Source organism: Lepisma saccharinum, chromosome 2, assembly GCF_977018435.1.
Source record: "Lepisma saccharinum chromosome 2, izLepSacc3.1, whole genome shotgun sequence".
NCBI classification, from domain to species: Eukaryota; Metazoa; Arthropoda; class Insecta; order Zygentoma; family Lepismatidae; genus Lepisma; species Lepisma saccharinum.
Genome location: NC_139230.1, coordinates 32,425,524 through 32,561,495, shown reverse-complemented (window position 1 = coordinate 32,561,495; position 135,972 = coordinate 32,425,524). Strand labels below are relative to the sequence as shown.

The window sequence follows — 135,972 nt, the reverse complement described above, 5'->3', positions numbered from 1 at the left end:
AATAGAGAATTAAAAAAAACTAAGAGAGAGTTCTGAGAACTTTAATAAAATTTATTCCAAAGCAGAGAAACTACTTAGACACTATGATGAAACATAAAAAAACATTACAAGGTAAACGTCTGTCGTCTATTTTTGGACCATTTGGTGGTAGAAATGAACTCACGTTTCTCTGAACACACTCAAAACATTGCAAAATTGCAACAACTTCTTCCAAAAATGTTAAATGGCTATTCTTCATTCATTGAAACAGTGTGTCAAATTGTTGGATGGCCAGGTTGATAATTTTTACATTTTCAAATCTGAATGACAAATGTGGCAAAACAAGTGGTAAACAGTAATTGAAAAGACATGTGCAGGTTCGGCATTATAGGCAGTAGAAAATGTTAGAAGCTCTTTTACCCAAATATTCACAAATTGTTGGTGATCTTGGCTACACTGCCAGTTTCAGCTGCAACACCCGAGAGGATGTTTTCAACATTAAAGAAGTTGAAATTATGTCTTCGAATTCAAACATAATGTTAAGTGTACATAGAAATATTAAAGTAACACCGATGATGTTATTTTCACTTTTGTAGCAAGAAGAAAAATACTAATTTTAATATTGTAATTCTTTTTTAAAGTGAAGCTGGCAATAGCTTTTTTAAAATAATTTTCTACTCGATTTATATAGAGAAGTTCGAAGTTTATAGATAGACCTAATTTAGTAAAGTTGTGGCCTTTCATGTGGTGGCAGATTGGGTTTTGATAGCTTGATCATACCTAAGCCTGCTATACGTCCCGGATTTTCCGGGACAATCCCGAAATGGTATAATTTTTCCTGGTGTCCCGAATAGTTTCTTCGGGGTGCACAAATGCCATGGAGTTGGGTGGGAAAGAAGGAATGATAGACTATACTTTCCTGAACTTTATTTATATTTAAATGCGTGGACGTAATTTTTAAATGCCGATTTTACAAAACAATCTAACTGTACATTGAACCGCTGCCTCTCGATAATACAAGATCTATCTAGTTACAAGAAGTTACTGTAAAGATCTTTGATTTCTCGACGCTAGCAGCACTGAAATTCAGTTAAGTTTATCTTCTACTGCATAATAACCTGCTTACTGTAAACAGTCAGTGCTTGGTGCCCATCTGTTCAGTCCGGCGTTTTCAAATAAAGTTTCGACATTTGTGAGAGCTTAGTTCATTATAGCACCGAAAAGGAATTGCAAGGTTAATGATATACTTCGAAATTGATTTCTGTCTTTTATCAAGAAGTGTGAGGAATATGGAATATGATAATGGGACTGTACAAATGTACTTAATAATTACGTTGTACAGTCACGGACAGTTCTGGGTTGTAATGATTTCATTGCAAGTCAACGGGGTTGTTACACCCCAGAAGTGTCCGTCATTGTACATATATGCAACTTTGTCAGGTCCAGCCTCTCCCCCCGCTCGTTAACAAGCTTCCGGTCAGCAGTGTCTCGGGTTTTCACTTATGAAATGCAGAAACACTAATCACACCAAAAGTTGACCCCCCTCCATCTTACGTAAACTATATATACAAGCCCATGAAAACACCCTAGCTTCCAAAAGTTAAAAATATAATATCTATATACTTACTTACTTACCTTTCCTTCGTGGGGTCTTTCAGCCATCTTCTAAACATTTTCCTTTCTTGGGCCATTCTCCTAACTTCCAATACGGTCTTCCCTCTTTTGGTAACTATCTCTGACAGTTATTGTTCCCATTTTATGCTAGTTCTTCCTTTTCCTCTTCTGTCTTCAGACCGCGCATCCAGTATCTGCTTTGGTTTTCTCTCTTTTTCCATTCTAGCAACATGACCATACCATCCCAATTTCCTTCTCTCTATTATCTCTTCACTTGATTCTATTTGTAGCTGTTCTCTAATTTTAGTGTTTCTGACGCTATCTCGTCTCGTTTTTTCTGCTACTCTTCTGAGGTATTTCATCTCTGTTGCTGTTAATCTATGTTTATGTTTATATTGGAGCTTTCTAACCCATAAAGCAATTTTGGTGTTGTTATAGTTTAAATCCCTATTTGGTCTCCTTTTTCCCAACTATTGTGTTCCTCATTTGGTAATATTTTTGCTTTGCTTTTTACAACTCTACTATTTATTTCTTCTTCTATTTTCTCGTTATTTGTTATTATTTTTCCCAGATATTAAACTCTGTCAATTTGTTCTAAGTGTTCACCTTGCCGTTTTACTTATGTCCTTCCTTCATTTTCTTGTTTTGAGATTTTGAGATATGCATTGCTTTACTTTCCTTTGGGTTCACTACTATTTCTCTGTCTTGTACTGCCTATTGAAGTTCCTATTTAGTTGATGCTATGCTGTATTACCTGAATATAGGAGTGACTACATAAATTGATTTCAATTTCCTACACTCTTAAGAAAAAAAAATAATTAGACATAGAAGTTTATTTGTAAATATTCAAAATATCGAGCGGAGAATGGTTAATTTTTATTCCTTCAGAATACAACCCTTCCTATTCTTTCAGAAATACACACTTCTTCCCTCTCTTCCTCTCATACACTTCTACTCCCTCCTCTCTCTTTCTCTTGTACACACGCACTCACACCCCTTCCCCTTTATTTCTCTTCTGTCTCCTTCCCCTTCTCTCCGGTTACTTCCTAATGTAAGAAATATTGTACTCTGCAGCAGATTGGATGATTTTAGGAACAACGAGAAAGATTTCAGTTGGGTGAAATCATTGTTTCTATCAGGCTAGTACCCGGGATTTTTGAGGGGGCAGATCTGTACCCCCCCCCCACACACATCACACACACACATACTTATATACATAGTATACACATACGGGGAGAGAGTGTAGAGAAATTACTGGAGACATATTTATTTTAAGTCATTGATGCAATATAATATTTTGTTGACTTCTGCATCTTTGGAGACAATTTTCATCCACGCTATAGTGTTTTGCTCATTTCGATGCTACGTATTCTTTAAGAACGAAATTTTGTAACCTCTATGTATACAACTACGTGACAAATATTCGCAGTTGACACTGACATTTATTTCTGTCAGAGGGCGAAAAAAATGTTGTATGATAAGGATAGACTTCAGGAATCCTGTGGATTGTAAATATCCCTTACAAACTTAAGAATTGATTTTTTAATGCAAGCAAATCAAATAGTCCCACATATGTGTGTGGGATAGTACACTTTTTTCACCATAATTTTCATTTTCTTTTTTTCCTGTTTCCAGTATTTCCATGTCATAGACCATCACTAAACACACCTTTTGTTGCCTTCAAACATCAACAGTGTTGCCATTGTACCTCATATTTTTTTTTAAAAACACCTATTTGGACCGGTACGCCTTTACGAGGCATTTCAGGATTGGCTATACGCGAAAACGGTCGGTTTTCTTCTCTGAACTATAGATGGCGAAATAGTCCACCTACCCAAGGTGGAAATTGACGTCCAAATTTCCGTACGAATGTTTGACATGCAATTTTCCATGCTTTGTGGAAAAATAAATTTACACTTTCACTTACATTTGGCAACACTGCATGAACAACACTGCACCCCGTTTGTTGTTTCTATGTTTAAAAATATCTACTTGGACAGGGCTAACATTTGGTGTATGACTTATGTATGTACAGGTTTCGGTTACAAAGTAACGCCACTCTTAATTCCCAGTTGCGCCGTTCGTGGGACGCCCTGTAGATGACGGATCGCACCCATTTTGCAAAATCAAAGTTTTTGACTTCTCCAGGTATTTTTTAATACATTTCCAGGCTACTGTATAATGATATAACATGTTAATAAGTAAGAGTTATATTTCAAGTTTGCAAGTTAATCAGTTGAATCAAGTTTGTTGAGCATTTTTTGAAACAAATGAAAGATAAAATAAAATAACGTTTTTATATTTAATATTATCTCCAAAGGAATATTGTTGGGAAGAGAAAGCGAAATTCGATTGCAATCCTGGTAGGCAAAAGTAATTTAATTCCCCTGACTTTTCCAGGTTTTGAATACTATTTAAAAAAAGAAAAACTTTGTTTTCAGTTGCCTTCTCAGTAGTAGCCTAGTTTTCCTGACTTCTCCAGGTACTCCAGGATTTTCAGGTCGGTGGGACCCCTATAAGTGCTTTATCTAAAGGGAACGATTAAAATAAATGACTCCACCCTGACAGTGTCTCTGCTGGCATAATGTTATTTTCATTGTATATTTTTGCTTCTAGAAACTTATTCGACAGTAAATAAATGGCAGTGGCAACCAAGAAGCTATTAAACGGGGCTGCATGCATATAGGATAGAAAATACCAGTTTCAACGGCTCGTAGCATCGAATTTGTTCACTTTGATGTCCTCTACACACTGTGCAAGTTGTTGGTCTTGTACAGTGTCTCTCAAAAGTTTTAGGACAACGACATTTTAAACTAGGCAACCCAATTTACACAAGGCGTTGGTGGGTTGCGTGTAGAGTTAGGCTCAATTTCAGGGTTGCCACATGCACAATAGATATTTATGAAATACGCGAAAGAAATAAATAACAAGTATTATTGTATAAAATTATTAAAAATATAACTATTATATCGCAAATGACAAAATTCTTTTTGAAATAAAAAAGTAGGTTTTCTAGTATGTCATCGCTGATGAGTTTACAGAGAGGAAAAGAGGAGAGAGGAAACCAAAGGTGACAAAGGAGAGGAGAGAGAGAGAAAGCGAAAGGAGAAGAGGAAAAGTAGAGAAGAGAAGAAAGGATAGACGAAGAGAGGAGAAAGAGGAAGCGAAAGGAGAATAGAAAAATAGAGAAGAGATGAAAGAGAGAATAGGCGAGCAGAGGAGAAACAGAAAACGAAAGGAGAAGAGGAAAAGTACAGGAGAGAATAAATAGAGGATAGACGAGGAGAAGAAAGGATAGACGAGGAGAGGAGAAATAGAAAGCGAAAGGAGAAGAGGAAAAATATAGCAGAGATGAGAAGAAAGGATAGACGAGGAGACGAGAAAGAGAAAGTGTAAGGAGAAGAGGAAAAGTTGAGGAGAGAAGAAAGAGAGGATAGACGAGGGGAAAGGAAAGAGAAAACGAAAGGAGAAGAGGAAAAGTAAAGGATAAGAAAAAGAGGATAGACGAGGAGAGGAGAAGGAGAAAGCGAAAGGAGAAGAAATAGAGGAGAGAAGGAAGAGAGGATAGACGAGAAGAGGGGAAAGATAAAACGAAAGGAGAAGAGGAAAAGTAGAGGATAGGAAATAGAGGATAGACGAGGAAAGGAGAAAGATAAAGTGAAAGGAGAAGAGGAAAAGTAGAGAAGAGAAGAAAGGATAGACGAGGAGAGGAGAAAGAGAAAGCGAAAGAAGAAGAGGAAAACTAGAGGATAGGAAATAGAGGATAGACGAGGAGAGGAGAAAGAGAAAGTGAAAGGAGAAGAGGAAATGTAGAGAAGAGAAGAAAGGATAGACGAGGAGAGGAGAAAGAGAAAGCGAAACAAGAGGAGGGAATGTAGAGGATAGGAAATAGAGGATAGATGAGGAGAGGAGAAAGAGAAGTGAAAGGAAAAGAGGAAAAGTAGAGAAGAGAAGAAAGGATAGACGAATAGAGGAGAAAGAGAAAGCGAAACAAGAGGAGGGAATGTAGAGGATAGGAAATAGAGGATAGACGAGGAGAGGAGAAAGAGAAGTGAAAGGAAAAGAGGAAAAGTAGAAAAGAGAAGAAAGGATAGACGAGGAGAGGAGATAGAGAAAGCGAAACAAGAGGAGGGAAAGTAGAGGATAGGAAATAGTAGATAGACGAGGAGAGGAGAAAGAGAATGCGAAAGGAGAAGAGAGGAAAGGAGAGACGAGGAGAGGAGAAATAGAAAGCGAAAGGAGAAGAGGTAAAATATAGGAGAGATGAGAAGAAAGGATAGACGAGGAGAGGAGAAATAGAAAGGGAAAGGAGAAGAGGAAAAAGATAGGAGAGATGAGAAGAAAGGATAGACGAGGAGAGGAGAAAGAAAGTGAAAGGAAAGAAGAAAGAGAGGATAGATGAGGAGAGGAGAAAGAGAGAGTGAAAGGAGAAGAGGAAAAGTAGAGAAGAGAAGAAAGGATAGACGAGGATAGGAGAAAGAGAAAGCGAAAGAAGAAGAGGGAAAGTAGAGGAGAGAAGAGAAGATAGGATAGACGAGGAGAGGAGAAAGAGAAAGCGCAAGGAGAAGAGGAAAAATAGATTAGAGAAGAAAGGGAGGTTAGACGAGGAAAGGAGAAAGCGAAAGGAGAAGAGGAAGAATAGAGGAGAGAAGAAAGCGAGGATAGACGAAGAGAGTGGAAAGAGAAAGCGAAAGGAGAAGAGGAAAAGTAGAGAATACAAGAAAGAATAGACGAGAGGAGGAGAAGTAATGAGAAGAAAGGAAAGAGATTCGAGGCGAAATGAGGAAAATGGAGCAAAGAAGAGAAGAGAGGAGGAAAACAAGATGAGAGGATGGGAGGAGACGAGAAGGGGGAGTGGAGAATAGAGTAAAAGAGAGAAAAAGAGAATTATGAAGAGAGGAGGAGAAGAGTGCAATGAAGTCGGGAATCAAAGACAGGAAAAGTGATGAGGACTGAGAAAAATGATATGAAGACAAGGGGCGAGAATAGGAGGGGAGGCGATATGAGATGGAAGCAGAGGAGAAAGAGGGGTGAGAATGAGAAGTAGAGGAGGAGAACAGAAGAGACTGGAGACGAGAGGAGAGAAGAGGTAGTTGCACAAAATATGGTCTCAGTGTCAAGAATTGAAGCATTGATCAAATTATCCACATTAAGATTTTCGATTTTACCTGCGATTATACCATTAAAAACATGAATGTAATTTACGTATTTATAAGAATTATCCCATTTTTCTCCATTTCTTAGTTCGTTGGAATGGAGATTTTGTTCTATAATGTTTCATCGTTAACTCCAAACACAATCATTCCGTTTCACACGGCGTGGACAATGAACACAATGGGATATGTCTAAAACTTACGAAAATTTTCTGCCACCGTAGGGGTTTGAACCTACGATTATCAGGTTGACAATCCTGAACGCTAACCAATACCCTACAAGCTATCGGTACTGTCGGTCATGCTTAAAAGGCATAGAAGGAACTGACCAATGTGAAGTGTAGATGCAACTCACCTCCTGTATGTATTATGTAAAGAACGCACACATACTTGATTATCAGGAAGAAAACAAAGGTACTTGTAGTACGAATCGACGCAAACATTTAATGTAAATTTTGCAAATGATGAAAACTAATCTTTGATATATGTGCAAGTAGTGTTGCAGTTCACTCGAGTATCATGATATTTTCTGTCACCATGCAAAAGCGTTCCAACATTTTCACTTAACTGAAATGAATGTTTTATTCAGAAGTTATACTCGAATTATGCGATGTTTCATTTTGGTCTCTCTATTTGGATCCACATTTTGTTTGTTATTTTGAAAGGGCTACTTACTCTATGTGATCACTTACTCTCCAAGTAATGAACATATGTAGTAAATCATATTTCGCATGTTTTCCATTGTGAGCTACTAAATTCTCGAAAGTACGTTCTTCCATTTCTTATGTAAGAGCATTTCACCTTCTGAAATTCTCATTCTCAGGAAACTTGCTCTGATTGTTACAGATCAACATATACGTGTGTATTGTTTTCATCTGATTATGTGTATCTCTCACATTTAGAATGTTACCCATAAGGAACAAAGGATCCGTTATAATTTAAATCGTGTGAACAATCTCGAATTTTTTTTTCTTGGTTAGAATCTGTGCATAATTAGGGAATTTTGATCAACGTCTATTGGGACTTTATGTAATTATCGAGAAAGCTACATAGGCATATGTGTCTTAGCAGATGTGATTAAGAAAAAAAAACTGTCCTTGAATCGAACGTGGAAAGTTTACAAAAAAAAAAGTTTGTTTACTTTACATTAATTTTCTTTGTATTATCTAAAATGTCTTGTCTTCAATTTTCTAAAAAAAAACAAGAAAAAAAACAGGGTTCGAACACGGGACCGATGGTGTCAAAGCGCGCTGTTCTAAGCACCGCACCACGGAGGCTGACAGGACTTTCGTTTGAATAATTGTTACCGTAACCACTACACGACAGGAAAGGTGAGGAACTGGTACTTTAATCATGTGTTGAAACAGAAGTTTTAATACAAAATACTAACTAACTTATGAAGGACTTTATCAGCAACATTTTAGACGTAAATACCTCACGTCGGTTCCATTATATTATCTGGATCACTTATCTAACATAATTATATTTGGACTTGATTCATTCTGTGGAAAATCTACTGACTAGCGTTGTTTCATGGGTTGTTGTATGCATGAGGTCATACTGTTAGGTGTATTTGAAGATGAGCTGATATACATATACGTTATGAGCATCAACATCTTGCGTCGTGGAAGAATAATTGGTATGTGGCATGCTGGAATGTCGCCTACAGCAATTGCTTGGAATGTCCAGAAATACAGTCAACATATGGATTCGTCGATTTCAAGAGGAAGGTGAGGAAGGTTTACTGAAGAGGCCTAGATCTGGAAGACCTCAATGCACTTCCGCAGAGGAGAACGATCAAATATTACAAGCAACCGAACGAAACCCCTTTCAGTCGGCTGCTTCCATCCAGAGAACCCTTCAATTAGAGTGTTCGACGAACACCGTCCGAAGACGTTTGCACAGAGGTGGCAGGCACCTCAGAAGAGCCGCAAATAAGGTATGTAGAGATGTATTAACGGCTTGACGTTACGAGCATTATATTAGTGGCAATAGATACTACAAAATCAACTGCACTCTAAGATGTTTTGGAGCAGTTTTCTTGTATTTTAATAATACTGCTAATTTGTACTTGAACGGAAGCAAACGTGACAAATTGGTTCAGAATAGTACCTATAATTTTGAAAGGTAATATTCTATCCAATTATTTCCTATAACCACAACCGTCTCCCACGTTGAGAGTGTAACACACATTTTTTAAAGAACCTCTTGAAGGCTGCGATGGGACAGTAGCTTTTTCGTGCACATAAGAATCACACTTACACTCGTGAGTGAAATATGCATTGTTGTTTTGTTTATTTTTACCTTTTTAATATTCTGATCAATTCAATTTCTTCGACATAAGTAATAAGAGAATTAATAATAATAATAATAACCCATGGCTCGACAGCCCTCGAAAGGGCCTGGGTCTATCTCCCGACTGCCAGTCTCCCTCCCACGATCCTACCTAGAGGTGTGGAGATCTTCAACCGGTAATGGGGTGACGTGGGGTCAGCACGTCGAATTCCCAGCCGTTATAGGAGATTTTCGAGACCAAGTTACGCTACTCACTCGTAGCTCCACAATTTCCTCACGATGGTGAGTTGCCACCGCTTACCCTATACACAGGCCGAGAACCCAGAACCGAGGTGGAACTCGAACCCATGCCGTCCCACAGTCTGGGAATAAGCTAACAAATATCTACTAAAAAAAGACAATTTATTTGCAGTGCGCTTCATCAGAATTATGCACTAGGTTTAATTGAAAACATGTATCATAGTAAATTGTATTACCAGCTTCTTCAAAAACATAACAGCAAGCATTAAGCACGCTTGAGATTCATGATCTAAGAATATAGAATTCATCTCCCCTATGTAAGTTAGTAGATTTTGGTATTTCACATCATTTCTCCACAATATTTCGGAATACTCATAGAATTTCTATCTGTATTATATTGTAAGAACGTAAAGCTATAACTGTAGAAGTTAACAATTATTTAAGTGTTTTTCGTTTGAATAATTGAAATCTTTGTTTTACAGGTCGCCATGACGGAGCAGCATATGGTTCAAAGATTGACCTTTGCCAGGCAATATGTCAACCATCACCAGGAATTCTGGGACGTCACTATCTTCACCAACGAAAAAGTTTTTTCATCGAATGGCGGAAGTAACGTGTATGTGTGGCGACCACCCAACGCAAGATACAATGAACCGTATGTGGTTCAAAATCGACAGCAAGGACGTCTGAATGTGTGCGTTTGGGGATGGATGTCCAGGACAGGAGTTGGCGAGTTGGTGGAAGTTTCTCCGAGGATAAATTCAAAAGAATACATATCTATTTTGGAAGATTGCTTACTACCATCGGTGAGAACACTCTACCCTGCGAATGAGATGCCAAGAATAAATCTAGTGCAAAACAACAACAGTGTGCATAAATCACGAAGAACGACAATGTGACTGGAGGACCATCCCGAAATATCTGTTGTAGAGTGGCCTGCAAAATCGCCAGATCTGAATCCCATCGAAAATTTATGGGCAACGATGGTGCGCGAATGGGATGTGCGAAACGAACGTTCAAAGCCCGCACGTGTTCGAAGTGTGGGAAGGTATTAGAAACAGACCATGAATGTGTGCAAACCTTGTTCAATCCATGTCAAGACGTCTCAAAGAGGTCATTGAAAATGAAGGATGGTGGACACACTACTGAAGCATATAAAATCAAAATATCACGTGTATGCATCTTCGTCAAAGAAACATACATATATTTTCAATATTGAAGTAGTAATGAAAGGAGTGAGAAAGAGTAAATTTATTTTATGTTACTGCATTGAAAAGGTTACATTTTATTATTTGTTTTTTAAGGTTTTTAAGTATCTTTTAAAATTGAAAATATCCTTCATTTTATACCACAGCTATAAGAAATACTAGACTGTGGTTCAATTATTTATATCGTTTTCACTGAGATCATTAGAAGTTGAAAATAATCTCAAAACACCCATTTCATCTTACTTTTTCCTTTGTTGCTAAAAAATATGAAGAAATATTAACGCATTGAAAAAAGATTTTGTTGGATGAAATTTGTAAATGAGTGATTTACAATATTTCAAAAAAATATTTTCTTAAACTGAAGGAGCACCATATTACACTTTAGATCTGAATATTGTGACCGTTCTAGTGCAACATAATTATTGTAATATCAGTTAATAATATTAGTCTGTTTTTCCGATCCACTTTGAAAGCTAGGTTATTACTTTTTTCAAAAGTTCATTCCGTAGCAATATAATTACAATCACATAATGGGACTACAAATACACGTATTATGTCTTCTGACAGCCAATAGACATGGCTTAGAAATTCAAACGAAATACGCACTGCACGAAGGACTGATTTCTAATGAATTTCAGATCATTTCCTTGCAAGTGCGCATATATACAGTGAATGCACAAAATGAGTAAACAAAATGCGAAATCAAGATCCTTTCCAACATATTTTACAAATAGGTTGATAAATTCTCAGACCTAGAATTGAAAGCACAACCAGAATGAAAACACACATGCACGCAACGTATCTTGAATCCTACGCATATTACGTGCCAACGAAACCCGCAAGCATGTGATTTGACATTTTAAAAAATATATATATGCACGACGCAGGACTCGAACTCGCGCCCTTGATTTCGTTGGAAAGAAATCCACCGCTCGTCACTCACAGCCAGAAAGACCGCATACACCCAAAAGCTCTATTATTCTGGTTTGAAACATTTGCATCGCCAGAAACAAAAAAAATCGTACTAAACTGATGTTGTAACTTTGAATGGGGAGGGGTGAAGGAAACCAATAGTTTTCGTGAAAAGTATTGTGCATAATTTACAATGATGTTACCAGATTTAAAAAAAGGAATGTGAATGGCAATGAACGTGCATTCTGGTTGGTGGTGTTGAAGGAGACATTTAATACCAAGGTATGCTGTTCGTATGCATGAATGATCTATTTCAAGTACCGTTTTATATATAATTATTACATATAAATTGTGATAAGCCGTACTGTATAATGTTAAAAAATGACGAGATTTGGTATTTTGGCATAAATATTACGTATGAGTGTGGATGTTTTACATGTGACCATGATCTGTTTTCAAGTAAAAAAATCTGTTTCTGTTGTTATAGAATGAAAATGCACACGCAGGTCTCATACTAGAAGGCCAGTATTGAAACGTCCAGTTCTTATCAGGGAACCCGTGGCCACAAGCAGAAGCGATTTCAAAAGAACAAGCTTATTGACATGTAAAGAGATACGAATAGGAATATACCACAAGGAAATATCATACATTTCAAGAAAAATCTCCGAATGAAATATTAATTCCATAACTACCGAGTTAAGCGAGAATGTCCAACTTTTTCTCAGAATGAGGTAAGGTATGCTGTAACGAGTGGTGCGGAGAGCCGTGGAGTACTGGTTCAAGTTGTTGGTCCTGTGTTCGAGCTCTTTACCGGTTGTTTTTTTTTTCTTTATTGCAAATTGTATTGTAATATTAAGGTGAAAAGGCTAACGTTAAAATTCGAACTTTCATATAAAATCCTAGGTTATGTGACGAGATTATCACACTAATTGCATATAATTAAAATAAAATGCATACTAATAAAATGTATAACAAATTCACTTCACTTTTCAGCGTGAAACTTTAATCCCGATTACATTCAGTGCTATAACACTGAAAAATAATGTCATTGTTTCTCTTGATTGTATTTAGTTAATACTAAAGATTACATGAAAATGTCACTACTTGGTTCTGGACCAAAATAAGACAAAGAACATTTAACCAACTCGTACGCGTCTCGCTGCCAAAGATTCTGGAATCCTGTATTTCGACTCCTGTATTTCATCGTTTCTTTCATCTAAAAATCATTCATTCTCATTGTCGCGATTAGCCGGAGCAAGTCTAAAAGCGACATTAAATAATCAACTTTGGAAGCCAAACAAACCAACCATTATGCATTTTCTTTGCATTTCCATTTGCGAAATATTGTAGTTCGACATACAAAAATATGCTGTTTCCGTCGTACCTAGTCTTGGATTTCGCCAGTTCGAGGTAAAAGAGAATATGACACAAAACCGGTTAAAGTAACTTGCCAGATCCACATTAACTGATCAGTTTCGCCTGACTTTGCTCAATTGTAACGCGTGCAACGTGGCATCACGTGTCACGACACCAGATGTTACATATGTAAATATGAGGTGGAATTGTTCTACTGATTAACGACTATGCATTTGTTTACCAGTTATTATAAATATCAACTTAAAAGAGGTGTTTTTATTAGTCTTACTACACACAAGATTTTCTAGGAGGAAGATTTTAGTGAGCCTGAGAGTAAAGAGCCTACCTTTCTGCTAATTTGTTTTGAAGTCCACGTGATGCACAAATAGGTTAATCTGGATTGCACCTACAATTTGAAATGGATTCAAACCACTGTGTGTATGTGTGTGTGTTTTTCAATGCAGAAATATTTTTCCCTTCCAATAAAAAAGTAAAGTTGGATGATGACGAAAGTGACATACCTATCCTCATCATCAATATACCTCACGATTTATTTCAGACTTTGCTTCATAGATCGTGGTAGTGCTGTATCCTTCAATCTATTTGCTTACTATTTCTTGCATACCCGATCTCGGACAGAGCGAAATGCACAGTGGAATAACATGACACTCGAGTGAACTGCAAGACTACTTGCACAAATATCAAAGATTAGTTTTCATCATGTGCAAATTTACATTAAATGTTTACGTCGATTCGTACTACAAGTACCTTTGTTTTCTTCCTGATAATCAAGTTGTGTGCGTTCTTTACAGAATACATGCAGGAGGTGAGTTGCATCTACACTTCACATTGGTCAGTTTCTTCTATGCCTTTTAAGCATGACCGAGAGAACCGATAGCTTGTAGGGTATTGGTTAGCGTTCAGGATTGTCAACCTGATAATCGTAGGTTCAAACCCCTACGGTGGCAGAAAATTTTCGTAAGTTTTAGACATATCCCATTCTGTTCATTGTCCACGCCGTGTGAAACGGAAAGATTGTGTTTGGAGTTAACGATGAAACATTAAAGAACAAAATCTCCATTCCAACGAACTGAGAAGTGGAGAAAAATGGGATAATTCTTATAAATACGTAAATTACATTCATGTTTTTAATGGTATAATCGCAGGTAAAATCGAAAATCTTAATGTGGATAATTTGATCAATGCATCAATTCTTGACACTGAGACCATATTTTCTGCAACTACCTCTTCTCTCCTCTCGTCTCCAGTCTCTTCTGTTCTCCTCCTCTCCTTCTCATTCTCACCCCTCTTTCTATTCTGCTTCCATCTCATATCGCCTCCCCTCCTATTCTCGCCCCTTGTCTTCATACCACTCTTCTCCAGTCCTCATCACCACTTTTCCTGTCTTTGATTTCCGACTTCACTGCACTCTTCTCCTCCTCTCTTCATTATTCTCTTTTTCTCTATTCGCCACTCCCCCTTCTCGTGTCCTCCCGTCCTCTCATCTTGTTTTCCTCCTCTCTTCTCTTCTTTGCTCCATTTTCCTCATTTCTCCTCGAATCTCTTTCCTACCTTCTCATTACTTATCCTCTCCTCGTCTATCCTTTATTCTCTTATCTACTTTTCCTCTTCTCCTTTCACTTTCTCTTTCTACTCTCCTCGTCTATCCTCTATTTCCTATCCTCTACTTTTCCTCTTCTCCTCTCGCTTTCTCTTTCCCCTCTCCTCGTCTATCCTCTCTTTCTTCTCTTTTCTATTTTTCCTTTTTTCCTTTCGCTTTCTCTTTCTCCTTTCCTCGTGTATCCTCCATTTCTTCTCTCCTCTACTTTCCTCTTCCCCTTTCGCTCTATTTTTATCTTCTCCTCGTCTATCCTCTATTTATTCTCCCCTGTATTTTTCCTCTCTTCCTTTCGCTTTCTGTTTCTTCTCTCCTCGTCTATTCTCTCTTTGATCTTTTCTCTATTTTTCTATTCTCCTTTCGCTTTCTCTTTCTCCTCTCTTCGTCTATCCTTTCTTCTCTTCTCTACTTTTCCTCTTCTCCTTTCGCTTTCTCTCTCTCTCCTCTCCTTTGTCACATTTGATTTTCTCTCTCCTATTTTCCTTTCTGTAGACTCATCAGCGATGACATACTAGAAAAAATATTTTTTGACTTTCAGAAAGAATTTTGTCATTTGCGATATAATAGTTATATTTTTAATAATTTTATAAAATAATACTTGTTATTTATTTCTTTCGCGTATTTCATAAATATCTATTGTGCATGTGGCAACCCTGAAATTGAGCCTAACTCTACATGCAACCCACCAACGCCTTGTGTAAATTGGGTTGCCTAGTTTAAAATGTCGTTGTCCTATAACTTTTGAGAGACACTGTATACAGTCACATCCATGGCACTGTGTATTTATGTTGAAGATAAGTTGGAAAGAATAAAAGTTGCTGTGAAGTAAATTCCGATTGACAGAATCTCTTAGATAACATTGTACCTAATTTATTGAATGTTTTGGGAAAATAGTTAAAAGTACTTCAGTCAATTTTTTTACAAAATAATCTAGCAACGCTTCTGCTGTGAATTAGATTCTCCTATTTCTTATATTTACATTGTATTTGCTATTCCTAAGCCATTCTATACTGGCAGAATTGACACCAGTTGCAGAAAAACTCTGATATTGGAGAAAGAAGACAAAGTTTTTTATCTCTTTGCTCAGCGATGGCGAGAAGGGATCACTGACTTGCGGTGCGTGTGGAGAGCTAAATGTCCTCTTTATATCGTTGGTTTTGTCATTAAGGAATCTTTGTTCCATAATGGAAAGAAGAAAATTCTCTATAAGAAAATTAATGTGAAACATCAATCAAAGAAGCCATTCATTAATAATCAGTGGGTCCCTATTTGTTTGTCGAGAGTAAAACAACAGTTTTTGACTCACAAAAAATTCAAAAATTTTATACAATGTACACAGCATTCTACAGAATGTACTACGAGTACTCTACGAGTATGTTACAGAATGTGCTACGAGTATTGCACTAGTATTGTACAGAATGCACTACGAGTACTCTGAGAGTATTCTACACAATGTACTACTAGTACTCTACGAGTATGTTACAGAATGTACTACGAGTATTCCACTAGTATTCTACAGAATGTACTCATGCATAACCAGTATACTGTCTATAGTGATGCAAGATTGATTGATTTCATTGATTGATTTGGTGTTTTGAGTCCACTTTATGCACATTAAGGCTAATCGGGAGTGGACCTACAGTTTAAAGTGGGATCCGAACCACTATGTGCCTCCACCGGGTATCGAACCCAGGATCCCTTGATTACAAGGCGACGAAGTTACCGCTGCGCCATCGGGGAGGCCCATGTATAGTGATGCAATAGTCTTCCTATGTAGCAAGTAGTGTCCGAGCTGAGACGAAAAAGTCAGGACATGGATTAAATGGAATGGACTGTCGCGACAAAATCGTAATGTCTAGTAGCCTTTCATCAATGGTTATAAAACTAAAATTACCAAAGACTGCCGACATCTGGAGCCTACCTCTCTCCATAAAGAAAACAACAAAGAAAACATTCATTTGTAAGGACAAAATCGAAATTCTTACAAAATTTGAAAAAATCATCAAATTTATTTTCCTAGTTTCGTAATGTTCACATTAAAACATTTCAAATCTCGGCAGTAAGGGGTGGGGGAGCGTGGCTTCCATGGGTATGGGTCTGGTTTTTATGAAATTGCGAATAGCATTTTGAAATTTATATTTTACAAGGAAATATATTAAATGCTCTTATATTTGTAGAACTTTCAAATTTTTTCAACTTCTTGAAATTATAAGCAGAAACAAAAGGAAGTACGCAAAACAGTAAAGATTGGTTTTATTTTGAAAGGTGTAAACTATCACCATCACTACGTGCATGATTGAAAGTAGATGTACTTTTATAGGCTGAATTTTCATCATTTTTTTCCCAGAATTTTAAGATATTTGGTTCCAAACCAGCAGTTTTTGAGCAGAATACGGAGGAAACAGACAATGGTGAATTATAGAAATATTTTGTATAGTATAAAATTACTTTTTACCTAGTATAAATTTTCATGAGAAAAGTTGTACAAATATGTAGTTGGTGCTCACGCGACCAGGGTTGGATGCGTGTTTGTGTGTGTGTGTCCGTTTGTAGGGGCGGCGGTATAAATTTACGACCAGGTGGGCAGAAGTTGTATATTGATACATTAAGGTGGTAAGGTATAATTGTAAGACACTGTATGAGATCTCTTTGCCTGTCTCCTTTCACTTCCGATTTCCTCCTTACCTCTTTCGTCTTTACTTTCTTCTTCTCTTTTTTATTCTTCTACGCCTTCTTATTTATCTGTATCTTTCTTTCGATTCCGTGCTCGTAGCGAACGTGCTCGTAGCGAACACCGGAAGGAAAGGATTTCAGGTGCGTGCTGTTAGCGAACACACAAACTTTCCCTATCTTGTTTGTCCTTGAAAGTGGTCAACATACAAGTGTTGCCAGTAATATCTTATAATCATTTTATGTTTGAAATTAGCTAAATGAAGGATCCTCATCAATTTAGGTTAACTACATGAAAGTTTTGTTAAAATATTGATATATTTCATCTTCCTTAAAATCAAATTTTACATAGGAAATGTAAATGTTAATCAACCTAGGTTACTTTTTGTACAAAGGATAACTTCCTAAGACATTTGTAAATGTTTTTATCAATTTTCAGTTGCTCCAAAGCTGTTTTCATCCGGTTGTCGATGTTCATGTAAGTCTTCTTCCTTTTACCGCTAGAGGCTCCAAGTTCTCCCTGCTTAATTTGGATCATAGCTGAATGCCTACGTTGTTAAGTTAGGCTAGCTATGTTTAGTTCTCTTAGACTAAATAATAATTTTTCATTGTATTTATGCTAATGGAACTAACCTAACAGGCCTAACCTAACCTCGTAGGTATTCCTCGTCTGACGTCAGAACACAAGGTAGCAAAACTGTTGTGCGACAAGGAAGACCGGATTGAAGAATGATCAGGGGTGAGTCAGGTCAGGTCAAGAGGCATCAGCCACTGAGGTGTTTCTCCACGCAAGTTGGCTTATCAATGGCAACACATGCATGCTGACCGGATTTAAGTACAAGTAAGACAGGACAAGTTTGCGTGTTCGTTAACAGCACGCACCTGCAAATCCTTCCGTAACTGTGTTCGCTAAGAGCACGTGTTCGATACGAGCACGTTCGCTAACAGCACTGCACCTTTCTTTCGCTGCTTCTGTTATATCTTACCTCTTTCTCTCTCTCGTTCCACTCAACATACAGTATATCTCTCTTAACTAATTCTCTCGTCCATCTATCATTGTCTCATTCTTCCCTCGGTGAAATAAATTTGAATTTGGTTTAAGCTTGTGTTGCATCACATTTTGCCATTCAAGAGTAAAAAAATACAAGGTGCATACAGGATTTTATGTAATCGATGATGCTGATAAAAAGTATGGTTGATGAACAATTGTGAAGAATTAAATTATTTTGTTCATAACTGAAATGCCTATACCTGAATATATAGTTTTATCATGTTAGTTTTGAGTTGCTGTTTTAAGTCCACTTTATGCACAGTAATTTTATCATGTTAGTTTTAACGGGAAGAAGTGTGTTTACTGGTCTGATGTTAATGATCACTTTCCTGGTTAACAAGGTATTTCTAACCTCTAAGTGAATGTTTAGATTAAAATGTGGGACTTATTAAAAAAAAAAAAAAACACATGAAACAACCAATTCTTTCTTCATTCTGAATAAAATTTTCCGAGGCTTCAAAAGGTTATTTCGACGAAATATTAACGGAAAGTAATAAACAATTAACATTGATAAAGCTGTTTAGAATCATGGGAAAAAAGAAGTGCAAACTTCCTTCGATTGCAATGTGAACAATGAGTGAGGTAATAAATAGTTCACATTTGAAGAAAGCTACTTGGACACAAGAAATTAATAAAATATTGACCATCGTAGCTATCTGGTAAATATATTTTTCACAGCTTATTCACGGTGTAAGGGCTAGCACTTTTTTAAGGCATTCAAATGCAAACCTCTCTTCCACGCTGGAAAAACTGCGTTCTTAGCCCGACAAGACTTTGGCGCATGGAACCACAGTCTGTGGTGTTTTATATCTTGTCCACGTGTGTTTGATTTGTCCTTTCAGCACTTTCATGTAACCACCATTCAACCTCATAGTCGCGATTAGCCAAAACTAACTGAAAAGCAACATAAAATATAACCATTTATACCAGACATTCACAACTTACTTCTGTACAACTGGAGTTTCTCCAATTCATAGCACTTAGATATTTGAGGTAGTAGTTTCAATTCCACAGTGTTTCTTTCATTTTTTGATAAAGATTTGATCAACAACGTCATTTTTCTTAAAGGTCTCAAATATTTCTTGTGTTTGTATATTTTGTTACGTAGTGTCCCTTTTCTGATACTTTGGCTAATCGCGATGATGAGGATGAGTGATGACTGAAATTGATGAATGGACACGCGCACGAAAAATACCCATGCCCAGGTCGGAACTATAACCCTCTCTTTTAATGAAATTACAAGGTTGGACTGAATTCTTTCTGGATATATTCTCCCCGATGATATATGATGGTGCTGTCGGCTTCAAATTAAGGGTCCCGGGTTCGGTCTCCCGTAGAGGCATAATACACACTGGTTCAGATCCCAGTCTAGACTTATAATCCCTTACACCTCTTATTTCCCCTCACAATTTAAAACAAGAGAGAGAGAGGGAGTGGAAGTTATTCAACTTTATGACGTTAGATGATTACTATGGTTAATTTAAAAGCTTCATTTCACTCTTAAATTTTATTAACAATTATTTTGACTAACTATAAATATTACAATTCTTTAATAACAAAACCCATCACAAACTTATGTGATAATTACAAAAGTTCTACCTCATTTTTTCCACATTCAAAAAGAACAACCATATGCATGTATCATTCTCCAATTACTTTCATTTCTATAATTACAATTAGCATACTTTCATGAGGAATAACACCACGTAATGCGAAGTCTGCCTACGTAAGTCAGTCAAGCAGTGCATCAGTCTGCAGAAAAAATGGCTTTAACGAGACTACTGCAACCCAACATAAGACGCATATGACCAACATGACCCGGAGTAATCTACCCTTACTAAACAAATATGTTTCAACGATTTAAACAAGTAAAATATCTATAAAAGAACTGTAAGTAAACTTAAGGCAAATCACTATACCCTATCCCATATATATCTGGAGCAGTCGAACGAAAACAAGTTCCTGTGCAAGTAGTCATCGACGCGAGACGCGGTAATTTCCCTTTATGTGGCAACACTGTCTCCAAGTCGGCAAGGTTCTGCCACTCCATACACTTTGCTCATACAGCTCCGAGGTCTAGCCAATGGCAGAGCTTGCTTTAGTCACATGATAATGCAGGTCCACTTGACGTCATTACATGAACAATACTACACTATGTGCTTATAGACTGTGGATACAGTTCCGGAAGAAACAAAAACGTCTTCTGATTATTTTGTGACGTAATTTTATTTTTATTTTTACTTCAGCTCCCTTTACAGATTCTATTGAAGTGTTTACCTGAACACTTCTGATCGTGCCTCCCTATAGTTCTATCACGTCCTTACCTGCCATTCCTTCCCCATTTTGTTAATTATACGAAAGCAAATCACAAGAAAACAAGGTTTTTAGTGACCTCCCCGATGGCGTAGTGGTAACGTCGTCGCCTTGTAATCACGGAGATCCGTGTTCGATACACTGTAGAGGCAAATAGTGATTCGGATCCCACTTTAAACTGTAGGTCCAGTCCCGATTAGCCTTCCTGTGCATAAAGCGGGCTTAAAATAAAAAGTCACAAGCTCAGATTTTAGGTCATTACGTAACCGGCATGAGAAAATGTATGTGAAGAAAGTTAACTCCTAATTACGGTTAGTCAGTCATTAATTAACTCCCTAACTCTGTTGCTTTCACCACAACTACAAAACTATTATATCAAAATTTAGTCACCACGGTATTATAACGTAGTTATTGAGTTCGTTTATAAGTCCACTTTATGCACAGAAAAGCTAATCGGAATTGGACCTAGAATTTAAAGTGGGATCCCAATCAATATGCCTCCGCCGGATATTGGCGGAACACCTTGATTGCAAAGCGATGACGTTACCACTACGCTATCGAGGAGGTACCCGGTATTGCAGTGATTATTATGATTGCTTCTTATTAATTAGAACGAATATAAAAAATATTTTGCTTACCACACGATATGTTATGTGAAGATAGCAGTTCTCTAAAAATTGTGAGAAAAGAACACGTAAAATTACTCATGTCTTTCCCAGTATTTCGATTTACAATATAATACAATAAGGTCGAAAATGCAAAGAAGATATTTTTATTTGGTTTTTAGTAAATTATTTTAATCGTAACCATGCCAAGCCCTTAAGATGAAAAATGTTAGTGGAGGAGGGGAAGGGGTGTTTAGCGGGATGCTCCTATTGTTTAATATGGAAACGATCAGGCAGCTTTTGGGATGCAAAAATTTTGCTATGGGGTGGGGACTCTCCGTATCTCCCCTCACTTCGAGCACTGCCCATGTCCGGATTCATGTATGTGAGAACCTGACTCGTGAGGGGCACGTTATACATAGTTTCTGTTATTACTTTTAGGCCAAGTTATGTCAAATTGTTAATTATACTTTTTTATGTATGTGTACTACATTCCAAGTATACCTTTTCTTGCATTATGTGGGCCTTTTCAAAACAAACACCTGCGTTACAGCTTACTAAGCCTATTGTTTGCTCCCAATCACAAATTACACCACGACTTTTGTTTCAAGAGCACTGGTCATTCCTATTTGCAAACAGAGTTAAGAAAGTTGAAACAAAAGTTCCGTCATAGGACAGCAACATTTGTTCCATGATAATTTGTGAACATTTCTAGTATCGATAATATTCAAAAGTAAAAAAAAAAATATATAGATGAAGTGAGGACCAGACTTATTTATGGAAATATTCATATTTTACCAGGGGCCTCCCCGATGGCGCAGTGGTAGCGTCGTCACCTTGTAATCACGATACCCGGTGGACGCACATAGTGGTTCGGATCCCGCTTTACACTGTAGGTCCAGTCCCAGTTAGCCTTTGTGTGTTATAAAGTGGACTTAAAACACCAACTCAATCAATCAATTGCATTTTACAAGAGCGCAAATATTTATTGAATTTGTTTGGATGGGCAGACGGGTAGGCAGGAGAAGTTTTGGGTAGGTGGCTGTCCACCCGCGCCGACCCTTGTCGCCGTCCCTGAGTGTGTGTGTGTGTGTGTGTGTGCGATCCTCCCGGTAAAGATATATTAGAACAGGATTATCCCGTAATAAAGTCATCATTTTTATGATCTCTCCTGAATGAGGATAAAAATATCCTCAAAAAATGTACATCCTGTGAAAAGGTTCATTAGAACATGGATTTGTGGCGAAAGGGTTACTTCAAGTAACTTACTTACAATATACTTACTACAAGTTTACCCTATGGCCAGAAGTTCGTTCTTATGTAGCTTCGTAGCGAGAGGGGTAAAAATATTCAAGGACAAGTTTACCATCTATAGTCTAGGGATGGCCAGATCCGGATCCTAACGGATCCGAAATCCGGATCCGGTTGGTTCCGGATCCTGAATTTTTGGATCCGGATCCGTATTGTCATCCCACATGCGCTCCTTTGGAAAGTTAGAATGTGTTTATAACATATTGTTACTTGCTAATATACACACACACACACACACACACACATATATATATATATATATATATATATATATATATATATATATATATATATATATATATATATACATACATACACACATGTATATAGTGTGTGTGCGCGCGTGCGCGATTTGTAATTAATTAATACACTTACAAGGGAGGTCTAAGTCTCCCCCTCCGATTTCCATGAAACTTGGCAGGTGTATGGAGAGGCCCAAAGGAAGAAATACGTGTTTTCGTGTTTCAGCTTTAAAAAAAAAAAAAAAAAAACTGTTTTAGGGGGCAAACCCCCCTCAAGGGACACGATGAAGACAAATTGACGCAGGGATCTGACCCCTGTGTGCCACTCCGATTTCATTAAATTTGGCAGGTGTATGGAGGGGCCCAAAGGAAGAAGTACGTGTTTTTGTGTTTCAGCTAAAAAACTGTTTTAGGGGGAACCCCCCCTCTTCAAATGTCAAGATGAGGAGAAATTGAAGTGGGGATCCGACCCCGAAACCACGTAAATATGGCATAGGAATAAACAGGGGGCATAAGGCCTCTCTATACACCTGCCAAATTTCATGGAAATCGGAGGGGAACACAGGGGTCAGATGATCCCCACGTCAATTTGTCCTCATATTGACATTTGAGGCGGGTTTTGCCCCCTAAAACATTTTTTTAAGCCGAAACAAAAAAAAACACGTATTTCTTCCATTGGACCCCTCTATACACCTGCAAAGTTTCATGAAAATCAGAGGGGGACACAGGGGTCAGATCCTTACTTCAATTTGTCCTCATCTTGACATTTGAGGGGATTTAGCCCCCTAAAACAGTTTTTGGCTGAAACAGAAAAACACGTATTTCTTCCTTTGGGCCCCTCTATACACCTGCCACGTTTCATGGAAATCGAAGGGGAACACAGGGGTCAGATCCCCACTTCAATTTGTCCTCATCTTGACATTTGAGAGGAGGTTGCCTCCTAGAACAGGTTTTTAGCCAAAACAAAAAAAAAAACTTGTATTTCTTCCTTTGGGCCCCTCTATAAATCTGCCAAGTTTCATGGAAATCGGTGGGGGACACAAGGGTGAAATGCCCACTTAAATTTGTCCTGATCTTGACATTTGAGGGGGGTTGCCCCCTAAAACAGTTTTTTAGCCGGAACAAAAAAAACACGTATTTCTTTTTTTGGGCCCGTTTATACACGCACCTGCTAAGTTTCATGGAAATCGGAGGGGAACACAGGGGTCAAATGCCCACTTAAATTTGTGCTCATCTTGACATTTGAGAGGGGTTTTGCCCCTAAAACAGTTTTCTAGCCGAAGCAAAAAAAAAAAAAAGCATTTCTTCCTTTGGGCCCGTTTATACACACACCTGCCAAGTTTCATGGAAATCGGAGGGGGATACAGGGGTCAGATCCCCACTTCAATTTGTCCTCATCTTTACATTTGAGTGGGTTTTTCCGCGTAAAACCGTTTTTTAGCTGAAACAAATAAAACACATATTTCTTCCTTTGGGCCCCACTATACACCTGCCAAGTTTCATGGAAATCGGTGGGGGACACAAGGGTGAAATGCCCACTTAAATTTGTCCTGATCTTGACATTTGAGAGGGGTTTTGCCCCTAAAACAGTTTTTTAGCCGAAACAAAAAAACACGTATTTCTTCCTTTCGGCCCGTTTATACACACACCTGCCAAGTATCATGGAAATCGGAGGGGGAAACAGGGGTCAGATCCTCATTTCAATTTGTCCTCATCTTGACATTTGAGGGGGTTTTGCCCCCTAAAACCGTTTTTTAGCTGAAACCAAAAAAACACGTATTTCTTCCATTGGGCCCCTCTATACAACTGCCAAGTTTCATGGAAATCGGAGGGGGACACTTAGATAACCTCCCTTGTTAGTCTTACACTTTGTAATTATATAACACTGCATATATTATAATGTTTTATTTTAATTTGTAAAACTGTAACTGTAGAAAAATTGTATAATTTTTGTATAACATTTCTATCTTGTTATATGTGTTAAAGGTTTCATCCTGGAATGGAATGTCTCACATTTGTGTGTGTTTCCATTTTCCATTTCCAATACATTCGAATGAATACATATTCGTTTCAATGGCATTTACAAAATCACCTCTGACATTTTATGTTAAACAAGTAAGATTATTTTTGTGCACGAGTGTGTTAGCCGACACTTGAAAAAAAATATTGTAGGACTAAATAATGAAAAATTTCTTTGTAATCGAAGATCATAATACCTTTTAAGGTGTGGTAATATTATAATGGGATTGAGATACGAAACTCTCGGATCCGGATCCGGATTTTCGGATCCGGAACTTACAGATCCGGATCCAGATTCAAAACTTTTGGACCCGGATCCGGTACTTTTGGATCCGGATTTTTCGGATCCGGATCCGTTTGGCCATCCCTACTCTATACCAAATCACGTTATTTCGTGGTTTCGTGACACATGAGGTAAACCCCTGGTAATACCACTGGATAAGTTTGTGAACTCCTAATTACGGTTAGTCAGTCCTCATTAATTCACTAACTCTGTGGCTTTTACCACAACTACAAAACTATAATATCAAGATCTTTAAACAGGGTAAAAATGTCCTTCCAAAAGTTTGCCCCTTGTAGAAAAGCTTGTTAATGCATGGTTTCCTGGCGAAAGCGACCAGTGCTGAACCATTTGGTACGGATTGACCCTGAAATTTTAGGCAATTTCCAAAAAATGTAAAATTTTCGTTAGAAGGAATAAAAAAACCAAAAATTTTATTTTTTTGTAGAGAAAGAGCATGTCTTTGCAATGATTTTCAACATCAAACGTTTTTGGTTCCATCATACCCACATGACGAAAATTCAGATTTTCGTAACCTACTTTTCCCACCACAAAAATTAGGCTACAAATCCATTATTAGTCTTTTTATAGACATTTGCAAATTTTTTTGAGTGCTAATGTATTTTTTCTGAAATCCTCATTATTTCATTGAACTTTGTCTAAAATTTCAAAGAGATCTGATCATTGGTTAAGGAGAAAAGAAATAAAATGTCAGCAAGGATATCTTGTGTCGAGGGTCTCAAAAGTGAAAGGCAACACTGATTTGATGACATTTCAAAGTGCTGTAAAATGAAAACCGTTTGAGATAGAGTGAAAAAAATTAGGGGGTTTCTTTCAACCATAAAGGAAAGGTGTATACCAAATTTCATCGAAATCGGAGGTGATGGGTGTCAAAATCTTAGTTTTTGCGTTGATTTGATGTGGAATGATCCGTAGGAAGATACAGGGATTTTACAACTTAAGATAGCTGGAACACGAGACTAAAGTCTGGGCAAATTCGTTACGGACAACGTGTGACGAATTAGGATTTTTCGAGGGGGAATCTTACAGATCTTTTTTCATGTAATAGAAGCTGTTTTGGGTTTCCAAAGAAAATGCTTTATTCCGGATAAATAAATATTTGCAATTGATTAGTTATTTTGTTTATATTTTTTCGAGAATTTCGAGACAAGACGAGACTTTTCAGGAGCCGTCTCGTCCTGTCTCGTGTCTCGTCTTGAAAACGAGACGAGACAGGTGGTCAGTCTCGTCCTGTCTCGAATTTTAAAAAGCCTGTTCCGTCTCATGGGCAACACTAATTGTTAATTTGCGGAACACACTACTACTACTGAGAATTCAATGCAAACAATAAGCAGCTGTGTTAACAGCTTTTGACTGTGAGCTCCGGATCGGGGAATGTCTATGGATGAGTTGAATTTTTACCGTTATTTTACCACAATGTTGCGACATTACAATTGTACATTTAGCTGTAGCTGAAAAATTACCATAGCATTGGTGGCCACATCTAACACTTCAACAGCATTTCGCCGACCACCGTAGCGGAGTGGTTAGCACATCACACTACGACGCCAGACGTCCCGGGTTCGAATCCTAGCCTGGGCATGGGTGTTTGTGAGTGTCAATTCATCCCCATCTTTGCAATTAGCCAAAAGTGGCACAAAAAGCGAAGAAAAATCAACCAATTCAACAGCATTTTCGGCCCTTCTCTGTGCCCCACATTTTCAGATCTGCACCCCCACCCTAAGAAAATCCTGGGCACGGGATTGCTGCCATACACAAAAACACGTTATTCCGTAGTTTCTTGGCGAAAGGGAGTAAAAATTTTCTACTTCAAGTTTACCTGCTGTCCAAAAGCTTGTTATTTCGTGATTTCTTGCCCATGGTAGTTATGTAAATATACTCTACTCTTCCCTCTATCTCTGGAGCAAGGCCGCGCGTAGTGGCAGAGAAGGGAGGGAAATCATGTGGGCAGAGCGAAGCAAGATACGCTGCTGCGAAGGTTGGTAGTTGCAGTCGCTTTCCGCCCCTTCACGCAATCCCATTCACTCTGACGTGTTCATTCGTGGAGCAGTCTCGCGTCACTACTTGCGCAGAGACTTATTTTCGTTCGCCTGCTCCAGAGAAATCCGGAACAGAGTGTAGGACAAATTTACCCCCTATTTAGAATCTTGTTGATTGATTGATTTTCTTTACTTTACTTCGCTTTTGTGCCACCTTTTGGCTAATTGCACAGATGGGGATGAGATGAGTGAATGCTCAAATGATATTTTCTGGAACTACCCCTCCTCTCCTCTCGTATCCACTCTCTTATCTTCCTCTCCCTCCCTTCTTCTCCCCTGCTTCAATCTCACGTCGCCCCCTGTATTCCTCTCCCGTCTCCATCCCGCTCTTCTTCACCCTCTTATCTCCTCTTCTGTCTTCGATTCCCGACTGCACTGTACACTTTTCCAATCCTCTGCGTTCTTCTCTTTTTCTCTCTTATACTCTATTCTCCACTCCCATCTTTCCGTCTTCTCCTCGTCTCTCCCATCCTCTCTTCTCGTCTTTTCGTCTTCACCTCTTCTCTCATCTCATCTCGTTCTTCTCCTGTCTGCTCCCTTTTCCTCATCTCTCCCTGTCATCTTGTTTCCTCTCATTACTTCTTCCATCCTCTCTTTTCTTTCCTCCTCTCCTTTTCCTCTTCCCCTTTCGCCTCCTCTACTCTCCTTCACCTCTCCTCTTCTCCCCTTTCCTTTCCTCTCCTCTTTTCTTTTCTTCTTGTGCAACTCATCAGCGATCAAATAGTAGATAATCAACTTTCTTTAAGAAGATGAACACTATTTCTTTCATAAGTATTTTGTCATTTGCGATATAATACTGAATTTTAAAATAATTTTAAATACATAATACTTTGCTTTATTCCTTTCACATATTTCACACATACCTATTGTGCATGTGCAGGGCCTGAAATTGAGCCTAACTCTATACGCAACCCACCAACGCCTTGTGTAAGTTGGGTTACCTACTATAAAATGTTGCTTTCCTAAGACTTTTGGTGAACTCTGTACAAGAGCACGTTAATACATTGTTGCCTGGCGATAAAAATGTTGTCCCAAAGCTTATTATTATGTGGTTTCGTGTCAACAGAATGCAAGATTTTTCTAGAACATGTTTACTCCCTCTTAGAAAAATTCTTATTACGTTTTTTCTTGTCGAATGAGGGTAAAAGTAACCTTATTCAGTTTATCCTATCTGTCCGGACGTTAGCTATTGTTGGTTTTGAATTGAAAGGGGTTAAAAATAACAAAGGGCAATTTTACCACCTGACGAAAGCTACGTAATACAGGGTTTCGGAGCAATGTAAATATCTTAGGGCAAGTTTACACCCTGTCCAAAAGCTTGTTACTACTACGTTTGGTGGCAAGACTTGGTAAAAATATGCTAGGACAAGTTTACCCATGTACCGAAGTGCGTTAATACATGTTTTCGACCAATAATTGGCATAAATATCCTAGGACAAATTTACCCTCTGCACGATATATCGTGAATTCGTACCGGAACGACGTAAAAATATCCTGGGACAAAATTGTACCACCTTAACGAAAGCGCGTTCATACTGCATTCGTGGAAAAGGGTAAAAATATATTATGTGACTTTGTGTCAACAGGTATACAATTATTTTAGGTCAGGTTTATTCTTTGTCTAAAAGCTTGTTACTATATTGTTTCGTGGTAAGAGGGGTATTATAATACAAGCATACACCATGTACAGAAACATGTTATTTCGTGGTTTCGTGGCGCAGAGAGGTAAATATATACTAGGTCAAGTAAATATCTGTCCGAAATCTTGTTACTAAGTTGGAAGTCCCCCAGGTATGTTCAAAAACATTAATAATATAGAGGAAGGGTGGGTATTGTGGAATACCGTTCTTATTTTGCATTCCTGACAGTACTTATGCACGTGCAGTGATTCTTTCTATTCTCAATGAAGTGTTTTCCGTGGAAAAAATTTCCAACTTTAAATTTGTACAATTTTCTCGTGAAAATTTACACCATGCATAAGGGTTTTCTTCTGCAATTCGCCATTTCACGATTCTCTCGTTTTCGTCACAAAAAGCAACTACCACTCTTGTCATGAAAAATTTATACTGTGCAGAAGCTTTCTTAATTCGTCATGTGTCTGTTTCCCTGTTTTCTGCTCAAAACAGCTGATATGAAACAAAATATATTATTTTTTTTTGGCAAAAAATGGTCACAATTCAACCCATACCTCGTACATCAACTATTGAAGTTTATTTCCATTCTTTAATTATCTTAAAGGAATTAAATACTTTACATTAGAGAAACAGAGATAATTGCTTTTTATAGTCATCAAACGAAAGGATAGTTATGTAACCATTAAAACACACGATAAAACTAACTCCATAGCATTCTTAAACCCGAAGGCTTATGGCTGCAGCAACACAAGCCTTGAATCTATCCCTATCTTGGGCAAGATGAATCCAATATTTTTCATCCTTACCGATGTCACGTACGTCCATTTCAACGTTATCACTCCATCTTCATCTTGGTTTTCCTACAGGTCTCTTACCATCAGTGGCGGATCTAGAACTTACAGTTGGTAGGGGCGAATCTGATATAAATATAAAATATAGAACACTTGAGTCTTCAAAAATATTAGGCATGGCAGTTGGGAGGGGCGATCGCCCTCCCTGTGGATCCGCGCCTGCATACCATCAGGTTTCCCAACGAGAATCCTGTAAACTCTTCTTTCCTCTCCCGGCCGGACCCTGTGCCTGAGTGGTTAGCACATCGCGCTGCGACGCCAAGGGTCCCGGGTTCGAATCCCGCTTGGGCATGGTTGTTTGTGAATGTCCATTCATCCATTTGATAATTTCATCGCTCATCCCCATCTTCGTAAATTAGCCAAGAGGCACAAAAAACGCGAAGTTAAATAAAATCAATCAATCAATCAATCAATCTTTCCTCTTCCATTTATACCACATGGACTGCCCATTTAAGTCTTCTAGATTTAATTATTCTAATAATATCTGGACATGAATACATATTATGTATGCAGTTCTGAATTTTGTAACATTCTTCACTCACCTGTCTCCTCATCCCTTTTAGGTCCAAATATTTTTCTAAAGATTTTTTTTCAAATGCTCTTAATTTATGTTCCTCGTATAATGTAATGCAGCAAGTTTCATATCAATATAATATTACAGGCAGAATTACTCTTTCGTATATTTTAATTTCTAGTTTCTTTGATATTATACTATAAGATGAAAGAAAGTAACACGCATTTCCTGAATTAAGTCTGGGTTTTATTTTCCGCTTTAATATGATTTTCACTTGTTAGTATTACTCCTAAGTACTTGAATTTGGAAACTGATTCAAACGATTTGTTATCAGAAAGTAAATTTTGATTATTTAATTTGATTATTACCTAACACTTGGTTTCGGCCTGTGAGCATATATTTAGTTTCTCTTTGCTAACATCCAAGCCTATCTCTTTAGCTGTTTTTTTTTTAAATAGCATTGTTCTTAATTTCATTTATATAATCCCCTTATATCATCTACACATGCTAACAACCGGGTCAGACCATTTAATTTAAGACCTTCATTAGTTTATTTTACCTTCCTAATAGCATATTCTAAGGGGAAATTAAAATAGCAATGGAGATAATGCATCTCCCTGTTTTTACCCATCAGGAATTGTAAATTTTCGGACATATTAATACCCACACGAATTTTACTTACACATGATAAAAGACTAACAAATTATATCATAGACTGGAGGAAAATAAAATTTCAATAAAAAAATATTTTACTGAAGTGCAACCTTGGATTAAAATAATATTCTTTTCAGAATTTTGGAGTATGTTGTTTTAATTCCAAAACAGTATCAATTTTCTTCTTACTATACATGTGCTCTCAAACCTTAATTATGTAACTGCAAATAACCCTTCGCCTTATAATACTAAATAAACCCATCCCTTTTAAACTCGAGGGAAATTTACGAATTACCTTATTATTTCCATATACTTAAAATGCAAATGAGGTATACACAAAATAACAAAATGTATGGTAAATTTTTATTTATTTATTGAAAGAAAGTGTCAATACAGTTACATTGTTAACTAGTGCATTACATTAGTTGCATTACCTTATAGGAGCAAGTAATATGACAATAATTTTCTATTTAAATTTTGATAATTTTAATTACAGCCAATGATTACTTGTAAACATGCAGAGAATAGTGAACAATACGTTAATATTACATCTCTGTTTAATTTTGACAATGTTTATTAGTCCAGTTCTTCTTTCCCAACATGATTTAAATTTACATTTTAAAGTTTCACTTACAAATACCACACAATACAGTTGCATTGAGAAAAATTTCTGTCTTAAATTTTGACAATTTCAATTACAGCAATTGATTACGTTTAACAAGCGGAGAGAAGTGAGAAATATGTTAATATTAGTCTTCTGTTTAATTTTGACAATGATTATTACTTATTTCAGATTTTCTTTCAACCCAACTTGATTTAAGCAAATAAATTTTAAAATTTCCCCACAGCTTGATTGTTATCCAAATTACTGTACAATATAGTGTCATTGTTTCAAACATCTCTTTTTAAAATGTTGACAATTTTAAATACAGCAAATGATAGCGCTTAGAACAAAACTGAATGAAGTGAACAAAATATTAATATTACTCTTCTACAAAATTATGACAATTTCTAGTGCTCCAAATCTTGTTTCAACAGAACTTCATTAAACAAAATACATATTGACATTTCGCCATAACAGCAAGTTTTAACTTTGACAGTTATTTATTACTTCCAATGCCTATTTTTTTTTAAAAGTGAAGTGAACAAAATGTATTATTTTTACATTTTTTACTACCACAAATCTTGTTTCAGTGCAACTTCAATTAAACAAAATACAATTTGACACTCCTGGATGTCATCCAAAAATGCCATATCATGTTGTTGCATTTTTTACAAACTTAAAAAAAAAAGTAATGTGAAAATATTGTTGTCATTGTAAATTTTGACAATTTTAATTACAGCTAATGATTGTTGTTAAATAACCAGAGAGAAGTAAACAATAAATTAATATTACATTTCTGTTTAATTTTGGTTATTACTTACTTCAGATCTTCTTTCAACCCAACTTGATTTCAGCAATTACATTTTAGTATTTCCCCACAGCTGGATTGTTATCAAAAATACTGAACAATACAGTTACATTGTTTCAAACTTCTCTCCTTAAATTTTTGATAATTTTAATTACAGCAAATGATAGCATTTAAAACAAACCGAAAGAAGTGAAGAAAATATTTATATTAGACTTCTGCAAAATTTTGAAAATTTCTACTGCTCCAAATCTTGTTTCAATAGAACTTCATTAAACAAATACATTTGGCATTTCACCATAGCAGCAAGTTTTAATTTTGACACCCAATTATTACACCCAACGATTATTTTTTAAAATTTGTATAATTTTCATAATATTTACTGCTCCAAATATTACTTCACTGCAACTTCATTCTTTTTTTTAAAAAAATGACACTTCAACAAACTGTCAGCGGAAACTTCATGCTTGAACACGTGCTTCTTCAGTTTTTAGGCTGGGTGCTGCAAAAATAGAAGTAATTGCATTAAAATATATTTAGAAAAAATGCAAGCGTAAAAGAGCACAAAAGTAAGTTAGTTCCTCCTTTTGAAGTTATATGAGGTCAAACTATTTTTAGAATACACTATATTCCATAAATGTAATAAGTTAAAGTAATGAAATGTTGTTCGAAAATTTTTGGTGAATGCTGTGAATTGAGGAAATTAATTCCCAAATATTTCTTATAAATCAAGTAGGATTCAATTTCCTCAGGTAAAATGGTAGCCTACAAGATTTATTTTAATTGACTGATTGACTGATTTAGTTTATTTTACGTTGCTTTTCTGCCACTTTTGACTAATCGCGACGATGGAGATGAATGGCAATGGGTAAGATTTGTATTAATTGAATTGAATCAGTTTGCATCGATAAAAATGATGTAAAAATACTTTTTTCTACCGGAGAAAATTTATCATCACAAAATTCAGTATTAATGAAAGGGACTAAATTTTTTCTCGGGGAAATAAAACTGCTCACAAGATTACTATTAGATGAAGCGTACGTCCGTTTTCACCGTGAAGAAAACACTCTACAAAGTTTTTTATTGAATGAAGGTGGGGTCTACAGAATTGTATTTTCTCCAAATTTGCTATTGAATTGTGTGAGCTCAATTTTCCCAAAGAGGAATGATTGCCCAAAGGCATTTCTATGAAATGCAAGTCAATCACGCAGTAGTTAAATGACTGTTGAGAAGAATTACTACAGGGTGGCGTGAAAGTCATCACCTGATTTTCTTAGCCTATAGCTTGGGTTTTAAATTAAACAAAGTAGTTTCATCATTTCATCCCTCATCCCCATCTTCGCAAATTAGCCAAGAGGCACAAAACGCGAAGTAAAATATACTAAATCAATAAACAAAGTAGTTTTTTTGTGTTAAAAATTTATTGACACTTGTAAGTTTTATGTTCTCAATTTTTAAAGATAACATCCAATAAATTACCACCATTCGAATTGATGCAAATTTGGGCTCTTTTCATTGCGTTTGTGGTGTTGGAAAGAATCTGCGGGGAAATGTTTTCAATTTCATGCTGAATATTGTCTTTTAGTTGCTGTAACGTCTCTGGCTTATTCCCAAAAATCAACGACTTTAAATATCCCCAAAGCAAGAAATGTTGAGTGTGCAAATCGGGGGACCTGGCCGGCCATGGCAAATCACCAAAACGGAATATTACTCTGCCCGGAAAAGTGTCACGCAAAAGAGCTAATGTTTCGCGGGCTGTATGTGGAGTCTACTTATTCATTTTCGCACACAATAAATTTCGTGAGTATCTTCTATTTAACTGACGAAACACTACTGATAAACAACAAGATGTCAAAATAAAGGTCAGTTCAAATAGGATGATGACTTTTGCGCCACCTGTTATTATATATAGAACGTCAATTGTCAAAGGGAAAAGATTGCCAACAGTATTTGCTGTGGAAGGAAATAAAATCATCTTAAAAAGAGGAATATAACTGTACTCAAAATTTGCTACCAAACGAAAAGTAGCAAAGTATTCAACTATTTTTCTTAACCTTCTTCTGAAATCTTCATCTTCTTGCTTACAGTTTCGTAGTTTCAGCCTTTACACAATGTAATTGCAAGCTAGAGTGTAATATGAAATTAACCTTAGAGAAATTTGTTCATATATATCTTCACTTCCAGTAAAACTGGAGCAAACAATTCTCTAAAACGTAACAATCAATGTAAAAAAAAATATATTATATGGCGTAACGTGCTGTAGTAGTAAATCTATTTCGAGGATCGTACTTATCGAAAGGTACTACATATAAGCCATTGTTACAGGACTATAATAAACTTGTAATTATTCAGATTTACATCCTCGTTGACTCAAAAAAAAAAATGTGCGCAGTAAAAAATTCGAGTATTGAAACATCTGAGACAAAAAATGCCAAATATTAGTGCCTCATTTGTGCACAATGTGAAATTAGAAATATTGACACTTGAGGATTTTATTTTCAAAATTGTTTGCACCCACTGTGCACAATTGTGCACACAACATTTAAAGGGTAAAATCTCGGATAGTTTTGGAAATCAGCTCGTCCTTCACCTTCCCGAAATGGGAAAAAAAATGTGCCAAAAAATGTGTGAATCGTTTGCGCAAAAATGTGCAGCCAATTAACCTACGGAACTTAGATTTAAAAGTTTGATATGTGTCTAAATATGCAAGTATCTTAGGGTTATTATTTTTAGTGTAGTAATCAGCAAAATCTGAAAGAAGCACCCTGATGAGAAGTTTGTATCCATCTGCTAATCTGTTTGATGTTTTTGGTGATTTTTTAAAGTCCACTTTATGCACAGTAAGGCTAATCGGGACTGGACCTACAGCTTAAAGTGGAATCCGAACCACTTGTGCCTCCACCGGGTATCAAACCCGAGACCCCTTGGTTAGTCTGCTAATCTGTCATCGAAAGTATATTATTGATACGTGCTTAATACTTCGGTACTTTTCTTTTCCACTTCAATCAAGAAAATTTGAATTTGTGCCAGAAAATTACAAGGTGTTGTCTGAATTACAAATTAGTAGTTAGTTAATTGTTGATTCGTTGCCTAAAATATAGCTAATGGAATAAGGAAAGAGGTCTCTCACAATATTCACACTCCATTGTTTTAATATGTATTTTCTTCAACAATGGTGAAGATGGAACAAAAATGTAATACATGTATAATTTCCTACACAAGATAAACAGCGTTTCTATAAAACTGGCGTTTTTCTTTGCCGTGGGAAATTTTACGTCATGGTGTTGGCAACAATTGTCGACTGTCTCATTTGTTTAATATAACTACCCCATTTTCGAAAGTTTGATTGGTGGAATAGAATACAACATAAAGTTGAGATTATGGCATTTTATAAAAATAATGGTTGTGAGGTAGCTAGCTGTTAAGTCACGTGGTTTAATGATTTCTGAATACTTCCTATGCGACCACCTGAAGCAAGATGCAAGTCGGCCTTGGGTTATTGACAAGCTCAGACACAACATCCACATGGAAATCAGCACAATCTTTAAACATCAATTCTATTGAATTGTTGGACGGTGTCATGGTTGATCTTCTCAGACTGTCTGAATGAGAATGTGTCCAGTCACCTGTCAGACATAATGGAAACCTGAAGTGACGTTCATAATTAATATTAACGAAACATAATATACCATATTTTGGGGGGCCGGTAGCTCTACTAAGGCATTGTTTGCCATTTTAATTAAAGGGTGATGTGGGTTATCATTTGTATTTTTTTAATGGCCCTTGTGACAGTGTAGTAATTTTAACAATTGAAATTAATGTAATAAGAAAATTGTCACTGTTTTGATTGTTAATATTATATTGCATTATTACAGTATTTTATTCCTGGTGGGGTGTTGTAATATTTCATGTTTTGGTATTATCTATACTTTTTAGTATAGATGGAATTAATAGTATATGTAATGTCACCAAAAATATTGGAATTTATTAATTATTCATATTTGTTCTCTTAATTTAAATATTTCATTTGGTGTAAAGCTTGTGGCTGTTTCATAAATGGCAATATGTAAGGTTACAAGTCTTGTTTTTGTAATGTTTGTCTCATTGAAACGGGTTCCAATTTTTAAAAACTCTTATTTCCTTGTTGGTTAGCACATCGCGCTACGACGCCAGGGGTCCCGGGTTCGAATCCTAGCCTAGCCATGGATATTTGTGAGTGTCCATTCATCAATTTCATCATATCATCATTCATCCCCACCTTCGCAAATTAGCCAAAAGTGGCACAAAAAACGAAGTAAAATAAAGCAAATCAAATCAAAATCCAATCCTGTTTCCTTGTAACACCTCTTAATAAATTGTATTCTCTCGGGATTATATGATAATATGAAAACGAACACCTCAAGGTTCTACTATAAAGTTAGTACCGTTGGAATAAACTTATTACTTTCTCTTCATTCTTATGTTTGAGATATATATATAATCACTGAGTAATGTGATCATCAAATCTCTTTCTGGAAGACAACAAAAATAAAGGTAAAAATGAAAATTGTTGTTGTCAAGTCTGTGAAAATTATCAATTGTCTCTTGAAGTTTTAGTAAGAAAATAATGTAAATTTTAGGAATTTCAGCGTGTTTCAATAATTTCATAAAACAATAAAGTTTCTCACACCTGTATAATCATCCAAGGCTGGTGTAGCAAATATTAAACTAAAACTAACACTTACATGAGTATCTTCCAGCGAGAATCCTTGCAGTATGGTTGGAATATGTCGTCACCCAGTGACGAGCATGGCGGATCCTTGCACTGCTTCTTAGGCTTCATAACGCATTCATAGCCTTGTTTGCATGGCATGTCTTTGCATGATTTTATGACCTCACGGATCGGTAGTGCTGGATCTGAAACAACCACGTGTAAAGTTGTAATAGTAAACAGAAAAGAACATCAAATTAAGTTAGCATAAATTTGGCTCAAGATGCATTTTTCTAAATAGCATAATAATCCACACAGGACTTTAGCTCAACGAATTGAAAAAGTTAAAAATACAAGGTGTCTCAATAAAACAGATCTCTTTTCTTGCCGCAACACTTATTGGCTATCATTTGTTTAACAAAACTACGCTATTTGTTGAAACTTGAATTGGTGGAATGGATTGAAACTTTCAGCTGGCTGCTGTTGTGACATTTTGTAAAAATAGTGGTTGTGTGGTTACTGCTAAGTTACCATGCTTAATTGTTATGAGTTCTACATGTGGGAGGCACCTGAAAAGCAAAATGTTTGTAAGTCAGCCTCAGGTCATTGAGAAGCTCAAAAACAATATATTCTAGAAATCAGCACCATTTCTATTGAGATGCTGGAACGTGGCATGGTGTATATTCCAAGGCTGTTTTTACGCAAATGGCAATACTTTAGGTTACATTTACTGTGTCCATAATGTTTGTGTCATTAAACAACTATTTCTTTCGTTGCATTTAAAAAATTGAGACGAGCAGTTTACAGGAACACTCTATAATTCAATATACCGGGTGGGGCACCTAAAAGTACCACCGGAAATATTTCGTGAACAATAATAAATATTGAAAAACTGCTTTCGCAGATATATATAGGTATGAGAGGGGCTCATGAAATCAGTGGACATAATACGTTCAACTACGTAAGGAAATATGGTTTTCAACACAAACTTAGTTTTTCTTTAAATGGAAACCCCATTTTATTTCTATCTCATTTGAAAGTACGGAAAAATTCATTAGGAATGGCGTTTGTTACATTGTAATACGTCAAGTAGTTCTCAAGTAATTGTAAATTGAAGTTGAGCGTGAATGCACATCCCCACTATGACTGTCGGCAGAGCCGAGCGTAAATACCGTAGTGCATACAGCCCGCACACTTGTGCTGCATTTTTCCTACACTCCCCATAGATAAGTATCATCTCGGCCTTTTCAGAGTTTAAAAATACAATTTTCTCAGCAACAGTTCTGAAGTAAATACACTATCACAAACGTCTCGTTAATCAGTGTACTTTGTTACGGCTTTGCTTTATTTGATAAATTTGATAAATCAATTTGAAAGAAAGAAAAAATGTATAAGGTGCAAAGTTTAATAGTTGAAAACTTAAAGATTTGTTATGACCAAACGAGGAAAGATGATTGTTCCGATGTACTAAAAATTATGACGTAAATGAATGAACGTCAATTAGAAAGATGTTAATGTACTAACATTTATGTATGTAACTGATGGCGGAATGTTTAAAATTTATACTTTTTAATTAACAAATATTTGTTAACTCCGAAAGATGTATTAGAAGCTTTTTGATAATTTGTCAAAGCTTACTCATGTATAAACTACACATTTTATTGTAACCCGCAGTTGTTGGAACGTAACAACTTTCCTAAGCACAACGCATAGTTTGCAGAAGAGTAACATGTTTGTTACGATACCCGAATGGCGTCAAAAAGGGGATATGTATGTTACGACATACGAATCAACTTGTGAGAATGTTTGCTTCAAGCGTCAACTTCACGTTACAATTACTCAAGAACTACTTGACGTATTACAATGAACCAAATGCCATTCTTAATGATTTTTTTCCGTACTTTCAAATAAGCTAGAAATAAAATGGGGTTTCCATTTAAAGAAAACCATATTTCCTTACGTAGTTGAACGTATTGTGTCCACTAATTTCATGAGCCCCTCTTATACCTATATATCTGCGAAAAAATTCTACCTATTCTACCTCATTCCCTCCTTCATAAAACGTAGCTGCAAAAAATGATTATTTTAGTATATTTCTTAAATTTTTCAATTATATAAATTTATAATATTCCATTTTATGTATACTTAGAACACATATAGCATAACTGTATATTAATTCATGTAGGGCAAAAAGCTGCTTTTGTAGTTCGGAATCAATGTAAAAAAAAATGTAAGCTTAATTGTAACCCTACTTTAATAATAATAAATAAATAAATAAATAAATAAATAATAAATAAAGCAGTTTTTCAATATTTATTATTGTTCACGAAATATTTCAGGTGGTACTTTTAGGTGCCCCTCCAGGTATTAGAAAGATCATAGAAATATTACGTGTCCTTTAAAATCTCTAGACATTAGTACAATATTTCAGTAAACACACACTCTCTCTCTCATACACATACACACACACATACACACGTACGTTTTTTTTCAGAAAATTACACCAGAGAGAATTGTACACTACAATAATATTACAAACAGCATAAAAATCATTTCACAGATGTCTATCGCTCTATTTCCCACGTCTTTTTTGGAGTTCACGTTTGTGTAGCTAACGTAGTGAGGTCAACAGACTTCAGGCTTACTTTTTTTGTTTTTGAAGTCGTATTGCTAAATTGAAATTCAATAGATCAGTAATGAACTTTCAAAAGCCCTTACTATGCATTTTAGGTATTATGTCTTAAATTTTCATACTTTGAACTAATGATAGGAAAATATACTACATGAAAGAACTTACCATGTTTCACGCACTTCACTTCAATTTTGCATTTCGCCCCTGCACATGATGTAAGCTTCTCGAAGCACTGATACCCATTGGAGCATCGGGCGTAATTGCACGAAGAAGGACCAAACATGAATTCTGAAAAAAATAATCATTACATGCACACGTGTGTATGTTTGAATTTTTTTAATTGTTAAATCCACTTTAAGCAGAGATAGGTTAATCGGCATAGGGCCTACAGTTTAGAGTGGGATCCGAATCACACATGTGTTTGTGTTGTATGTGTGAGCACATAAGTGGCAGATTTCGATCTCGTCACAGAAATTACATGCCCTTTACTATTGTACCCTCATTAATTTAATTAATAATTACTTATGTTCATTGTTGCAATTAGCTAAAAGTCTGCAGAAAGTGACGCTAAATAACAAAATTACACATTCTTGCACATAGTAATTAAGAATGGGACATAACAATATCTTTACTTTTGGTGAATTGTGATAGTTCAACAATGAAATTTATGACAAGCATTGTAAATATTCTAAAAGAACAAATCATTTCATTGCAAGCAGTGTCGGCGATTTGGGGTGTTGCTTGCATTCATTTTCCACAGAAAACCTTTACCGAAAGTACCATATAAGCGAAGTCACTCTGGAAGATCACTCCACTGAAGTCTGTCACTCTAAATAAGAACCAATTCATTGGTAAGTTTTACTTATCTTCTCTTTATTTACCATTTTATCTGTGTTAAATGGGCATATTGGTGTCTTGAGGCTAGTGGCGGCAAAAGCAATTCTCTCGAGGGAAGAGAAGGTGTATGACCGTCTGATTAGTTTCTTAATTTATATTTTTTGATTGTAGACGAGGTGCCGGCATTTATTTTTACGTTCATGGAGATTTAGTGTTAGTTGAGGAAGAGTGATTGCATGATCGTTGAAAAATATGTAAAGCTGAGAGGCGTGAAGAACCCCACATTACAGCTTCTGGTGCAACATTTTTTTTCCGCATCAAACGTTGTCTCTCAGCTTCATCAACCAAAATATCGTTAGTTTTGCATGGGTAAAAATTGAGAAAATTGTGTAAATAAATGCTCTATAACAAGGAGAGAGAAATGTGTTTGTCAATGCGCACAAGCGTAGCAAGTGTCTACAGAGCAAAAATAAACATAATAACAAATACAGTGTGTATCACTCGTCCTCATCGTAGCGATTAGTCAAAAGTGGCAGAAAAGCGATGTAAAGAAAACCAATTCAATCAATCATGTTTCGTTTTCTTAAAAGAGAAAAGGCACATGTGGTTCACAACAAATATTGTAGGACCCTGAATCAGTGTTGAATACAGCAACTTCCCCTCGGGGTGGGATATCAAACTTCTCGATGGGATGTAATATGCACGAAATTATAACACAATTTAAAGAACACTAATATTATTAAATTCCCGCGTACCTGTAGTATGTAATTACATTTTATTGTCCCTTCATCCATCTTATCTTACAAGCTTTCATTCCCATCTTCGCGATTATGAAAAGGGGAAAAAAGGTGAAGTAAAATGAACGAAATCAAGAAGTCATTGCGATAGCAATAAATTAAAGATCGCACAAGCATGTCATCACTAGGGCTAGGATTTTGATGCGAAAACATCTTTTTCTTTGGTAAGACAGAAACGTTGCATAAGTAGATAGGAACGTGGTTTACAAGTAAGTGAATAAATTGGGATGCCTTTGTTAGGGCATTTATTTGCATTTTTTTACCCTTTCTGGGGTAAAGGTCATTTTTTAAACTTTTTAAATGGTTAAAGTCATTTTTCGGCCTTTTAAAAGTCATCTTATGCATTGTTCTAAATTTTGGTGAAAGAAGGGGCATTTTACATGCAAATGTAACCCTTTGAAAGAGAGAGGTTCAGACTCTCGTCTCATTGCCTTCAGCGCAGTTCTGAATGACTGTGTTTGAAGGAACAAATAAATTCTGTGCAGAATTTTTGATACAAGCTGTTGTGTAACAGTTCAGCTCAAACAATGTGAGTGTAAGTTAAGAAAATAACATTTGTCTCGAACATGGGAGGGCCTCCCCGATGGCGCAATGGTCGCGTCGTCGCCTTGTAATCAATTCGATACCCGGTGGAGGCACATGGTGGTTCGGATCTCACTTTAAACTGTAGGTCCAGTCCCGATTAGCCTTTCTGTGCATAAAGTGGACTTAAAAAAAATAATTCATCCATTCATTCATTCAAACAAGTGGGGCTGGCACCAAAATCTATTTTCGGTAGTGGTCTGAATATACATATGCCAATTTCACAACTTCCCTAACAGATAAAGACGTTTTAAAAATTTGGATGCATAGTGATGCTACACACATACACATTTACACACGCATTATGCATACACGTGCATTACAAACACACACACAAACACATGTATCTATATATAGACATATACATACAATGCATGCTTTTCATCGATCGACTTCCCCCCCCCTCCCCCCGAATATAAACTCCGAGTTACGTCTATTTCAAATGCACATAATCTTGGTTTACAAGATTCGCTGAGTTGTGTCCGCATGCCTCAAGTTCTCACCATACAATCACATGACTTTACAATTGCTAAAATAATCTCAGAATGATATGTTTTCTTACCTCCATCTACATTAGTGCAGAAAGCGATTATAGGACAAGGATCTTCTTTCTCGCACTTACTTTTCATTGCCGTACACATCATTCCCTTCTTGCATGTCATGGCCTTGCATTCTGAAAAATCCGAAAAATATATTTTAAATAATACCTCGATCGAAAAGATTACGTGTTTATGTGTTGTATCATGATCTGTATTTTAAAAGTATTTCAGAGTACATGTATACTATACTATATAGTAGTCATTATCCTTGAATTCATGGTACTGATTATTAGGTATACGTGAGTCGTGCAAATGGCATGAAAGATATTTAATTTTGATGAAGTTGAAGATCAAAGGATAAAAAAACCTGCAAGCTGGTGATTTCTACATTAATTTTGTTTAGTTTCCAGTAATTATTGCACACACACACACACAATATATATATATATATATATATATATATATATATATATATATATATATATAACACATCCAACAGATCAGTTTGCCAATTTTTTTTTATTATTATTATTATTTTTTAAAGCAGCCAGAAATGTAAGCAAGCGTGTTAATTACCAAGTTACATTTCCTTACCTTTCCTCAAACAATTTGCTCTTCGGAGGCACGTGGCATAAGGGCAGTAAATTTTCAAGTCATGAACACATTCAAATCCTGGTGAACAGTACACCTCATCGCAAGCCATTGGACCTCCAAGTGTATCTGCAACAACACATTTTTTGTTAAATACTCTATTTAAACCGATCTTTCTTAGAGCAATTAAGGCAAGAAGTCCAACACCAAAGATAAATCCATAACACGAGATAGGTTGGATTAAATGGTATTGATGATATTACATATTAAATACAAAGGTAATTAAGAGCAATTATTTTACTTAGACTTCTAGAGGAGTAATACATTGCAAATTATTTTAAGATAAATATAAACTTTTTGATTAAAAATTAAAAATATATAAATTATACAATATGAAATTAAGAATAATACCTTAGAGTTTAGTAGAAGAAGATAAGTGGTCATAAGAAACCATAAAACTTGAAATAGATCACATGCTGGGCAACATTCTGATATTATCTATATTCCAAATCATAACATTTGTACAAGTAATACCTATATGAAGAAGGATAACAAAACCCCTGGTGAATGTTTCCTACAACATTTGCAACACTAGAATAGGCATTAATATACATATACATCGAAAAAGAAGCAATAATCTTCATCATGTATTTCGGAGCACAAAAACCAAGATTTTATTGTGGTATGAAAGTTGCAAATCATTCCTAAATTCTAAGATGAAATGCAGGCGAAATGAAAAAAATGCTCCTTCAGGGATGCCCGCAGGGGAAATAAAATACATATATGTAAAACATTTGCACCTTGGAACTATGCTGCAATATGTGCAATTAGGCGGGGGATTGGGAAATCAATATATATTTCATTAGAAATTCATTTACTTTTGCTGGTTCTAAGTCACTTTTGGTGCTAGGTGCATATATAATCCATAAGATGAAAGTAATGAAGAATTTAAGGAGAGGGGGCAGATCAAGTAGTGTGTTCCGTAAAGCAAAGAAAAGTGACTTTCAGTAATGGGATAGTAATAATAGACACGTTGTCGTAATTAAATACTTTTTGTGGATAATCACATGATCTGAAGGTCTTGGGAGTTATGGGCACCTTTCTTTTTCCTGGAAAATAATTCAATAATCAAAGTAACGCCAATTTGGCATAATGCTTAGAGTCCCTTACTACATACCACAATTTTTATATTTCTTTCCATAACTTATTTTTTTTAAAAAATCATGCTTGGTGGTTTCTCTAAAATTATTTTAACTTTGTCACTTAGTGATCCTTTGTACTGGATTTATTGATAGCACTTTTAATTCAATAGAATTTAATTTTATTAACAAGAAAGAACAATTTCGATGTCTCTAGTTCAGTGCAGAAATTTGAATCTTTAAACATGCAAGAAGGCATAGTGTCATTGTAGGTCTACTAGGAAATCGTATTTGTTGCCAACTACTTGCGCTCTATTCCTGGAGAGACATCCGAATGGTTTGAATTCATTCTGAGTATAAAAAAATAGGTGTAATAGAAATTTTGGCCACACATTATATTAAATCTGAATAACTTAAAAATGAAACACTTTTATGACTTCTCTACGTAACAACAATAACTCAAAATAAAGTATTTACCCATCAAAGTACGTGCACAATATACCATATATGGGCAAGGTGAAAAGTCACACCAAGGTTTCTTCCACGTACATTGGGTTCCTCTCGGGCATTCAAAGTTTTTGCAGGGATTAGGTTCTGAAAAGAAAAAAAATAGTAAAATTTTGAAACTTAAGAAATACGTAGGATACATTCTGATACCAAATTATATCATATTACCTTTCTTAATGATATATTCAAGGCGTAATTATAAATTATTTTTTTTCCATAAACATCACAATTAAAAACGATTTTTTTTAATACAACGAATATTTGAACAAGATCAAGGTTAATTTAATAGAAAACTTGAACGGTACTGCATGTAGATATGATTTGTTTCCTTTTTTTAAGTCTGCCGATGAACATAATGAATAGGTGTTCTCCTTGCTCCAAGTACGAATCAATAAAGGAGGTTTTAAAAACTCTGCCAGCCATTAACTGATTAGTAATTAGTTAAAAAGGCTTACTTCACAAGCTTGAACCTTTGAGGTCGAAAACTGAGAAAGTGTGCTCTCTGGAGGAATGGAATTGGAAACCTGTGTTTACATTCTCAGCAGTAATTTGAAAAAAAAAAAAATCCTCAGCACGGTTTGTCAAAGTGCTAATATTATCCACTTACGTTTTCTGAGGCGAGGAATACGTTATTCTATTTGTTGCGGAGAATAAATTGCTGCTGCTTATATTAGAGTGAAATTTCACTTGGGCTGAAAATATTCATACATTTGTTTACCTACAAAATACCGCTGGCATTTAGTCTTCATTTCACAGTCCTCTCCATGGCAAAATGGGTCTTCAATACCTTTATAGCAAACATCTCCATCTCTGAGGCAGTTCATTTGTTTGCACGTGTCGGCCCAGGGCAGCATTTCTTTCAAAATGAAAATGCGTTAGAAATATTAGTGGAGTAAGCAACTGAATAAAGAAAATTGAGTTCTCTTAAAGATATTTTTTCTAATACCATGTAATGTATACAGGGTGTTCCAGAAAAAGGTGGCATAACTTCAGGAGTGTATTCCTTACATGTAAACAATGAAAAAAGTTTATATGAACATAGGTCCGGAAATGTTTGGTTTCCTAGTTATAGGCTGTCACAACACGTGCTCACTGGAATGTGTCTATCTTCCACAGGTGGTTTCCTGTAACACAACCAGGTATGTGATGAGTATGATGAGTGGTACATGCTGAGTGGGCGTTGTTGAGACCATGTACACCAATCAGAAACGAGCAAATATGCACTTCGTGTATGGTTTGGTAGATGACAATGCTGTAGAGGCCCGTCTTGGAAGATGTTCCAGTGAACATATGTCAACAAACGCACTACGTGCATTATGGTCCTCCCGCACAGTTTAGTCTTGTTGCCCGCAGATACCTGAATCGAAGGTACTCTGGTCGGTGGATCGGTAGAGGTGGACCAATTGCTTGGCCTCCACGCTCACCCGATTTAAACCCCTTGGATTTCAAGTTGTGGGGCCATTTGAAATCATTGGTGTATTCGTCTCCACTGGCAGATGTGAATACTCTCCGCAATCGCATTGTAGCAGGTTGTGAGACAATACGGAACACGCCAGGCATTTGGGAGCGTATTCGAGTGGCCATTCGACGTCGACGTGTGGCCTGTATTGAGGCCAGGGGTGGTCATTTTGAACATCTCTTCTAGGGTACTGTGAAGAACTAAGTGCCATAGACCAAAAGTGGAAGATAGACAAATTCCAGTGAGCACGTGTTATGACAGCCTATAACTCGGAAACCAAACATTTCCGGACCTATGTTCATATAAACTTTTTTCATTGGTTACATGTAAGGAACACGCTCCTGAAGTTATGCCACCTATTTCTGGGACACCCTGTATATACAGGGTGGAGCAAAGTCAGTTTACCCAAAAAACACATTAATAATAGTATTACGATAGTTTATGTGCTTCTTGTGCTAAGTAATATTGGTAACATTATAGTATAGGGGTGACGGATTTCTTCAAATTTACAGTAGAAAGTACTTACGGAAATCATTTTCTGTAGCGTTGTGGAAGTTCGTGAATGCAGTTTTGATCCATTTTAATGCGAATACATGTTGTATTCTGCGAAAATCTCTGTCCAACAAGCTGTTTCTGCTGCCGCCATTTGCTTTTTGCACGAGAGCAAAATGTTCCGTGTGTAAGATGACGTAACCCCGTAGTCAGTGTTTCAAACTCGCCGTGTTTTCACTAGAACATGACGTGTCGAGTATTTTTTAATATTTTTTTTAACTATGCATGCCTAAGATAACTTAACCTAACTTAACCTTACGGAAAATGGTTTTTGGGGCTAACGTGAATGGTTTTTGGGGCTAACGTCAATGGTTTTTGGGGCTAACGTGAATGGTTTGTGGGGCTAATGTCAATGGTTTGCGAGGCTAACGTCAATGGTTTGCGAGGTATTAGCATAATTTCAAATCTGGGCACGAAAGTAGGTATTTTCCGGTGAATGAGGTTGCAACACTGCATAAATCGACAAAACACTCGAACAACGCACCGTGAACCAGTACGCTATCGCCCGCCATAGTGTGTTACAGAATCGAAATAACAAGTAACAGTAAGTACTCGTAAATGTAAGAAATAGACACTATCTTAGCTAGAAATGCAGTATTTCACCTTAGGAAATGTTCCGCATTCCAAAATAGTACGTTAGCAATGTAAAAAAGTGCAAAATATATGATTTATAGCCCCATACTATAATAGTACCGTAATATTTTTTAGGTATACGGTTGGTAACATTGTCGTGTGACACTGGCAACAGTGCACTCGTTATTCTTTTGTAGGCAGTTGAGTCTCTGGCTTGTTGTAGTGTGGTTGTTTGTTGTTAGATGACACATTTGAAGAGTGGACGCCGTGGTACCATTGATTGGCATGGGCGTTCTTGTGATTTGACGCCATGCGATTTTGCTTTGTGGGGAATTGTTAAGGATATGGTATACTCATCATCACCGGCATATTTGGATGCACTGAAAGACTCAATTATCAATGCGTTTTATGTCATCAACAGTATTTGCAATTCTGTTGTTGATCGTTGCACACAATGCATTGCAAACAATGGAGGACACTTTGAATAAAACCACTGAAACTGGAATTTTGTGTATCTACTTGTATTTTGTATGTATACTTGAATTGTGTGTATAAACTTGAATGTGTGTATGGGTAAACTGACTTTTGCGCCACCTGGTATATATACGTATATATATATATATATATATATACACGTGAATAAAAATATATAGACCCTATATTTCTACCACACAAAACAGTAAGATTTGAAGCAGTTTGAAAGTGATATTGATTTGTGATTTGCCTAAATTTGTACAGCTTTCAACTTATAACTGCTATAATGTATAATGGTTGCTTCCTTGAGATTTAAATATGCTATGAAGTTAGTAATTCTTTTCTAAGTTCAAGTATATCGAACCCCCTACCCTTAAATTACTTTCCATCATTACCTTGTCTTTGCCTTTTCGTGTCATTGTTAACTCTTTCCATTTATACTATTAGTCATCAGAGCAATGAGGACATTTCATTATACTATTGATTTAGCTTGTATATAAATAGATATATAAGGCTAATGCATATTCCGCGTCAAAATCTGGGCACATTTGCCACCCCCCGTACCGATTGAAACCAAATTTGCAACATTTGTTGTTCTCTCAGGTCCCCTGAGCAAGTATGTGATTTTTGACTGACAAAAACTCACCCGTTTCCGATTTACCGCATTTTAAAAATTTCAAATTTTCGGAAAACAAGTTACGCATTTCATCGATTATCTCAGCTTCCAAATTAGATACAGACTTCATTTTGTTGACCTTAGACACGCGCGTATTATATCGCGGTCAAAAATGTAAAATTTCAAAATCTGGACCACTGCTTGATTTTTTTCCCCAGAAAATTCCTAATATTTTTTTTCCATTTTTTGTACTACCATAGCATAGATTGAGTCTAGAAAGTAATTCCATTCCGATTGTATTTCTGTCTACTGTGCGCTAGGGTAGGTCTATTTTCTTGTATTTCTGATAATGTTTCAGTATATAAGATTTGAGTGCTGTAAAATATAGGTTACATTGACTCCAAAATATGAAGGAAACTGTTTTTTTACATATTTAAAATTAGTTCACGTGTAACAAAAAATAAATGTACTTTTTGATATTTTTTATCTTCTCTACAAAAGTGCAAGGTATGAGGAGATGGGCAGAACAAATTTTCGAATTTCAATTTAGACTTATGTTTTGTAGATTGTGTCTGAAATGCGATAAATAACAGTTTCGCTAATTAACACATTTCAGCTTAAACCGATGAAACCATAAAACTATTTTGCTTAAAGTTCACAGAGACTAATGAAAATGACAATTGAATATGCAAATACAATAGTTACCTTCAATTCCGACACATTTGTCAATGTAACCACAGAAATGCTTATCGCATTGCTTTTCGACTTGAATACAGGACAGTCCTCTACAATAACGATCGTCACATAATTTGGGGTTTTCATCTCCAACCAAAGATTCTGTAAGAATAGATAATTATTAATAATAATTATAGAATAACGAATATATTTCAACATTTTCAAGTATGTATGTATAAATATGTACAAATATTTATTTTTTGGACAGTGGCGTGATCATTTGAAATTCGTGGAACTATAACCCAAGCTATACGCTGTCCCAGCTATTTCTGGAGCAGGCGAACGAAAACAAGTCTCTGCGCAAGGAGTGAAGCGAGATGGCTCCACCAATGAACACGAATGAACACGTGAGAGGGAACGCGATTCCCTGGAGGTGGGGAAAGCTACTACATTTACTAACCTTCGCAGAAGAGAGTACTGTTTCGCTCTGCCCACTCGATTTCTCCCCTTCTCTGACGCCATGCGCGGCCTTGCTGCAGAGATTACTGAGACAAAGTATAGGCTCTGCTTTCATAAAGAAAAAATAAAGTCAAATGCAGGAAAAATATACAAAATACATGGCTGACTTTTTTTTATATAAAAAGTATAACCACACTCCTACGGTCATATTTCCATTACGAATTTTCTGCGTAGCCTAGTGTTTGTGACAATACTGTGGAATGAAATAGTATGGAGTATAATAGTAACACACATAACACACAATGTTGCTTTTTTGTTCGATTCTCGGTAGAAACTGATTGCACAGTGGTTCGGATCCCACTTAAAATTGTAGGGCCAGTCTTAGCGTGGATGTAAAACAAACTTTCTCTCTCTCTCTCTCTCTCTCTCTCTCTCTCTCTCTCTCTCTTTTGAAAGAGCTGGTAAGTAAATTGGAATTTACTTTTCATGTTAGAAAATAATATAATATTGATTCTAAGTGGAATTTGTCAACTGCTGTCATTGCTTACATAACACATACTAAAAAAAAAAAATACTTATGAACTGTATATGTATATATTTCAAGTCTTGACTGTTTACTAAAGAAGATAAAATACAGAAAATATAGCAATGTAGTTAATGTAGTTCACAGGTATATTATGGTGAAAACTACATAATTTAAAATTATTATGACACCTCCCCTTCAAGAAATTGACAGGTTGCATCAGTATTAGTAATGGGTAATTGTGTACAGCAATGACATGAATATAGCATTAAGTTTCGTTCAGCATGGCTTAAAAGAAACTTTTGTCACTACGCTGGTCTTACAATGGATTAAATACGACACTTAGACCACAGACACTAAGTTCAAACTTGAATTAAGTTAGGTAGAATTCTCTGTAAAGTAAACTTTTATAAGCCAGATTACATTTCTGCTACATATGCAGTGTGACTTCGAACATTGAAATAATAAAATGCAAATATTGACGTTTAATTGTGAGTAATTATTTATTTAAAATAAATAACTTACCATTTATGATGCACCTTGCAACCATGGCAGGATTATTTGGGTTAGAACTCACTTTCCTGAGAGCGCAGTCATAGCCTGGTTCACAATAAACCTTATCGCAACTCTTAGGACCCAGATGTATCTCTGAAGAATAAAACAAAGAACAAATTATTTGGAATTATTACTTTGTTTCTGTGATTTTTTTTTCATGAACAGCATCACAGTAAACATTTTGAAATAGAAAACTAAATTTTTCTCAATAACCACGAAACCGGAAATGTTTTCACAGATAATACATTAGTGTATATTCCTTTTAAGCATTCATATTCTGGGACACTCTACATCTCTACCAAGTGTGCAGCACCATGCCATGACATCAGCCACTGGTGGAGGGTTTGCAAACATTGCATCCCTTGCAGAAGTGCTTGTAGAGATCAACAATACGAATAAAAAGGGGAAACAGCTGCAGCTATTTACCATAATAAGGAAAAACAAATCTTTAGAAATTAGAGTTTATGGCATGGATAATGATACTCTTAAGTATTCAAGAAGTTATTCAGCCGTGAAGAGCAGAAACCATATAAGCTGGTGCTATACCGCGTTTGGTAGAACCTGTCCCGTTTCCCGCGCTAGGGATCGCTCGACAGTTTCGGTGCCAATGAGAAACGAGGGAAAAATCGTCTGCTGGGCAGCGAGGAGCGAATGGAAGCCAGAAGAGAAGCGCTTACATAGACGCTGTTGCCACGTTGCGTATTTTAATTGGCTGCCTGGCTTTGACTTTCCCCAGCACGGAGAGAAGCCAGCGATCAGCTATCGCGGGAACCGGGACAGGTTGTAACAAACGCGGTATAAGTATACGAAAATACTGTATTGCATGCGTTGCTGCCCAACTCTAGGGAGTCCCCCCCCCTCTTTCTAGAATTTTGAATTTAAATTTAAAATTTTGGGTGCGTCAGCACTAAGGCTATTTTGCACCCGTCACACTATACAGGGTCCAGCCCCTTACCATAACTAAAGTGGCATAACTGCAATGCCGTACAACTAAAATCTTAAAATTTTCTGACTTTGGTTAAAAGCTGAGGCTGTAAGGGGGCACTCACTCAGCACATATAACGACAAAACACAGGACAATGGTTGTCATCCTATATCTTATGGTATCATCCTTACTTTTTGAATATATGTGTATATTCAAGTACGTTAATATGGATTTTGTCTCCGCACTGCAAACAAACCTTATATTTTCTGAAAGGTGAAGAGCTTTCCCGGCCCTCCTCATTGGCATAGTGGTAATCAATAGATCCCGGGTTCTATAACCCGGGTTTGCACAGTGTATAGTGACTCTGATCCCACATTAAACTATAGGCCCAGTCCCGTTTAGTTTATCTGATCATAAATTGACTTAAAGCAAATTTTGACTTCAAACTCAAAGTTTTCATATTGAAGTGAGGAAAGTGAAGTTGAGTGGAATATTGTCAGTTTAAAAGTAGTTGGATTTGATTATTCGCTACCTAAACTAAACACGTAGGCTACGCCACAAATACTTCCACAAATTTTCAGAAAATGTTAAATAATTAAAAAATAATGCCTTAAAGGAACAATGGCTTAGTCCCTATCTGTTGCGAAAGTAAACAATTGAATAATTACATAGATATGAAACAGGTCAGTTACTAACATCACAAACATTTATAGCTGTACATCCACGTTTGAATAGTATAATTTATTTTGGATGCAATACTCTAGTTCTTGTTAATAGCAAAATTTGACTTTTTCCTTGCTAAACGGAAGATAATGTTGTTGTTTTAAAGTATATAACATACCGAAGTAAATTGACTAATATACATTAACTTGTGTGTGCAAATCAGGTTTTTCTCATTCGGCATTATTCGATTAGACTCACCTTCGTCCTTTCTTTCACAAAATGCCACCAGAGGACAGAATCTATACTCGCAAAACAATGAACCCACGAAGCATTTCTCGTCCCTGCTACAAGTGAGTTTCTCACAGGGGTGGTCACCAGTTGTTGTAAGCACAGGGACTTCAGTTGTATTCAGTGCAAAAAAAGATGCAACCGAATCGCGAGTTGTATACTGTACAGAAGCAGATGCAACCAAATCGCCAGTTGTATTCAGTGCAAAAGCAGCTGCAACCGAATCGTTCGCATAGTTTTCTGAAAAAAGAAAATATTGGTAGTAAGGAACATTAGTTTAGTATTATTATTACTATTAATAGTAATAATAATAACCTATTTCAAGCATGTAAACGTGAAGAGTTGGTGCCCAGAACGAGAAAAACTAATGGATAATGTAATAAAAAAAGCTTAATATTTTTTAAACAAATATTTATTAGTAAGTCACTACTCATACGCAAATATGTTACTAGTATAGCAGAAATACATGTATGTAATACATATCTTGTGAGTGGTGACATGTTTACCCACATGAAAAAGGTAAGCATACATAAAATGGTTTAATAATTTTGTTGATGGCTAATATTAATGTGAAGATGGTTATATCAAGCGTGGGAAATATAAAGTATGACAAGTATTTGTGCTCAAGGGAATCACGATTTTGTAATAGTAAACATTAATAATTTACTAATAATATTAGATTACCCTAAAATTACTGTATCTCAAATATACGCCTTCATGGTGTGGTGCAAAGCACAGGGGAACAATTTTTTACACACCCTGTATCCCAAAAAGCAGGAGAAAAACCAGAATCTGACACGAACTATAGGGAGAAAAATTACTTGGATGATTAAGACCGTCCAGTAGTAATTAAAATTTATTGACGACATTGCCTCTATAAAAATGGAAAAAAGTTATATCAATTTCTGCTACGTTCTGTGGGTGTTTTCCCTCACCATGGTCTGTATTTCTTGCATGTAGTAAAAATGTCGAGAATCCCGATAATATCGCAGGTGCCGAAAGTAATTAAATACCAAAATAAATAAGATACAGAAATCTCGATAATAACGAGTTGAATGCTCAGAAGAATGATACAAAAACTAATATTTCTGAAATAATAAATAAAATTATTCCTCTGTTACTACTTTATTTTTATTTTTATGGTAGAGTTACCAGCCTGAGCGGGTTCAGGCGGGAGCATATTTACAGGTGGGGGGTGGGGGGATACATTTCATTGTATCAGTATTTAGTGTTACAATAATTGAGCATGTAGATATTTCTTTCACGCCTTGTCACAGATACCCACAACTTCCATAGCTTCCAAAACTATATTAAAGAGTGAAAACAAATAATAGATTTTCTTTCTTTTCTGACCTGCTGCTTGGTTTCTAGGTGGATGTACTGCGAAATTAAATAAATAGCTATGTGCATGTAATTTTATGGAAATGCTAATGTCTTACTGCACTGCTTTCCTTATTTTTTGTTCCTCCTTGAAAATTTGTTCAGAATGTGTCAAAATAGAATTCTAATAATAATATAGTAATTAATAATTTCTACATTTTAAGTTGATCACTAAGAAGTTCTTCAAACATTGCAGACATAGATAAGTTTTTTGAAATGCATGTATGGAGAAATTAAAACACTTCTACTGTTAATTTATTGTCCTTCGACCAGCGATGTTCTGGACCACAGCAATAAAACTCTGTAAATGCTGGACGGCTATTTTTAACCCAGTTGCAAGCCGTTTGGCGACGGTTCTGGGTAAATGTACCTCTTATCCCACTCACGTACTCCGAAACTGCTTTTGCATGCGTCATATACATGCGTTGATATTCTGTAGCAAGCATTGGAACTTACCGTTAACAGTTTGACAAATAAATTCTTCAGAAATGAATTCGACTGCACGAACCATTAAAAACCACACTTTTGCAGGCTATGAACTGGAATCCACCCTTTTAGCTAACAATAATCTGCAGGCTTTGGTGCGGAAAAACTTTTTTGCATCATAACCATGAAAGCTTCTGTCGGTTTGGCATAAAACTCGTAGCTTTTCGTTGAACCGTAATTATGAGACCCATTGGCTTCGTTCGAAATGAGGGGATTGATTCCATGCCGGATTTTTTAACTCGTCGGATAACTTCTTGGAAACTGGCGCGTCTGTCAATATACGAGTTTTCTGATGTGGTAATGCAACGTCCAAATAGGCTGTGCGCTGGACGATAACCAGTGACGTAGAAAGCGATTACTCTATTTGTCGCTCCCCTGTGTGATGACGTCACAAGGGAATGTTTTTTTCCCGAAACGTTTGCATGAAGAGTAATAAAAATTGTTTTGAAACTTTGGAGTTTACAAAATGGATTCTATTTATAGTCGGACATGTCAATATGTGCAGTTTGCAGTTTCTTTTTTCATTGCTCGTTTCTTGTGGTCGACGTCAATTATATGGCTGGTGTACCATGCATGATCTCAAGTGCCATTCAAATGTCGAACTGCCTTCTTCATATTGATCCTTGGGTAGCTCAGTATTGTAGGTATAGACAAACCAAAGCGACTATATTATCTCCTGTTCTTTGTTCCATCTTTTTGTAGTCATTATTTTCTACCGGATGCCCATTGCAACTTCCGCTGTAAGCAATGGAAAATATTTTTTCTCAGATTTAGTAATGTTTTGGATTTCTGATCCAAATCTCATCTCGTATCTTTCATTTGAAGAGTCCAGGGGAAAAGGAAAACCTGTCACATTGTCCTGTTTTTACAATAGAGTACATTCAAACTTTCAAGACTCGTCACTTTTCCCCTGTATACCATTTTTCAACTGTCACATTTTTCAGGACTTACAGAGATTTTTGTCTGCATAGTTTCAACATGCAAAACAACACTGACGGAGCTATTTAATGCCATCAACAAATCGATAAAATTAGTCTTATCAGATGTTTTCCTATACTCTTTTTTTGGGCACTTTCAGGCACCTTGCAGCTTTCAAGAACGAAATTTACCTGTTCCAGTACACACGAACTTAATAACTAGCCCAATGATCAACTTAATTCAAGTATTTTCATCCCAAAATGATTTGAATGGATGTTTTAAGTCCACTTTATGCACAAATATACTAATCGGGACTGGATCTACAGTTTAAAGTGTGATCCGAATCACTGTGCAATGTGCATATTCAAAATGAACATTGCCTTATGCTGTCATATATCTGTTATTGATAATTATGTCGCTTTTAAATGACATGGAACTAATGGATATACCTTAATACACCAATATATGTTTAAATTCACAATCTTCTTCCAATACGAAAATATGTAGAAAGGTTGGTAAAAAAAAAGGCAAAGTTCTCCGTTCATATAGCACCGTGCCATGAAGACACATTTAGGGAATGTGGAGCTAAGGCCCCACACATTCTCAATCGCGACCATTTTGAAAGTGACGCGATCAGCACCACGCTCCGGTTGCATTTACCTCCCCCCAGGTTGTCCCCCGGTACCAATTGCTTTGAGGCTGGGTCAGCCCCAGAGCCGCTTTATGCGGGGACAAGCCCGGGAAAATTCAAACCTCAGATCACCCACCCCGGGGAACGAACATTAGGGTCCCGCCTTGAAGTCATTTCTGCAAATAATTTGTTGTAAGGAACCAACTTACAGACAGATCCGTTGTGACGTAAGTCCACGTCACTGAAAGGAATTACTCCCATACTCCTACAACAGGGACCAAGAAATTCAGATAAGCTGCAATGAGCTTTCTCAGGTTGCAGTAAAAATATAATTCGAATATTAACCTTACTAAAAGGTTTATTTCTCGCATTCTGGACTGCAAGGCACACATTAGTATTATCTTTTGGTTAATCCTTTTAAGGTCGGTATTTATACATTTCTCTCGATGACACTTGTTGCCTGTATGTTGACAATTTCATTATTTTGTACTTCGCATCGTTAGGTTGGTATATACCAGGTTGGTCCATCATCCATAACTACAGAGTTATATAAGTGTGACGTCACCGGTGGGCGATTATGACACAATTTGGATACTGAATCCGCAAATGTTTAAATAATTTATATTTCTTCTTAACAAGATTCAGTGACACAAATAACATTTCTTGAAATTATAAACGTTGGACTAACTGAAAATACTTTTTTCCTGGTTGTAATCTAAGGTGAGCAGTACGGGCACCTTATTATAGGAGAAGAAAAACTAACAACATTATATTTTAACGAAAGTGTTCTTGTGCAATTACGTGGATACACGATCATTTATGTATACACCACACTACTTTAAGTAATTCTTATTATGAATACAGTAACAAACAAGGTTGAAAAGTACTTTTATTCCCAGGAAAAAGACAGATATATATATAGGATAAAAGAATGGACGGACAAGAGGGCTAAATAAAAAGCAAAGAAGGAGAAAGGAAACACTCACCAGACAGTGAAAAAAATAGAATTTTCGCAGACTTTTATCGCTGCATCTTCGGTGTAAGAAGAAAGACGGAACAGTATATATTAGCATAGCCGACATTACGAGAAACTAGGAATATAGCAATTTGCATCTAGTAAATATTATATCTTTTGCAGCGTTACCTGGTTCAGTGGGAGCATTCCTTGCTTCGATCGTGTGCATCGATGGTTCCAGTGCCTTCAAGCAAGACAGGAGAATTCCCACGAGCAGCACCGTAGATAGAATCAGCTTCATGGCCACTGAAAGCATAGAAAAAGAATAAGGTAGAGTACATAGATTCATTCTCTGTAAATTCGATTGTCTCATCAGTACTTTATATTTATCATTATGTAAGAGTGTTAAATGATTTCCATGTTAGTTCTGTCTCCAGTAAATGAGGTTACGAGAATAAAAATAATTGAACACGTAGGTTATTGAATCGACAGAAAACCAATGAACTATTATTGGAATCAAATATATAACATGATACAACAACCTAAGTAAAATATTCTCCAAGTAATAGTACGTATTTTATAAGTCCTGTACCCCGAAAGTACAGAAAGTATCCATTCAGGTACAAATCTTTTGTTTCCAAAATCAGTTCATTTCCACTGTGATTGTCGAAAACGAAGGAGATCAGGAAAGCATGTGGAAAGAATGCCTTTCGTTCAGGTTTCATCGACCATAAGAGCCTTAAAATCCTTTTGAGCCAGTGGTGGCGATAAATATAACAATCGATCTGAGAGGCTGTTTCTTCTGTCTCAAAATTCGAAGTTTGACCATCGGTCGTTTCTAGACTTAAGGCTGGAGAAATCAAGCGAAGTGAAGCTTGACCTAGGAACCTCACGGAAAGATTTCCTTTCGTTCGGGTTTCGACTGCCTTAGGAGTCAATCAGTCGTAGGCAGTGGCGGTGATAAATCTAAAAATCCATGTGAGAGGCTCAGTTTTTCTGCCTCAAATTTCGAAGTTTGACGAGCGGGCTTTGCTAGACTTAAGGCCAGAGGAATCGAGCGAAGTGAAGCTTAACCTAGGAACCACACGGAGAGATTTCCGTTGGTTCGGGTTTCAACTGCCTTAGGAGTCGAGTCAATCCTTCGTAGCCAGTAGCGGTGATAAACCAATCATGGATCTGAGGGGCTGGGTTCTTGCTGACTCGATATTTGAAGTTTGACGGTCGATGCCTTGCATAGTTAGTGCCGCAAGAATCAAGCAAACTCCAGCTTAACATCTCAAGCACGCGCAAAGATGGCCATTCGTTCGTTTTACGACTGCCATAAGAGAATATATTTTCGTGCCACTGTGGTGATAAATGAAGCAATCGATCTGAGGGCATGATTCCTTCCTTCCACACACACTGAAGTTTGACGGTTTAAAGTCAAGGTCAGAAGCGAAGCCCAGCCTCACGTCTCAAAATTGCCACACGATGGCCTTTCGTTGAGGTTTCGACAGTCACAAGAGTCACTACACTCGCGACAGTAGTGGCGATGAATCAAACAATCGATCAGAGGGTCTGGCTCCTTCCTGCCTCAAGCTTCCAAGTTTGACGGTCGGGTTCTCTAAGAGTACTGGCAGGCAGAATCAAGCGAAGTCCAGCAAGCAGGGTTCGTTCAGGTTTCAACGACCATAAGACAGAATCCTTTTGAGCTAGTGGCAGCGATAAATCTAACAATAGATCTGAGGGGCTAACTTTCTTCTGCATCAAAATTCAAATGTTGACGTTCGATCTTTTGTTGATATAAGGCCGGGGAAATGAACGAAGCGAAGCTTAACCTAGGAACCACACGGGAAGATTTCGTTTAGTTTGGGTTTCAACTGCCTTAGTAGTCAACCCTTTATAGCCAGTGGCGGTGATATATCAAACAATCGATCTGAGGGCATGGTTCCTTCCTTCTTCAGTCTTTGAAGTTTGACGGTTTAGAGTTAAGGCCGTACGTATGAAGTGAAGTCCAGCCTCACATCTCAGGATTTTGACATGGTGTCCTTTCTTTCGGGTTTCGACAGCCACAAAAGTCAATACTTTCGCGACAGTCCCGGCGATGAATCAAACAATCGATCGGAGGGTCTGGGATCTTCCTGCCTTAAACTTCGTTGACGGTCGGGTTCTTTTAGAGTTAAGGCGGGAAGAATTATGCGAAGTCCAGCTTAATCTCGCAAGAACGTGATGGACTTATACATCAGGATTATAAATCACAACTCTTTCTAGTCACACAAAGGAAAGAACTTATTTTCCGCGACACCTTGAAATAAACTTTCTGCCCGAACATTACGAAGTTCGTCATATTACGCAGTCGGGGAGGCACACTACAGAGTCTTTTACTTCTCCCCAAATTAGTTCAATTAAATTAGTTAAATTAGTAAAGACTCGGCCAATGGGTCACATGTGACCCATAGAAAATATAGGCTTAGTCGGCCGATGGGTAGCTGACCCATCGTGGTGATTAAAAAGTTTATGTGATTTTAGCACCTTCATACTTGTATGTGAGGTTGTGAACGCTAACAGATGTTGAGATAAAACTTTGAAATGTCATGTGGAAGAAAACCAACCCACCCAGGACCTCCTCCCCCCCCCCCCCGACTCCAAAGTTACGTATGGAAGCTGGCACGAATTTTCAATTTATACACTTATTTGACAAAAAATGTTATAACTCGGAGACTATGTGAGCAATCTACTTCGGGTAACTTTTGTTTTGCAGCTAGAACATCAGGGCGTGCAACTGTGCAGAAATCAAAACGCCAAAGCCAATAAGAAGGGTTGGGAGGGCCGCGGTCCCCAACTTTCTATGAAAAAATCATTAAAATGGGTAGTTTGCATCCTCTTCCCCGCTATTTTTGGAAGGGGAGGCAAACTTTAGCCTTATTTTCAAAGAATGGTCCTTTCTCAACCGAATGAAAGTCATTTCATGTTCCTGGGTGCATTACATTATAGAATATGTGAAAAACGTCCCATTTTTATGATATTTTTCATAGCAAATTGGGGCCGCGGCTCACCCAACCCCTCTTATTAGCTTTGGCGTTTTGATTCCTGCACAGTTGCATGTCCTGATGTTCTAGCTGCAAAACAAAACTTACCCGAAGTAGATTGCTCAAATAGTCTCCGAGATATAACGTTTTTCTGAAATAAGTGTAAAATTTAAAAATCGCGCGCAAAGGCGGCGGGCAGAGAGAGGCTACTTTCGAAAACCCGCTCGGCGGTCTAAAGGTCAATGAGATTGAATTCGCACATAAATGGTTTGAACAAACAGAGCTTCAAACATTCCTTGAACACACGTATTCTGTTTTGAGTGTCAGAAAGCCATTAAGGTGAAAAAGCCGTAAGATGCTTGCCATTCACTCTATCAGCAGAAGTGCGGTAGCTTTGGTAACAGCAATGGTCGGTTCGATGACGTGATTTTCTTCACTGACACAGCCCTGTAATGTCCTTTGCTCTTTTGTCGGGAAAGCGGTACAGGTAAGCCTTTTGCCATATAGCCACTTCCCCTTGCATTCTGGAAAAAAAAACATTACTGAACTTGCGCGACAAACAGTCTCAGGTGATAAGGACACGAATACGAATATATTTGTTACGATTTGAGCTCAAGTAATATGTCACTCAAATGCTAGGCAACATCTCGCGTGTCCGTTGCCACTTTTGAGAAAGTATCCTTAAAGTTACGCAACCGTTGCCTTTTGTAGAAAATCTCGAATATGATTTGTGAAGAAAAATGTTCATGGTACAGTTTTGAAGATTATTCAACTCTTGTAGGCATTTTATCATTAGGTACACCATTTTAAAGTTTTAGATCCTGTACGCAATCCAATATGCCTAGGGTTATCAGATCGCTATAAGAGAAAAGTAGGACATAATGTCCCAAAATGTAGGACTTTAAGTCAAAATGTAGGACACAAAACATTCACAATAAATAATACACATTTCTAGAACACCTTAGAAATTAATATAAAATTTACACTTTTCACCTTAAAAAAAATATGATTTCTTAATGAATTCTTAAATGCAAATTTTCCAAATTTATAATCAATACTAAACAATACACTTCTCACTACACATGTTTTAACTTGTACTTCTCAGAGGAGCCATTTTTTATCAGAATGTTAGGTTTAGTCAAAATACGTATATTTATGAGAGACTGAACAATCAAACTCCTTGAAGTTATACTGAACCCCAGTACCAAACTTTTTACAGACTTTTTGAAAAAAAAAATATCCCATGATTCCGTTGTGCTGATGGTAATGAAAGTACGTACTTTCATATTATGACCTGGAATGGCAAACAAATATTCAGCAATTACCGTAATTTGAAATGGTTACAGAAGTTTCATCTTGAGTATTGTTTAATTCAACATCTTTGTTCTCTATACCCCCTGCAGGGGCCCTGCGTTACAATCAAAATATTCAATAAGAATGGGAAACACCTTGTTCCATCAGTATAAACTCCAAGGCAAGAAATTTTCTAAGGTATTGAACAGTGGCATCATCAGAATGTGGCCCAAAAAGCTTGTTCATTAATTCCTTCCGTTTTTGTTCTAGCAGAAACTTTTCTTTTCTTTTTGGACAAAACTGAATCAAAATAAATTTCACCATTGAGTTTGGGAACGCAGTCCATAGACTTACTTGTATGATTTCTTTTTGTTCAACTGAAACACGTATTTTCACAATTAATATTATGTGACGATCAAAATGTAGTACATTTATGATAATTTTCAAATTCCTCCCGGAAGCCGGGCATAAGGCTAAAATGTAGGACATGTCCGGGAAAAACAGGACGTCTGGCAACCCTAAATATGCCAGACTAGAAATAAGTAAAGTATCCAGGAATGTTTCGTAGTGGCCACAAGCATCTCCTTCTTCCCCATCATTCCTAAAAATGAATGTCAAATGTAGAACTGAGAACTAAAAGGAAGACATCCTTCCTCGTTATTCTTGTATCTCGTTTTGCGAAAATCCTGGTCTTGCAACTGTAAAAAAATACATGTCCTAAATGTTCATTTGAAAACACAACTCTTTCTAGTCACACGAGGAAAACAACTTATTCTCCAGTCTACGCCATATTTACACGACCCCAACACCCTAGACTAAAATAAAAATCATTCTGCGAGAAAATTAGGAAGTTCTTCACATGTTGATTTAGATGTTTCTCCAAGTCGGATGACAATGTTGATTAGAAAGAGAAGTTTTTCTTTGCCAATAAAGATAACTAAGAAATAGACTTACTAGGACACAAGTTATACCGCTCTTCAATGTCCCTTGGCATCGCTTCTTCGCAAAACAGCACCTGTGAGATAGAGCTGAACCAAATCTTCAAGCACTTGGTAAGATTCACAACCACCACACAAATGGTAACGCTTAACCACAACACTCAAGGGTTGCAACAGAAATGACGTAATGGTTTTTGCCACATGAAAATTCTTGAACTAATCACAGTCCAGATTCTTGCACATTACGTATTATGAATAACGACTTATTGTCTATGTTTGCGTGATAAGCAGATAACAACAAACTGCAACTTTATACTATCCTCTCTTGTTTATGCACTCCTTTCTGTTTACATATCACCTACTGCTTAGAACAATAGGATTCTGGAAGCTTGCTCATATTTAGAATGACAACGCACAAATCATAAAATTCAAAATTACTGTTTGTCTAGTTTACTTGTGTTGTCTTTGAATTCCACTACGTATCATTCCGAACATGTGAAGATCACATTCCATCGTACTGAACTGAACACTTAGGGTGCAAAGGAGTCCTGCGCCATGAGTTTTGCGTCTCATTCACAGCCACCTTGAAATGCCCTCGCCCTTCTGTCCACGGCACGGAAGAGATGAGTCACCACAAGCCTCCTGGAAATCCTTGCAATGCTATTCCTCCACGTACAACCTAAGACTCTATGAACACTCGCCGTTTCCGACCCATAAGCGTTATAATTGCAATCAAACGCACACGCATCACTTCAACTGTTTCTAATTCACTATCATCAAGAAATAAACTGCAACCGACACGTAAAACCGTTAAAATAACTCTCCAGAAAAAAAAACAACTAATTCGTCATTTGTCACACGACCACTGCATATTTCCGTTTCGCACTTAGGTCCAGCGTTGCCAACTTCCCGATCAGAAAAAGTGCTGATTAAACGCTGAAGTTATGCTAAATGCTACTAAATTGTGCTAGGATTCATTTTTACTTTTATTATTATTATATTGACCTCAAATATACAAAATGTTTTTGACACGCACGCACCTCTAAAAATCGTAAAACACAATAAGAAAAATGCACCGTGGATCACCAGTAATGTTAAATTGTTGATGCGAATCAGAGATAACGCACTACGAAAGTTCAAACGTTCGAACAATCCAAGCGACTGGCAACAATATAAAGAACTCCGGAACTTTACAACAACTGTCATAAGACAAGAAAAGAAATGTTATCTTACCTTCAAATTTGGCGGGAAAAATTTAAACCGGAGAGAAACATGGAATAGTTGAAACAATTGGGTATTGTTAACAATAAAAAGTCTCACGATAATACATTCTCGCTCATAAGTACCACTGAAGATTTAGATGCTGTTAATAACCATTTTGGTAAAATTTGCAATGAATCTGAAATTCCTCCTCCACTTAAGGCTCAGCAAATAAAGCATTTCGAGAACAAAACCTGTTCCACCGCTGAACAGTATTTTAACTTTACTGAGGTAACTGAAAAAGATGTACATAGAACTATTTATAGCACACGCTCAAATAGTTTTGGAGTAGATGGTATCAGCACTAAAATGCTCAAACTTTCTTTGCCTTATGTTTTTTCTCCGCTAACGCACGTCATTAACTCCTCTCTTTCCAGTGGCGTCTTTCCTGAAATGTGGAAAGAAGCACGAATCCTGCCACTTCAGAAAAAGCAGATCGCCACTTCTTACAATGACTTTAGGCCTATCAGTCTTTTGCCTGTGCTATCTAAAGTACTCGAGAAAATAGTGCATTCCCAGACGTTAAACTACGTTTCCCCCGCTGCAATCCGGATTTCGTGAGAAACACAGCACAGCCACTGCTCTTGCTAAAGTTGTGGATGATATTCTCTATGCCATTGATAAACAGCAAGTCACTATTTTAGTACTTCTGGATCTCAGTAAGGCTTTTGACACTGTGCAGCATGACTTATTATTAGCCAAACTTAAATATTACAAGTTTTCTCCTTCAACATTAAACTGGTTTCAAACATATCTATTTAACAGACGTCAAAGGGTCGTATTACATAATTCACCATCTCACGCGTCTCAACCTATAACGCTGAAAGCAGGCGTGCCGCAAGGATCGATATTAGGCCCCCTCCTCTTCGCCCTTTACACTGCAGATTTGCAGCAAGTTATAAAATTCTTCACTCCACATTTTTACGCAGACGATACCCAGTTATATTTCTCAGATCATTACGCTTCGTTGGAACATAAGCTTCAGTCACTAAATTCTGACTTGAACATCGTCAGTAACTGGTGTGTATCTAACGGTCTTAAAATAAATCCAGAAAAATCCACTTTCATGATCATTGGTTCTAATTATTCAAGGTCGTTAATTAAAAATATTAAGTTCGAGCTCAAAATAAACAATTTGCCCATTGTCAGGAATAACACTGCTAAAAATCTTGGTCTGATTTTTGACGAAATTTTTGATTGGACAGAACATGTAAAGACGCAATGTAGGAAAGCTTATGGAACACTTAGGAATCTGAATCGTTTCCGTGACTTCCTCCCTGCGGAATGCAAGCTAAGACTCATCCAAGCATTAATCTACCCATTGTTCGACTATTGTGATAATGTTTACGGCCCTCAACTCTCGCAAAAGCTCAGTAAAAAAATACAAATGGTGCAAAATGCCTGCTTCCGATACATTTTTCAAGCAAAAAGATCCGATCATATTCTTCCATTCTTAAATAATAATCAGGTTCTTACCATGGCAAACAGAAGGAAGTTGCACTATCTCTGTTTTATACGCCGCATACTGACAGAAGGTAAACCGCAATACCTGTTTGAGAAGATGCAATCCCGTAGGGAAATCCATCAGTATGTTACCCGTAAGCGGAACAACTTCGATTTACCCCATCACTCTACCACGGCCTACAAATCGTCTTTCTCCTTTTCGACTCCCAAAGCATGGAATGCATTGCCTGCAAATATCGCTAGTGTAAACAACCCATTATATTTTAAAGGTAAAATAAAAGATCTGCTGTTAATGGAACAATGGCAGAGTCGGGGCACATACTGAAGGTATCAAGTCACTCACTATAAGGAATTGTATTATTGTATTATTATTAGTATTGTCTTTTTTATTTCTAGTTACACTTTTTTTGTATGCAACTAATTCCTATGTATTTTTTTCCTTCTTCATTTTTTATTTTTATTATTATTATTATTATTATTATTTTACGTTTAGCTTACTGCTCCATAAGTTTATAATCATCTCATATGTATTCTCATATTGACAAGGGTTAGGTGGCAGAGCAGCCCTTGGCTGAACCTCGCCCGCTGAATAAAGAAAATTTATTATTATTATTATTATTTATTTATTATTAATATATTATATAATAATAACTATTATTTTTTTAATAATTATTTTAGGATGACTATAGTTCTAAGTTCAATTTGTGCATCTATTTTGGAGTTGTAAACTTGCATTACTATAGTTAAACAATATTGGGAATTTCCTCCATTATACTAATTACAATGGTTTAACTAATGCAATAGGTTCAATACATGAGTGATTGAGAAACGTTTGTAAAAAATCGACGACTAGGAACGGCGGCCTGCTTGTTGAATTTGTGACCTCTACTTTATACCAATTTACAACAATAAAATGTTTCCCGTTAGCTAAATAATGGAGGATTAAAAAATAAACGATTACAAGAAGGGGATGGAACAGAACGTGCTCCTGGGTAGATACACTACCTTTTGGTTGAAACATGTTGGCCGGAGAAGTAAGATCTGCGGATAAAAAAATAAATAAAATTAATTCGTCTGTCTCTCAGGGACGCGCAGATGATTCTAGATGTCACCATTAAGCCAAATACAAGGTTCTAGGTGCCAACGAAGTTCAAACGGTGCTAAATTTAGCACCATTGTGCAAAGGTTGGCATCTCTGCTTAGGTCTAGCCATTCAGGCCAAGACGTCATTAACGACCAATTACATATTCTAATATCTACCCGTAGCATGGGTATTTGTTTTTGCGGATTTCCAATGTTATTAAATACAACCAGACATGGAATGATTAGACATTGATACAAGGGTGTACTAAGAATGTGTAGTCATTCGAACTGTCTTCTAAATTTTTGCTTTTGAAGATGAGAAGTGAGCGTTTGAAGGTTTTATTTGCCACCTCAGTGACAGATCGTGTTTAGTGATCGACTCACGATCTCGCCAGTCGCCACCGAAGTTTTAGGTTCGAGTCCTGGCCAGGAGAGGGTTTTTCTCTGTGTGCGTCTCTTTACCATTTTATTATAATCAGCATTTGTACCCATGTTCACAATTAGTTTAAAGAAGATCAAATAAAAGCTATGTTAAGTAAATAAAGTGTGGTCGCCATGCGGTCTAAGGCGCTGTGCTTTTTGGGCTCCGACTGCGGGACGGCATGGGTTCGAGTCCACCTGGGTTCAGTCTCTGGGTTCTCGGCCTAAGTATAGGACCGGTGGCAACCCACCATTGTGAGGAAAATTTGGAGCTACGAGTGAGTAGCGTAACCCGGCCTCGGAAATATCCTATAATGGCTGGGGTTCGACGTGCTGAACCCACGTCACCCCATTACCAGTTGAAGATCTCCACACCTCTAGGTAGGATTGTGGGAGGGAGACTGGCAGCCGGGTGATCGGCCTAGGCCCTTCCAGAGCTGTCGAGCCACGGGTTATAAGTAAAATAAAGTAAGAAAAACAGAACTATGTATATCCCTATTATATCTCGAAACGCATTGAGCAGAATATGACACCATTAAATACCCTGTGCTTCGATTAATTGTTGCTCCGTGGGACAACAGCTATTTGAGGACCAAGTTCTGCCAATCGTCTTTTCTTTGATCAACACCTGGTCAGTGCATCGAGCCCCATTGCCGCTGTGTTCTTGCGACTGATGTGAAGTAGTATTACTCTCAAGCAGCACTCACTCCATGTGTGCTGGGTCGAAAGGCGAAATTTTGCTCACACAGGGTTTACAACCAGGGACATCTCGCACAACAGGCATGAGCACTAACAATTTATCTACGCGGGAGCTCTAACGTTGAAAATATACATGCTACATCTTGAATGTTCATATCCGAAAAATGCTAACTGACGTCACTGATAATTTCGTTACACAAACAGTGACAAATACTATAATGAAAAAGACCAATACTATTAGTTGAGTGAGCACAACCAGTTAGGTAATCCCTTCCGAATCCCTTCCGAAATCGAAATTCCTTTTTTACTTGTATATTTATCAAAATTGACTGTATGTTTTTTGTTTTGTTTTGAACACACAATGAGCAGCCTGGGGCACCGACGCTTTCGGAGGTGCAAGAAAGAGTTGCTTCGACAGACGCAGGTTCTAAATCTTCCCACATGTCTCCCGTCCCAAATTTACGACTTTTGTTACGTTTCGAATCCGATAGCTCTCTTTAAATAAGCTACTACCTTGTCCTTAATTACGTCACTCACACCAGTCTCCTCGATGGCCTCTTTTAATATGACTATCTTTAAGTCTCCCAGATCCAAGTTCATTTGTTTCACATACAACGGCCGTGTTCCGTGCATGTGACTTTTTTGGCGCCCATGGGAATTTTTGCCGCCCATAGGAATTTTTTGCCATGTGTAGCCCATGCTATTATTCACAAAATAAAGTACAAATGAAATAATAATAATAATAATAATAATAAAAATAGGGCCTCCACGATGGGGCAGTGGTAGCATCCTTGCCTTGTAATTAAGGGGTCCCGGGTTCGATACCTGGTGGAAGCACATAGTGGTTCCAAACCCAACGCTATCGATCCATCATGTTTCTCTTCTAGTATCGGTAATAGTACATTCACGCATTGTGCATATGATAAAGCACGATACAATATACCTAACAATGTTCTGAAATTCAATTAACACGTATTCTGTTTCAATTCAGTTAGTATGCCTATTTTTACGTAGTCAACATAAGCCAAATTTTAACAAAATAGTTGTATGGGTTCCAATCTAAGCTCACAAAACCCAACCCAAGTTGCTGAATTAACTGAGAGGGCGTTACTTGCAGATATAAATCAGAAATATTTACTTGGCGAAGTAACTCAAAACGGTTTACTTGCCGAAGTAATTCACAGATTGTTACTTCGCAGAGTTACTTAGATAACTTTAGATAACATGTCAACGAATGTTACTTGTCAGTGTATCTCAGAGACTGGTACTTGCCGAAATATGTCACTCAGTAACTCAGAGTGAGAAAGCAACCTATTTCAGAGTTTGTTGCTTCCAAAAATATCTCCGTTTATTGCATGCCCAAATCTGAAAGTTTGCTACCAAAGTAACTAAGTGCGTGTTACTTGCCAAATATCCGAGTGTTAGTTGTCTAAGTAACTCGGAGGAAAATATATGCTGACGTAAATCAGAGAAGCTACCTACACCTGCCCCACCTACCCCGACAAAACCAAACCTGATCCAATCCAACTCCACTCAACTATGTATCTCGCATATTATTGATAATAATTCATTCATTGGGTGAAGAGCACTAAACTCAAATAACCAGAACATATCTCACAAATCTCTAGTATTCAATGAAAATTCTATTTCAATTTTGCGAATATACCTAACTTCACCTCGCCAAACGTAACCTAATATAACCTTAAACCAACCAATTGAAAACGATATAATCTAAGCAGACAAGACTAACAAACTACAACACAATTCGACATTCCAAATTAACTCAGAGAGCGTAACTTGCAGAATTAACTCACAAATATTTACTTGCCGAAGAAACTCAGAGTTAATTCACAAAGTTACTCAAATTCTTACTTGTGATAGCATTTCATAGGATGTTACTTGTCGATGTATCTCAGAGTGTGTTACTTGTAGAAATGTCTCAGTGTTACTTGCGAAAGCTATTCAGAAGGTGTTACTTGCTGAAGTAACTAAGAGATTAGTTCAGAAGGTTACTTTCAGGTTAAGTTGCGTTCCAAAGTACTCAGGGAGCGTTCCTTGCAGAAGCAACACACAAGGTATCAACGACACGTTTCTCGCTTAATATTCCAACATACTTCATAACTCTCTAAAATGTAATTAAAATTCTATTTCATCTCAGCGATTATGCCCGACTTCAATTTGATAATGATTATTGTTATTTAGCGCTACTTTTCTGTCACTTTTGGTTTATCGCGACGAAGAGGACGAGTGATGGATGATATGATGAAAGGACACTCACAAAGAACACCCATGACCAGGCAGAGATCCTGGCCGGGACCCGAGACGTCGTAGCTTGCTGTGTTAACCACTCCTCCATGAATTTCGGCCTTATCTTCACTTAGCCACACACAGCCTAAACCAAACCGAACGGAACCAGATGACTTTGGTATAAACCAAGGCGGAATATTTAACATTTGTTAAACTTGAAATTAGTCGCCTTATTTAGGTACTTCCTTCCTCCAAACATTTAACAGCGCCAACAAATCCTTTGCGGCAGAAAACAGCACTAACGCAGTGAATATTAAATACATAGATGTATTTAAAAATCAATACAAGAAGGAGACCATGCTATGCGAGAAGTGTTGCAACGAGACCGAGAACGAGACAGACTTCTGTACAATCTAGACGAGATGAAGATTTACAGTCAGAGACTCGTGTATCATTCTAGTATTGGATAATTTTTCACACAAACCAAAATTCTTTAATATATAACTTATTTATACCATGTAGTAGGGCTGTGTTAACTGATTATTTATGGGGCGTCATATATTTGACCATCCTAATTGAAAAGTTAATCCATTTGTGGATAAAATTATGTTTCCCAAGAACTCGTAGCTTCGAAACGAGACATCAAACAGAAAAAAAAGTTGTTAATAAAAGATTTTTAATTTTAACGGCTTTCATACGCAGTAAAAGGTTGTGCATCCCGACTATGTATAGGTTGCTTATGGTATGTTTTCGAGACTCCAGGATGAAATCGAGACGAGACCCAGAACGGCTCAGGTATTTAAAATTGACTACGAGAGCGAGAATTTGCAAACTCTCGTCTCGTCTTAGTGCCATCCACAGTGAGTTTGAAAGTATTTGTACAAATTAAAGTTTTCAATTTAAAATATTTGCCTGACTGTCATTTTGACAACATTAGGAACGAACGAAATAAGTATCATAGAAAAAAAATGTGATAATTTTTCTGTCAAGCATTCCTTCTAATTATGATGCTTGTATTAGACAAGAAACAGAGAAAAACTCAGGTGAAAATTCGTCCATTGCATTATTGTTGCACAGATGTTCCCGTGTGCTTCTGGCTATTATCGGCTACTGAAGGAACTTTATTCACTGTCGTACAGCCATTTTAGACTGTGCAGCAAGAGAATGCAATGTTAACTCGATTTTAAATGGAGTGTGGGTTATCAAGTTTTTACGCCTGAGACTCTTAACATTAATTTGATCAATACATAGTCCATTTTCCTCAAACTTGTTATTGTTAATGATTTGGTTTACTTTACTTTGTTTTTCTTCCACTTTTGGCTAATCGCGAAGATGGGGATGAGTGATGATATGATGAATTTGATGAAGGGACACTCACAAAGAGCACCCATGCCCAGCCCAGGATTCGAACCCGAGACCCCTAGCGTCGTAGCACGCTGTGATTTTCCTAAGGAAAAACCTGTCAAGGCGCTAACGGTGGAATCTGATCCAGAGCAGCGTTCTATGCATCGATCTCGATTTGTAGAACTTGAATATGTCGTGCAAGATATTCACAGTAATAATATAAGTATTTCCATTACGGTATTTTTTTCATTTCTAAACCTCTTTGTAGGCTACATTTTAAAGCGGGAAGGCAACGGGAACGACTCCAAATTGGTCCGCTACATACACCGTGAATATCCCACCCCCAAATGCGTACTACAGTACATACCGATACTTGATGAAGATATACGAGTAGATGAGCTAAGAATGGCAATTATGAAACTGAGAAAAGGGAAAGCGGCTGGGCTGGACTGTATCGGAACGGATTTCTTTACAGCAATGGGAGAAGACAGGAATATGTTAGAAAATAACCCTAGACTACTAGACAAGATTTTCAAAGAGGGATATTTTCCAATGGATTGAGCTACATCAATAATCTGTCCTATATACAAAGGCAAAGGGGATAGGAGCGACGCGGGGCGATTTTAGGCAATTTTCGCTTCCAATATGGAACAAAATATATACGCACATTTTAAATCGTAGAATACAAAAGTGGACAGAAATATTTGATAAAATTTCCCCGTTGCAAGCAGGATTTAGGAAAGGGCATAGTACCCTAGATAATACATTCATACTGCACACATTAGTACTTGGGCGAATAAAAGAGAAACGAAAAAAATGTACGTGTGCTTCATCGATTACGAGAAGGCGTTTGACAAAGTTCACAGGGGTGTTTTCTGGGGGAAATTGCAAGAAAAAGGAATGTCGGCGCTCATGATAAGGGCGCTACAACCCATATATGAAAACGTACAACTCTGTGTGAGATGCGATGGCCACAGAGTATCATCATTACAACCCTCCCACACTGGGTTAAAACAATGTCGCCAATTTCATTTTATCTTTTCATAGATTGGGTGGCGAACGAAATACCAAGGGAGCAGGACACAACCCCATCTATAGGGGAGCTAGAGATACCTGTACTCTTGTATGCTGACGATATAGTAATCATGTCGGAGAATAGAGGGGCTACAAAGGGGACTAAATAGCATATACGAGGGGTGCCAAAAATACAAAATGACAGTTAACATTAAAAAAACGAAAATCGCAGCTTTCAAAAATGGGTATACTTTCAGTAAACAAGAAAAATGGAATTACGTGGGGGAAGTAATTGAACCTGTCAAGTGTTTCACATACTTGGGAGTAACATTCTCTATGACTGGAAGTTGGACGCAACATATACAGAAAGAAAAGCAAATCAAAGCTCGCAATAGACCAAGTAATACGTACCATATAAAGTACCTCAAATGCCGTTCTCGGTGATTCAGAGTTTGTACAAGTCAGTAGTAACCAGAACCATAAACTATGGGGTTGAATTGTGGGGGGCTAGAGGGGGGAGCATAGTCACAAGCATCTAAACAGAATTCTATAAAAAAGTGATGTGTGTAAGTAGAAGCACTGCCAATTGGGGAGTACTTAAAGAACTAGGTCTAAACAGAGATACAGTACAAGCTCGGATGAGAGCTTTAAATTATTGGCTCCAGCTGGCAAGGGAGGGTAACACGACACTGAAGGGCCATTGTCTGATAATGCAAGTAAGAGAAGAAAATACACGGAACTGAGCGAGGGATATAAAAAACATGTTGTACTCTATTGGGATGGGGTGGGTGTGGGAAACGGAAGGTAGGGTAGATACATCAGTAGAAAACCAAATCAGAGAGAGAGACTGCTGGACATAGACAGACAAGAAATACTAGCCGACTGCAAGACGAAGATTTCACTAAGGAACCAACTGAAATCAAGGGAATGGGGCAAAGCAAGATACATAAATTTAGTAGGCAAAAAAGAAAGGGGGGGGTTAGCATGGTTCAGATTGGGGGGTTGGAAACAAGTAAAAATGAAGAATGAAGCAGGGGAAACGATATGCTCTTTGTGCGGGGAGGGAGAGACGGACGAGCATCTGCTATCTGCCTGCCCCTCTACGCGTGATTTGCGAGACAAGTGGGTTAAGAACGTTACAGGGAGGGAAATAATGGAAGTGGTAGAAGATAGAAGAGGAATCGTAAGTGAGATAGTGCAACGAGTGGGGACATATTTGTGGAAAGTGAGAGAACGACGAGGAAAGGCGATAGCGGATACCGATAAGAGCGAAGAAACCGCACAAAGTAACCTTAGCTTATAATACGTGGACTGTGGAACCAGCATTGTGCAATATATATATATATATATATATATATAATATTCCAAGTTGACGCTTTGCGACTGCACTTGTGCTCAGATGATGAGAGTGGCATTATCTCTCGAAACCTTGAAAATATTTCCAGAATTCAACTAGTCGATTTTCTAAGAATATCTGTTCTGCTTACAAATATTCATTCCTGGAATAAATGTCTTCACTTGATATGGTTTTATCCTATGTTTCTTAATTTTTTATTCCGTGACAAGACCATTTGGTCCAGGACTCCCCGATGGCGCAGTGGTAGTGTCGTCGCCTTGTAATCAAGGGGTCCCGGATTCGATACCCGGTGGAGGTCACATAGTGGTTCGGATCCCACTTTAAACTGTAGGTTCAGTCCCGATTAGCTTTTCTGTGCATAAAGTGGACTTAAAATCAACAATTCCACAACAACAAGACCACTTGGTCCGTTTGGATGCCAAAAATTCGCGGACCCCTTTCGAGAAATTTCACACTACCTTAAGCACAGTCCTTGGAAAATGTGGAGCATATACTGGAAGAGTTGAAAATTTGATGTCAGGAGGTCAGAGCCGTAGGTTGAGTGTGGCAGAATTTTGATATCGTCCTCATCCGTTATGTTATCCTGGACATCTCTGGAACTATTATTGTCTTGCTGCTGCAGTACACACTTTGTATTGGTCAGTGCCTGATATCAAATACACAGAACTTCAAGTTAACTTCCAGGTGACTGAACAATCACAATTCCACAAGAAGAACAAGACCTTCTGTTTGAACCTGCTACTTCGAAACACGAGATCTACCACTTGACTTAGCCACTGGTTTGTGAGACAGGATTTTCCATAATGATCTTTTTCTTCTCTTCCCTTACAATCTAGTGTCCAGAACCGATTGTCGTTTGAATTTTGAAACTGTTATTTCTAAACAGTTACTGTCCTTTGGGACTACTGGTTTATTGGTTCAGGAGGAGGTGCAACTTTCTAAGGTCGTATGCTCTGGAAGGCGAACTGGTGTTGGTTGCAAACAATGAATTGAAGCTTCGAACTCGGTAGAAAATCTGCGAGAAACACTAGGAGCACTAATAAGATAAAAACACTTTCCTTGTCACACAAATGTTCTATTGTGAGTCACAGAGAGCCTGAAAGATTAAAAAAAGCTTAACGTACAGACAATTGCCGCTAACAACAGTTGTGTGGAAAGCTTTGGTAACTGAAGTGGCCGATTGGACGACATTATTTATTTTCGCTGACACAGCCCTGTACTGCCGCCTGTACTATTGGCGATGTACCCTTACAAGTATGCCTTTTGCACTGTAGCCACTTTCCACTGCATTCTGAAATAAAAAATAATAATTTCCTGCGCTTGTGCGACAGACCAGGCGGCACGGGGCAGACTAAGGCAAAAGCGTGCCTTTGGCGTCAAAAGAACAAACGAAAAATGCATCATGGCGCGCAACTGACCTGTGAGAATATAAGTTTATTTCTTATGGTTCGTGCTAAAGTAGAAATGTTAGTTGAATTCTAGGCGACATCTTACTTATCGGATACCACGTTCTGTGAAAACACACTTGAAATTTACGCATCCTTTGGCTTCTGTAGAGAATTTCGTAAAATATGGTTTGTGAAGACAAATTCCAGTGTTACGATTTTGCAACGATATTACAATTAAATACACCAATTAAAAGATTTGGACCCTGTACGCAATCGAACAGGAAGCCTAAACAATAAACAGTGTCCACAGGAATATTTGGTAGGAGCCATAAACCCCTCTGTTTGGCCACTATTCCTACAAACGAACGTCAAATGCAGGAAGCAATGGCAACATATAGGACTTACAACTAAAAGAAAGACATTCTCGCTCGTTACAAGGTTATATCTCGTCTTACGAAAACGTGGACCCGGAACTGTAAAAAATACATGTAAATGTGAATTTGAAATCACGACTCTTCCTAATCACACAAGGTGGAAAATTAATTTTGTCATCTGCGCAATTCCGCGTGAATATTTCGAAGATCTTTGTACGTTGAATATATAGTCTCTCCAAGTCGGATAACAAGGTTGATTAGAAAGAGAAGTGTTTCGTTGCCAAAAATGAAAACGATGAAATGGACTTACCAGTGGAGAAGTTAGACGGCCTCTCAATGATCCTTGGCATCGCCTGGTCGTAAAATAGCATTTTTGTGATAGAGCTGAGCTGTCTTCAAGCACCTGGTAAGCTTCACATCCACCACACGAATGGAAATGCACTACCACAAAAGTTTTGACGTCAGTAGTGTGACGAAGTGACGAAATGGTTAGATTTAGTCACATTACGTTTCTTTAGCCAGTGACAGATCTGACACTTAAGTCAGACGTATTAACAATACTACCGTATTGTTTGTGTTCGTAGTAAACTTATAACAATAACCGGAATTTTACATTAACATATATTGTCTATGAATTGCTTTCCGTTTAGATATCGCCAGTTGCTTATGCTTGACACTTATTAGAACAATGGAGTTCCAGAAACTTGCTTATTCTTAGAACGCCAACGCCAAATAATTTCGTAAGAAATTCCTGTTTGCGAGTTAGTTTGTATTGTCTTTGAATGTCATTTGTATTACACATCATTCCAAACATGCCATTAAATATCATATTCTATCATGTTAAAAAGTTTGGGCCCGTGATAAAACATAATAAAAAAATTCTGACGTTAATTCTCCACTCTGAAGGAAAATAATTTCTGATTAGTGTTTTTAAAATACATATTAAGCAATCCATACAACGATGTAATAAATATTTATGCAATCGTTCCCAGAATAGTATGAATAGTTCATTTGAAATGTGTTAGATGTTAATCTGCTTCCTTTGAATGTCGTCCTTACTCTCTCTTACGCCTTTTCAAATTTGGCATTTTTGAAAATAACTTTTGATTAACTTCTCCTGTATAGGGTCGCCTTTACGGAGGGAGGGATTCTATCATCATTTCGCTTCGTTCATACGTCATCTATATTAGTCATGTATCACCCAGCCATCTTATCATTTATGCCCATTCCAGGTGCTCTCCCCACAACTAAGGACACAGCCTCGATAGAAAAATCTCAAGGTATTATTGATGAGACACTGTTGACTGCAGAGGTGGTTGCAGTAGGATCTTTGGCTTGGACCTACGTAGCCTTCAATTTTATTGGTGGGCCTTCTTGACATACAGGGCGTGTCGAGGCGACTTTTGACCCTGAATTTTATACCTTTCAAGCATAAATAAGATAAAAAGAATTTTAAACGAGAGAGTCCTCCAAACCGTGCGAGGTCCTTGAGCACCACCTTGCGTGGAACAGACAACGTTACATCTTTTAGTTAGTACAGTTCAGAGAGCTGACAGTAAATTGACGCAGACGGCACTATTAGCAGTGGAGCTGCCAAAAATTTACCACTAAGTATTTTCTAGGAATGGACGATATCGGAAATTTAATATCGCGATATATCGTGACGATATATCGCCGACACGATATATTTCGCCAAAAATATCGTGACGATAGTTCCGCGGTTCTCAAACTTTTTCTCATTGTACCCTTTAGTCGTAATTAACGTCTAATGTACCCCCTCCAATAGGTTTTCTCCGAATAGTATGTTTTGGGGACATTTTTTTGGCTGCTTGATTGGTGAGACATTTTTGATATGTTGGAGGTGTGTATCTGCAATAGAGAAAAATGGTATTCGGGCTGTATGTGGTAAGATAGTAAACAATCATTAGAATCCTACATTTATTATTTTTATTGGGTGTTCCTACGTTTACAGTCTTCATGATTAGTTACAAAAATAAAAAAAATGAAACTTATGTATGGTAAGAAGTAAAGAAAAACAACTTTAATTTTCATATTTTTTCCAGATTAATTGAAAAAAAAAGTAAAGAACAAAATTAAGTTTGTAAACAAACTGTCCAGCGCAATTTTGGAGTTTTTATTGTAATCCTCAGTGTTTGTAGTGAGAATGATGTGCTTGCATAGCCTGACACAGTTTATTGGTGTTTAGTGTGTGCATTTGGAACTTCCAAGCGGAGATTCGGGTCCAAGGTTAGTCTATCTCGGTACTTGTTTTTTAGGTACACCGTGGATGAAAACCCATTTTCCGAGCTGATTGCGTACCCCCTTCAAGTATAGTTCATGTACCCCTTGGGATACGCGTACCACAGTTTGAGAACCACTGGCCTAGTTGGTATCGCATGGATGATATTTTTCAATATCGTGATATATCGTCTGGACGATATATCGCCCAAACACTAGTATTTTCCCTGACGTCCAGCTATTTCAATTTTGGACCAAGCAGCGTCGTCGCTTAATATATCAATTTTGGAACATGCTGTGACTCAAATAAAGTTCGGAGATAAATGTTTTGGTTTTGGAGGAGGGATACCTGTATGGATCAACATGGGGAAAATGCAGCGGGTCGGGGATGCCTATGAAAAATATCTTAGTGAGGGATGTTTTGTGAGAATTTTCTGTGCTGGGGGCATATCATCACCCCACATACGCCCCAATTTGTACACTGCTGCCCACCCCCTCCCCCCCCTGGAGAAAAAAATCTGTGAGAATAGGTCCCACACATTCTCGATCTCGGCGATTTTGGTAATGTGATCAGCACCACGCTCCGGCCGCTTTTACCCTCCAGCTAACCATTGATTTGAGGCTGGATGAGCACGAGATATAATTTGTAACTACAGTTCGTAGTTTCCGAGATATTAACTTTCATTTAAAACATTAAGAAATTGTAACTTTCCTGCTGAAAACGCGCTTGGCATTACTGCAAATGCCAGGAAAAACAGCCTCGGGGTTTAAGGTTTAAAGGACATGCCACCTTTCCTTATCAAGAAGTAACTTGACTTTACCGCTAGTCGTGATGTTCCTGCCATAAAGGTACTGCAAAACTATAGAGTTCTTATCAAAATAAAACATATCGTTTGACAGACAATCTATAAAAACTGACAAGTTAAGGTTGAATCCGACAGTCAACATAACAGCTGTAAAGATGTACTACGCAAGAACAGAAAAGTACAATTTTGAAGGAATATGTTCACCAGCATGACACAGCAGTGAACACAATAAAGTCCGAAGAACGTGTGCCAACCACTTGGTTTGGTGTGTCCACTCTCCCGGGTAAATTGAGGTATGAATATTTGTCTTTTATATCCGGACGTACATCCCAAACAGTATGAAGTGCTTTAAATGGCAACACTTGGCCACACTCGGCCCCTCCTGAAACCCACTACTGCCATTTGTGGCAAGTGTGGTTCTCTAGATAATGGTTCGTACCAATGTTCATGTGATCCAATTGTGTAAGTGCAAAGGTGAGCACCCAGTTTGACACCTTCAGAGTTCAACATACCAGCACGAGAAGATCAGATTGTTGGTTGTCACGGGAAAATACTCCACTGGAGAAGCGAAGCCCGAGTCCTCGAAAATGTTCGCACTACGCTACTAGTAGCTTTCGCCACCACTGCTGCTACTGCCTTTAACAGTCGGAGTATAGGCTTCCAAACCAGCAGTGTCTCAACTCAGACAACTACTACTTCTGTAGCTCCTAGCCTTTCCTCGAGAAAGTCATTGGCTTCTGCCTCTCGCTCGATAGCGAACAAATATTCACATCTGAAGATTGTGCCGAACGAAAAATTTTTTATTAAATCAACTAGCTTTTCAATCAGGGAGCATCATACGACGCTCAAAATTGTCCGCTAGATACCGGATACTCCCCCCCCCCGCTTCCTCTTCAGTTCGTCCTTTCTAGGGCCTCCCCGATGGCGCAGTGGTAGCGTTGTCGCCTTGTAATCAAGGGGTCCCGAGTTCGATACCCGGTGGAGGCACATAGTGGTTCGGATTTCACTTTAAACTGTAGGTCCAGTTCCGATTAGCCTTACTGTGCACAAAGTGCACTTAAAACACAAACTCAAACCAACACCAACTCAAGTTAGTCCTCTCTGACTTTATGTGAGGACCTGATAGAGGCGGAAGTCATTGACACCCAATTTTTGAAAATGACAATGAAGAACAACAAAGTACAGCTAAAAAGATATCGCCAAGATTATGCATTTTCTCCAATGGAACCTTCCTGGTGTAAAGGGTGACACAGTACACCACGGTAAAAGCTTGTTGCATACTAACGAAGGTTTGGCGCTGGACTCAGAAATATCTCAGAGTGTGTTAATTGCCTAAGTAACTCAGAGAAATAAGTCAAAGTGTGTTTCTTGCCGAAACAAATCAGCTGTTGTTATTTGCCGTAGTAAATCAGATGGTTTAATATAAACCAAACCAAACAATACCCGGTCGATATTCCGAGAGAATCTGTGCATCAGACACATGTTCATTATTGGAAATATCACTTGATATCCTATCTTTCTGCCAATTGTTGATTCCGTGACAACAGTATTTTGTCCATTTGCATGCCAAAAGAATATCGCACTCCTTTCTCGGAATTCTCCAATGAATTTAAGAACCGTCCTTGAGCAAAGCGGGCCACTGACCGGAAGAGAATAAAATGTAATGCAATGAGGTTAGAGTTGTAGGTTAGATGTGGCAGAACTTATATATATATATCTTCCTCATCCGCTACTTAGCCTGAACCACTTTGAATCTTGTGCTGAAACATTGTCTTGGTGCGGCAGTACACACTTTCGATTGATCAGTGCAGGATATCGAGCATGCCGACCATATTGAACCAGTTGACTGAACAATCACAATTCCACAAGATGAAGAACAGGACCTTTTGTTTGAACCTGCCGCTTTGAAACACCAGATCTACCACTTTGACTTAGCAGGATTTTCAATAAAGATCCGTTTCTTGTCTGCCGTTAAAATGTAATGTCCAGAAACGGTTATCGTTTGAATTTCGAAACTGTTTATTCCAAAGAGTTACCGTCCTTTAGGACTACTGGTCTACCGATTCAGGGTAGGGGTCACTTTTCAAGATTTTCTGCTCTGGTGGATGGCGAACTGGTGTTGGTGGCAAACATTATGTGAAGGTTCTAACTCGGTAGAAAATTTGCGAATTCTGGTTGAACAGCTTGGAGCTGTACTTGGTTGTCAATGAACTAAGGCATTTCATAAAGACGGGTTATCGTGCAGGCCTGTGTCTCCGTTCTTGAACAACATTGTGGATTGCCAGTCATTCCAAAACCTTTCACATCACAAGTTTCCTCGACTGACGCCCTTGCAAGTCTCTGCGGAGTCACTTTGACGCTGATGCCTGTATATTCGCCCAGTATGCTTCACTGCAAAAATAAGCAAACAGGAAAGCTGTGTCGCGCTTTCCACACTGCAGGAATTCTTCGAACGATGCTTTTACTATGTCCATTTCACTGTTTAAAAACGACTGCCAAAAAATGTCCGATTTTGAAAGACGAAGGAGATATAAGCAAAGTTAAATTTTAATCGCTTTACCACATATCGCAACTCTTCCAGTGTACCAATGTGCAATAAAATATTGAATGCCTCCGATATTCTGTGCACTCCTGACTGAGCAATATGATTCACTTTCAACCACGGTATCGCTTTCCGAATCCGATTCACTGTTGAACGATAATGAAATTACAAATATTCGATAATTAGATCTAACTTAACTTCGTTCTCCCGACAATGTTTTTTTAAAAATCCCTGTCCATGTACCTTCTTCAGTTTTCTTCTGTCATGCTGTCCATCGTCTCCCGAAATATTTTTTTAAGACCAGAACCACTGTAGATTATTTATTAAATTCCACTTATAGTCTTCTTACTTATCTCCGAATTAGTTTTATGGGAATGAGTTGAATTATAAATGATGGGAGTGTTGCAATCCTATGACTTCTTCACATCCGAGTATAAAGATCTACCATACCGAAAAACTTTTAGAAACACTACGAGGACAATTACAGAGCAAACAGAGCTGCAGACACACTTTCCTTGTCGCACACGTATTATTTTTTGAATCACTGAGGTGAAAAAGGCGTAACATGTAGGCCATTGCTCCTGGTGAGACGGTACAGGTATGCACTTTGCCCTACAACCACTTCCCCTGGATTTCGAAAAAAAAAAAAAAAAAAAAAAAAGAATTTCCGGCACTTGTGCGACATACAGACCCAGCTGACAACAGGCACTCTAAGGTAAAAACACTCCCTGACGTCCAAAGGACAAATGATGTGTGCAGCGTGTCGCGCCACTTTCCTGTGAGAATACAACTTTATTTCCTATGGCCACCTCCCCGATGGCGCAGTCGTACTGTCGTCGCCTTGTAATCAAGGGCTCCCGGTTCGATTCCCGGTGGAGGCGCATAGTGGTTCGGATCCCACTTTAAGCTGCAGGTCCAGTCCCGATTAGCCTTACTGTGCATAAAGTGGACTTAAAACACCAACTCAATCACTCAATCAATCTTATGGTTCGTGCTGTAGTAAAAATGTTACAACCATTCTAGGCGACGTCTCTTGTATCGGTTACCACTTTCTGTAAAACCGCCCTTTAAAGTTACAGATAATTTGCCTTCTGTAGATCATTTTGTAAAATCGGGTTTGAGATGAAATCCCATGATACGATTCGCAAGAGTATTACAATTAAATACAGCAATTAAAAGTTTTGGACCGCTTACACAATTGATCATGGAGACCCAAACAATATATAGTGTGTACAGGAATTTTAAGCAGGGATCATAAATCTTTGTTATTGGCACACCCTTCATAAAAATAAAAGTCAAATGCAGGAAGGTATAGCAAAATGTAGAACTGACAACTAAAACGAAGACACCTTTGCTCGTTACACTGTTATGTCCCATCGTTCGAAAACTTGGACTCGCTACTGTAAAAGATACATGTAAATGTGAATTTCAAATCACGACTCTTCCTAATCATTCAAGGAGGACAATTTCTTTTGCGGTCTGCGCCATTTTTGCACGACAATATCACCGAAGGATAAAAAGAAACTTTACCAGTCAATATTACGAAGTTCGTTGCATGGTGAATCGGAAGTCTCTCGAAGTCGGATAACAAGGTGGATTACAAAGAGAAGTGTTTCTTTGCCAACAATGAAAACGAAGAAATAGGCTTACCAGTGAAGAAGTTACACGACGTGTCCATGTTCCTTGACATCGCCTCGCCGTAAAATATGATTTGTGAAATAGAGCTGAACTAAATCTTCAAGCACCTGGTGAGCTTCATATCCACCATACAAATGGTAATATTCTAGGACAAAAGTTACACTCAAAGATTGCAAGTCAATGGCGCAATGATTTGTTGTAGTAATACAAGTTGGCTTTAACCAATCACAGACCAGATGGTTAATGACATGAATTTGCGTTAACATCGTATTCCTGTGTTTGTGTCGCAAGCTGAAAATAATAACCTCCAGTCGAACTACAATCATCTATTGTTTATGAATTCCTTTAAAATTAAATATCATCCATTGCTTATACTTGACACGTCTTAGAAATTGCTCATATTAACAGTATTAAAGTACGGATAATTACGTCAGAAATACTTGCTTGTCAGTTAACTTCTGTTGTCTTTGAATGCCATGTATATTACATACCATTCCAAACATGTGCAAATGAAAAACATCATCGCATGAACCACATTTGGTCCCGTGACAAAATTAAATGATATTACTGGTGTTCCTTCTCTGCTCTGAAGTTATTTCTTTCTGTTTAGTGTTATTGTTGTTGATTTGGTGATTTAAATCCACTTTATGCACAGTAAGGCTAATCGGGAGTAGGGATGGCCAGATCCGGATCCAAAGAGATCCGGATTTTTCGGATCTGGATCCGTTTGGCTATTCCACATGAGCGCTTCTTTGGAAAGTAAGAATGTCTTTATAACATATTGTTACCTGCTAATATATATATACTGGGTGATTTTTTTTGACCTGAATCATTTGAATATCTTGAAAAAAAATCATCCTACAAAAAAATGTTCCAAATAAAAAGTTGATAGTTTGGAGGGGGGACGTTTAGTGGTGCAACAAAAGAACACCCCCTACCCCTCTTGTAGGTGGGGTGGGGGGCAACTTTGAAATTTCAAATAGAAACCCCTATTTTTTATTACAGATTCGGATTTTACGGAAAAAAATACATAAGTTTTGTCTGAAACATTCTTTTCGATTCGTGATAGATAGCGCTATAATCGACAAATTTTCATTTCTTGAATGTTTACACTTTAAAACCAACGTATTTCATTTCGCAATTCATTTAAAGTCAAAAAATAAAACATTCTCGTGCATGAACTTTGTACTAATTCTTGACAAATCTTTTGAGATTTCATTAAGCTGGTAATTCGCCTATTTACAACATTTAAAAGTTAGATTCGATATTTGTTTATTTTTTTTATTGTTGTGTGAAAGATGCTTAAGAAAGCTACAACAGAAAAAAAAATAAAACAATGTCAAGAAACAGTTCCTTTTTAGACTTTTTCTGTTAAATCATTGTTTGTTTTCATTGCTTTTTAAATCACAAGAATGGTCCGAGCGATTAATTTGACTAAGCTGTTGATACTTTTTAATATCAATGGATGTATTAACTGTAGAAGAGAAAATTGAAATGGTTCTCGTGTATGGAGAATCTGGAAGGAATCTCTGTCAAGCTGTCGTTGTTTATGCTCAGCGTGTTTCAGACAGGGTGCGTTCTTTCGCTTCGTTTCAACGTACAGTCAATCAATTTACTACTGAAGGAAGTGTTAAACCTAAACAAAGGACCCGTCGAAGAACAGTTACTGGAGAAGAAAATGAAATTAATGTGTTAGCTGCTGTGGCCCATGATCCTCATGTCTGCTCATGAAAATTTGTCGATTATAGCGCCATCTATCACGAATCGGAAAAAATGTTTCAGACAAAACTTATGTATTTTTTTCCGTAAAATCCGAATCTGTAATAAAAAATAGGGGTTTCTATTTGAAATTTCAAAGTTGCCCCCACCTCACCTACAAGAGGGGGAGGGGGTGTTCTTTTGTTGCACCACTAAACTTCCCCCCCCCCAAACTATCAACTTTTATTTGAAACATTTTTTTGTAGGATGATTTCTTTTCAAGATATTCAAATGATTCAGGTTAAAAAAATCACCCAGTATATATATTTAGGGTGTTTCGTAAGTTCGTTTACAACGCTTGGGAGATGATTGTACGAGTGAAAATAAGGTGGAAAGTTCATGTAACGAAATTCCGGAAACGGCTTTGTTGCCGAGTTATTGATGTTTGAAAACGTGGGAAAATGATTTTCCGAACTGAATAATGGCAAAACGGGTGGAGAGAAGTCGTCGGTGTTGGGCGGTCCACTAAGAAATTGGGTACGCTCTTGTCAAAAAATCACGCGGCAATGTTGTGTAATGTCGGAGCAAGGGATTCCCCAAAGGAGGCGAACGAAGATGTTGACGGGAGTGGGGTGGGTGTGCGTTCTGCGTGAGCTGGTATCGACGAAAATTAGCATTTGTTGAATGGCACCAAAAAACAAAGAAAATTTCCTGAGCGAAGGGCGCCATGACGTTTTTGCTACTGTTATCCTCTGCTCTTCTATTATTTTCATCGAATTTATCTACTAATTTCTCCTGTTTCTATTTTTAAAATAATTCTTCCATTAAAATATTTTTCCATTTTCGTCAATTTTTCTGTTGCTAGTTTCCATTTTCTTCCATTTACTTAAGTAACCATTAACTTCCATTTGGAACGATAACTTCTTAAATATCTCTATCATATTGCTTGCATCTCTATCTCGCTTTTCCTTTTTCTTACCTTTTTTTGCAATGTCCACACACATATCCTTCTTCTCTTTCACTCAATATTATAACCTTCTTGATACTCTCTCTCACATCCAATTACAGGTAATACAAATAATAATTTCTTGTGTACTTCCTTCTTCGCACCAGCAACTAGGAGTTTCTCTTCCCTTACTTAATTTATTTTTTCATCTTGTTCTTTAAGTTCACTTTCCACTGAATTTCCATTCTCCATTTTCTGTTGTTCTGTTTTCTATCTATTGATTCACTATCTATGCCGCGAGCAGGCACTACTAAATAATGGTGTATCTCCTACATTGAGGTGCGCCTTCATTACCATCCCTCAATATGCATGCAATATCTCAGGATTATGGGCAGTGTGGGTTCAGGTGGTATCAGCTCCCGAGTCCTTTCTTCAATTTCAGCTTGAGGTCCAAGTGGATCCTTGCTATATTGCTAGAGTGCGAGATCATGACCTCTGGCTTCCTCTAGAAGGAATTCCTTTACTAACCTACCAGCACACAGCCATTATATGTCCGAGAAAATATAATCTTAAATGGTAATTCTCAATACACCTGCAGCGACGAGGGATGGTAACTCTGTACCTACTTGAAATCAGCACGAGGTGAGAATCCCCAAAATTAAAGATCTGCTAGGCCTGTTTAATTTGTCTCAGGTGATCCAAAGCGAGTCTTATCTTGTATTTTTATATAATTTTTCTTAATTTTTCCTCATACATTCATCCTTTCCTGTATAATTCCTGATTATTCACCTTATATCTATCCAATATTTATTTTAATTTTGTATCATTTATCCTTCTAACAACGTATAGAAATATTGCTTCAAGATATTATCTTCTCTTTTCATCTATTTAAGTTCGCTGTTCTTGTGGCTTGTAACAATTCATTATATATATATATATATATATATATATATATATCCCTCCCTACCTAAACTCACTCACTCACTCACTTACTTGACGGTTCTTCCTGTTTCATATGGAAAATATTGCTACTTCCTTCCGTAGTACGTCAGGACTAATTCAAATAAGCATAGTATATTAACAACGTTCCAAAATTCTTATGGAAGTAGAGTGCAACAAGAGGATATACACATATTTCAGGTACAGAAACTGAGTTCACAAAAAAATACAACCCTAATCTAAATCGTAAAGTTAAAGAAACGTCGGAACTCTTCAGAAGCGACTGAAATTTCAATAACATGATTTTTCTCGAAATTTGCAGCCGACATAGTAGTGCTTGCAGTTAAGCAAGAGCTTCTTCCTTATTTTCGAATTGGAGTTCGATTTCATGGCAGCATGATTTCGACTCACAACTATAGAGTTAATTTTATTTTTGGTTAATTGCAACCATTATTTGACCCCAAGTTATAATAATAAAAGCGACGCATTTTGTTTCGCACTTCAGTGCAGATTAGCCTATCAATCACGGAAGCAGTATTTAAGCCGACTTCATAATTTATTTTCAGTGAAATGAATCAAGAAATCAAGGAGCCACGATTTGAACTGATTGCTCTAAGCCTGTTACATTAAGATTCATCCGTTCTCAACATCTAAGTTAACAAAAGTGGTTGACGTAGTTGAGCTGTAACTATAACCGATCGAAAAATTAGCAACGAATGTTTAATAAAATATTAATACGTTTACAACAGTATGTATATTTGGCATCACGTTTATACTGAATCTGAAAACGTTTAAATACACTTACCTACTTGGGAATTATTACGATTCATGTATGCTCCTTGGAATCACTTCCTGGCAAAATGTCGCTGCTAAATTAAAGCAAAGTCAACTATTCAGAATCTGGCGAGCTTCAAGTCCGCACCACAAATAAGATGTCTTAGAACAAAAATGAGGAGTTTAAGGGTTATATCGGATATGACGCAATGCATTACTATACATCGCATATCACGTGACATTCGTTGTACCAATGAGTGTCCACATATTTCGTCGTACGTATTAACAATATCGACGATTAAACACCTTCAATCGAAGCTAACACCCATTGTGTTTAAATTCTTTCCCTTTTACATAATCCCTAAAAACCATTCACAACACATGTACTCATTGGTACAGTGTGAGCCTAGAAAGCAATAAACACGACAATTAGGTAAGAATTATCAGCAATTTCAGTTCATATCCATTGTCCACGAATTCCGTTCCTTTTGCATATCAGCTCAAATGAGCAATAAAATTGCCTGTTAATCGTGCCTTCGAGTAATGACTACATATCCATATATAGAAATATATCTGATGTTCTTTCGACATTATTTTTGTAAACTATGCGTTATAGATTTAATACTTTTATGTCATTTTTGTTAATAAAAAACAATGATGTATACGTTTATTTTATTTTGTTCTAAAAGCATTTTATGTCAACTTAGAATGTGATGTTTGACGAATAACTTGCCGTAATTTGTGAAAGGCGCAATCTGTGCAAAACTAAGAGTTAGTCAGAACTTTGAATTTCCGAAGTTTAAGTTTTAGTGTCTACTTGGAACATATCTGTTGACGATCACTTTACACAAATTTTGGAAGAGTGTATAGCTTTTCCTATGCTGAAGCGAAACTAAAGATACTTTTGACTGAAAGATCTTTTGGTAATAGAGTAGGGTTTCGACTTGAAGTAACCACTGTCTCAATAGCTATTTTTCACTCAACTAGTGCAAAAACATTTATCCTTAAGTTTTGATCGATTTTTTACACATTTAATTTCAAATTTTACAATTTTTTTTATTGTTGATAGTTTCTACCATTTATGTGCTACACAGAGAACGATTGAGTACTCCAACTTACTCTAAATTATTGGAGGGGCCGGCCCCGTGGCGAAGTGATTAGCACATCCCGCTACGACACCAGGGATCCAGGGTTCGGATCCCGACCTGGGCATGGATGTTTGTGAGTGTCCATTCATCATATCATCACTCATCCCCATTTTCGCAAATTAGACAAAAGAGGCACAAAAAGCGAAGTAAAATATAGCAAATCAATCAATCAATCAATATAGCCAGAGGGAGTAAATGTTTCTCGTTTAACAAAATTTACTTTTTAAATGTTATATTGAGTTCCAATGTCGTTTGTAATATTCAAGCATCAACATGCAATGCGCTTACACTATAAACATGTTAACTATTTAGCAGGGGAAATAATTAACACTTGGAAATAGCGACAGTTTCCGTGTTAATATTTTGAATTGACCATCAAGGGATTTAGATTTCTATTTCCGATGTGTGGAGATATTTTACTATAGTTCTTTTCCAGTCTTACGGCGGGCGCCCTATAAGCTGGCAAGCGAAGTGGGGAGCGGGGAAGCGACCAATCCAGAGCGGTAAGAAACGCAGCAGCCAGTAGAACGAGGTTCACGTAGTACATCTTTCCGCCGCGTCGTGTCTGTCGGCGCCACTGCTGTTGTCTGGTTGGTCTGCGGTGTAATTCCCGCTCCCCACTTCCCTTGCCAGAACTTGGACCGGCCGCCGTAAGAGTGGAAAATACCTTTAGTACAGCTCTCACTCTCGAGTGAGGTAAAGCGGTCTTAAATCAAAATTTGACCAACTTTGAGTTTATTTTCCTAAAACGAAATTCCGAGATCCTCACCGTGGAATTTGAACTCAGGATTACGATTTATGCAACGATCTCGATGTCCTGAACCAGAATATATTGTCTATGTTCGTCAGAGCAATGATATTCCACATGTTGACGTTTTTTATTTCATTTTCAAAGACTTGTGTACACTACATTTTTTGATATTATGAGAGGAAACTTACAGTAATGTAATCATAGTCACTGCTAAATTTTGGCAATAAAATCTTTGAGTCCATTAGTCCACTTTATGCACAGATAGGCCAATAGGGACTAGACGTACGGTTTAAAGTGAGATTCGAACCATTATGTGCCTCCACCCGTTATCGAACCCGGGATCCCTTGATTACAAGACAAGTACGTTATGACCACTCCACAATAAGATCTTCAAAGATAACGCGTGCTTTTGGAGAGATCAGGTGCTAAGGAAAACAAGCTATCATTCTTTTTACTACAATAACGCCCATAAATTAAGGCAATGCAGCTGAACATGCCTGAGTGCTGTTGCATTTGAAGTCAGACGAAATGCTCCAAGATGGCAACACTGATCGGCAGTGGCTCGAAGTAGAAAATTGATTCATTTGTTTCATTTTACTTCGCTTTTTTGCCACGTTTGGCTAATCGTGAAGATAAGGATGAGTGATGATATGATGAAATTTAAGAAGGGCCACTCACTAAGAACACCCATGGCAAGGCGGGGTTCAAACCAGGAACACCTGGCGTCGTAGCGCGCTGTTCTAACCACTCCGATACGGAAGACGGCCGTAAGAAGAGAAGATAACAAAGGTTACCGATTTTTTTGTGGAGTTCAAACATGTGAAACTTTTCATGCGTATTCTAACCATGCATGCAATGCATGAGCATTACAGTAAAAACTCGCAGATAAACAATGGCATGACCGAACTATGAAAACACTTGCATGCGGTGTACGCAACTGTCTATCGATCGCAAGGATGAGGATGAGTGATTGATTATGCGGTGAACTTGATGAAGGGACACTCACGAAGAACATCCATGCCCAGCCCGGGATTCGAACCCGGAACTCCAACGTCGTAGCACGCTGTGATAATTACTCCGCCACGGAGGCCGACAAGATTTCCTTAGATCAAATGGTTGACAACTGCATATTTGTCAATAAGTCCTCGAACTATTACTCTTCATAATTATGCCATAATCTCTATTTGATTTCAACTATACAGTTTAATCATTTATAAAGTTTTTAAAAATTATGAATGTATTTACGAGTAAAATTGCTTTGATCGCGTTATCGACTCTTAAAAAAGGAATTTACTGGGCCACGGTCTCACAAAGGTTGAGAAACCACTGCTCTGCAGAATACAATCACAAGGTGAGATGAAGCGACTATTCGCAGTCTCGCAGAAACAGGTGCGATTTGGGGACAAATGAATTAGCGCGAAAAAAAATATACCCTTCTGTAGGAGTTTAAAATGCGTGTCACTGCTTTCACTGTTTATCAATTACGCACACTCGCAAATACACACAATCACACACACAGCTACTACTTCTGCACATTGCAACATGGGGAGAATCTGGAGTTAGGATCCCACACATTCTAATATGGGCCTTTTGTGGAGATGATGTGATCAGAACCACGCTCCAGACGCCTTTACTGGTGCACATATTTTAGAGACTGGGTGAGCGACAGAGCCGCTCCATACAGGGACATTCTGGAAAAACTCCCACCATAAAGTAGCCACAACGGAATTCGAACCCGAGTTTCCCGCCTGACATTCAGACGTCATACCGAGTAAGCCACCGCGAATGAAAATACGAGATTTGACCATTTAATTCCCAGAGTGGCTCTTGGAAAGCACATTTTTCTTTCCTGTGCACTAACAGCTGCTGTCGCCTTCGAAATATTCTCGTTTTGGAGGTACACACTTTGAGAGACGATGTACAATTACGGACACTTCTGGGTTGTAGCAATCTAATTGACTTTTAATGATATCATTACAACCCAGAACTGTCCGTGACTGTACGTACCTATTGCCGGAGACAGTCTTGAAAATCCTTTTCCTGAATACCTCGCAGTAAAGTCATCGCGTTAGGTTGGATGTCAGGAATGTCAGCAAAACCTTGTATTTTCAAGGAAATGTAGTTATTCTGGAAAGAGTCGGGTGAATAAGGTGGTCCATTTTTGTAATGGATTACTTAGACCAGTGTTTGTCAACGCGGGGCCGTTTCTCGGTACCGGACCCTGCCGTCAATTATACCAGGCCGCGAGAGGTTCTCCTGAAGTTTGCGACTTGCGTCCCGAGCAGGATTACTATCTGGAAAGATAGTCTTTGGATCGGAGTTCACGCCAGTGTTTGTGAGAAACCAAAGTCGCTGAGAGGGAACTTCGCCACTTACAGCCTCTACATTTGAATTATTTTAAGCGTGGGGCAGTTCTCGAGTCAACGCCGGAAGTGTAAAGCGACTTGCAGCCCGAGTTGGCAACCACCTGGAAAAATGGCCTTTCGTTCGAGTTTCGACTGCGATAACAAGAAATGCTTTCAGGATAGTGTCGGTGAGCGATCAAACGATCTATACTTGAGGGGGGCGTTGCTTATCGCCTCCAAATTTGGAGGTTGATGGACGGGTACCACGGTAAACTTAGTTTGCGCAGCAATTTTTGTTAACAAATATATTGAAGTGGAAATATTCTGAATAATTAGAATTTTAGTGTGTTCAAAATGGAACATGCCAATGAAGACCAGCACTTACCAAGTTAATTTAATGATATTGGCCAGAGGAAACTAAAGATTCCATTAGATCCAGAGGCCAAGTAATTTAAACCAAGATTTTATGTTTGATTACAAGCCTACTGTCGGATTAAAAATTATAGATCTAGAGTTTGGACTCCAATTAAAAATTAACCAGTAGACCTACAAAAAAACGAGTTACATCAAAATTTAGACTATTCAATTCTGCAATAATCTATGCTAACCAATATTTTTTCTAGTATATCTTCATTTTTTATCGTCGCGGGAACAAAAAAAAGTACCGCTTTTTTTTCGGTTTTCGCTCTCTTTGAAATTCTATAAATAAAACACGGTTGGTCCGATCGTGATGAAATTGTATTATGGTGCAGACAGAAAGGTTCTAAACACAATTTGTAATTTTCAGATTTTAAAAAAATGTCAAAGAACCGTTATTTTTAATTTTGCGAAACAATTTTTTCTTGGTATTGGGTAATTCTTCAAATACAATATTTTCATCATTCGTCGCCAGGAAAGCTTCAAGTCTTACTTAAATATTGGTCCTGTTTTGAAGCTCCTTCCATCTGTTCTTAAAATCCATTATCATTATCAATGCATATTGCGAAACCGATTTTATACAGATTTTTATTCAACGGAAAAAAATATATATGGGACGCGGCAACACGGTACACAGCGATGTCCGTTGAACAGTGGAATTTTCGGGCTTTTTTTTGCACACCTTACTCCGTTGAATAAAAATCTATATAAAATCGGTTTCGCAATGTGAATTGACAATGATAATGGATTTTTAAAAACAGATGGAAAGAGCTTCAAAACAAGACAAATATTGTATTTGTAAGATTACCCAATACCAAGGAAAAAGTAGTTTCGCAAAATTGAAACTAACGGTTCTTTGACAAATTTTTGAAATCTGAAAATTACAAATTGTGTTTAGAACCTTTCTGATTGCACCATAATAAAATGTCATCACGATCGGACCAACCGTTTTTTATTTATAGAATTTCAAAGAGAGCGATCGTTTGCAAAACCCGAAAATAGCGGCACTTTTTTGTTCTCACGACGATAAAAGAATTGAAGACATACTTGAAAAAAAAATATTGGTTAGCATAGATTAACGCAGAATTGAAAAAGCTAAATTTTGATGTAACTCGTTTATTTGTAGGTCTACTGGTTAATTTTTAATTGGAGTTCAAACTCGAGTGTCTATAATTTTTAATCCGATAGTAGGCACTATAGAACTAACACTCTCTATGATTACGCCATATTTATTTGTTAATATTAAATTTCAATAGTACATATTAATTTACGTATAAAGTTAAAAAAATAGAAAACTATTTACGAGTAAAATTGTTGGGATCGAGGCATCGACTTTTTAGAAACGAATATACGGGCTCACGAAGGTTGAGAACCACTGTCTTAGACTGTAGGTCGCGAACTCGCAACACATGCGTAGGAGCATTGTCATTGTGGAGAATCCTTTTTTCAGGCCAGGGTTAGGGATCTTCCTCCGACAAAAATTCTCGTAAGGTTGTCAATGAACTCATAGTGAACTATCCCTTTGAGATCAAAGAAACATTCGAGTTCAGCGAGACATTCGTTCTTTTTTCGGCCAAGGTGAATTGTAAGTTTTCCACTTTCTTCTCTGGCGTTTTGTTTCTGGATCGTATTGCAAACGGCACATTTTATTACCGGCAGTGATTCTATTAAACATCTCTGCATTGTGTTAAATATTGGATGAAATGTTGAGTCGACGCTATTTCAGGTCATCTGTCAAGACACGAGGCACCATCTTTGTGGATTTTTTTCTCACCAACAACAAACCACGGACACGTAAAATTCCTCTGTCGTTCGGGAACAAACGACTCATTTGGTGTGTGGCTCACGTAAACGCTAGTTGGAACATGTTGAGCATTTAATAAAAAGAATTGGTGCGAATGAAAATATACCTTTTTAGGATTTAAAAATTAGTTTGTTTGACATAAAAAAGAACACATATTCACAATCTCGACCATTTGTGGTCATGTGATCAGAGCCATGCTTCGACCGCATTTAACCTCCTATAATATACTCCCTGCCTTGCCTTCAGGTACCCCCTTGTTAGAGGCTGGATGAACAACAGATCCGCTCCATGAGGGCCATTGGTGGAAAATTTTCCGTCTGAAATCAACCATCCCGGGAATCGAACCCGCTTCTGCTGCGTGGCAGTCAGACTCTCTACCGATTGGACCACCCCGAGAGTCTGGTTATTGGTTATATATATATATAACCCCCCCCCCACTGTTGCGATTCTATTAAATATTGGTAAGGAGCAATGAGTGTAATTTATTCCATTCTTCATACACACATCCTCTTGCAGCCAAGCAGTTTAAGCCGGCGAACGGCCTAAACGTAACACTTACCCATTGTGCAAATATCAGATATGGCTAGGTATTGTTGCTACAGGCTTCATGCAAGTATTGATGACTTTCTCGTGCATTTTTGCCACGGGCCACCTGAATTTCGATCCAAAAGCGCTGTCTTACCTTGGCAAACATGTTTTAGGGCACTAAACAGAATGGTGTTTGTTTCAACCTCCTACATACACAACAGCACTCGCTGCACCGACCATGATTGATTGATTGATTTAGTTTTATTTTACTTCGCGTTTTGTGCCTCTTGCCTAATTTGCAAAGATGGGGATGAGTGATGAAATGATGAAATTTATGAATGGACATTCAGAAACAACCAAGCCCGAGCGAGATTCGAACCCGGGACCCTTGGCGTCGCAGCGCTATGTGCTAACCACTCGGCCACAGGGTCCGGCGCTGCACCGACCACTTTTGGTATTCCACATACGTATGTCCTGTAAGGAATGTGGTTGCTCCTCTGCCCAGATCCTACAATTGCATCTCTTCCAATATCTTCATCACTGAACAAGACATTCTGCACATAGCGTGGCAGGCTATGAAGTCCTCAGTTTCAATTTGCTGCGCAACCATGGCGTGTGCACGTAGAGGGGGGTGGAGGTATGCGTAGGCACCTTCTAATGTGCCTTCAAAAGATAACCTTTTAGAAACTGCCTGCCATTAATGAAACTAATATAATGTTAAAAATTTTGTCTACAAGTTTTCTTTCTCTCTAATGCGAGTCCATAGGATTTCTCCAGTTTCTTCTGCCACACTGTCCTTTGCTTCCAGAAACAATTTTTAAACACCTGAAATATGGAAATTGATATTGAACTTTGCAACTATGAACTATGTAAGTCTTGCCCCAATAGTTCTATGGGATTGAGTTCACATATATATGGTGTGAACATATATGGGACCCTAGCAACAGGATGGCCTGTCCACATTCCAACGTAAAGTCTGTCTAAACCGAAGAACTCTGATAAGCACCACTACACTGACTAACATCACCACAACAAACACAGCTATCGCACTCGTATCCTATTGTGAGAAACACAGCACCTGTAAGGGAAAAAATATAACATGCTGACCATTGACCTTATCAACAGAGGTGTGGGACATTTTTGTAACGGCGGTGGCCGGATCGACGACGTGGTTCGTTTTCCCTGACACAACTCCGTAGTTCCGTCTGCTCCTTTGGCCGGGAGCTTGTACAGTCATGTCTTTTGCTCTACAGCCACTTTTCCTGCAGCATTGAAAGAGCATTTACCGCACTTGTGCTGCAAGCAGACCCAGGCAACACGGGATACACTAAAGTAAAAACTACTTCGTACGGACGTCCAAGTGACAAGCGAAATATGCAGTGTATCGCGCCACCACGTTGTGAGATGGCAAATTCATGTCCTATTGTTAGTTTACACTTGACATGGACAATTATTCCTGAAAAAAGAACGTCAGTGCAGGAAAGATGGCAAGATGTACGACTGACGAACAACTTCCCTCCTCGTTACTGTCATATGCCATCATACGAAAATCCTGTAACCGCCACTCTAAAAGAAATGCATAAAAATATCCGAATCTGAAATCACTACCCTTCCTAATCACACAAAGACGACAGACAGCTTCTTTCTCTGCCCGTCCCATATTAGTGCAGCACCAACACCCTTGATTGGAAAGAAACTTTCTGCGTGAATATTACAAAGTTTGTTACATGTTGATTTTGAAATCTCTCCAAGTCGTATAACAAGGTTGATTTGAAAGAGCAATGTTTCTTTGTCAACTATGAAAAAGAAGAAATAAACTTACCAGTACGCAGGTTAACAGGACTCTTCAATATTCCTTGATATCTGCTGCAGACGAAGCTTGTGAGATAGAGCTGAGCAAAGTCTTTTAACACCTAGTAAGCTTCGCATCCACCACACAAATAGCAATGCCGTAGAACAAAGGTCACGCTTAAGGGTTGCGACGGAAACGACGCAATGGCTAGAGTTAGTGACGTATTATGTCTTGAGTCAATCAGAGATCAGAAGCTCAGTCATACTTATTACAATAACAACCCATTGTCTATGGTAGTCTGGTCAACTGATAACAACATCCTGCAGTTCCTTATAACATCTACTGTCGCCGGCCCCTGTGGCGGAGTGGTTAGCACATCGCGCTATGACACCAGGGGTCCCGGGTTCGAATCCTGGCCTGGGAATGGAGTGTCTATTCATCAATATCATCACTCATCCCCATCTTCGCAAATTAGCCAAAAGTGGCACAGAAAGCGAAGTAAAATAAATCAACTCATCTACTGTCGTCTCCCCGATGGCGCAGTGATAGCGTAGTCGCCTTGTAATCAAAAGGTCCCGGGTTCGATACCCGGTGGAGGTACATAGTGGTCCGGATCCCACTTTCAACTGTAGGTCCAGTCCTGATTAGCCTTACTGTACATAAAGTGTACTTAAAACACCAACTCAAACAAACAAACAAACACACTTCTACCGTTTATGAATTCCTTTCTATTTACATGCCACCGATTGAATATACTTGACACTTGTTAGAACAATGGGATTCCGTAAGCTTCCTCATATTAACAACGCCAACGTACAAAACAATTACGTAAGATATTCCTGTTTACGAGATCATTAGTATTGTCTGAATACCATTTCTGTTACATATCCAGTTTCGCCCGTTTTGTATTATTTAATATTTGTATTTGTTCATAGAAAATGCTGTAATATGGTTGTAAGTTGAAGAATAAAATTTTATTAAATCGGATCCGCGGTTCTCGATTTCAAAGCAAACATATGAACAGACAGGCACACGTTGTCCTCTAAGTAGGCCTTTCTGGCACAATAAGTCTTTCTGGAAAGGCTGGTGAAAATTTAACAAACTTTTAAACGTTCTCCCCTTTTCAACGTACTGCCCCCAGATACTCATATTACTAGGTGCTAGGCTTGCTCAGTCTCGAAGAAGCCACATAAATCTGTGAATGCGAGGTATGAAGACGGCCTCCTCGTGCGCACAGATCATGAATACAGCCACTAGCCACTTCTATCACTTTTCTGTGGCGAGCCTTCACCCTAACTGGTACTATTGAATAGTTCGGGTAGGTTAAGTTCTTCAGCAGCATCACAAGGGCTCCCACTTTACGGATAAGATTTTGAGATGGGAGACCAGTGTTGAGGAATTACACTGGGTAGCGGACAGCGTCATCTATGTTTAGAACTGTATACACATACTTGTACTTCATTTACACCCCTTTCTAATCATTTGAGTATGGTTTCATGAATTTTACCCGCTTTGTTGTTTCGTGAAGTGAGTATGGCAGTTTCCCGAAGGTAGCGTATGGACTTATTGCTGATACCTGTAGAATTAGGGTAAATCTGGGCAGTGCTACTAAGCCAAAGCCTGCTGTGATAGGGGTCTTTCCATCGGACTCAGGATAAACTCCATTCCTATATTGAACTGCCTTGCATCTCTCTAATAAAATGGCGGCGGTGCCAGAGAATGCGACAACAAAGACTCCTTCCACGATCACTTCTTATCTTCTGCAGAAGATATTAATAATAAAAGTTATTCCAGTACAACATGGAGAATCCAAGGAAAATATATTTCCAGTAGTACTCGATACCGCCAATGGCCTCTGATAAAGAACAGGCTGATTATACAGCATGTAACAAAAGTCCGGGAACACTTTAAAAAAAATATTGTAGCCAAACGAGTAGCATTACAAAGTGAAAAAGTACATCATTTCAAAGAGTAAAGTTGTAAGTTTTTTCTCATTGCATGTGTTACTTGTAGTTCCATATATCGTCGCTAGGTGGTGTCATAGTCAAGATGGGGCTTTCTGAAGCTGAGAAGGCTTTCTGCGTGCTAGAATTTGACAAATCAAAGAGTGCAACGAATGTCCAACGAAAATTTAGGATGAAGTACGGGAAAGCAGCACCAACCAGGAATTGTGCCTGTTTACTTTCCCATTTGTATGAATTGTTGCCTCGTCCGAAAAAAATATCAAATTCACAAAAGCATCATCTTTGACTTGCAATGCACAGCAAAACTGGAATCGCTTGTCTTTGTCTTTAGGACTACACTAACTGTAGTCTGTACGGTTTCATGTTTAGTTTTTTACGTAAAACCCACCACACAGTCATTGTTGACATTTCCAACTCACGTGAAGTTCTGTGTATAGATTTTCTCGGACTCTTTGTGAAAGCTCCTATCTCTCGCTCAATGTCATTTTCACTCACACCTGGCCGACCACATCTCTTCTTGACTCCCAAACACCTAGTTTCAAGGAAAATTACTTCGGTTTTCTTACACTTCTGGCTAATCGCGAGGATGATGATTTATGATAAGATGAAATAGATGAAAGGACAGTCACAAACACAAATGGGCAGATCACAAAATAGGTCCACAGATCGGATGTGAGTACAGACGCCAGAGCCTCGTTAGTCTGCAAAATACAGCCCAGAATGTAACGTGGAAGAAAGGCTTATATTTAGTTGGGAGATTAGAGTATATTGCTTAATTTATGCGACAATCATGAAAAATATGGAACAAATTCTTTACAAATGGAAGAGACACCAAAAGGTTACAATAAGTAATTTGTATGTGTGAAACTAGCGTCGTCCCTTGGAGAGGAACAAGGCCTAATGCTTCATGGAGTGAAGCAACCTTGCAGCAAAACCATTTGAAATATAATTTTAGCGTTTTAGATTCGGAGAGCAAGTTATGCCAAAATTCGACATTTACAGTTGCTAAAGTTTCAACTGTCCGCCTTTATTTGCTACTACTGACGTGCTTTCCAAAACGAAATAACTTGTTTTTTCATGTGATACAATTTCGTATGCCCTATACATTAAACATTCAAGGATGATTACAGAAAGTATGATAAACCCCGACAATAGTGAAGAAATACTATTTGGTTTTTGTTTATAATTCAAATGAATGATTTTGAATATACAATTTTAATAATATTATGAGTTTAACTGAAAAGAGCAGTGCTTCTTCGTTGAGGCTTAACAAATGATTTTTACTTGGCTAATAGGAGTGTTCCAAATTGATACGTGTAGCCGCCTACATGAATTTTTGTATTTAATTAATGCCTGTTAGAAAAGTTTTTAAAGTATTTTTGTTCATTCTGCATTAAACTTTCCTCGCATAAAAACATAATTTTTTACACAAAATAAAATTAAAAATTGCAAAAATAAAGGAATATGTGCAAAATGAACATCGAAAAATCGAATTTCATATTCACATTACTTCCACTTGCTTAATAATCGTGACCTGACTGATGCAGAAAAAAGAAATGCTCAATGTGGTTCAATAGAAATATGCCTAGAGATTGAGAAATCAATGTTAACTTACTTAAACAAATTAAAAAATTTAATTTGAACATTGTAGCTACCGTATGTGGCAATTCGTCTCCTGTTCACACCTTACCTTCATACAAATGTAGTTTCTCTTCTTCATAACGCTTTGAAATTCTTAGAAACAGTTTCAGTTACTGACAATTTCCACGCCAACGAAAGAAGTCACCCATTTTCCAAAATGCTAGGTGAAAGAAGCCTAGTCATGAATCGAAGTTCTTTTGCATGCCATATGGAAGTAATGTGTATATGTTTTTATTTGTTTCTTTGGTTTTTCTTTCTGTAGGTTTTGTACTCCCACTTCTGGAAAAGTGCACTTTGGCTGTAGATAGATATTGTAATACATACTTGTAGTCACAGAAGTGTTAACTGATCACACGTTTTATGCTTCAAGTTTTAAATATGAAATATAATTAATTACAAATAATAGATGTTATACCTCGCCTTATTTTGCTACGATTTTCGCTTTCTGATTCGGTAAACTAATGCAAATCCAAAGGCAGCGAAACTTCGTACACGGTGATATTGTGAGCCTTTCTCGTATCGACAATATTCGTAAGAAAAATATGCACGGACCCATGACAAGAATGCAATTTTATTGAAGCATTTGTATTTTTCTAAATACTTATTATTAATACTTCTTGAATATTTTTGGGTGGGCGCTTGCCCACCCTCCCCCACCCGTCGTGCCGTCCCTGCTTGTATCATAGACCCAGCTCGGTTGCGTAAACATCCTGCCTGTTTATATAATTGATTAATTGATTTGGTGTTTTAAGTCCACTTTATGCACAGTAAGGCTAATCGGAACTGGACCTACAGTTTAAAGTGGGATCCGAATCACTATGTGCCTCCACCGGCTATCGAATTCGGGACCCCTTGATTACAATGCAACGACGGGGAGGTTCTGCCCGTTTACAACATCCTTCAGATGGTTATAGCTCTCACAAGTGCCTGGTTATTCTTGCTATGTAATTCAATCTATTCGACACACATGGCGACAAAAATGTAGCTAAAGAAAGAACAAAAGTTCAGAAAATGGTTAATATCTGCTATCCTGGTCATGATGCAATGAGAGTAGAACTAGCTGTATCTTCCCAACATTGGGGAGTGACTGAGCAGCCAGGATTCGATGGTGGTGGCACACTTCTGTCCTCGTCCGCGTCTCCTCAGGGAGACAACCTGTGACAACACGGAGATCTCAAAGAGATCACAAATAGATCATAAAAAGCGCACAACGAGTTCGACAGACTACGAGTGATGCCACGGAGAGAAACGATTCCGCTGCAAGGCCAGCAGAAGCCTCGAGGATTAACGAGGGTCTGGTCAGAGGCACAACTCAGACCAGCCGCGGGACCGATAGTCAGCCTCTCGATCCAGCACCGAAGCTTTACTCGGGAACCAGACAAGGAGTTGGTGTTTAAAGTCCACTTTATGTACAGTAAGGCTAATCGGGACTTAACCTACAGTTTAAACTGGAATCCGAACCACTAAACTCCGTACCAGCTAACTGTCGATCAGGCGAACGAGAACAAGTCTCTGCGCAAGTAGTGACGCGAGACGGCTCCACCAATGAACAGTGAGAGAAACGGGATTGTGTAACGGGCGACGGGAGTTACCCGATTTCCTCCTTCGCTATGCAGCGTTGCAAACTTTTGAAGAGGATAATACCGATCGCACATGGCAAGCCGACCGTATTTTTGTCTCCAGGTTCGTACGATTGGTTTAAGAATTTCTTAAATGTTAGGGATAAAATTGCAAGAGCAAATTTTGACAAACCGTGCATTTAGCGTACGGACTAAGGTCTGGACCGTACGTCCGTACATGTACGGTCAGGCGTACGGTTGGCAACGCTGCCCTTTCACCACTCGATTTCCCTCCTCCTCCTCTGCCGATATGCGCGGCCCTACTCTACAGTTAGCTGGGACAAGGTATATGTGCCTGTACCGGGTATCGAACCCGGGACCCCTTGGTTACAAGGCAACGACGCTGCCACTGCCCCATCGGTGACGTTACCAGGCAAGGAGAACGGCAGCTCACACACAAGTAGCTGCTCTCGTTATTGAGCTCACCCGCTCATTTCTCCTTGCAATTTTCATTATAAGTGGAGTACTTTGTATTAATACCAGGATTACACATTGTATTATTTAAGAAGTATTTTCATTGTAATTTGCTATATCTCTGACTCACCGCCCATTGGTCATCGGGACCTACCCTCCAGGACAGAGAGTGAAATCCGGTACGGCCAAGAAAAATTACGCAAGAAAAATGTAACTTGCTTCTCAACTACAAAATTATAGTCTAGTCTTCAGTACCTAAAATAAACCCCGTGCGCAGGACACATGACACTCGCAGAGCGAATGAAAGAGCTAACTAATGGTTGAAACGCAAATGTTCACTGTTAGTTGTGTAAAACAGCACGTGATTGCACACTTCTGGGTTGTAACGTCACAATTCAAAGTCAATGATATGGCTACAACCCATAAGTGTTTGTGACTGTACAAGGACCAGCAAGAGCCAAGAAATTCCTTCACACTGACAATGGCAAGAGAAGTTGAACGCAGAGAGTAAGCATATCAACCGGAAGTGAACATCGATTGTTTTCCGTTCCTGTTATTTATGACAACAAACAGTTATTATACAGCCGACTGGATTCGTCTAAATGACCTCGTAAGGTCACGGGTGGTCTTTGACTTCGTTAACTGAAGTCAATTCTAAAAGATCGACACATTTGAAAAGCTTTATATTGACTATTCAAACTTAGCTTCTACTAGCTACTAACCAGGGGCGTAATGCTGATCACTAGCTCCACATGCTCTACTGTTCATGCATTCATGGCGTGGTGCAAAGCTCAGGGGAACACTTTATTTACTTCTTATGTTTTTATATAAGTCTAATGCGTTATATTATGTTCATTAGATTGCATTCACCTCTGTTAAGAGGTTTTTTTTAACATCACGTACTACTATTATTTTAAATATTGTAAAATTAAAATGTAAACAATAATTTATTAAAAATAGAAAAGTAGCAGAACATTTTCAAGTTATGTTATTTCTCTCATGATAAATATGTAAGATAACTGTAAACATTCAATAATTTTGTTTTGGATATAATTTTTAACAAATTGTTTCTAATTTTTAGGTAAAGCTCAGAGACTTGTAATATGGTTCTGTAAAGGAGATTAGACATGACCGAATAAGCTTTTCGCTGTAGGTTCGTAGCTTTTAAATGGTAAAAAATTCAGAAGCACTGCACTAGACAAACATAATGTTTCCGGACCATAACAGGCACATTTCAGCTGAGAAAGTAGTGCCATACGAGACAACACCCAGGCTTTGTTTGCGCTTGCCTAGAAATGAAGTTGGTAGCAGTAACGTGCCACTAATACATCTCGCGGTAGGTATTTTCGAAAACATTGTCCTTTAGGGAATGGGAAATTATGGTAATTAATGTCGCTCCGGAAAGTAAAAAGGATTTCGCCTACAATTACAACGAAAGGACAACACCCCTTTTGCGAGCTAATGCCGTTCGTGTCACGAATGCAGAAGCATTGATAAGTCTATGCAAAGCTAAACCCTTCACTATGGTTATGGTTACATGTTCCTTACACGCTTAGCTGCCAGAGACTCTACGATACTTCGTGACGAAAGAGAATTATAAATAGAACTTCTTTGTGTGTATGCTAATTTCTTCTCTCCCTAATGGGCCAGGTTTGGTAATTCAAAATTCGTCCGTGCATTTCGTTTCATTTTATTGCAATGAACTAACTTTGGCCTAATATGCATAACGTACGCATTTTATTCCATGTTCAGCCACAGTCCCCGGACCTGAATATCCATTTTTGGCAAATGGGAAAGTATTGAAAGTCCGTTAAAATTTGTATTCCGGGAACAAATACTCAGATTTTGCTGAAATTTGCCACATTTGGAAGATAGACGTTCATTCCTTTTGATGCATATGATTAACATTCTTTAACGACACTTCAATAACGATGAACTCAATAAGGGCACAAACAACAACAGTAAATAATAAAACGTAAAGGTTAGAAAATAAACTAGGCATAACAGGTACTCCTCCCAAACAGCAAAATAAAATTGGCCCAATGAATATGTAGAACATTTGCTTTTCGTAAATTTAGTCCCTTTTGATTGGCAATTCCATGTTATGTAGTAATTCCTTATTTCCGGGAGAACAAAGAATTTGTTTGAAGTTAGAAAAAAATTCCTTTCCTATTTATTGTCCAAGAGCTCAATAAATTAGCTGCATTGTGCTTAACGTCCTCGGCCACATAAGAACTAATAAAATATTAGAAAACTTGAATACAATATATCTCTTTATTTTTGGTTCAGCCCAACCTATGGTTTCCTTTTAGTACAAGATCCCCTTCTTGCAGTGTATAGCAGTGAAGATTGGCCTTTGGGTTCTTATGAGTTGGTACCGACAATTTTCAGCACAGGTGCTAGCAACTGGCCAAAAACTCGCCTTGGGCCGATTGGTCCCATCACCCTCGAATTAGTCTCCTTCCGTACGTACACACTGGTCCCAGCGATTCGGCCATTTTAAATGCATCCTGAAGTCGTGTTCCTTCAGGGTATCCAGCATAATCATCTAAGCCGTGTCAACCCGGCGTCCTTTCAACATCATTTTTAGTCGAAAGAAAATAAGAAGTCGCAGGAGACACAGGGGACCGAGTCAGGCGAGTTGGAGACGACAGTCGCGTAATTTCTGGTCAGAAATTCCTTGTTGAAAAGGAAATGTGAGACGGTGCGTTGTCGTGATGCAAAGGCCCGTTCTTTTGTCACCAGTGTTCGGGGCGACGTCTTCGCACATTTTCACGCAGCCGCAGGAAGAAACACAGTAGTAGGTGGAATTGACTGTTTGGCCTGCTGACATGAATTCCTTGTACACAATCCAATTGATGTCAGAGAAAGTGATGAGCATGCTCTTGACTTTGCTCTTCACCTGTCAGCTTCTTTGGTCTTGGTGAGTTTCGACTTTAACATTGGGAGGATTGTTGTTTTGTCTCAGGGTTGTAATCGGAAACCCAGCTCTCATCGGCAGTGATAACCCTGGACATGAAGGTTTCATCGTAGGAGGAAATCTGACGCAGTTGCTTACGGACGGCAACACGCTGAGGCTTTTGATCACAGGAGAGTCCAAGGCACAAATTTGGCGCTGATACGATGCGTGTCCAATTCAGCAGTCAGCGTTGGAATATCCCATAACCAATCCCCATCTCATCAGCAAGATGATGAATGGCTAAAATGGCTAGACGTCGATCTTCACGAACGATGTTTTTAACTTTGGCAACAATGTCGGTCGTTGTGCAGGCTTCCCTGCGTGTTCGTTGTTCTCAACGGATGTCCTACCTGATTTGAACGGAATGTACCATTCTAACACCTGCTTGCAGCTTATACTGTATTCCCTGAACACTTGTGTAGGCCATTGTCTCCGTCGCACTTTTACCGATATTTGCATAACATTTGATACACACTCGCTGTTCCTTTCTCGGATCCATGGCAAAAACACCACACACACCACAGATACGATTCCAAATAAAATGACGCAAACGGTCAGAGCGTTCACCTAGCTGCGTGATATTTTGTACACTGACTCAAAAGATATGCTAAGTGTTAGTAAGACAGCAAGAAAGCAGAGCAGTGAGGAATAGTGAACAAGTGGTGGAATTCATAAAAGGACTTAAGTTGAATGGGAAGAAGACAACAATGCTGAGACGTGAAAAGTATGTTCCCAAGCATCAAGAGGAGACACGTTTTGGACATTCTTGGAAAGAGAATGGGACAATAAATTATAAGAGAATGGGACAATAAATTATATGACAATGGGACAGTGAAAGGGTAGTGAGGAACAAGAAACCATTTGGAATAACAGTCACAGTAAAATGGGGGATAAAATAATGTTAATGAGTGAAGGACTGAATATAGGATCTAGCCTAAGCCCAGTATTGGCTGAATTGGTCATGAATGAATGGGAAAAGAAAGTGGTCGAAAAAGGAGGTGACAAATTAATTCTGTTTTGCAGATATGTGGACGATTTTTTTGGCATATGGAAGGGTTACAAAGAGGCAGCTCGACATAATACAAGATGAAGAAAGAGGCATATAGCTGGAACTCGAAATAGAAGAAGAAGACAAGATAATCTACCTTGATATATTGATGAAAAGGAAGAGAGGACAAGAAATTGAAACCACTTGGCATCAGAATAAGTGTGTAGCAGGGGTATTCTATCAGAAAAGAAGTGATTTAAGTGAGATGACAAAAATAAATTTTATAAAGAATGTGGAGGACAGAATGGAGAAAATATGCACGAAAAATGTGAAGAAGAAGGCAAAATAAATAGCCTATGGAAACAGCTGGAAAAGAATGGCTACAAGAAGGAGGATAGACTGGACATAAACAGAAGAAGGAAGAAAAGGGGCAGAGGAGAAGAGGAAGAGAAAGGAAAAGAGAGGTGGTTTGGCATAAGGAGTATGGGGAAGACACAGAAAAGATATGCAAAGTGCTTAGGAAAGCGGGCATTAAAACTTACAGGAAGGGAGAACGAAGAATCTTAAAAAAAGCGAAGAATGCAAGCAAGAAGAAGGAAAACAGAGAAGAGGAAGGGATTTTCTAAGAAGTGAAGTGTAAAGAATGTCAGAGTGTGTACATAGGAGAAACGAAAAAGACTGAAAGACAGGTTGGAAAAAATAGGGATGATGTGCGACTTAAGAGAGAGAGAAATGCGATATTTAAGCACACGAGAGAAACAGGACATGACATAGAGTGGGATGAGGCTAAGAAGATAGGAAGAGAGAAGAGAGTACTAGTGAGAAAATGGATGGAGGCCAAGGAAATGGAGAAGAAAGGTGAAGAAGACACAGTGAACTGGAGTTTGGGACTGAAGATAAACATAGAATGGAAGAAGGTGTTAGGAAGAGTGGAAAGGAAAGCGAAGGAGGAGAAAAGAAGGAAGAGGAATGAAGAAAGAAAGGATAAGGAAAAAGAACGTATGATGAGGAGTCCAACCACGTTCCAGGTGAAAGGAAATGTTTATGTAAATCGCCTGTCAGGTGAAACAACAGTTGACAGGAGAAGGCCACCTGCTGGAACGCATGGAAAGGAATGTTCCAGATAAGAAACTTTCTAATAATATTGTCTCTGGAGGGGAGTGATTTTGTATGTACATGTAGGCTTCCTGTTTTGTACCTTATTTCATTTGTATTTGGTACAGAGACTGAAGAAGACCTTGCTAGAAGGTTGAAAAGTAACGTTTAGATTATGTTTAAAAATAAAATGAATTCTGCCTTGGTCAGCATATTGAGTTTTTTGTTATCATGGAAACAATGCTTAATGGTGGTATAACTCCACTTTTAAACACTTTATTATGTTAAATATTACAGGATTCAACAAACCACAGAGTTGACAGTCGGAAATAGTTTCCACTTTATACATCAAACAAGATGAAATACAACTTTAGTATAGTTCTATATTAAGTCAATACTTTAATCAACATCAACATAGAATCATGGGTGACGGGATCAGCGGAAATGTAATTTCAAAATAGTTGCAAATTTTAATTTTTTAGATTAATATACTTATATGAAATGTTATATTTTCATATGCGTTCTACATGACCAGATGTAGTAGACTATGGAATGTCCTCCAGCAAATTTGATGAATTTGAACAAACTTTGTCACTATGACCAAGTAGATAAATTTTGTGATTATTTTCTGTGAATGATGTAAGCATAATGTACATTACATTGTTCTAAATGCAGTGGTAACAAACAATTTTTGGAACTATAGCGAATAACAATAAAGTCACTATATTTTCAGACATATTGATTCTATATTTGCGCGAGAGTAAATTATGTAATAATTTTGTTCAGAATGTAAGGTTTCACTTTATATTCAAGTGAAGAAAATGTGAAAAAAGAAAGCAAAATAAGAAAGATATCACTGAATGAGAAGATACTCCAAATTAATTTGTTTTAAAGGAAGTTAAAAAAGCAATTGTTTTTCTCGTATTCACTTGAGATTTCAAGTTGAGTAGAGAAAGCAGTGGAGATGAAGCTTTGATCCAGAATCTCCTTCTAAGATCAAACAGAAACATGATGAGGATACTATCACAGACATCAGCTTCTTTTCTTCTCTCACTGCTTAATGAGGAACTCGACGTTCGTTTCGAATGAGTGGTTAACAAAGAGCATTTCCTAAGGGGCTACATAATTGAATTAAAAGCTGGGATTATCAGATTGAATGCACAAAAGATTACTGCTGCATAAGTCATATTCTCGAGCAAAGTTGGACTTCTCGTCTGCCGAAAATAGACCGTTACACTTCAGACTTAAGGATAAGGATTTAATCTTTGTATCATATGCACCGCTCTGTTGAATCTTTCCAGTGTTTCCGCCCACGCAATTGCAAACTGAGATATATTGCGATGTACTTTAACACCATTAGTGAACATGGTAATCATTATTCTTTGATAATTGTATACACGGATGAGAATGTTATGTGACAACATTCATTAACTAGGAATATCGTGAAGGTGATTAATTATATTAAATAATAAGACCATCTACAATAGAATTCTCTCGCATAAAATGCATATGAAACAAGTTGTCTCTGCTTACTGCACTTGAAATCTTGAAGATCTGAGTAATGTTGGTTCTCGAACGTTCTGATATATTTACTGAATTTTATCTGGTTGTTTTCCAAAGAAAACCTCTTTATCGTTTTTCTCCAGGACGTATTTTAATAATAATGTTTGATACTCTTTGATACTGTATTCGTTGTGCAAAAATCAATAACAGTCGGTGTAAGCATTACGGAAATAATACCTTCTAACTCTTAGCTTGGCCTTGTCACGAGTGAGCGGCTCACAATCTCGCTTCCGAAGGTTCCGGTTTCGAGCCTCGGCTTGTGCATTGAATCATCTGCAAGTGGTTCTTTAATTAGATTAAATCTAACTTAATACAGGGTGGCTCAATAAGTCACTTAACACCCTCAGTACAAGGCCACTGCAGCGCGCAACATGGAAATGGTGATGACCAATCGTTATCAGGCCAAGGGGGAACCACATTGACGCCACCCACACGGTCGGCGGCCATCTTGATGTCCGCCATCTTGAATTCAACTTCAGAATTTTAAATGGGAAGGGGGTCGTGCGACATATCAAAATGGGCTAGAATTTCACTAGAAATGCAATGGTGAAGTTTTTTCGACGTATCTTTAACCAGTAAAAAGTTATGACTGAATTCTTGTACCAATTTGCTCCTTTTCGAGGTGTTAGAAAAATGCCTTAAAATTTATTTAATGCTTCGGTAATGCATCGAGATCAAAGTGACGTCTATGGAGAGACGTTCGCATGCTATTGCACATTATTTTAATTGGATACATCCATGAAGAGCTGTGCATTATGAATGGTTGTCGCGAACAATTTACAGTGTGACGCTTCCATTGAATTAAAAGTCCTTCACAGTGACAAGGCTAATGTTTATGTTCATAAGGAAGTTTATAAACAGAATATGTGACCCTTGTCATCTGATAACTAACTTTGGACAAAAACTGGTTCATAACGTTCCCATAAGTGTTCTGGTGTTCTTCCCTATTGAAAAAACTCTGTAAAAGTACCTTCTTCCATAAGCAAGGATGAAAAAAACTGTTTATTTAACAAATCCAAGTAGCCCTAAGCATTTAAGGTTCCGTTGATGGAAAATTGACTAACCAATCGTGTTCCACACAGCACGCCACACCATTAACTTACCAACACTAACCAATCAGCTTTGATCTGTCGAAAATGGGTTATCAGATAAAAATCATCGAATATTCTGTTTATGAACTTCCTTATGAACATAAACATTAGCCTTGTCACTGTGAAGGACTTTTAATTCAATGGAAGCGTCACACTGTAAATTGTTCGCGACAACCATTCATAATGCACAGCTCTTCATGGATGTATCCGATTAAAATAATGTGCAATGGCATGCGAACGTCTCTCCATAGACGTCACTTTGATATCGATGCATTACCGATGCGCTAAACAAATTTTAAGTCATTTTTCTAACACCTCAAAAAGGAGCAAATTGGTACAAGAATTCAGTCATAACTTTTTACTGGTTAAATATACGTCGAAAAAACCTTCACCATTGCATTTCTCGTAAAATTCTAGCCCATTTTGATATGTCGCACGACCCCCTTCCCATTTAAAATTCTGGAGTTGAATTCAAGATGGCGGACATCAAGATGACCGCCGACCGTGTGGGTGGCGTCAATGTGGTTCCCCCTTGGGCAGATAACGATTGGTCATCGCCAATTTCAAATTCCATGCCGCAGTGGCCTTGTACTGAGGGTGTTAAGTGACTTATTGAGCCACCCTGTATAATTATCATTCAATGTGATCGTCGTAATTCCTTAAAAGAGGCTGAAATGTGATGTAAAAACCGAAACATACACATACAAATTATGATGTGCATAAGTACATATTATTTTACAATGAGGTGTAAGAGGTGACCTTCCACGTAGTACACTCAATTGTCAACCTCACTTCCACATAGTACTCCCCGCGACTAACGAGGCTCTGGCAAGTGGCCCTGTGACCAGTATAATTCTGTGCTGTCCTGTTTTTGCCCTTGTGTGTGCTGAGTGCCCCTTTACAGCCTCAGCTTTTAACCTAACTCAGAATATTTTAGTTATGCGTCATTACAGTTATCTTATTTGTTGTGGTAAGGAGCTGGACCCCGTATAACGTGACGGATGCAAAATAGCCTAAGTGCTGACGCACCCAAAGTTTTAAATTCATATTCATATTTTTCCAATGAAAACTAATTGAATATTCTGAACTGAAGCTCACGACTTATATCTTAACGATGAACTAATAGTCCAATGCGGAGGCATAGACAACCAAGATGATGTTAAACGATAACTTCAACCCCCTCTTCTACCTCATTGCTGTATAAATCAACAGCTCATTTCCTGAGCTGGAAAGGTTAAAATGTAATATTTTATATTCAACTAATTTCTGTACAAAGTTCAGCATATTTCAATTCAATGCGAATTTAATGCCAAGAAAACCTCTGGTAGCCTAGTGGTCAATGTTGTGGGCTTATCAAGCTATCTTTAGGTAAAAACGAGATTAGGTGATTTCACATATGTAAACAATGTTGGTTACGCCACCGCGAAAATGAAATTATACGTTCATTTTGGAAACACAGTCACTATAATTCCTAGTAAAATTATCAGTTCAAAAATGTACATGAACTTACAAGCAACTTTGCAATGCACGCAGATTTGTACAAAAATTTGACGTAGCACAATATTTGTTAGAATAGTGCTAAGCTTTTAACACTGAAAAAACGATCGTAGACAGAAGGGCTCTAAATGGGAATTTTCACGCAACTGAACTCTTTGCTTTGTGTCACTGATGCTCATGGGTCTAGAGCTTGTAATAATTATAAAACATTCATCCTATCTAATCGCAGGGTACTCTTTGACACAGTGGCAACAAGTCTTCCTATTTGTCTTCCATAAGTTTCCTTACTCCTTTGCTCGGTCTTTTGAATGTTGCTGTTAGTGCATCTGTGTTTTCTCTTTTCAAGGAGAGCGAACGGTATTCCTCATTCAGATGGTTGGCTCTCAACCACATCAGTCCACTTAATTCCAAGCTCCTAATCATTCGTTCTCGGAGTAAGAAGATGTAGCTGTTGGTACAGATTCTTGAAGTCAAACAGGTAACTATTTTGTGAGGAAATTGTAACATGAGGCTTCCGTTTGCAAGCAAGTGTAAAAACAGGACCAAATGGGTTTGGACGAGAATATTTCCAGCCTGTTTGAGTGCTGTGGAAATGGGACTGTGTACAGTGTCTCCCTCATTTTGGCCATTACCTGGCGTACGCAGAAGGGGGGGAGGGAATGATGGGGCTACAGCCCCTCCAGAAATTTTGAGATAATGAAAATTTTCAAATGAAAACAGTAAGGAGCTCCGCAAAAACCAAGGTGATAACTGAAACCCCGCCTTAAAATTACTCCTTATTACATTTTTTTAAATCTTTGAACAACCTATCAGACTAAGATTAAACATGGTAATTATGAAATATTTTATAGGGTATCCCCTCCCCTTAGAACGCAGCTATTTAATATTCACTTGTACAATTCCAGTCCCTACGAAAAAAATCCTGCGTACGCCAGTGGCCATCATTAGTTACTCAGGGATGTATCCATACATAAACTATTGTTGCTCACATAAAGAAGAATAGCTTCAATCATAGTATTTTTATTTTGACCTCTGCATCTGTCTGTTGGATGCGCATAATCTAATGTGCGTTGGATGGATGCACACATTACGTTATTTCCGTTCTTAGCTGTTAAGGTTTCCGGTGGTAAAGGCACGCTTTACCTAACTACGCACACGAGAGTGGCGCATCGTTTCACACTTTCTTACATCAACAGTCAACGGGCGAACCTTAACCAGTAACTCCAAACCGGTTTAATGTCAGAAAACACAAATTGACGTATCTCAACTTACGCGTTTTGGTGATACATAAAAATGGCCTTCGCCTTGAGATCAGCCTTCTTATCACCTGGATAACTGAGCATTGATGCCTCCATGTTATATATATAGCAATTAGAGCTCGTGGAGTCCTATAAGCTACGGGCGTAACTCAAAATTACGTTATTATTGTGTCAGTTTGTTGATATGAAACTTTTCATTAATCAGTTATATGTAATTAATTTATTAATTTTATTTGATTTCCAGTTAGTCTATACTTCGTAGGAGATCAAATTATATAACTCTTTCTTATCAGAGTTTGACAAAGTATAATATATTTACAGGAACCCGGAAACTATTTATTAAAAGGGGGGAGAGAAACTTTTTCTTGGAAACACAAGGTTTTCTAAGAAGCCCGCTTCCAACTTTTAAAATCACCATTCGAATTTAATGACCTCTGTGTGGACAGAATATTATTCAGATCATAATCTTTAGACAGAATATGAGAACCAATAGATAGCCAGGAAATATGGTGTTTCCTAAGAACAGGTGATAAATAATTCTTATTGAAGTCCTCACCGTGAAGTGATCTGAACGATATCCACATCTTATGAAAATTGTTCTCGCGGGAAAACCGACTGCTCAAAAAGACCAGGAAGTGGGTGAGTGAAGTGTTAAGGACAATTTCATTGATTTGCAAAGTGGCTTTGCCAAAGTTCCTTGATTTCATTTTTATAGCTTTACAGTTACAGCTTCTTCCAGTATCACATAGGTGCGATTTTACACCTTTTACACGCATCCTCATCGTCAAATAGAAGTTCCTTTCTATCTAAATATAAATCTCCTTTGAGGTTGCACATTGCGTGATGGTTATACTTTATAGTGGTCTGTCTTTTTTCATACTCTTGGTGACTAATGATAATCTTTCAATTCCACTTTTGGAATAATATATTCAAGGCTTCCCATTTGTAACGGCCTAATTTCATTTGTCTGAAACCTCTGTTGTATTGAACATATGCAATTCAACCTTACACGAATTAACCAGAATAAACAGCACACTTCCGCATGTGTTCCACACGAAGGACGTGAAGTTGAAATTCGATTTTCCGCCAGATGGCGTTCGGTATGGCAGTTCATGTCACAAATTCCGTCATTGTGGTGATAATTGAAAAAGTTGCCCCATCAGTAAAGATCACCTTGGACAAAATGGCGGAATTGTTTCCAGAATGTCGTCTTCCGCAAAATCTACTCATTTAAGTTTGTAGTGAGTTGCAATTACATGTAAAAATTGCAAACATGTAGCCGTACAGCCTCAGACGCTTGTGAACAACACCTTGCACAATTGATTTTGGTATGTCCAGCTCCCGCTGGATTCTATGGATGAAATTACGGGGTTTTTAGAAGCCCCGGCGATGTGTTGTACAGTCACCGGCAAAAAATGGGACACCTACACCCTGAAATACTAGCTTCCCTGCAATGCGTTACGGCGATAACTGGATCTTAACAACAAATTTTCAATGGCAAGTTCAGCTACCGCCATAAAGTTAGGCAACACACATAACACACTGCAGGTCTAGGTGTCCCATTTTTGTTGCTGGTGACTGTACCTTCTCGCCAGGCCACCACCGGCCCTCTTGGTCGTTGATCCAGTCTCTTAAAACGCCATAATTTTCTTCGCATCGTGTGGGTATTTGTGGTACTTGGAACGGAAGCGTCGATACACCGCAATGATGGCACCAGATAAAACTAGCCATAGCACAACTGGTGCTTTCTTTGTCGATGCATTTTCACACTGCTTGCCATCACCATCGCTTCTTGCTCTTATCTCAGAAGGTCAGAAATTTCTCGCAAATCTGGACACTTGTCTTACTATCTGTTACCTTCACTGACACAAAATACCGTTACGTTATTATATTATCACAATTTTAAATAGGTCACTTCAAATGAAGCTGCAATTGCCAGGTGCAGATGTTTGCTCGATTCTGGATCGATAGGGCTTGTGCCATTTAACTTAGTGACTGGCACATACCAAGTCGTTCAAATCGAGGGTTTATCCTTTTCTGATATCCACCTGGTCACTGAATCAAGTTTTCTTCCTGCCTGGCCTACATATCAGGGCCTGTGTAATCATGGAAAAATATACAAGAGCCACGAAAACTCGGATTTTGTGATGTCTTAAATCATGTTGTATATGCAACTCAAATTTCTAAGTTGTTTCTTAGTTTTGTTTGGCTGGTCTGGGTTATCAGGAGAAATTGAGCCTTCTTAGAACACATGCTCACAGCCACAACAAACAACACATGAGCAGTCCGAGGCCTTCAAGAGAATGTTACAAAAATTGTTTTCTATGAAAAGATGTACTCGTAAAGAAATGTTTCCTTGACTTATGTTACAGTTCATGACAAGAATATTCATTCGCTGTAACGGTGGTTCATATCATATCCTTATCACAGACCGCGGGCTATGAAATCCAGAACTCCTTGAACAAAGAGTGAGTTAAAAATGCTCTTTGGCGACAACTTTAACACGAATTGACATTCATTTGTCCCTTGGGTAAGGATATGCATGGATACAACGTGGCTGTCCCATCATCCATTTCTTAAGTTTATTATTCATCTTCATCGCCTTCGTTGATATAAATGGTAGAATAGCGAATTACATGCAATAAGTGAAATAGGAAGAAATAAACGAAAGGTTTTACGTAGTGACTCCAGAGCGTCTTCGTCTACTCCATTGTAGCCTATATATTCAGCTCCATGACGCGGTTAACCAAACGTTGATAAATGCAACGTTAATTAATACAAACCAACCACCGATACATTTGATAAACATGTATGAAAACAGTGCACATTATGAAGAGAGAAGCAATTTGATATTACTACGCTGATTTAACATTTAGTAATAAGTGGGAATCGGAATCCATTTAAATGGGTGCAGATTCGTGAGTAGCATCGATTAAGTAACCGCTATATGCTCACTTTGAATCAATAAATCAAATGATCAGGCGGGCACAAATATTGCATTTAGTCTGCCTGAAATAGCATTAAACGCACGGCCATGAAATTAGGCTGTTGCCACCTTTACAATTTCAGCTCCTTCCAAAAAAAAAAAAAAAAAAAAAGAAAAAGAAAAGAAATGCGTATGCTAGTGTATGAATCATATGGGCGATTCCACGGTCAGTGAACCCATACAACCAATAGTAAAATTTCAAGATCAAGATATCATAATATTGAAATTTCATAATAAAAGGCCTGCATTTTCTGAATATCAATTTGTTTTGTTTGTTAATTTTCATGTAGGTATTTAAAAATAGATATTTCAACGTTGTTATTTTTTTTTAAATGTTGCATATTATTTGATTTTCTGATCGGTTTGCCCGCTAGAAAAAAAATCTGGTAAACTCATTAAAAACAATGTAGAACTTAATACCAGGATCTTCTCTACACAAATAATAAAGAAATATTCCTATTTTGGCACTTCATGAGACTATTCACGGGCTTCTCAGTTGCATACTAATGTATTGTCACACACGTCACAAAGGTCTATACTTTTTGACACGGACCAAAAACTGGGAAAGCTAGAAGCAACATTATTCTGAGGATAAAGTAGACACCTTAAGGCTAACTTTTAACACCACAAATAATTCCTTTCCGTTCCTGGAAGTAGTGGAAACAACTGTGTCACACAGGTCACTGTAACGTGTGTGACATGAGAAATTATCAGGCACAGCAGTACAGTGCAACCCAGTTCTTGGAATACTACCATCAGCTATTAGTACACACTATGATATGGCAATCCTACTGCTAGCGTTTACAGCAATGGACTTGATTACTAGCATTATTAATGTACGTAGTTAATTAAGTTTTTAGCTTACCTACAGTTCCTTTCATCCACATCCATTTGAGTTACAGATTTATAGTACGGTGAAAAGGGCGGGAGCTGGAAAGTGTATAATTATGGTTGAATATCTTCACCGTAAATAGGCTTTTGTTTCCTGTTTATGTTGATTTCAAGTGATTTTACTATGTGAAAGTTTAAATGTAGACAATGCAATCCAGAATGAAATACAATCTGTAATGATGATCCTTCCTCAGAATTTAAAAATAAGTTCATGGTAAATTACTAAATCAGTTTAAGAGGTCATTTATCTCGAAATATGTTGATACATCCCATGGAAAAAGAGGAGTAGATGAGATTGTTGGAAGAGCAAAATCTCTGCTGAGACAGGCAGTCACGAGCAAAAATACTAATGTTATCGTTCAGTCTTCTGTAGACTTTGCATGTGCAGCTAGTAACATCATGAAAAAAGTTGTCATGCATGTTTCTCAGTAGGAGATAGACCACTTCATGACCATGGAAACGTAATGTGCCAGTTTGCCCGGAAATAAATAAAAAACATACATGTTGTTTGAAGCTCATCAGATGGAATTGTACACCTCTTTTATTCAACTCCAGCACAAGGGTATCTCAACAAACAATATTCAGGTGGACGGCTAGTATTTAGGGTGTTATGAAGACAGTGTTTACTTAGGTGAAGTGAGAGCTATCGACGCTTATCTGCAAGAGATATTGGTATACACCATGATTCCATATGGAAACTATTGGAATGACCAGCTGCTGAGAACAAAATTGTGTACACAGTCACTGACATTGTAAAAAAAAAAAAGTCTCCTCCTATTGTTACAGGTTCAAGAAATCAGTTTAAATTCAATGAAATTGAAGTAAACAAACTTTGCGAAAGTGTTATGTTTAATTATAAGTTTAGATATTATGTCACATCAAAATTATTTTGTTAGACGTAACAGTTGGTATCTCATTTATTTATTTATTTGTTTGTTTTATTTTACTTCGCTTTCCTGCCACTTTTAGCTAATTGCGAACATGAGGATGAGTGGTGATGTAATGAAAATGATGAAGGGACACACACAAAGAACACCCATGCCAAGGATGGGATTCGAACCCGGGACCCCTGACATCGTAGCGCGCTGTGCTAACCACTCCGCCACACAGGTCAGCAAGTACTCAAAGTCACCCGCAGGATTTTTATTCAGGAGGGAGCAGTGTTTAGAGTGGGGGAAACGCGGGCTGTTGCTTTCCCCCAGATAAGAGAATTCTCGTAAAGCATTCCCGTCATATGATAATTTGCATAGACGTATAATCTGCTGGATTTCACGGCACCCCTCGTTCATATTTTCACGCTAGAATTTCAAAATTTGAATTGTATGAAGTCTTTTCAAATATCTCAGGAGGGCATTTGCCTCAAATTTGATAAAATTTGAAAGTCATACCTGTCACAAAAATTATGTCACGTCACAAGATAAGAAGAAAGTGTATCAAAACCAAACCTGCAAGGAATTGAAACTACACTTGTCTGGTACATTTGACAAAAATACGGATAAAGTACCAACACACACACTTCACAGAGTATGCTTGTCAATGATTCCAAGACGTTTTTTCACTGTACAAAACCGTCACACACTGATATCCACGATACAATCACGTTTAAGAGCTGGGCCTTTATTCCAAAATAATTCACAAATATATGAATTAGAAACAAATTACTGTCAGATTTTTCGTACGACAGTATGTCACACACGTCACCATGGAATCGCTCATATGAAAATCTCAGGAAGGAGGCTTTGGTTTCAAGTCACTCTAGACAAAAATATTTGCTAAATAATTAATGCAGCCATCCTGCGTTCTCTCTATTTGTATCCACATGACGAGTAGTTCCAAAATCTCTCACTAGATGGCATACCTATCAGATAGCTAGAATCACGAATTCTAGCTATCCAGCTGGGAGCTACTGGCTTAAGTGCTACTGGCGATCCCTACCTAAAGAAAAAAAAAACTTGTAGACCTGCATCTTACAAGTTTCACCGATAGTAATCTCATCCAATAGTACTTCTTACCATATTTCACAACAGAAACTCCTTGAAAGGGTGGGGGTGCCTCCCATGTTTCAACCGTTGTTCCTGATTAGTGACATAAGAAAATAATCATGCACAATCACCCCCCACACACACACACTCACATGCAAGCACACGCACATTACAAACTCACATATTAGCATACTTACCGACTAGTCACCAACTCAGTTGAAATTTAAAGTACAAGAGAATTTTACCGCCAAAATGATCACCTCCAGTAACAAGCAACGAAAAGCTACGTGTCACTTCACTGAACAACCGCGCAATACTGACATCCCCCGAGTAGCTAGTGCTCATTATAGGGTGCAAGTAACACTATGGGGAAGTGACGAATAAGATTGGAATGTCCCGTCCTGAAGAACAATGGCAAGTCCGAGCACATGTATACAAAAATATCAACATCCTGAGTAATGAACTGATAAGGTCAAATGGTCTTCGTATTATTCGTGTTTCTTTAGAGGTTTTGCGTTCTAAAAACTATATTTTTCAGCTACATGGTCTGAAAAACTTATCAGGGGCGAGCCAAGTCAATCCTCAGATTGGCCTTCCCCGATGACATAGTGATATCGTCGTCGCCTTGTAATCAAGGTGTCCCGGGTTCGAACCCGGTAGAGGTACAAATGATTCGGATCCCACTTTAAACTGTAGGTTCAGCCCCGATTAGCCTATCTGTGCATAAAGGGAACTTAAAACAAATAAAACTCAAAACTCACGTTGTTCGATGTATTCTAAAATAGAACTCGTGTTCGCGCAGGAACGTCGGAACTTGGGGAGGGGCAGGGGGGGTCACTACCAGAGGAGGATGCTAGTGACGTGTCGTAAACTGTCAGTCCACACCTACACAAGGATGTCGGAAATGGGTGGCAAGGTATCACCGAGAAGGAGCATCCTCCCCCCTCCGAGTGAGTGGTGTCCTGAAAACTGAAAACGGATTAAGCTCAGTATATTCCGTCGCAGGAATCTCTGGAGCAAGATAAGGAAAACAAGTTGCGCAAGTAGTGACTAGAGATGTCTCGATCAATGAACTCGTGAAAGGGGAAGTGAGTGTAACTACATAAATATACAGGGTGTATCATAATAGAGTAAACAACTTATCAGGTTTATTATTAAAAGAAATCTGAAACACAACAATGAGGTGTGTTGAATAACAATAAGAAAATCTTTAAGTTTTGTTTTCATGCGCAATACTTTTGTAAACATGGTCATTGTGGCGCTAATGTAGTGTTAAAGAAAATGGCGACTTTCTGTAGTACAAGATGACTACGAGATAGGAAATCTATCCATATTATCACATGACACCTTACACTGATTTTGTACTGAAATTATAATAAATTAATATTTCATTTGCAACTTTTGTGTAGGCTCAATTAAAAAATTTACACAATGGTCCGATGGGGGTGCAATATGCCTTTTTAAGTTCACATTTCCCGAAAATAACTATATGATAGAAGAAAATCAGTTGCTTGATTGTAATGCTACGTTAGTTGCAAATTGAATGCTGCGTGAGGAAGGATGGAGACGTGGAAGTGATTTGGTTAAGGCGGTCAGGGGCGTGATGCTGATCACATCACCCCCACTCACGACCGGATCAAGAAAGTGTGGGGCGTTACCCCCACACCCCCTATACGCCTGCATGGCGTGGTGCTAAGCACAGGCGAGTACTTTACCTTTTTTCACCTCACATGAAACATAATGGGTTATTAAAAAGAGAGTATGAAATATGCCAATAAACAGTAATGACTATGCCATAATTATTGGTTAAGGTCAGACATTTCTTCCCGAATTGTGTCTTACAAATCATCAAAGGTTCATGATTTGTTATAGTACAAAAATATCTTTAATGACACCCTACAAAAGGAAATACGGCGACGTTAGGTCCGGCAATCGAGGTGACCATTCAACTATATGCGCCATTTAAACTCAGGGAATCTGGAAAACAGATATTACTAATTCAATACGTCAGTTACAATTAAAACATCTCGACAATATTCACATTATAATTCACTGGTAAGAAAACATTACTTCTGCGGCACCCTGTATTTTTAAAAGTTTATCACTTGATCTTACTATTATCAATGGTTCAAATAATCACATTTGCCAGTGGAAGAAAATTAACAACATAAAATGGTTCACTCTTCAGCCTTTCGTTGCCAAGATGATTCCCGGGAAATCACTGCAGACTTAAGCTGGAAAACGGAAACCGGATTTGTCCATTCGGCGATCCTGAAAATATATTTCATGCATCACGGTCTCATTACATTGTACACTGATTTGGATTCTTGCTTCGCAAGCAAAAGGGTCAGGATTTGACCCTCTGTGGGGAACAATTTGGTTGTTGACCGAACAGCCGGAGGTAATTGGGAAACTGTCAGAGTCGAATGGCACCGTTCCCCCAGGACAGAGTCAGCACTGCAGTAATAGATCACTGCGACTTAGAGTGTGCCCTGTGATTGGGAAGCCGTTTCCAAATGTTTAACGGCATATTCGCGTGCTCACCCAGCTGCAAGTATTTTTGTAAAACCAATGTCTAAAGCTTTCTGGACGCTTAAAAAATATTATTCTAAATTAGGTTACTTTATCAGAAATATAGATTCAGTAGTGAATATGCTGGGTGTAAGGGGGTGATCCTTTCCGAAGACACCCAAATGTCAACCTCACTTCCACGTAGTACACCCTGGACTGCATTTTGCAGACTAGCGAGGCTCTGGCGTCTGGACTCACATCCACTATAATCCCCTGTGGGGCTCTTGTTGTGTCGTCCTTATATGCTATTCGTCCATCTCATCTTATCAGCATTCATACTTATCTTCCAAATTAGCCAGCCAGCCCCCGTGGTGGAGTGGTTAGCACATCGCGCTACGACGCCAGGGGTCCCGGGTTCGAATCCCGGTATGGGCATGGATGTTTGTGAGTGCCCATTCATCAATTTCATCATATCATCACTCATCCCCATCTTCGCAAATTAGCCAAAAGTGGTATAAAAAAGAGAAGTAAAGTGAAGCAAATCAATCAATCAATCGAAATTAGCCAAAAGTGGCAGAAAAAAGAAGTAAAATAAATTAAATCAATTAATCAATCAAGTAATGATGTGCCTGCGATTTGATTTTCTTTCCCTTCCTGGGGTGTAAGGGGTGCTTCTTCCACGTAGTGCACCCAATAGTCAACCTCACTTCCACGTAGTACACCCTGGACTGCAGACTAACGAGGCTCTGGCGACTGGCCCCATGGCCAGTATAATTTTGTTTGTGTTGTCCTGTGTTTTGTCCTTATTTGTGCTGAGTGTTCTTTGCATCCTCGGCTTTTAACGAAAGTCAGAACATTTTAATATTTTAACATTTTATGATTTTAATTGAGCAACGTTAGAGTTGTTATGTGAAACTGTAAGGGGCTGGACCCCGTATAGTGTGACGGGTGCAAAATAGCCTTAGTGCTGACGCACCCAAAATTCTAAAATCAAAATCAAATCAAATCTTTCCCTTCCTGATTGGAAACATTTCTTCAAAGATTTAACTTTTAATGGGTAATAAAATCATCAACCAGACGACTGAGAAAAATATCCTCCAGTGACGAAATCTAGCTCCATACTCTCAATAGAGGTGTAAGAAGTTACTTTCTCGTAATTTCCCAAATGTCAACCTCTCTCCCTCGTAGTAACCCCTGGACTCCAATCTTGCAGAGTAACGATACTCTGGCATCTGGACTCATAGGCATAATCATATGTGGAGCTTGTGTTGTCCTCTCCATGATTGGTTGGTTGATTTGGTGTTTTAAGTCCACTTTATGCACAGTAAGGCTAATCGGAACTGGACCTACAGTTTAAAGTGGGATCCGAAGCAATCCACTGTCTCCGTGTATGTGATCGTATTTTCATCAATTTCGTCTCATTGCGTTTATCCAAAACTGGCAGCAAGTAATCAATTTCAGTGAACATTTGGAAAACCCACAAGTATGCAAGAACAAAATGTAGTTGTTAGGCAAAAATCTGATAAAATTACTACATTTCGGTCAATTCTGAAGTTCTTTGGCAAGTTAGTTTTAGATGCAGATAACTTTCAACTTGCCATTGCAAAGGATTTCTTAAACGTTAATATCTGATGACGAACTTGTTACCCATAGTTTAATCCTCGTTTTGATTACCCTGTGCTCAATCAATTTTAATCCAGGTGTATCAGTTTATATTTAATGGCTTATATATTTTGGCTTTGTCGAGTTCAATATTAAAATATAAATGTTAATGTCGTGTGACGTATACATCACACACACATTCATATCAATTCTTTACTTTGTCAGTTACTTGGGATCATTCTATTGCATCTTCTAGCAACACTGTTCTACAAAGTTATTTTTTGTTATGTAAAAATACGTTTTTCTGAAGCACTTTGGTATGAGATATTTAAATCCGTAATTAGAATTTCGCTATCACGCACAGTTTTTGTTTTAGTTATTGGTGAATAAAGCCTCATTTTACTCATATTCACAGTTCATGAAAATACAGGGAATTGTCAGTCGACCAGTTGGCAACATCTACTTCTGAGTTTCTGTTTCAGATGTTGGTAGTTCTGTTACTAAGCTGCATGATGTGTCTGCCAGTTATTGTCAAAATACTATGCATTTTGTGTGCAGCTTGTGTTTAAGTTGATATTCCTTGCCTGTCGAAATCAACCTGATACACTGAGAGAAAAGTCTGGTTGGCTGCAACAAATCCTAGTTACAGCAACCAAATCCCTTGTTTGTTATACGCGAGCAAAACGTTGAGGTTCCCTGTACAAAATTATTTGATTGACTTAATTTTGTTCATCCAACCAAATCTCTTGTATGGAGTATCGAATTGGGTGTAGTTCTCTGAACAAGATAATTGTTACCATCAAACAAATCAATTTGTTGGCAGTAAAGGATCTTTTGTTGGAATTAATATTATTAAAAATATTAAAAAGCATGGAATCTTGGGGGACAGGGGGGAATTTACCCCCACCAAGAATTTTGTCCTACAAAAATCCGGTTGATAAAAGAATTAGTTTGCTACTTTATAAATACCTGACATATGTGTATATAAAATACAGAATGAATTAATGTATATATAAATATATACACACATATTTAATATTGTATATATTTTATATATTTATATATAATATACATCATATACAGTGCTAATGTCTATGTATATACATACATTCATTTTATATTACACACACTATACACTATATATATATTATGAAGGTATTGTTTCTTGGTATTTTTGTATATTACAGGTTTCGTTTGGAATGAAAAAGATCGATCAAATGTCAACTATTAATTAATAAATGAACCTGAGGACCGAAAGTACCAGGACACAAATGATTTGTGGATTTGAATGTATGGTGTTTTGTAAGTACCATATGTTTCTTTGCGGGCGATGAAATGCTTCTTATGTATATTTAAAGGGGTTAAAGGGGAAGAGGGAATTTTGTAACGCTATTCCTCGCTCGCAAAGGAACATAAGTCAGATTGTGTGCAATTCGATATTCATTTGTTTCCCTTGTTCGAAGAAGTAATACGTCACCAATCATGTGACTATGGAAAGGGAGGGCTCTCGCGTGGCTTGCGGAGTTCTCTCTCTCTCTTACTCTGGCAGCGGTTGGGGTTACATGTCGTAGCTCTACCTTGGACTGGTAGAATCGGTTAGCTTAAGTTATAATCTAAGAATTATATTACTTCATTTAGTTAATTAGTTTAATTTGTGCACTATTTAGTTATTCGATGTTTAATGCTACCATTACGCAGATGGTCATTTCAGATTTGGCCGATATTTACTAGTCTTGTTCATTTTGTATCCAATTAGATTTACAATTTCCCCATTCAAAATTGCTGACTAATATATTATATACGGAACAATAATACCGAATATTGAACACAATCTAATTCCGGTACATCTATTTGGCCTTGTATGAAATGTGGTTGGTTATATTTGTAATTTGAATTAATGTAAATCGGACATATGTATATTATACTAAATTTGTTATTGGAAGATTTCTATTGTTAATGTTACTACTGTTACATATGACCAATTTCTAGTAGTTATTTCATCAATAAATTGTTAAATTTACCTTTTAATTTTTGTACTTCCCACAAAGGCCTCTGATTCGGCTAAATATTTCAATAAGCAAGGTAGTAAAATTGTCAGCCCGTAGTATATATAATTGTAGAGGACTAGTGATATAATCCCAAATCTAAATTATATGAGAATATACTAGGGTGGTGACAATATATATATATATATATATATATATATATATATATATATATATATATATATTATAAAGTATATAAGTAGCAAACTAATTCCTTTACCATCTGAATCTTTGAAAGATTGTAGGACAGAATTGTTGGCAAGGGAAAATCCTCCCCTGTCTCCCAGGATTTCACACACTACTATCGAATATACCGCGTGAGGCACCTAAAAGTACCACCTGAAATAGCGAAGAAACCAGAAACAGTAGCGATGTGAGGTTTGCGGGAAACAATAATATCAAATGGGGCTCGTAAATCGGAGGTATGGGGTGGGTCGAAAAATGTCGACAAATGGGGCATCTGGAGCAAAGTCATATTTTTTTTTTAAAATGGAACGATATACAATAACATGCATAATATAAAAGAGCACACGCAGAGAAACACAACGCCGTTGGTCTCATGCATCTACTGCACATAGGAACGAAGATATGGCCATGTGAAAATATGTAAACAAACTAACAAGTGGCCCACTTGACCGTCAGTACCACGGCATGTACAAGTATGAGATGTCGGAAGCCATTGGACAAGATGAAGACAGAACGTGTTAAAGGAAGAAAAAATACAGTAGACATCGTCAGCACCATGTATTTGACAGTGTTACAGCATAATGAAAATGACCATGACAGTATGTCGAAGAACCACTGCGTAAGAAGCGAAAACCTGTCAAAGTGTGTGTTCAAAGTGGTGGCCGTCAGCTGCGATACAGGCAACGAGGCACCCACGCAAAGATCGTTGCACAGAATGTAGCATCTCGTAGGGAATGTCCCTACAGGCCGCAGTAATGCGGTGTTGCATATCCTCTGGAGTTGTTGGCACATCCCGGTAGACAATGTCCTTCAGCTTTCCCCACAGGAAAAAGCCTAACGGTGTCAAATCTGGGGAACGAGCCGGCCATTTGACAGGCCCTCCACGTCCAATCCAACGATTTGGAAATGTATTTTCCACACATGCTGTAGCGCGTCTTGCACTGTGAGCTGGGCACCCGTCATGTTTGTACCACATGTCCCTCCTTGTCTGAAGTGGTATGTCCTCCAATAGTACAGGCAGTTCATGTTGTAAAAACTGTATGTATCGGTCAGCATTCAGTGTCCCTTGTATAAAAAAGGGCCAATGAGATGTTCACCCACTATACCACACCACACGTTCACACTCCATGGGCGCTGGCATTCCACTTGGCGAAGCCAATGTGGATTTGTCACCGACCAATAGTGCATGTTCCTTAGGTTGACATTTCCATGATTGGTAAAAGTTGCCTCGTCAGTGAAGAGGATACGTGACATATCGGGTGTGTCGTGTCGTAACAACCATGTGCAAAACCGAACACGGTCCACAAAATCATTCCCGTGAAGTTCCTGATGGATGGAGATATGATATGGGTGAAACTTCTGTGTGTGCAGAATGCGCAATACACTTCGCTGACTCATCCCAGCATCCCTGGCAATTTCACGGGAGCTAACGTGCGGATTCATAGCAACAGCGGCGAGAACATTTGTTGCACCTGCCTCACCTGTAGTTGGCTTGTTCCGCACACGTGCTCGTGGTGTTACACTTCCGGTGTCTCTTAATTTAATAAATAACTTACCAAACAGACGTCGAGATGGCTGTTGTCTGTCCGGATATCTCTCTGCGTACACACGGTAGGCTTCTGAGGCATTCTTTCGGCATTCCCCATAAATCAGGATCATGTCCGCTTTTTCTATGTTTGTGAACAACATAATCTTCGCTCTTACCACTACGACTGCTTGCTATGAACTAACACGATCTCGTGGACCTGCTATCAAAACTTGCTCTGCGTAAAGGCAGTTCTGTCAGGCACCTGAGAAGTCTTACATGCCGTGGTACTGACGGTCAAGTGGGCCACTTGTTAGTTTGTTTACATATTTTCACATGGCCATATCTTCGTTCCTATGTGCAGTAGATGCATGAGACCAACGGCGTTGTGTTTCTCTGCGTGTGCTCTTTTATATTATGCATGTTATTGTATATCGTTCCATTAAAAAAAATATGACTTTGCTCCAGATGCCCCATTTGTCGATATTTTTCGACCCACCCCATACCTCCGAATTACGAGCCCCATTTGATATTATTGTTTCCCGCAAACCTCACATCGCTACTGTTTCTGGTTTCTTCGCTATTTCAGGTGGTACTTTTAGGTGTCTCACGCGGTATACTGTGATATATATAAATATAATATACATATCATAATAATTCACACATATTCATGTAAATGGGATTTCGTCCTCCTCCCTCACCAGTCTTCAATGATTTCGCATCCTGGAGTACAGCAATTTCTTGTTAATTGCAGTACAAAGGGGACATGGAAGTAGTAGACCCAATATTTTTTTCCATTTTACAAAGTGGAAATGTGATCAGAGCCATTCTATAGCCTTCTTTCTCCCCCAGACCACCACTCATTTCAGACTGGATGAGTGGCAGAGCTACTTGTTTTACTAGGACAGATTGAAAATTCCCTTCTGAGATTACATATTCTAATAATGAAAGCCAGGTATCCTGTATGGTAGTCGGACGTCCTATTGACTGGACCACCATGGTTCTTTTCTGTTATCATGATGTAGAAAATCTACACTTATTGACATTCACTTAGCTCAAGAAGTGAAACCTTATTTTGAGGCACTGTCTCGTGTATGTTGCAGACACACATTGCAATTTCACTACACATTTTTGCATTACCTTTATAGAAGTATATTTCACCATAGTGACAACTATGTGATGTACTCCATTTCTTCACATTGATATTATAAATAATAATGTCTTGAAGTATTATTAAACCCTTGAACAGAGGAGGGGAATTAGCTCTACTGTTGATAGCTATAGTATATTAAACTAAATCTTAATTAGGAAAATAAATTTAATTACTTACCACAGTCCTCTTATGCAAATATAAAATGCAGGTCAACCTTTTGTCGCACAGACAGAATGCTGATAGTTATCATGTGGTTTCGAAGTTATTATTAAATGACAGAAAGGTGGGTGGTTTGGTTTGGTCATTTGTGCCTGAACTTACACTTGTTGATATTCCATGTTTTATTTTATATATTATTGTAATATTCAGTTTATATACCACAATCAAGAATGTATGGGGTTTGGAGCAGCAGCATTGAATATCAAAGCCAACTGATTCTGTTCCTGAACCAGGTGCGGGATGTTGATTGTGTAAGGCGAGACTGTATTTTTAACATGCAGCGTAATATTCAATGAACGTTGCAGAGAAAGAAAAGTCAATGGAATAACATTATGAATATTCCTTTAATGGCATGAAGTTTCCAATATGGATTTTCACCCTACATTATACTACTCGAATGCACAAGTACACAAAATTATATATGAAGACAGGGAGGTTTACGTTCATTTTACATGATATGGCTAGAATTGTCAAAAATAATTTAAACTAAATGCTATACACAAGGAATTCTTTCTTCCAAACATAACACATCCATTAACACTGATAAATTTATTACAAATTTATTGTACAGCTCTTATTAAAAAATGATTACATATAAAAGTTGCTTGTAGGCACAGAGACATTATTGATGATAAAGACACTTCAAAATAATTGCAGTCAGAGTACCACTTGATTTAAAGAAGGCATAGATTCTTCTTGGCCCTCAGCCTTTGAATGTTTCCAGAAATCTGAAACGAAAAAAACGAACATAAAATATAGTTTGCTGGTTGGTTGGTCAGTTTACAAAATTATATGCAATAATGTTGCAAATTCTAGTAGACACTTCAAAACACTTATGACCAACTTCAACTTGGATTGTGGAAGCTCAAAACTATTAATATTTGTCCCCCAACCCCCTAAAAAAATAGAAACGTCACTTTCTCTCCTTGTCAAGCTGAACCACAGCGACTCAGAGTGTTACAAGCAAGTGGTGATTTTTCTTCACCACCTAGTGCAGTGGTTCTCAATCTTTGTAAGACAACAACCTTTTTTTATAAAAGTTGAAATCCTGCCCAAACAATTAACCCCTTTCTATTTTTTAAACTTTATACATTCATTTGCACCATAGATTTTTAAATATTAATAAATAATGGCATAAATATAAATAATAAAAGCTTGTTCTGTCTAGGCTTGTTGACAAATGTAAAATTGGAATTAAATTAATTGGTAACCGCTGGACCTCTTATTACCTAGTACCCAGCCACAGCCCAGCAATTAAGAGTACTGGCCTAGTGCACAGTGGTCTATAAAACATAAGGTGTGTTACTAAAGTCTTAACGAAACGAACGCATTCAACGAAAATAACTGGGCACGTGAATCTGGTGAAACCAGTTATTTTACAGTCTTATGGGACACTCTAGGCGAAAGCGCAGGTACAGCGTTTTGTTTTAGAGAAAGTTTAGTTTCCACATGGCGTCCAGCAGAAAGAACGTCTCAATGGCAAAAATAAACTCTACTTTGGACACTGTTACTCATTTTAATCGCATTCCCAGAACTGTTAAGGCATACTCATCTTGTGCATGTGGCTTCATATCGCTATCTGTTAAAATTATAATACATTTTCCGAACTAGTGCAGTTTGAATCAATCAGCATGCACATTGTCCGCAAGCAGTAGACGATTCTCACCAAACAAACCAGCCTCCTGGCCCGTGCGTTTGGTGAATCTCATTCTTGCACGAAATGCGACTTTTGGGACAGCATAATGAAATTTATGGGACAGCCAGTTACCGTAATTCGTTTAACGCGTTAAGCTCGTGTAACTTTCAAAACGTGTCCATAATTGGCCTTCTCTCAGAAAAAAAAATTGTGTAAGTACACTTTATGCCCAGACATGAAAATTGGGACTGAACCCACACTGTGCCTTCATTGGGGATTCAATCTGGAACACCTTGATTACAAGGATTCACAAGGCATTACTTTGTCATCAGGGAGGACCATACCTTCACATTACTTTCATCAATATGCTGGTCTTTTTCCAAAAACAATACTCGCAATTGCAAGTAATTCTGGGCTCAATAGGTTGCATTAAAACAGTCTTGAAGTGAGAGGGAGATATGGGGGTATCCCCCAGCTAGCAGAAATTCTTGTAAAGCATTCCCCAGCTGACTCCTAGGCCCAACTAAACACCCCCTCCTCCCAGCCAGTTAAAATTTTCAACATCATGTGCTGCATTAAATCTAAAATCTTCCTTCATTATTAAATGGTGTGTGCATATGCATTCTAATGTAAAAGGTGTACAGTGTCTCTCAAAAGTTTTAGGACAACGACATTTTAAACTAGGCAACCCAATTTACACAAGGCGTTGGTGGGTTGCGTGTAGAGTTAGGCTCAATTTCAGGGTTGCCATATGCACAATAGATATTTGTGAAATACGCGAAAGAAATGAAAAGAAGTATTTTGTATAAAATTATTAAAAATATCAATATTATATCGCAAATGAAGAATTTCTTTCTAAAAGAAAGAAACTAGGTTTTCTTGTATTTCATCGCTGATGAGCCTAAGGAGAAGGATAAGAGGTTAGAGGAAACGAGAGACAACAAAGGAGAGGAGAAAGAGAAAGCAAAAGGAGAAGAGGAAAAGTAGAGGAGAAAAGAAAGAGAGGATAGACGAGGAGAGGAGAGGTAGTGAGAAGAAAGGAAAAATCGAGGAGGGATGAGGAAAATGGAGCAAAGAAGAGAGGAGGAAACCGAGAGGAGAGGAGAGGAGGAGACGAGAAGAGGGGAGTGGAGAGTAGAGTAAAAGAGAGTAAAAGGGAAGAATGAAAAGAAGAGGAGAAGAGTGCAGTGGAGTCGGAAATCTAAGACAGGAAAGGAGATAAGAGGAGTGGAGAAGAGTGGGATGGAGACAAGATGCGAGAAAAATAGAGAAGGTGATATGAGATAAAAGCAGAGGAGAAGAAGGGGAGAGAAGAATAAGAAGGAGAAGAGAAAATAGAAGAGAATGGAAACGAAAGGAGAGAAGAGGTAGTTGTAGAAAATATCGTCTCGGCGTCAAGAATTGATGCATTGTTCAAATTATCGACATGAAACAAAACACTCAATAACGTTTTGAAACATATTGGAGAATGTATTAGATCGGCGCCATATGTCTTTTGGTTGAGTTCAGACCAAGATGAAATCATTCACGTAATATCATTGATTTTACCTGCGATTATACCACTAAAAACATGAATGTAATTTTAACATTTATAAGAATTATCGAATTTTTCTCGACTTCTCGTTTCGTTGAAATGTAGATGTTGTCATTTAACATTTCTCCTCCCACCATCGTTAATTCCAAACAGAATCATTCCGTTTCACACTGCGTGGGCAATGAACACAATGAGATATGTCTAAAACTTACGAAAATTTTCTGCCACGGGAGAGGTTTGAACCTACGACCATCAGGTTGACAATCCTTAACGGTAACCATGACCCTACAAGCTGTCGCTTCTGAAAGCAGGTAGGAGCTGACACACGTGAAATGTAGATGCAACTCTCCTCCTACATGTAATGTGCAACGAATACTTGTTTGTAACAAAGAAAACGAAGGTAGAACGAATCGGCGGAAACATTTAACGGAGAATTGCACATGTTGAAAACTTTTCATTCGATATTTGCGGAGGAATCCTTGCATTGATCTCGAGTGGGAATATGGGTAAAATTAGTATATCCTGAATTGCCACAAATATAAAGAGTTATTTCGTTAATATTTGTCAATGTCTTTAAACGAGTACAGAATTATCGTTAGAGTATCACAAATCATGATCTTATACATGAAAATATCCCTTTGAACGTGTGTCAATTCATTTATTTGTTTTTTTTATACATACATTCAAGATGCAGAACAATGCAGAAACTTTACACTGCTATTACAAATAATGTTACCATGCTCTTGTTTAATAGAAGGGGAAATATGTTTTTTAGTATGAAGGATCGAACCTGGGACCTCAATCAATGCTTTCAAGAACTCTAACCAATACACTACGCCCTTCGTTTCCCTTGGAGCAACAATTCTTAATCATTCTCTCGCCTCAATATTGTAAACGTTATGCTGCAAAAGAAAAGTTCAATATTCTGTACTTCTAGAATTACTTTATACACATTCATTTAACTCTGAATTTCTTTCTGCGTATTAGTATATCTAAGCTTGTGAATAATTTATTTTTAATTTCATAACGGATACATGAACATTTACGAAATAGTTCCTTACGACTTGGAATCCAGTAAATAGATACTTTCAAGTCTTCAAATTAATTTTAGGCTACTAGTTTTTGCAAGGGAATATGTGATCCGTTTCCAGTCATTCATTGCTGAAGCAAACGTTTTAAAACTCTGTGGAATTTTCATTCTGAGATAAGTTTCCTTACTTGCTACATGTATGCGAACTACACTCTGTCCCACTTATCTCTGGAGCAGGTGAGCGAAAACAAGTATCTGAGCAGCGATGCATACGTGAGAGGAACGGGATTGTGTGGAGCTTTGCTCCAGAGATGCTGGGACAGGACACAATAATTGTTTTCGAAAAAAGTATCTCTGTGTGCCACACATTTCATTCTTACTCACATGAAAAAATGTCAATTTGCATTCAGGGCTAGTTACACAGTTACAAACTCTTTTTTCCTCGATGAGAAGTTTAGTGTAAATAGGCATTTTGTTTATAATTTTGAAATTGAGGTCTAAGGTTAAAATCCTCATATTTAGGGCTTGAACTCGTAATCTAAGAGGTTTGAAGATCCGTCCTCTTCTTTGTGCCTGACCTTTTTTTATTTCTTTCTCTATTCATTATTCATCCTCATCGTCGCGATTAGCCAAAAGTAAAATAAGAAAAGTCACCCTCCTTGACTGTGCTGTCTAAGGCGCTGTACTTTGGACTCCGACTGCGGGACGTCATGGGTTCGAGTCCGCCTGTGTTCAGCTTAGGGTTCTCGGCCTGGGTATAGGACCAAGACTACTAGAAGGAAAGGCTGGGGTCAGACACGCCTCTTTTCGCGACTGCGGCGGGTGTGACGTCATGGGCGGACAAACCCCCAGCTGAGTCTTTACCCCATACGGAAAGAAACGTGGATGGGCTGATCTGTTTTGTTCATTTCGCTCCTTTTTTCTTGTATTACTGGATTGTTGGGTTCAGGGTGCGAAATCCTGGAGTGGACGAGGGGGATTTCTCAACACCAATAATCTTGGCCTCAAAAATTCCCCCCCCCCACCAAAAATTTCCCGGGGAAAAAGTTTTTGTTATAACAATGAAAAGATAAGGAATTACTTTTATTTCAAATATATGTACTTTACTAAGAATAATATCGAAAACACACACAAATTAGTGTGGTTGTGAGTGTTGAATGCTTTCTCTCTCAAGAGATCACTAACAAATCTACATCAATACGCACAATAAAAGTAAAACAAGAATGCAAAACAATAATAACTATGAAATCTAATTGATTTATATTAACATAGTGCACAAACTAAACAAAAACTTACACATAATAAAACCACTTCAACTATGTCATAATTTATTAACATCTTTAACCGGTTAGTAATGGAATTATTTAGCTGCTTTACACTATCTGATATGTATGAAAGTAACAAATTAATTTCTAATTAATAATCATAATAATTATTTTAATTGAGTAATTTATTTTTACTTTTAATAACATTGAAAAATATGTACATCGTATAATTCACACATATGTTTGTGGGGAGGGGGGTTGTAGGTTACGAACTTTCTCCCCCTCACCAATTTTCAATGATTTCGCACCCTGGTGGGTTGTGGGGTGCTGCAGTTCACAATGCCTTCAGTGAGGTGTTGCGACGTGTCGTAATCTCCGATGAAAAAATAAAAACAGCGGGTGATAATATATAACTGAACACATCGCATCTAACGAGACTTGTTAGTAGATTGCGATACCAGTAGTCTCATTACACAACATCAGGTTACCATACACTTCAATTGGGTTACAATTATTAGAATAAAAAATAATAATATTGTAATTTATAATAAAGGCTCTCACGAGTATAGTAAGATAAAAACTGCAAGCATATACCCCCAATTTAATATCCTGCCCCACCAAAATTCCTATGTCAATTTTAGGTTCACTGTTGGTATTGAAGAGTTAAATCTCGACCTCCTCCAAATAATTTAATTCTCAATCGCCACACCAAAATTCCCACAACAGTCTAAGCGCAATAGTAATTAATACTCAAGACTTGGCTATCTCCCATCCTAGTGCTCAATTTCCTTACTATAGAGTTGGAAACTTCCCCAACCAAGGGTAATTCCACAACAGAATTCATGATATAAATTTAAGGTTTAATATGTAATAGCTGGATATTGTGCACCTCAAATAGATATACCGTGTTGCCGAGAGGCGACACTGGTATGTCTCGTTGCGTGAAAATTCCATCTCTTCTCGTGTCTAGTCTCGTTAACAACACTAATAATACATAGTAACTGTTATAATTCCCTCGGAAATACACAACTTGCTATTTATATACGAGTGATGCTTAAATGACAACGTAGTTCAACTTCCGTCCTCCATTGTTCTATTATTTATTCAGTCAAATTTTCATCACAATCGCCCCCCCCCCCCCCCAAAGTTAAGTGGACGCAACCAACTTTCACATACCCGCCTGTGGGCACCCCTGTTCGACATCCCACTGATTATATATATATATATATATATATATATATATATATATATATATATATAAAGTGAGCCTCGACTTTCTTCAGTTCTATGTCTCAAGTTTTCGTTCAGTCGAAAGTTGTTTAAAGTGTTTGTGACATAATACACACGGAACTTCCTCACATTCCTCCCTGTGTAGTTCAAAGATTCATAAGACTCACAACTGTAATCTGAATAAGGAAAATTAATGATGAAATAAATATCAATAGTTGAAGCAAAGTTACCAAATTTGAAGAAGTTAAGTGAAAACAGCTCCTCTCTCACTCGAGCAATAGATGAGGTTGTTTTCTTTTACATATTCAACTTATCCATATTTTTGGGTTTCTGCCTTTCTTAATTTAACAAAACGCATGACCAGGCATATTAACCTCAATTTTACATGAAACTTTAGGTTTCAGAGAGAAATGTGACGACCTAAAAACTACCGATTCAATACATATGTTAATAGCTGTATAATCCAGTTCTGAAAACATACATTATCTCGGATCCTAAGTGAACCTGCATATTCAGTCCCAGCTAGCTTCTGAGCATAATGACGACTCTTTTCTGTTCATAATTTCTGCATTGATTCCCCTGCGAAACCGTGGCGCGGAGCGATCTGTCCGCCCGTGACGTCACGCCTGACGTCAAGGACCACGTGATCAGGTATAGCCCGAGCCTTCCTTCTAATAGTCTTGGTATAGGACCGGTAGCAACCCACCATCGTGAGGAAATTGGGGAAATTCGAGTGAGTACCGTAATCGGGTCTGGGAAATCTCCTATAACCTCTGGCCGGACCCTGTGGCTGAGTGGTTAGCACATCGCGCTGAGACGCCAAGGGTCCCGGGTTCGAATCCCGCTCGGGCATGGTTGTTTGTGAATGTCCATTCATCAATTTCATCAGTCATCCCCATTTCGCAAATTAGCCAAGAGGCACAAAACGCGAAGTAAAATAAAATAAATCAAAAAATCAAAATCCTATAACAGCTGGGGTTTGACGTGCTGATCCCACGTCACCCCATTGCCGGTTGAAGAACTCCACACCTCTAGGTAGGACTGTGGGAGGGAGACTGGCAGTCGGTAGATAGGTCAAGGCCCTTCGAGGATTGTCGAGCCATGGGTTATTATTATTATTATTATTATTATTATTATTGAAATAAGAAAATACAAGGGAATGAAGAAAAATATATTATTTAAAATATTTATCTATAATAAAGCAACCATTCAGTTTTATTTTGTTTTTCATGGATCTGTTGCCACTACTACGCTGTAATCCCGGTAAGTATCTTACATGTTACAGGATAAAGCACGTGTTACTATTCGAATACTTATTTAATAAGCTTTTTCTTTGTCAGGAATTATGACTTAAACTTATACATGTTGAGCTAGTGACCACCTAGACGCCTCTGATGAAATCTATCATTCTTCAGATTCTTTTTAAAATTCGACTCTGGTCACTTGTGACTTGCTGGGTGCAGAAGTTGTGCATCGACGCACAGTGTTTTGCGATAAGAAGCGGCCTTGAATATAGCGTGAGTCACTTTGAACGCCAGCATGCTACGATACCAAGCTTGCCTGCCTTTGAAAACAGTCATTTTTTTCACCTTTTCCGAATGCGATTGCTGTTGTTGAAGTATATATTCTCTCAAAAGAGCAAGAAAGGAAATTCGACCAATGTTCTCCACGTCCCCCTCCCCTCTCTCTCTTTATATATATATATATATATATATATATATATATATATATATATATATCCTCAAAGAAATCCTGGATACGTGCCTGGTCTACGTCAATGACAGAAATGCAAGCAATATTTTTATATTTTTAACCCAATTGTAATATAATTAAGCCTTGTTTCCATATTAAAACCAATAATCTTAGTTTAGTTGTTCGTCTTAGGAAGACCCTGATACAGGGTCTAAACGTTACGTGTTAAGTGTTTTTATCTTAATAAACTGCCTTGGTCAGCAACTTATTGGTTTTTATTTTTAACCCAATTAAAGGAATGTGTAAGAATTTAAAAGAAATTAGAAAGAGTGGAACTACTGTTGCTCTACCTTAAAAATTGTTGTTCTTCGAGGAAGAAAAATAAGAAGCATTTAGTCCAGCACCTTAACACAGTGTCCCACAAGTATCTCTTGACAAACACTGTCAAATGTGATGTGATTTCATGAATAAAATTTTCCTCCTGTCTAAGTATAACGTTTCTCACATTTGGCAGTTTGCAAACATTTTTGCAAACGGTGTAATTATTTCGTGTTACCTTGCGCAACAGCAAATACATTTCATAAGACTGTTCTGGACACGAGACTTGCGTCAGTAAACAAGCATTTCGTCTGTTACAGTATCACAGGAAGAGAGCATCGTTCTGCAATGTTCAAGCCTCTAGATATTTTTCATTCCCATTCATAATATCTAATCACAATAATAAGTTAGAAGAAATAACTCGAATTTTCACAACTACTAATATTCTAGTTTTTCATCATCACATCAAAATATTTCTCGAAGATAGCTGCTATTGATTGATTGATTTCGTGTTTTAAGTCAACTTTATGCACAGTAAGGCTAATCGGGACTGAACCTACAGTTTAAAGTGGGATCCGTACCACTATGTGACTCCACCGGGAATCGAACCCGAGACCCCTTGATCACAAGGCAACGCGGAAAGAACTTGCAATACCGGACCCTTCTGTAATTTCTATGCTACGTCTTATACTCACGAAATAATTAGTCGCGATAATTTATCTCAGGTCGACATGTTTGAGCGAGGTGAAGAAATTGTTCATTAACGTGTAGAAGTTGTAAAGCAAGCTTTTCAATTCTCGCAATGACTCTCCGTATACAAGTATGGGAGCCATATTTGTCGATATGAACAATTGATGTTCGCAATTAGTTACGCTGTCTACAGCATTGCCACACTGTTGATTTCATACTTGGAGAGTTGGAAATGCATCGAGGATGACGAAGAAGACGACAGTGACAGTGACAATCACGATGTAGAAGAACATGTGGAATGTGGATTGATTTGATTACAGGTAAGTTTGGCAACAGTGCATCAATCGTAAAATTTCAGGATACGAAAATGGCGTCTTCGATGATGAACGTTTACCGTTAAAGTGCTACGAAAATAAGATTTTTTTATCGGTTCGTTTTTACAATTAGCGCAAAACCATTCACGGATAGCCCCACTGACCATTCTTGGTAAGGTTAGGTTAGGTTAGGCAAACATAGTTAAAATTTTGGGTCGTAAAACCATGCACGGGTAGACACACACGCAATTGACGGATAACCCCACGAACCATTCACGGTGGTTAGATTAGGTTAGGTTAGGCAAGGCAAGCACAATTAAAATCAGGAATGTATATTTCTTTTTTCTAAGTATTGGAAACACAAAATTTTCTGGTAAATAATGA

General features: G+C 37.9%; 1 protein-coding gene across 6 annotated transcripts; it reads right to left on the bottom strand.

Annotated features, from left to right (window-relative positions):
- Positions 1-30,940: 30,940 nt before the first annotated feature.
- Positions 30,941-116,968, bottom strand: LOC145983987 (uncharacterized). Of its 6 annotated transcripts, XM_083117240.1 has the most exons (13): positions 74,634-74,762; positions 56,624-56,740; positions 52,292-52,304; positions 52,035-52,213; positions 50,159-50,281; positions 48,682-48,813; positions 45,021-45,158; positions 44,273-44,389; positions 42,660-42,785; positions 42,089-42,199; positions 39,476-39,598; positions 36,713-36,884; positions 30,941-32,490 (listed from the first exon to the last, which is right to left on the bottom strand). In XM_083117240.1, the coding sequence occupies exons 1-13, from the start codon at positions 74,692-74,694 to the stop codon at positions 32,472-32,474; spliced, it is 1,431 nt and encodes a 476-aa protein (XP_082973366.1). In that variant the 5' UTR covers positions 74,695-74,762; the 3' UTR covers positions 30,941-32,471. The 6 variants fall into 6 exon arrangements, with proteins under 6 accessions (XP_082973366.1, XP_082973365.1, XP_082973363.1 ...); XM_083117239.1 differs by lacking the exon at positions 74,634-74,762 and adding an exon at positions 116,836-116,968 and having other exon boundaries at positions 52,035-52,304; XM_083117237.1 differs by lacking the exon at positions 74,634-74,762 and adding an exon at positions 85,936-86,061 and having other exon boundaries at positions 52,035-52,304.
- Positions 116,969-135,972: the final 19,004 nt, after the last annotated feature.

What these genes read in the sequence shown, in the direction of transcription:
- LOC145983987 (XM_083117235.1), bottom strand. Translation starts at nt 74,694, where the DNA reads ATGCTATTTTACGACCAGGCGATGCCAAGGATCATTGAGAGGCCGTCT. An exon ending in GAATGCTCCCACTGAACCAG is followed by an intron (nt 52,305 to 56,623) that starts GTAACGCTGCAA and finishes TTCTTTTTTCAG; the next exon opens with AAAACTATGCGAACGATTCG. An exon ending in TTGTGAAAGAAAGGACGAAG is followed by an intron (nt 50,282 to 52,034) that starts GTGAGTCTAATC and finishes TTTATTCTTCAG; the next exon opens with AGATACATCTGGGTCCTAAG.